The following is a 144,179-nucleotide window of genomic DNA, read 5'->3' on the forward strand; positions in this document are numbered from 1 at the left end:
CCAAGAGTCGAAGACGTACCGTTTTAAAGTTAGGAATAAAATCGTGTTAAATTAAAGAGTTTCAGCGAATCGGACAAACATTTGTTCCGAAATCAAATTAAATTCTAGTCAAAATCTATTACCTTCTAATTGTATTAAAATAAATAGTGAAAATCTAAATGTATTATGGGTTTTTTATGCAGTTTGCAAGAACGAAAAATGAAAAAGATAAAGCGTTGTAACTACATATCGTTATCAAAAATTCAAAAATATTTATATGCTAGAAGTGGTAAAATTTGTTTGTTGGATTTAATACAATCGCCTTCTACAACAAAATTTATTTTTAAAATGTAAGTAAATTTACTACCTTTTTAATAGTATGACTAGACTACGGCTTTCTTATAAAACCAGATTCTGTTTAAGTTAAAAGAATATTAATAACATAATCTCATTAAAAAATTAAGACGTCTCTTATTAACACCTATTAAGAAATCAGAAACATCGCTGTGGTGTACACAAATATTTTTATAGATAACTGAACTAAAACAATAAGTTATTTATTTTTATAATCATAAATTTCCAGGTTGTCGTATTAATAGCTGTCAAGATAATAAAAATTTGAATTACTGATTTACTGTCTGTGATAAAAAATAATAACATTTTTTAAAGAATTTATTCTGATAATTTAAAAAAACTGAAATGTTATACTTCATTATGTTTTGCACTTCGTTTACTACTTGCAAATTGATACTATGTATTTGCAAAAAATAGATTAAATAAATGTCTTCATAGTCAATTCGTGTCATATGATAGACAATTTTTTTATATTTACAATATTGCATTATTTTCCAAAATTCTATTTTCTAACATTCAAGTGGTAATTGAGGTAATGATTTATAGAAAATTACTAAAAAACTAAAACGCAAGACCGAAGCAACACTAATGAATTTTAATGTTTTTGTTTTAATGATGATTAAACATAGTATAAACATATGAACCCAGTTTAAAGTAACAGTTAAACATTTTTCTGCAAAAGTGTTTTACGACTTTTAATCCGTTACCAAGATTTTCTTCAGAAATGTTTTGTCTATTAAATGGTTGTCGGCTTTATAACTATCGATATTAATTCCAGAAATAATATTTCAGTTTATTTTAAAACCACATTTTTTTTATTTTTTATCATTTTATTAATAACACAACACACAAACTTTGTTTGTGAATGAATTTAAAAGTTTTTGTTGTTTTGGTAGTTCTGTTAGACGAATTGCCGCCAAGTTGGCTGCTATGTTGAATGAACTTACCAAGGAACAAGTACAACACGAAGTTGGCGCACCACAAGCTAAAACACAATTACATTTTAGTTTGTGTTTATGAATATGCGATTTGTTACACCCTGAGCGTTTCAGTATTTATTTTATTACGATCTACTTCTGACGTTGTGTTATTTGAAAATAGGTGATACTAAAGCATTTTACGATTGTTATAATTCATGTTCCTGAAAGTGAAGTGTAAATCCTCTGGGGATAGTGAAATAATGAAAAGCAGTGCATTTTTCGCTTCGTAGCGATGAGTGAATTCAGTAAATTGAATTGATAGTGATTTAATGTAATTCATGGTGTTTCAGAAAATATTAGTGTCATTTGCAAAGCATAATTCGAATCATAGGGTCCATAAACGAGCAGACGGATTCTATCATGGTCGTAAAACGGTGAGTTTTTACAACGTGGTCCTTGTATGTCGCGTATTTACCTGCATAAAGTCGTCGCTAAACTTGTTCAACTATCTTCATTACTTGATCATACGTTGTTGTTAATAATTTTTGCTCAAATATTGCTTGTATTACAGCGTCACTTCTATAACTGCCGTTAAATCATTTTAGTTACATTTTTAGCTTTGTTTGTTTACTATAAATTTTTCTTGCTATATATATGCTTAGCAAAAATTATATATAACCAATGTAACGGTAACAAATATCTTTGTTTATCAGAATGTCTATTGATCCGTTAAAACATAGTAGTTACGTTTGTCTATTGTTTTGTTTTGTTACCAAGAAGCAATTACTTTTTATTAATTTGATTAGTTTTTGTTATTTTACTAAAATATGATTTTATTAAAGAATAATTTAACAAGAGCGTTGAAACTTGTTTTGCACTTTCGGCTTTCTTAATCATTAGTTATGTGTCGTTTCAATGAAGGCTCATTTATTATAATGTTTTAACAAGTACCTCCAAATTGAAAACGTCGTTAAATGCTTTTCAAAGGTATTCAATGTCAGTAGTAGTCAGTCATAGAAAAATTTAACATGATTTTTATACATTTATTGTAATGTTAATAATTAGTATTACATTTATTAATATTTTTAATAATGTGCTAACACAATTTGGTTAATTATAACTTTGTTTTCTTTACAAAAATGAGCAAAAATCTGTAAGTACCTTAAACTACTTCCATCTATATTTTTTACCAAATTATCTATCATGTATATTTGTTTGTCTGTATGATTATTTAATATTCAAGGATACCTCTACTTTTCAAAACAATTTGGCATTGGTTGACATTTGTTAACTAGCAGTAGTGCTATGCTACTTGACAATAATATAATGCGATGATACTCTGACCACAAATCCTACTACACTAATATCCATCTTCTTTTAATAAATCTTAGTCAGATAATTTTATGAATGACAATTTTTCTAATTATCATAAATACAAAATAAATGAAGTGCTGAATATTTAAGCTGCCATGAAGTTTTGGAAATGGAATTACAGCTGAATAATTTCTTTACCAAGAATGAAAATTTGCACACTAAAAACTAGTGATAAACATAGATTAGATATTGGGATGCAATTGATTTTAGATAAATATTGGCATACAAATAATGTGGCTTTGTGGCTTTTGGCTTTTATCATTTCAGCCATATGATGTCCGTTACAAGACTTAACCTTTTCTAATGGATTTCCAATAAGAGTGCTTGGAAGCGGCCAACATCTAGCATTTTCCAAAAAAAATTACATGGTCATGTTTTAGTGGTTTCCACTTCAGAACCTCAGGAACCTAGGCCCAAGCAGATATGTGCGCTATGTGCCACTTCAACTTGCCAATCCGTTGAGCTATGTTGATGACTCTAGTTTGTCCATAGATCTCTTTATACCTATTTGATTTTGTCTTCAAACAGTGGCTAATAGTAAACATTAGAAAAGTTTGAAAATTTACAAAACGCTTTAAAATCTACTTACAAGCTGGTGTAGTTTATTATATTACTCACTAGTAAAGTTTCATTGACATCTCAAGACTTTTTAAATCTATAGTTTGAGCTTTCATTAGTGAGGCGGCTAGTCTTTAACCAGTGAACATATTGTAGTGGATTTATTTAACATATCCAATGAATACTAGGAAGAGTTTCTGGATTAATTTAGCCTTTTTTTAATTATTATTAATAGTAATTAATAATAAGACCGAAAACAAGATGGGCAGATACCATAGCGAAAGACAACACTGCCTGCAAAGTTTGCATGAATGACATTTCCAATCATGCGAGGTGGAGAAAGAAGATAAGGAAAGCGGACCCCATGATCAGATGGGATTAATAATGCCCAGGAGAGAGAGAGAGAGAAAGTAATTAGTAATAAGGCTGTTAATTAAATTCATGATCATATATTCAGTTCCCAAAAGGCACTAGTTTGTGATTGACATAAAACCAATATTACTCAAAGATATAAAGCTAAACTTTTTAAAAACATCCGCAAGTTTTAGAAACAAAAACCCGATAAATGTCATCCAACATTCCCAATGGGTCTGTGTGTTGGGTTACAACCTAAGCCCTTTTTTGATACATTTCATTGTCCAACTTTTATATGAAATGAAAACTATATGTTACTCATAGTTCCAACTAAGCAGTTAACATATGAAGTTATTGTTTTTACTTAATTGATCTTGGATTGATAGTTTTTGAAGTAACTCAGTTTTTGAATACTAGATTGTGATAGGACAACCAGGATGTTCATAAAGGTGCATCCATATTGCAGTTGCCATTTGAGGGACCTGGCCCAATTGTAACAGTGCTATAATGATGTTTTTGTATGCATTTGCCCTTTGAGATAGGAAGAGGTAAGTAAATTCGTTAGATTTACTGCCAGTAATTTTGTTAATTGTTCCTTTTTTATACATTGTGTTGTTATTGTTTAGTTTTTTTGTAATATCCTTGTGTATTTTATTATGAAATTTATTGATTGTTTGTTCTTAAATATATTTTTTTTATATGTCCATAACTAAGGATTTGTGAGGTAGACCCTCATAGAACTCTAAGTTATGTTATAACTATTTTCAATTTTAGAACATAAGGAATTACATTATTGCATATTTTTCAATTACATTGTAATTCTCTTGATTGTTCATTAGCCTTTTTAATATTTTTTTTCTTTTCTTTCAATATTTTAACAAACAACATGTAGCATAGGAAAATTTTCCATACTTTTTTTCTTTTATCGTTTCATTTATATTCATTATCACCATTTCAGCTATAGGATGTTCACTGCTGGATAGGCCTCTCCAAACAGATTTCTAATAAGACCAGTAAACAGGCCTGCATCTAGCATCTTCCGATGACAAGGTCAACATCCTGCACTGCACTTGCCAGTCAGTAATCTCCAATCTCGAACCTCAAACCCTTGCATTTGCTGTTTTTTTCTGTGCAATATGTGGTTTACTCACTTTAAATAGTACATCTGCTGGTTTATGTTAACCTTATTTAAGCTAAATGTTTTGTGAAAGAAATTGTAGTAATTTATTTATGCTGTTTAATATTTTAACTTGAATTGTCAAGCATGCAGTATACTTGACAATACAAGTTAAAAAACTTATATACCATCAAATTAAAGACTTGTCCAAACAAGTTTTTCTTTGATTTTCATTGTACTTTAATCATTTTTTACCACATGAAAAAGTAGAGTCAAATTGCAATATCTGAAACATTCATATTGATTGTCTCATTATTAAACTACATTACTTAAAAAGTTTATTTCTATTCTTTCTTGTCTATTGTCTCTGGTTAAGCCTCACAATATTGGTTAGAACTTCTTAAGTTCCATATCAATATATATTTACTTCGCAAATATTTTTCGAGGTTCAGTTTAGTAATATTTTCAGGGATTTTATATGTAAAGTACTTTTATTACAACATTGTTCTAACGGTAATAGGGAAACCTCAGACGCATTTTATGTAATTAAAAATAAATATATTGTAAGAAAGTGTTCCTTGGAACGCGTGTAATACCTTACATCCGTTGCGAGCATATGGAACACCTGCCCGGGAGAAGGGACGCGCGCACCTGCTCGACAGATGTGTTGTAGCTCTTACAAAAAAAAGCTCTATAGGAAAGAGACATCCTTCTAAAGTCGAAGGCTGTAGGTAGAAAGTCTAAACCTTCTGTATTTTAATGAAAAACAAAATGTTTGAATTAGTTATTTTTCGTGGTGGGTAATGGCTAACCCCAGAAAATTGATCTAGTGGACTTCGTACGGTTGAATTGATGATGATGATGAGACTTAGTCTTTGGATGTAATTAATTATTTTGTAAAATGGGGTGTTGGATGTTTTTTCTTTTTCGCGGAGATCGCAAAGTGGTATTATGGTTCACAGAGGACGGTGTTGCCCTTCCTCTGGAAACTTGTTTGTAAGCAGACAAAGTGTAAATATATAGGACTGTGTCCCGGGAATCCAACCCGCGATCTAAATCTGCAACTCTCAGTCATTTACCGCCCGAGTTACCGCTGCTCAAATGTATGTAATGCAAAACTATAAATGAATAATTTTGGAGTCAGTTTTTGTAAACAGCCGTTGGTGTCTAATTACTTCTTATTTTTCTTACGTCTGCAAAACGATTATTAATCACTATAGGTACAATTTGTTTGTGATGTTATGATTTCGTTAATATATGAAGAGTTTATGCGTACAAATATGTACAATATTAAGCAGCGATAACTGTTCATATCTAAATATGTGATTATTATAATTCAAACGAAATATCTCTAATGCAGAGGTTGGAATAAAAACAGCTTTTTTAAATGCACGGATAATATACTACTACGTACTATGTAAGAGTTTAACATTTTATCGCATTACTTTTTAATTGTAAAATAGATATAAACTAATAAGTAAATTTAATTCAATTAATTTGACAATAAAGGGACGACTAATTCTATAATCCTATTAAATAAGTTCCCCTATCAATCTCCAGGCACGCGCCTCGACGTTAAAGCACTCAGTGGTGGGGCTAACTCGATTCGTATAAAAGCAATCAACTTGAAATTGGTCGATATGGATGGAAGTTTCTCTTACATAAGGATGTGTGTGTGCGTGGTGTTTTAGTTCAGTGCGAGATTGAATGATCAGACAAATACTTTACTGATATAAATGTAGCTGAAAATATCTCAATTCACTAGATTAAGCTAAAGCTGGTTTAAAAAAATATAAAAAAAGTAAACAGCTTAGGAAAAAAATATGTTTATAATGACAACTGCATCATAAAAAACACAACGAAATTTTATTTTTTAAAAATGATATAATTTAGGTGTGTGCAATCTTAACGAACACGCGCCTCAAAAGGTGGACAACGAATTCGTAAACACTCTGGCACATTGCTCAAAAAATGCAATGTCGTGAGGTCTATAATGATGACATTTCGGTGCGGTATCAGTTTTCCATTAAACATTTCGTGCAAGATTCATTGAAATTATGGAATGGTGCGCTAAATTGTTGGAACCCGGACCTATTATTGTAGGCTTCATTATGCAGTTGTGAAAAAAGAAAATTACCTAAAATTCCCATGAAATGAACTACTGAACTACATGAATGAACTACCCTGTATAACGGCTACAAGAAAATGTATTGTACGATATATGTATATAAATGTGTCTTTGAAATAAATGGTCCCTACATATACGATACACCGTACTAATTTAAGAAACAAATTAATTAACGTCAACTTACTGGACTATTTTTTATATTTGGTGACAAGATCATGTTTTGTAAGGAATTGATTATTTATTCCTATGGCGCTTCTTCGATAGCCAATAATACTCCGAACCGATTAGTCCGATGTCAGAATTATTCCAACCGCTTATCGCAACCAAACAGGACGTGCGTGAACATATTCAGTTAAATTAAATCTTAACGGAAATATTGCTTTATATTTTCAATCTGTTGATTAAATTTTTATCTTTTGAATTTGTACAAAAAATTTCGGCTTTGAATTATCTTAAGGAAAATGACATTCTTTTTTCATATCGCACATAATCGTACTGCGGGGTATCACATATCAGAGGTTAATCTTATAGAAGTTATAATTTAATCACATTTTCACATATTAAAAAAATATTAGTCCATGTTCCAAAATATAATTATAAAAAAACGGCTCTTAAAAAGTATGGTTACGTTATTTCATAGCGAAATTGAAGCAATGGTGCACAATTATTTTCAAGTAATTTGTGTTCGTAACCATTTTTGCTGCTTACGTATAAAAGTAATTGTAAATGTAACTCCAGTACAGGGAAAAGGAATTCGCTAATAATTACTATTACATCGGACGAGGAGTTTCCTTTTCTTAATAAAATTAATGAGTTAAAATAGTCAACATTAAAAAAAAAATCCTTTCTGGGTCATAAATATCTGAAATGAGCGGCTAGTAGTGGATGCATCATAGTCTGCCTTTGTAGATTCAAATAAATTCAAAAAAATTGGCACTCGTAGAAATATTTCGATTAAGAAACAAATATTTTGCCGTTTTAAATATTTTCGATTTTACATAGTCCAGCCGGTCCTGAATGTTGAACAACAAACTGATATTAATAATTTATAATTGTTTACAACACTAATATATATATATAAATAAAATTGGAGGGTCTGTTTGTAATATTAAAATAACCGCTTTTTATCAAATGTATGTATTGAATATATATACAGTATATATATCAAAATTACATTTTTAATTTTTGTTTCTCTCTGTCAGTCTCTTTTCCGGTTAATCTCTGAAGTGACTAGATCGATTTTGACGAGACTTCTACCGACAAGTACCTAATTAATAAGGAATAATATAGGCTACTTTTATTTTAGAAAAATTCTTAAAATATAGTGACACCTACAAAAATCAGTGCAAACCTCGCGAAGCGGGCATTGAAATCGAGTTTGTTTTACGATACATGTTTTACTTAACGTTATTTTTTATTTAATCAAACATCAAGACACTTAAGTTTTTAGTAAGGATTTCATTTTGTATGCAATTTAAATGCACGTTTCCTTTGCAACAAGTTTGGCAACCCTGTTCATTTATGCGTGTGTTAGCATGACTAAGTTCATTGAACCCCTGTGCCTTCCCGTCGGCCTTGTTCAGTGCACTTCGCACTTGTCCAAAATCGCCGAGGACGTTGACGGCTCATAAATCTCGTTCAATGACGGTCACTTGATGCCTGTTTAAAGAATCACGAAATTCTTAGCTATAATGTGTACGGGATAGATATAACGTATACGTCTGATATATCCGTTGATTCTTTGACACTTTTATGATCATAGCACAAAGTAAGTAGTACTACTTATAGAAACACTTGGTTGAATAATACTAATTAAGCTCGCTATGGTTCTAGACAAGAAGAAGTTGCGTTATCGAATAAGACTTGTCCTTTGGATTTTGCCAATTACATGTGTTCTTCTTATGTCTTGACGTATAATAAAGACTAAAAAAATAAGATTTTAAGTATTTTTAGTCGTATATTAACTTCTTAGTCGTAGGAATAAACAACAAATACATATCTACATGTAAACATTTTTAAAAGCTCTAGTAGTACAGTGTTGGATAATACTCAAGGCTAGACTAGTCTATTTTAATAGAAAGCCTATTATGTAAAAGGATTACTCGCAACGTTCTAGCCTTTTTATTACCTCAAGTACAACACACTTGTTTGTCATATTTTATTTGTATTTCTTAAAATGAACGTTTAAACGTATTTTGCGTTAAAGCAAATGTCGTTCAAATCGACATATTCCCAAAATACTGGAAGATGTTTAACTGATGTTACAGCTGAAAATTTTTTTTTCTATAACTACCCTCTACACATTCAAGATGATTGGTTAAAGTTTAAGTGATCATTTTCAAATATGTTGCATTATTTTTTTTTATTGGAATGTTATAGGTCACTTATTCAGGCAGCAGGAAGTCTGCTGGGCAAATAGTTAATAATAATTGATTTTAATATGCAGTTATTTGAACGCTTTCCTTATTATATTGTCATATACGTTATTATTTCTGAAACCTTTAGATTTTTGGATACAGTGAATTATATATTAATTGACAGCAAATGAACTATACTTTAACCTGCATATATTAAAAACGATATATAGTTTTTGGTGTCGTTTAATGGCGTTAATATAGACAGTAAAGAGGGATAAAATAACGCATCGATTTCTTAAAAATGGTAGTGGAGAAGAATATTACTGATAATTTAGACTCGGCGCCGCATTGATATCTATTATTCTGAAGTTCAAGTTAAGCAACGCCTCTGGGCGTCCGCCTACGAATTTTGTTTTGTTTGTTGAAGTACTTAAGGCAACGTTATGCAAAAGGAAGACGACACCACGGGCAGACTTGCTAACCAGGGTAGGTGTATATCTAATGATCCAGAAGACCTTCCGCTTAAGGACATACATATCAAGTTATAATCCCTACGAAAATATCCTTGAGAATCTGTGCGTTAAATAAGCCTCGGTCAGAATGACATAAGACGGTTAAAAAGCCCTGATAGATCTTCATAACCATGAGCAGAGTTACTACTGAGATCACAGAACTAAAATGTATGAAAATTATATGATCGCTCGCTACTAGGTGATCATGTGGTTCACAAAAGACTTTTAATTTGTGTTTAAAATAAACTGTATTAAATACAAAATAAAATTAATAGAGTGAACAAGCTTCTGACGTTTGTTTAGAACAAGTATATGTTCAAATTTAACCTTTGCGATATAATAAGGGCAAGGTTGATTGCGCCAATCTGCGCACATCCATATATTTCATTTAACTGCGCACTTATGAACATGGCTTACGATATTAATACAGTGATTTATATACTGGTACAATTAACTAGAGGTTTCGATTGAATCGACCTTTTTTACTATTATAAATGTTAATTACGTAGTTAGTTGTATGATAGTTACATGTATTGTAAGTAGCTCGCTTATATATATATATATATATATATATATAAGCGTATACATATATGTATATATATATATATATATATATATATATATATATGTATGTATGTATATTGATAGACTATACTCCAATGGTAGGAAGGCATACAATGAAATTAAAGATAGACTAACCGTTCTTTTCATTTTCATTCTTCATTCAAAAGAAGTTTATTGTAATAAAAAATTAAAATGTGTGCTATAAAGATTTATACGCTGACGATTCATAAATTTTTTCACTACTACCCTAGCTGCTTGATAATTAGAACGCATTCCAAAGCAATTACTTACTGATCTACTTTATTTATCGATGAAACTCTTCATGCATTGCAAGATCTGTGACAATGAAGAGAGCCATGCTAGGATTTTCATTGCGAGATTGACTCAGAAATGAGGAGATCTGCAGAATCTTGAAGTGGCAGTGGGTCACATCGCTCATAGCTCATAGACGCGGCGTGGGTAGACCCCCACTAGGTAGACCGATGGACATAATTAATGTCGCGGAAAGTCGCTGAATGTTGGCAGCTCCGGTCATTTTTCGGCATCTATCAGCTAAAAACAAAACCCTTACTCGCCTTTTTGTATAATTATCGCCAAATGTTTATTAGTTTATGACAGGTTTTAATTTGCTTTGTTTTTTTGTACATGAAAAACGTGTTGTAAATAATATCTTTTTCGCATTTTTATCTCCATAAAGCTTGCCATAAAGTAAAAGAAAATATTTCCGAAGATTTTATGTTTTGAAACAATAAACATAATTTACTTCTATTTCTCTCTCAAAATAGCAAAGGGTGGGGAGAAGGAACAAAAAATTTTAGATTAAAAATTTTCGAAAATTATCATGCTTCCAAAAAATAGTGGCAAAAAGGCTCTATAACTAATGTAAGGTTCGATTTGTTTATCACTAATACCGTAATTACTTGGTACGCGGCTGGTAATCACCTTCTGTGAGATTAATATTACAAAAGTTTTTTAAAGTTCTAATCAAGACTATTCAAGTTCAATGCGATTGACCTGTATTTGGAGAATTTGAATCAGTTAAAATATATTTAAACTGAATTAATAATATATTCGGAAGTATATTATTAATTCAGTTTAAATATATTATATTATAATAGTAAGAATTCATAATTTTTTATAGTTTAGAAAATAAAATAAATAACAGTTGCTAAACTAACTAAAGTAGAAATTGCGTTAAACGCCTTTTGTTTTAAATCACAGAAAGTCAGTGTCTGTCGTAAAGCGTAAACCGCGTGGAAGGTGATTTAAATTCTATTATGGCTTCCCGTTTACTTTATTAGTTTAAATAAAACAACCGATCTGCGATCTCTATTACTCTAAAAATCTTTTTGTACCTATTTGATTCTGTTCACGCGACCATGTTGAACCAAATCATTTGCGTGTGCAAAGAGCGGGGAAGTACGAAATCTTCGGAGAAATTCAACCGGAAAGTGAAGCTTAACGCTGTTATGTTACGAAGGGTTAACGAAACCGGAGACGTAGTTATTGGTATCCGGGCGTTTTATCGCGAACAACCGTCGTGTATTGTCAGTTGAGATCTTTGTACGCTTTACAGGACTTATAATATGGTTACACAAATGCTCTGATGTGTCATCATCATTCTAATATCAACTGATAAACTCCTGCTGCAAGGTGAAGGACTATCCAAAGATCGCCATAATGCTGCTCACATCCAGCTAATTTTGGCGACCGAAGCAATGTCGTCGGCCCACCTAATGGAGGCGTATCTATGCCGCTTGTGGTCTCTACTCGAAAATCTTTCGGCCCCAACGGCTGTCGGTTCAACGAGCAATATGTCGCGCCCACTGCCATTCCACACGTGCAATTGTCCCACGTGTATAAAATTTTTTTCTTATTTTAAAATATATTCTAACCTAACATAAATTAAAGCTTGAACTAAACTATAGTTAAAATTTTAATTAGTACTAACATATTATAGAATTTTAAGTTTTTTTGTTAGTAGATAATGTATATGCGAAACTCATGTAACTAATCGAAAATTCCTTGTTTATAATTGTCTAAAATATACAATTCCTTTAATCGGGTCGTTTTTTTGAATTCAGAATTGCTCTTAATTTCCGGTCGGTGTGCAAAAAAAAACACCGAGGCTTAGTACGATCAACCGTCGACTAAATTCTGTGTTCAATGGATGGAATGATCGAGCAAATTTCCCGGTCTCCGTTTAATTGGAATTCGTTTTAATTCCAAGCTTATGTTTTTGGTGATAAAGATTTAACATTTCAGAGTTTTCAAGAATATTTTATTTGTTCATTTAAGTTTATTATATTAACACAAATATGTGAAATTTGTCAATTTTAATATACAGTAACATTATTTTCCTTTTTATCTTTGATAAAATTGTCACATAACGAGCAGGTTACCAGGATACCATATCGGTGCTATTTAGCTCTATAAAAATAAACACAAGTGTATTTTTGCGTTCTCATCCAACAGCAGAGTCGGTTAAGATATACGCAGCGTTGAACGGATAAAACAATTTGGACAAACAACCTTGCTACGGTCTTCAGAAAATGCAGGTCGCTTCCAACCGGTTCTATTGTAAATTTATGGGGGAGGCCTCTGTTAAAGAGTAGTCTTACAGTCGCAATAATGATGATGCGAATAATATCTAATTTTCGTTTTGTATATGTAAATGTCTTGTAATTAATAGTTGATTTTACTCAGACATGCGCGTGACCTTATTAAAATTAACTTCTGAATTCTTCTTATGGTATGCTCGTTAGACCTTTAAATTATGAATTCTACTCTCGATGTATATCTAAAGTTGAGTTCTAAACAGGTGAAAAAAAAATCAAGGAAGTAAACATTTCGCCAGTTGAAATTTGATTTAACGTAAATACATAATTTCATAAGTCTTTAACTTTTTCTGTTTGTTCGTTTCTTTTGCTGGAGGTCATAAAGGTGGTTATCACCGGGGGAACTATGTAGCCAGGCAGTAAAGTGCAAATGTTCCGAACTGAATAGTTATGGAATATATGCAAAGGTCGCAATCTTCTCTCAGGCCTATGAACGCTTTTCAGCTATTAATAAAAAGAGCTTTGATGGAGTTTCTTCCACCAGTTCTTCTAGATTTATTTCAAAAGTTATAATTGTGATAATCTTAAAATATATATGCCTTCATGTATACATTCCGATAATCTGATAAGGGCAACCGATCGAGAAGGTTCGATGCTCTGAGGCAACTAAGTATTCTAAACGAGTTTTGAGTGACAGTTCAAGCTAAGATTCGCACGCGACGAGCTCTTGTTGACTGACTGACTGACTAGGGCAGTATATGAAGGGATCTAAGAACTCCGCGGCCTTCTAATCCCTTGTAAGAAATAAGTTAAGTAATGGGTTAAACGTAAAGTAGAGAAATTTTAGGCCAAGCGCTATCGCTCACCTCAAATTTTCACCCAAGCTATATATGGTAACGGACCAATAGTTTTTCTCAGTGACAACAAAAATCGACGAGCCTTGACGTGGTTCCGTGGTTTTTAATTTAATTTAAATAATTTTTATGGAATTATTACAGTCTAAAGTATATTAATGGAGTTATTTATACTTGAAATGAAGATCAGTGGATTTGCCGTCTAGTTTTAGCCAAATAGCGATAGGCATAAAATCTCAGATTTTATTAAATTTAGAAATCACGCTGTCCAATTGGGTCACGTGGCTCACTTCCACATAGTTGTAACATGTCGCTTGTGGGAAACGTTTCCGATGAAACTTATACGCGGGTCAGAATGGAAAAATTGATCATCAGCGAGCCGCGTGGCCTATATCGAAATACTCTATGAATTAATATTTAATAATTTTTCACTCGGCATTCAACGCTGAATGTTAAATATGAAAGGAACGCCCAGATTGTCTGCGCTTTACGATGTAAAAAATGAGTACGGTCATTTGTTGAAAATAGAGTGGCTGTAGAAAGTGACCGCGCAGCCGAGAGGTGCGTGAGCTTACATCGTGACCGTGTGACCGGCGAAAGTGAGCAAGGGACAGCATGCACTATTATGTTCTCATTTGTATTGTTGTTCGCCGAATTTATAATTAAGTCGTGTAAACGTTGTGTAATCTTACACATTGTACAATCGCAACTTGTGTACATTGCGTATAACTGTTATTCTTATAGACCTACTTAAAAGATATACGCTATTGTAGTCTATAGGTTAATTTATGTTGCGTTACTCGTAAAAACCTTAGTGTCGTCATATCATGTCGACTGATAGAAGCCCAATGCAAAGAATAGGCCTACCTTAATAATTCCACGATGACTTTTTTAACCTTACTCATATCCTTTAATATTAGCATACAATAAAATAAAGTATTAATAAAAAATTGCTTTGACAAATATTCTCTTCTACGTCTGATTTATTAGCTTTCATCGAACTAGTCAGTATCATTTCAGTTCCTTAGGCAAAACGACACTTGTGTACATTTTTAAGACACTATTTATTAAAATGTATAATTTGAAATTATAAAATTGACATTTATTATCATGTTCATAGTTTGTAACGTGTTGTGTAAAACTTAGTGTTTTAAATCTTTGATCAGGAAAAGATTCCCATAGCAAGGCTGCGGTTTATGCTGTCCGCATTCAGTGACTTCTCGCAACCTTAACTATGTAGTGTGGTTTTCGTTAGTCTTAACTATTTATTAACGTTAACTGTGATGTGCGTAAAGAACACATTTTATTTGTCATTATGTGTGTGAATGCCGAAACGATTGAGCTTGTTAATAACCTACAAATAAAATTCCGCGCGCGTGGTGTAATTCCGCGTAAACTTCCGACCCCACCACCTCAGCGGCGTCAGTCGACCGGATGCAGAGTAGCCTTATATCGCAACTTGTCTCGCGAACAATCACTACGAACGTATGATTCATCTTTCCGTAGTAATTCGCGGAACTGTGATCGGGTAAAACGAGTTCGTTAAATCTATACGTTCATCGTGTGAAGTAATCTCGTTTAGAAATATTTAACTGTAGCGCCTAGACATTGGCTAGACGGGGAAGAACACAAAACTTGCGCGTTGACTTGAAAATTCCCATTTTTATGACGTGTATTCGGAAATGATGATAAAGAAAAAAAATTAAAATGTTTGGATTTTCCGTTTACTAATTTTTTAGTATCAAACCGCTTCTTATTTATCAATACATTAGGGAAAATGTGAATTATATGTTCTCGTATATCATTAATCATGTCATAATTCAAAAACAATTTATATTATTGATAAATAGCACACAAAATTATTTTACTCGTTTCAGATGTCTCATCAATGATGCACACTAGATTATTTTTATAATACATTTTAACAGAAATGTATTTTTTATTTATTGTATGATTTTTGAGATAATTTATAAGCGTGTAAAGGCTAATTAATTTACTTATTAGATGATAAAAGCAAATAACGGTAGGTTATTCATGTCAGTAATAGTAAAGTGCACATAGTTTATCCACTATTTGGGTTATAAACAAAACCCTCATTCAAATAAAAATAATATAAATTTAAAACTGAAGTAATAACTAAATGGCCTAGGGCTGCATTAGGGCTGCACTAATGTTCTGTGGTCGGCAATTATAAGTAAGATAATGACGTAGACGGCATTTCTAAAGGTCGACCCTCCAGGCAGCGCGGTGAGAAATGTTGCGGAGATAACGGGCTTTGACCCCATGTCCGAATTCACGGTCGTTTACTTGGGGCTATTTTGTGTTACACGTGAAACACAAAAACGTTTATTACATTCTCTTCATACAACTCAAAACCAGAGTTACTAAATTGTATGAGTTAAATATGTAATATTCAGGGTAACGTATAAACATTTTTACGTTATGTGTGCCACGATTATTTCTCGCAAACCTGTAAAAAAGTTATTCCCGTTGAGTGATGAATTATTTTTTTTACCCGCGACTGTGAATCATTTCTCATAGAACAAGCGTGTTATCATTTTCTGTGTAACTGGAATGTTTTTGTGTTATTACGCTTATAACTATTATTTATTAATAATAATGAACACACCGCAGAGGCAAGCGTTCAGTCTCCGTAACATCCACTAAAGCAATTCTAGATCAGATGTGACAAAGCGAGGTGAGGCAATTTGTGTCAGGCAATGTCCACTTAAAGGCCGAGTAGATAACCAGCGTACATTGTGTGTTTAGTGCTTAAGTGACCTACTTCCCCCTTTGTGGTCGGAGTGCAGTTATGGAAGAGCGATAAGCTATCGCCGCGATCAATATCACGCTAAACAAACTGCTCCAATTGTGGCGCACGGGGTAGCATCCAATAGCATCTTTATTTTAGTTGTTAAATAAAGTTCTAGCAGTTCTTCTCTAGCACTCGATGTCAAAATAAAAATAAATTTATATTTTAAAAAAATTTTGAAAACAGTCCAAATATGATAGAAACACTAAATAGGAGAATTCTATTCTATATTTACTAAATGCGAAGGTTATATATAGGGTAGATATATATGTATCTCATCCTTAATATTAATATTGTTGACAGTATTGTATGGTAAGCGTTTTATTAGTATTGTTTGATAGGTGGTTCCACAAAGAATCGGCTGCTGTTAGCGTCTTAAATATATCTCTAAATATTTCAAAGAAACGTAGTTTTTTTTATTTCATAATTTTTTCAGTGGAAATAAAGCTTCGAAATGAAATGACAATTATATGAAAGATATTTATGAAAGTGGTCACAAAAATCCGACTGAATTAGTTGTTGGTTCTGCTCAGATCATAGCGCGGAACTCTCGTAGCGCTCTGTTTAAAGTTAACGGATGCTATTATAGAGAAGATCAATTCGCTTCTAGTTTCTATAAAATTAGGCGTTCTTCTCATGACACTTGTGATCAGTATCAGTAATTACAAGTAGAATAAACATAAATAAATGAATATCCTTGCCGCGTTCCGGCTCTCTCGTTCAATCATGAATCGGTAGTATTGTAGTGCATAATCCTGTGTAGTACCACCATAATACATGCGTGCCATATTACTTGCCATCAGTCTTACTATTTACCCGTTAAGTTTGCTTTACACGTTAGGAACCATCGGAATAAAAAAAATATAAAAATCTAGTTTTTACTCTTATTTACAATAATATGTTATAAAGTTATTTTTTATGAACTTGTAATTGATGTATTTAAGCAACGTTTTTTTTTTTAAAATTTTAAGAGTGTAGGTAATATTAAATATTATAGTTGTGTATGATAACTAAAAAGGTCGAGATATTCTGGTTCGTGTAACGTGTTTTTTTGTTCGGTGTCATAATAACAAAAATATTTTCGTACTTTTTGTCAGTCAGCCAATGATTAAGGAAATGTTAAAAGTCAACCATTCGGCGTAACATTTAACTGGATTTACTTTTAATTTTAGAATATTGTTATGGTAGTTACATTTTTATTTTTGTCTTTTATGATGAAATTTTGTTTTCGTTTACCTAATACTTTTTAAAATACGTGTATATTTTCTGTGCATTATAATGCAGCTCCGCTAACTTCTTTACGCAGTTTTATTCAGCTTACGTAAGTGTCGGTGCATCGGCCTCGAACCGGTTCCGACGGCTGCCTACAACTTACACCCGTAATCTTGACCCACAGCTGTCTGCGACCGGTTCACGTTGAGTTTTGACCGGAGATATCAAAAGATTGGCTCTCGAGCCGGAAGTTCGTGGGTGATTGTGGGCTGGAGGCGATTACCGTGAAATGACCCGTGGTTTTATTGTCCGTGGCCTAATCTTTTTACATCGGATTTCTTTGTCCGATTTAGAACTGGCGAGTTTAAAGCGCCCTTTGAAATTAAATCACGTTCTATAAAATATTATTATTTCGTAGTTATCACATTGAATTGAGGCATGAAGTTTTTTGTACTTGTGAAGTAGGTAGTTCTCTTTTAAAAAAAATTTGTCGCGGCGTAGAAACGCGTTTTGCTGTTTAAATTTAACGATACATATTAGGAATCTTTTTTTTCAAACTAAGGTTTATTGAAAATGGTTTGTTATTGATATTTAATAAAACTCAATTGGTTATATCTATAATTTTTTAGAGGAGTAAGATTAGAGCATAACTCGTATGTACTTCATTCACTTAAAATGATTGATTCAAAAACCTTTACCAATGCCTTTTACCTCGCAATATGAGGTATTTTATGTTAAGGCCCACTGCAAGGCTTGGGCCTCCAGCGAAGATACACGCATCCAGCGACTTCCTGCAAATTAGATTATGTCGTCGATCCACCTTATGGCCAATCTATCCGTCCCATACTGTTCTATTCTTGTTATTAAACTTGAACTTTATTTCCAGTGCTGCGGACAGTGCGGATTCTCCGATACTGGAGGAGGCCGGTGAGAGCGGCTCCGAACAGAAGCCTAAACCGCTTGTGAAATACGGCGAACTTGTTATTCTTGGGTAAGTATATTTTAAACCAATCGTAGAGATTTTCTTTAAAAGTTATTGTTTGCTTATTAACATATAAATAATTTTAGGTAAAGTCCATATGTATATAGCGATCACCTTTTCCATTTTATCTATAGGCTAATCTATATGAAGAAGCATTAATATATACATATTTTCTTAACCTCAAGCCGCCGTTTTATATCTAATACTTGAATGTAGAAACTGTAGGGAAATAAAATCAAATCAAGATTGTCCAACCCATTCGATTTAGCGAAAATTATACCTATACATTTATTAATTATATTTTTTTCTAATTGTGCCCATAGTTGGAACACTAATAATAGTTTGCCTGTATTAAAACTATTAGTTAAACCAACAATAGAAATCTTTCATTCTTTATCACGGGTGCTATTAAGCATTGACTAATCGATATCTGGTATAACAAGTGTTTCAGTAACATTTATAATTAGCCACATGAAGGTGGAGTAAAAATTTCTTATCCAAATGTTTTAATGTGATCGTTATTGCACTTGCATATGACTGACTGTGGATTTTCCTGACCAAATGAGTCAACGGTGAATGGACCTTTCCATACGGACATTCCGGATATGCGAATGCCCCTCTTTAATTAAATAATTGCATTTGTGTTTCTGACAAGATATTCGTGATAAAAGTTTATACTGAACCCTGTTTTAGTGAAATTTTATTGTGCACTATATGAAAATTTGTATGAAATTGGAACATAATTGGCGAAGTTATTAGTACAAAAATAGATATTACCTTGTATATCCGACTATCGAAACATTACAATCGTATAGTGAAAAAACAGACGTCACAAAAACTTAGTGACGAAGGCGATTTTAAATCAATTTACCGCAAAAAATAAATGAACTCGAACCAGAATCAGACTACGAGGGATAATGTTTATACGTTTTAGCAATGCTTACTTATTTGGGAAAATTAAACGTTATTTTCTACATGAGAGAGGCCTATATATCGCATAAAAATACTTATTTTTTTGTATTTTAGCTATTCGAGAAGGTTCGCTTTTTTATGCGGCTCTTTTTTTATATAATCAACACACAACCGGTTTGAGTGTATTTACAAGTTATAATAATATCGTATAGACAATCTGTATTATATTATATATATACAAGAACGATTTTTACTACTCATTAGTTTTCTTTTATAAAGCTTAGTGTCAGTGGACGAGTGCAAGGTTGCTAACGCAACCGGGTTAGCGATAGCGAACAAAGGCATGCGATATTGCGCATTCTTGTCCGATTTATGATTCTCATATCTGCGCCTTTTTATTTTCAAGCGCAACAGCTACCTCGCCTTTGTCCCTCTTGTGTAGCTTTTGTAAGATTTTATAAAGAAAGCTATTGCAGCAACATTTTTAATTGTTTTTTTTGATAATTCAGATTAATTACAATCTCGTCTGTATTTATACAACATTAGCTTCTAAAGAGTCTTTACGTAAAAAATGTTGGAAAAGGTATAAATAGATTTAGTGCACTCGTTAGCTTCATAGTTGAGTGAATGAATGGTAGATATTTATTTTCGAATCTTAAAAATTTTCATTTCAAATGTTAGAGCTGTTTAGGGTTTCTTTATTATTAGTTGTTGGTAATTTTTTTCTTTGTTTTGTATCCTTTTTTGGATGTAGGCCGCTTTCAACGTATTCCACGTATCCCTATCTTTTGCCTCGTTCCTACAGTCCGTTCCTTCGTTATCTAAAATAAAATATCTCCTCCTTTTGTAGGGCTGACTATTTTTTTTTTGCTAATTTGACCTTTTGATGCTAACGTCTACATTTTCTTTCTTTAGTGTAATAGTTAAGCTAATTATAGTACCTTTAAAAAGTATTTTGTTTTTATTTTTGGAGCGATTCTTCATGTAATGAAGTCTAGTGGTCATACGTTAGTCATAATCTTTTCCTGCCCTTACTGTCAATTCACAAATTAAACCATTAAAGGCGAGACTTTTCTCTGCGTCTGATATAGTTATTGCCAAAATGATGAGTATGTGTACCGAGTATATGTCCAAAATATTAAAATATTTTGGACATATTCCCTCTCCCATGTTCTCTCTTTCTTCATTTGTAAGATTGCAAAAGCAGTCGTTTTTGATTGCTCGTTCAATTTTTACAATAAACATAGCAAACCATTTAAACGTACCTTATGTTTATGGTTACGCTATATAAGCAAAGGTCGCAAAGCGTTTATCGGTCGTAATATATTTTACATATAAATCAATATCGATCGGCATTTTGTTGGCACGTGTAAATCCATTACTAACACCATTGCCAATAGACGTCGTCGAATCACATCTGACGTCTAAGCGAGTTGTTTAACAAGACCTAAATGTTTTGCTCAATAATAGTTTTACAGTTAGTGGCAAAAATTACCGTAAATGTTTTTAAATAAAATTTAAAAATAAATCAAGTTGGTTATATCTAAGTGATTGCGAAACATTAAATTTGTAATATATATTTGAAGGCTTTGTTAGTGTAATCCATTACATCTAAAAGCAATAGGAGTAATGTGGAGCTTATCAAACTACTATTACAAGGTTCCTAGAATTTCCTTGATTTATTTGCATTTAAGAGTAACAATGATTCTCATCGGTAAATATTGTTCACTTTCTGAATTCATGAACACAAATTAAAAACAATAATTAATACCATTTTTACTTCCGTAACATCAGATTACAGTAAAACTTATTGCTTAAGAAAACACCACTATCCTGTTTCTCTCGTAGAGTGAATTAGATTAAAACATTGTTTTAGCACATTACACAAAATGTTAGACAATATTAAAAGATCAGATAAAGACCAATAAAAGATATAAAAATTATCATCGCAAATATATAATTACAATTACACATACATTTGCTTATTTTAAGACACCAGAGGCATTAAAGAGCGGTTGATGTTAGGCATAATCAGATGGTTTTTGTTGTGAATCATTTAACGGTTAACGCAAATAGCTTTGTCAGATTATTCTATTGCGGATTTTAACGATTGTCCTAGTTAACAGTAAACTGTGAATCTTGGTTATCATCACTGTTGGACCGTAGACCGTTATTTAAGGTCAACAGTTGAACTACCGGCTCGTGTCGTTTAGTTAAAACGAGGAAAATTTATGAGGATATTATTTTGATCGATGTGTATTTGGTTAGTAACGCATTTTATAGCACTACATAGTTATCGAAGATATCTTTTTTATAAAAATTCTGTATAAAAACATACCTGGCTTATATACAACAGACTTTTTACTATCAAAAGTTGTAAAATAAAAAAAAAAACTTATTTCAAAGTGTTTAATAGATTTACTATGTTAATATTTAGTAATTTTGTACGAACAATTTCAATATACTTAATTTTAATTGTAATGCCGGATGGTACACGATATCTTTTGTTTAATTTCTTTCTAAGACGCCTTTTAGGCTTTTACCGTCAATTGTTTATCAGTTGTTTTAATTTACTTTGTTGTTTGTATGGAATAAGCATAATATGTTCAATATTGTTTTACGAAAATATGTAAGGATAACTTTGCCGCGTTGTACGAACCGTTCTCGTTTTGCACTTCTCTATTTTTATTTTAATACAAATTATTATATAGGTTCATGATTATATAGGTTCATTTGTTTACGAGGTGTAACGTCGTGTATTTGAAAGTACAGTAAGCGAAGTGGACTCCGTTGTGTGGTCGCAAAATACGTGTTACGAGTTCCATTGTATTATTCAAGTGAATTGTGAATTTATAAACATTTTAAATTTTCATCGACGACATATACCTTCATATGTTTGAGTTTGAAAATATAGGAGGATCTTTATAATGTAGGTATTTAAACATTATATATTTTAAAATCCAAAAAAAAATGTCATACCCATGGAGCCGGTTCGCACTTAAATTTGAATGCTAAATGCGTTTCAAGTGATAGTCGAATTCAAAGACCTATCTTGTAAGAGCCAGTTTCTATAATAATTAAAAATTATTAATATAATGCCAAATACCAAATTCCGCAGTCTGAAGACGAATGAAATGATCGACAGCAGAAATGAGATTTGCAGAAGAACCGAGGTCACCGATGTATCTCGAAGAGTTGCTCGGCTGAAGTTGTAGACTTCTGCCCCTCACCCCCCTCCCCGCACGTCTCTCGTGCAATCGATAGCCGGTTGGGTCGTCGAAAGGTTCTTGAGTGGCGGTAGGCCCCTCCACTAGGTGGTGTGATGACATCATCATGGTCTCGGGAAGTCGCTCTGGGCGTCTATCAGACATCATGAATATAACGCCCCGAGCCGAAATTCTCGAAGTAGCAATCTAGCTGTATAAAGGTTTAGGCTTAAGCCATCTGATCCTTTTCGCATCTAGCTCCACCTTAAACCCGGTGACGCGGTCAAGGCAAACAGCATTTTGCCATTACAACAAAAAAATACAGTAGTTTTTGTTCATGCAAAAGAAGGATCTAAAATGCCAGTGTTCAAAAATTATACATACATTTTAAACAAATTTTAAACAATTGTTAACCGCTATATGTCTTATGTTCGTTAAATATTATTATTATTTCATGACAAAATTACACTCGAGTCATGTCATTATTATAAGTACCAGTTGAAATGTTACCCGTGTTGCTACGGTGAAGGAAGTTGAGTTCGCCTGTTATTGAAGTGATTGAAAGTTAGACTGTGAAACGTTCTTATGTTTTGTTTAAAATGCATTTATTCTGTAACCGGTCTCATCGGTAAAGGTCATGATCGAGATTTATCTAAATGCTACTGTGTTTTTGTATACATTTACATTTTAATTAGTTTCGTCATATAATATTTTTCTTTTGTTATAATTATACCACTTTTCGCCAACCTGAACTTTTGTCGTTTCATATATTTTTTTAATTTGTTATTTTAGCAGTTTTTGTTTTAGGTTTGTAAAATTAAGGGATTATTACTTGAAAAATGCCAAACATACAGCTACGGTAGTTGAACAAGATATCTTAAAAGTGTTAAAACAATAGAACATGATGTAATAGAACCTAAAGCGAAATCAATAATCAATCTATGTATAAAAGATATCTATGTATGTACTGACGACTCATCACGATATCTCTGGAACCGTAAGGCTTAAGGATTTGAAATTTAGTACTAGAAATATTCCTTTCGCCAAGAAGGTCAGCTAAAAACGTATTAAAGGAAATTCCGCGAGCGAGGGCAACTGAGGGAGCTTTATTAAATTACTTGGTGATATTTTGTAAAATTTTAATTATTGCTCTTGATAATTATTTTCTCCTAATTCGGAGTTATTATGTTATAATTACTCCTTACTTATTATGTTATTATATTATAATTTTTCAATATATCCTTTATTATGTGATAAAACTGATGATAAGTTTGTTTTGGCGTTTCTGTGGAGAATAATATAAAACAACGTTCGTGTTTTTCGATTGTCGTACCTTTGAAAGTTGTAAAATAAATAAATATTAAATGTATTTGTTTGTTATCGGTAAGAAGAGTATAATGGAGCGTAATTAATTTTGTAAAGTAGTCTGTTATTTTATTACACATATAATATCTGGTATGTAATGTACCAAAGATAGTGATTTCGTTTTAGTCTTTTGTTAAATGTATAATCATTCGCGCGGCCAGGATTATCGTCTGGAATTTTTTCTAACTTTAAATTCAACATAAAAAAATGGAAGTACTTATAAATAAAAGAGACGTTCTATTTGTTTGCGAAAGAGAAAATGTAAAACTGCGCTTATTTTGTAAAGAATACGGGATTAAGAAATCTTAATTGCTGAATGCCAGCTTGAAAATTTATAAATAGATTTGTTACACTTCTATGTCCAATGACCCAGTTCCGCCCCAGTTGCAGCAATTAAACGGCGGTGCCTCTGTCTGAAAAGCTACTAAGAGTGGCCGGGAACATTTTTTATTCCAACAGAAATTAATTATATTTATTTATAAACGCTATTGCACTATGTTTTCGAGAAAAGTCCCGGGCAACCTTGTTCCTTAAGAGGCTTGAACTAATTTCGTGTTGTTAATGTGATTATTTCCGCAGTTTTGTTGTAGCATTAAGTCAAGCCGGTCTTGATAACTAGCATTTAAGAAAGGGTACGAGGTGTGCATTACGAGAACGCATTTCTATAAATTCTATGTACTCTTTGTTTTTTTTTATAATTGACAATAGCTATTGGCATTTAGAGTTATAACATATTTGAGATGGAATAAAGCACTGAAGGCGCTTAGAGTCGACTTACAGCGCGCTAGAAAGCACTCGTTTGTTTCACCGCGTTGGGAGGCTATCGATCTCTAATGTCGCTTGGGCTAACGCTGAAGTGATTGGGCGCAAAGGCTTAGGCTCCTGGAAAGGCACTTTTTGTATCTATTCATGCGCGTCGCTAAATAGTTGTCGTGGCGGAAGGCGGGAAGAGACGAGCTCTTGTGTTGTGACTCGGCTCGATCAGCTGCTATAATCTAATTATATAATCATTATTACATCCTTAGGATATTCACTGTTCGATAGATCTACCCCGCAGATGTTCAGTAAGACAGGATGAAAGCGGGCTGCATCCAGCGTCTTCCGACGACATTAACAAGGTCGTCTCCACTTTGTGGACAGTCTGACCCTGTAAGTTTAACTTTAAGAAAGAGGTCAATCGTCGAATCCAACTCGGGTGGGCAGCGTTAGGTTAAACGAACAAATATTTTAATGTTAGTGCCTTAAAACGTAGGTGTGACCAATATATGATACAAGTAGTAACTTGCAGCAGTGAGTCTGGTTACATGCATGCATTGTGAAATAATAACTCTACTCTCTCTACTAAAATTGCTACGAATAATCGATGTTAATGACTTACAAAACCAAATCATTTTAATTCCGTTAAACTCTATGATTAAGTTTATAAAGTTATTTACTTGTAAGTTTTGAATGAGGACTATATTAGTCTTTGCAAAGGTAATGTTAAAAGTGATATCATGCGTAGTGTGTTTTTCAATGTACTCGTTTGTCTAGTATGTATTCTGAGAATTAATACTAAATTGAAACTAGTATTATCTTTTATTATAAGTAGCTTATATTAGGATTGTATTGAGTGCACGAGAATCTTACTATACCAGCTTTCTAAACCTGTAGGATTATACAAAACAATAGAACAAATATACTAATGATACCTCTTACGGTGCAAAGGCAAGAGGTAAGGCGACGAGTATTAGAAGATATTAGTATACTTATTATACAAAGTACGTTTATTATACAAAATTAAAAATAACATTTACGTTGTCAAAATGATCATTCTTATACAATATATATGACTGAGGCAGTAATATTGTAAATAAAATAGTAAACAATAAATATAAAGATGTTGATGATGGCTATGTAAAAATAATGGCCCCCATTAAAAAACTTGTCCCATTAAAACAATTGATTAAAATTCACTTATATAATATTCACTGTTCCGCGCCAGTTTCGCGATTTTAATGTACGGGTTGTTTTACTCCAGTGCGGGTGGGGACATCGTAAAATCCTTTCTTAGCTGGCTTCTACTCAGCGAAACGAATTTTTCTACCAAATTTTAAGACTCCAAGTTTTATGGTTCCGTATCCGTTCCGCAGTTAACTCTCCAATACATACAGCTGTTATTGTCTAGTTTCTCGTAAGCATATTTGCTATTGATCGAACGATATAATTTAAATCTCCGATAAATGAATTTATTTATTTTTTCATCATCATAATCATGTCAGCCAATAGACGGCCCATTGCAAGGCAAAGGCCTCCCAAAAGATCTCCACAATGACTCACATTCTTTTATTCACAGTTAAATATTAATATTTCACACATGATCATAATAAAATAGAAATAAATGCTATCGTATTATATGCACAATTTAAAAAGGCTACAGTTGTTTATAATAACTTCATATGAAACACTGATAAGTAACGTGAAGTAATTCTGAAGTAGCAAGTTATTTACATAGGATAAATAAAAATAATGCGCGAAGATTAGTTAGGTAAGCAATATTGTCGCTCCGTAGTTCGTAGTAATTGAATTAAAACGCTAAGTGCATATACCTATATCGGGTCTTGGACAATTTTCCCTGGGAGGTGAGCTGTAAGTTGCTCGCCGCTTGATTTTAGAAAATGTCTTTTTATTCATTTTATTCACACAAAAAACTTATGAATTACAGAGTATTTATATAAGTTTGTTAAGTTTTTGATCAACTTATACAACTTTTGAAATGAAAGCTACATTTCGTCTTTAATAAGTTAGAAAATCCTTTACAAGTCTTAGTTTGCGCATACATAATAAAGTTCGACAAGATTTCTTACACAATTCTTTCCCTAGTTTAAAATTTAAAATTAAAGGTATATAATTAAAACATAATTTTATTATAGCATTCAAGAGTTTCTACTTGAACGAAATATGTGAAACTTGAGTTGGATAACTCATTTGGGAGATTGATATAATTTATATATGGAACATTGTTAAATTTAATTGTAAAATGCAACTGTTGAGTTACCAGCTCTTTTCAGTAATCAGCATTCCGACACGGTGGTAGCGCTTACTCAAGGATTGACAACACTGTCCTTTTTACAATGTGTAAAATAATGGACGTTTTCAAAGTGCGTGGCCTACCTATCTAAAAAAAGATATTTTAAAATTTAAACAGCAAATGGTTTTAGTTGTGTCAATGAGTTTTAGTGCTGATAGAACGTTCGTAAGCATTACCCCGCTATTTTTAATTTTTTTTTGTTATTAAATTTAAACGTTATAGCAATATGATTTTTATGACTAAATAGCACGTAGCTTTATGGCAGTGTTTATAGCACATGAACATAAGCGTCGAAAAAAGCATACGTCATTCAAAGTTTTGCGCGTTCGCGGCTTTTTTGTGACCATTTCTGTACAAGCATGTCAGGACCAGTCTGATGATTTTCTGAATCATCGTACTCCTGAGAACATTAGCCACGTCATCAGCTTACCAAGTGGCGCAACATTCCTCTCAACCGACATTTTTTCGTTTAAGTGCAATTTTGTTATTAATAATTAATCAAAAAATTCAAATAGTTATTATTAGCTATCGGTAAAGATACTTTCGAGTCTTAGTGCAGTTAATAAATACAATTGGAAGTAACTTATTGTTATGAAGCGCTGCAAACAAGTGATCTAAAGAATGTTAAGCTCAGACTGACCTTTAGTTAACGTCGTAATGATTCAGTAATCCCGTTAGTTTACCTACAGCCACCCGCTCTTATAGACTGATCCATTAACAGCTATTGCTTATTAAATTTTTAAACATTACAAAATATTTGTAATTAAATATTGCTACTTCATATAACGGTAACAACGTTATATTTCATCTGCAAGAAGAAGGGTTTTAGTACATGGTGGATCACCTGATGATGTTGGGGACTCGTTTCAACTAGATTTTTTTATACTGACTAAAACACAATGTTACAAATGCCGTTTCTAATCATAATCTTGTTACGTTACATGCTATGTCTCATTATTGAATGACCTTCAGGTCGAGGCCTTTTAAACTGCACACCGGAACCTACAAATCTAGTAATATTTATATTTGGTGGTAGCAATATACATCGTATTATGGTACATGAATAGATACTTAAACATTTATTTCACACTACAGTGACACGTGCATATACAATTATAAAAAACATTACTTATATCACTAAAATGGAATATGAAAAAAATATTACTTAATTATTAAATATACTTTTCCAGGTATAATTGATGGATGTACGTACATATCCAGACAGCCTTATAAAATACTAACTGTCCCTCGCCCGCTTCGCGTGATCCGCGCAATCTTTCTTGGGTGTAATTCCATGAAAAACTACTTTTAGTGTTTTTAACATGCCATTATAATATTCTGGTTAGGTTTTATATAAGAGCTATATGTTTGCAAATATGCATTTTTTTATGAACTTATGAAGGAATTTTGTAATGTTCGTTCTTAGCTGACCTCTACTCGGCAGACGGAATGTTTCAGTTAAATTTCAAGTATCTGAGACTCATAGTTCCATAGATATCGCGTTGAGTGAGTACATAGGTGGAAATCTCTTATTAGGTATATAGAAGATGCGTAAACAGTATCTTGTTTGGTTACCGATATCATACGAGTATTTTGCAGTTTTATTTGCGCAGTTAACAAAACAATTACATACTGTTATGCGTAATATTGGTAGGGATTTATCGATTCTATAATAGCTCTGGGTTTGATAATGTTGTAAAATTCATGTTTTATTTATTTAAAAAAAATCTCTCATAAAAGGGGAGTTAAAGCATTGGCGCGGACTCAGCAGTATACTTCGACCTTTGGATCTTAGCCAAACTCATCTGCCGCTAGCATTTGACGACAAGCTTCTGGCGTTCTTCCGACCTTCTCGTAGCTTGTGCTAACGTAATAAATACGTATATTTCTTTTAATTCATTGATTTAATGGGTAAAACATCAATCTTATTTACTTTATTTTTAGCTATGTTTCTTATTTACAAAACAAAATATGTTTAAAAATAGTAATGTTAATTAAATATTGATTTTGATGTAGTTTGATTCAAAATAAGATGGTCAAGTTTCAACATTGAAGTTGATATTTCCATCGGTTCTGACTTCAGGTCCACTTTATTTTATAATATGAAGCTAGTTTAGTACATGTTTATGTACATTGGTCCACGGACAAAATGTATTACAACTTTTGAACCGCGCGGATAATGTTTATTCTGTGTCGTCTTAAAAGTATTTACAGTTACAATAATAAAATTGTCGTATGTTTTATAAAATAACAGGTAGTCACAAATAGTAAAAATTTGTAACCAAACGGGGATTTCATGCCGGCGTATTGCGGAATAGAAAACGGTCGTCGCATTCATTGTACATTCGTCTTTCGATATTTTTTTAAATTTCACTCTCCTTGTATAGTCAACGTTATTATGCATAATGCTTTATCCGATATATCCTTATAATACTTATACATGTAATCTTATACCTTTCCAATATTTATCAAATAGCTCACCTAAACGTAGACTGCGAAAACAATAGAACACACGTAGTGATGCAAAGATATCTTACACTCGATGTTCACAGTTCTATGACATTGTAAAATTATAAATAAAGAACGGCAGTCCTTGCTTTTACGATTAACAAAAAAAAAATTTGCAGTTTCTATAGAAGAAAGAATTATTTCGTATTTCTTAAAGCAATAAGGTTCAATTTTATAATATATTAGAAAGTTATTTTGTTAATATTGCTTCACTTAATTACTATAATAACCATTGAAGCACAAAAAATGTTTTATTTTGTAAATTTTGTACTAGTTTATTTTTTGGGTTATAGAGTTGTTCGCTTAGTAGCTATTTAATTAAATTTCATTTGTCATTAATTTATTTTGGATCGCCAATAAAATTTAGAATGATAGGTGCAAATATAAATCACATAAATATAAGAACAATTGTAACTTTGGTGACAGCCAACCACAGTAACAAAAAAACATAATTTGTAGAGAAAAAACAAACAAACATCAATAATTTGAGAATTTTGTAAGTAAATATTATTGTACAAACATCCCTTTATTTATTTATGAAGGAAGAAATAAAAGGAACGCGATGATTTAAACAGTGTGCACTTTTTGAATCATCTTTTGCAAATGTGCCTTATCTTATTAGTAATAAACGGCAACACAGTATTAGATTATTTAATTAAATATAAGACATAACAGTGACCTGTATGTACGGTCTATTCTTTTAATTTTCATTCATGTAAAGTATCTCGCACTACTGGTGAAACGGCTTCCTACAATTTATTTGCGCTACGATCGTGTATACCCACGTTGGTGAAATAATTTACCTGGATTATGCACGTGGTCAGAAATCTAACCGCTTAAAAAAAATGACGGTTTCAAGACACGTTATATTTTATTTTGGTCTGGCCTTACATTGCCCTAGTGGCATTTGCCGATTCCGTAGGCGTGTGAGGCAATGTACAGTGGTCCTAAAAACTCTATATAGAGCTTCTGCCGAGCCCCAGTCAAATTGCGGGCCTAAGCCTATTCCCCATCAAACAATCAGCAATTGCCACTCACTATCAATCGACACAATACGCTACGCAACCTCTCAGGACGAAAGTAGAGGGGACTGGTGGGCACTCTCTCGCGATCCATGAAAATTACGACAAATGTCTACTAAGACGAAGGCATCATCATGGGCATTATAAATAGATATGGAAGTTCCAGGACTCGCTCCATGAAATGACTATCCCTCAAGAGCCTCCGAGGGGGACCTCGGTTTGGATTTCACACGTCGATAAAACCCGTATAGCAGTCCGACTCAAGGCCATCCGATACGGATAGAGCATATACTCTTCATTCAATATATAGTAAACAAGTATGATTGCTAGAAAAACTGTTTGCACAAGCCGCAACACGTTACGTCACGTTATACAATAACAGACAAAGGTTGCACTTGCAAAGCTTCCCATGCATCCTCCTTATATTGTTCAATTTCTTGCGCATTGTTGCAGTAATGCACAGTTATGACGTGAATTGCTCGGTTAAACTGCTTTAAATAGTGCGACGGTTCACTTCACGTTAACATGATTTTGAGAGAGAGGGTGACATTAAATATATATCTACAAAAATTAAGTACTTTGGAAAATTTATATGTAGTCTACCTCTAACATAACTACTAACATACAATATAAATTCAAACCTATATGTCGGTAGTACGTCAGTTGATAAACACGCCAAATTGAATCCGACGAATGTTGTTTTATTTAAAAATGAAAGTACCTTGAATCTGGCATCCGCAACGAATCTTAAATTTACACAGCTTCTGTTAACCTTGAAAATATAAAAAGCTTTGTTTTGGCAACATTATGTTATTGCCTCGTTGAAGTTTTCAAGCACACGGTGTATTATATCAAGTAGTTTTATTACATCACATTACTATACCATTGCTCAGTGGTTATTCTCACGGAAGTTTAACCTTTCTCATAGTCTCTTGTAACGACGTAGTCAGTTTTTAGTTAATTAAAAAAAAAAGACACTGGCTTGTTATCGGCGCATTGTATGTAAATTGATCACGTATACTTGTCTTTATTGGTTTATAATGACTTGAATATTAAACGTTTAACGCATGGTTTAGACCTGCATAGTTTTAAAACTGCGTCTTCTGGCGGGTAGGTACAAGGTTAATGTAGTGATAACATCTATTATTAATACGTGTAACTGTATTGGAACATCTTCTTTATTGTCTCTATCCTCCTTATCATCCTTTATCATTATAATAAATGAAAAACTGTTTAACACAAAATGATATTAAATATAAAAAATACATAGAAATGCGTGCTACATTTACTCTCTACTTTTTTATTAATACATAATATGTGCAGAGTATTGCTATTTAATTATTATATGTCGTACCTTATATTTTTATTATTTTTCTCAAGCGACGATATTATTAGCTACAATTTTCGACGAGCCCGAGGTTTGAAAATAAGAAAGCTGCATCGTATTTGGGCTCGGAGAGATAAATACTTTGACTGATTAGAATTCTCGGACATATGTTTAGCAGCAAAAACAGACGTCGTAAAGATACAGACCTGGTCAGCCTATCTAGACAAATAAAAATAAATTGATATCACTTATCTTGATACCTTGGTAGTGAGAAACAGCGCTTGATCTGTTGGAGAGTGCAATGCACTTTCAGTTTAATGATTTTCCATCGAGCATATCTTCATTTTTGATCCGATTTCGCAGACGAATCAAGGTCACCGACATAACTCTAACAATAGCTCGTCTATATTACATGTGTCGATTAATGTAAAGGTTCGAGTAAATAGTGTGAATTTTTTTTTTGAGCCCGTCATGCAAAATTTTTTGTTTCGCACAAAAACCTTTTTAATATCGTTTAATGTTAGTAAAAAAATCAATTGAAGTAAATAATAATTTTTAATATTGCACACGCTAACTTCTCATATTTCAGCATATGGGTGTTAATCTGAAGCACAACTGGCAATCGTTAATAATCGTAATGGAATAATGGAGTGCACAAAGGACCGCGAGGATGTTATAATGCGCAGCGCGCGTCCTGTGCGTACTTCTGCTATTCAGTGACGCGTCGCACTGAATACCGGCTATTAACGCTTGCATTGCTATCAATTTAAATTACAAAAATGACTTTTTCTCTGTACATATGTGTTGGTCATAAGTGTAGAAGTTTTAAACAGGTGTATGTATAGCTCATTTACTGTAAATTAATATACGGTACCCTATCCCAAAAATCAATATTTTCAGAAGTAAAAACCTGCGTAACAACAATATAGTAAAAAACTGCTTTTTCAAAATTATGATTACGATGACTCCATATTAAAATAAATTATTGTTTATCTATTGTCTCTGCAGACTTTGCCCGTAGAAGTTCTGGGCCTTTCGCATTCCAATAGGAAAAATAAATTAATATAACATACATATTTAGAATATTCATTTTATAAAGGTTGGTTGGAAATAGGCGTAATGGTTTTTAACACTTTTTGCTGACTAATGAGCTATTATACAATTGTTCTGTCATTTTTTGTGTGTGGATTGCCACAGAGGACGGTAAAATTTTGAAGTATAGTGTAACACGATTATCAAACACCAACACCAACTTGCGCTCTTTAACACGGAGACAACTATGCTCGGGATTTTACAACGAGATCGAATCAGATACGAGGAGATCCTTAGACAAACGAAAGTAACCGACATACCCTGGTGGATTGGTAAGTTAAAGTGGCGGCACGCTACGTAGCGCGCAGAACAGATAGCCGCTGAGAACTTAAGTTCTGGAATAAAGACCACGGACCGGCAAGCGCGGCATTGGACGTCCACCCACAAAGTGGACTGACGAACTTGTTATGGTCTTCTAAAGTTGCTGGATGCAGGCTGTCTCCAATCGGTCCTATTGAAAACCTACTTAGGAAGTCTATATTACCTAGTGGACGATCCACGGCTGAAATGACGATGATGAAGCTTGTAACAGTAATATTGAAGGTAAAAAAGCTGCTTCAACATCCAGATGCAAGTGCCCACCCTCATGACGCAAATTGGGAACGACGACAAAATCATAAGTCCCTTGGATATGACGAATCAGCGAGAATTTGGAAATTTCTCGAGCAAATTGGAGTAAATAATTTGTAACGTTGTATTCCCAAAAATCTAGTTACATCTATTTGTCTTTTCCAGAATATTCTAACGTAAAAGTCAATTATACGTTATTTGTCCTTCTGCCTCGATACAATGGTTTTCTGTGAGAAATTGCCTCGAATGATAAGACTGCAAATTGTACATTTTTATGTTATTATAATACTACGTTTTTCTGTCTAATGCACAATAAAGTGTCTTTGTATATGCACAATAAAGAATATGAAGCAAATTTTTTTTTACCCACTGATATTTTAAAAAAATATTTTCATTAAATGTAGTTTTTATTACTTAACTAAAATTGCATTTTATCAGATTGTACACTTACATAAACGAAAGCCCTCCGTACGTATCAAATCCAAGAGCTGTGTATGTGAATCCAGCACTCGACGTCAGTATACAAGTAACGTAATCTTACTTACGTGTCGTGACCTACTTTGCAACTCAACCTTTATGAAGGAAAGGAAAGAAAATTCTGCGCAAAAACCTGCATGATGTATACTTGCTTTTAATGAAATTATAATAATTATAATAAATTTCTTCTTTTTTAATTGGAATACGTTTGAACATTTTTAGCAGCATAAATGACTAAAGCAACGACAAAGTTAAAAGTGTTTATTTTTATTACTAAGAAAAAAAAACTGAATAGCTGCTATGATTAAATTTGGTGTGTATAACATTTGTATCACGCGTTTTCGACGTTTTGTATCCCTTAGTATATATCCATATCTTCTTTATCTTTCGTTTCTTCATTTCTGAAGGTCGTGTCCGTCTTGAAACATCTGTACGGAATTCATTACCAGCTACGTACTATACTATCCTTTGCCTCCCTTAGGATAGTAGCAGTGGAGTCCAGTTATTGATTTGACTTGATCAAAATAGCCCACGTGGTCTTTTTTCATCTACTTTGCCTAGGACCAAAGTTTGTCGAAGATAGCTCTTTGTCTACGCTTAAACGGGTCGAGGATGCGTAACATTTTTATGCCATAACTAAATGATGTTTATTGTACCGATATATGTACCGTACATATGCACTTTCGTAATTATTGACACAGGTGAAATAGATACGAAGTCTTAAAATAATCATTATTTCAGGTATAATGGTTATCTGCCAGCCGGAGAGCGAGGCCGGCGTCGGAGCAAATTTGTACTGTACCGGCGGCCTGCCGCAAACGGCGTGCGTCGTTCCAAGCACTACGTCGTGAAGACTCCGCACAGCAGTAAGGCTATTCTCGATGCAAGCCAGCATTCCATCTCCTATACGCTCAGCCGCAGCCAAGCAGTTATCGTCGAATACACCGAGGACCCCGACACCGATATGTTTCAGGTTGGTGCAAAAACTGATGACTAGAATACTTTACTTACGCTTTTGGTTTGCGGATTTGTTTCACAGCGAGCGAAACTTTATTATCAACTTGTAGTCCTCCGCCGGCTTCGTGAACTTAATTAACTCCTTTAAATCAACCCCCTAGCGGATGGCATTTTGTAAAGTCACTACATGATTTCTACTTGGCAAAAAGAATATTCCTTTTTACAAATATGTATTTTTTTGTACTGTACTAACATGTTACACACGACTATGAATTTGAATATGCTGTTTTTATAAGTAACAAAGTTTTTGTTATTAGACTGTATGTTCGAAGTTTTATCGACATCTGTACATTATGTAGATTAAGTATTGATTGTGGTAATCGTTTGATTGGATAGATACATACGAATTCTCCGAATTTGACAATATGTTGTCAATTAGCTACTCCTAGATTCTGGGGCAAATATTAACACGTATATGAGTATTGAGTATTGCTTAATATTGCAGCGGTCAGACATGTACATAAATACGTGCGTTGAATGACTTATCATCTCATTACCAACCACAATTAATCTTCAAATTAAAAAATGTTAGTCTACATATCATCAGTTTTAAATTCACGAAAATGTTATATCAGCTTATTTAATCATGTCCCTTGAAATATACGACTATGTAGGACGATGTGAATAAGTACCGTTAATATAATGGGGTAATTAAAAATGTTTATTGCTTACGTTCCATTGAAATATTGAAATACTATAGGCTCCCACTCTCTGATGGCACGAAAATTAAAAGTTTTAAGTATAAATTAAAGTTTATTCCTGTTAGTGATACTAAATTGTTTAATATGATGATTTTTTAAATGTGAATGCTCATTTGGTGTGCATTATTGTATGGTTCTATCCTAAATTCAATATTTTTAGGAAAAATTATAACGTAATAATAATGTAGTAAAAAAACAGTTATTGAAATTCGGATCACTAGTTCATCAATTATTGTTTATTATCTGTGACTGCCGTGTATGTACTACTATATATATTTATATACGAGTTATAAAAAATACGGTGCCTAATTTTATTGTGAGTAAAGTATTATCTTGATATCAAATTTAAATTAATCTCCTTCAAAGTACTCTCCTTGGCTGTTGATGCACTTATCCCAATGATGATTCCACGATTGGAGGCACTTCTCCAATGCTTCTTTCGGAACGCCTTCCGGCTGCTCTGTCGTATCTTTTAATGTCGGGAATTATATCATAACGGTTTCCTTAAAGCACGGTTTTCATTTTTGACAAGAGCATGAAATCGTATGGTGCTAAACGAATGTGGACAGACAGTCCTATTTTTTTTACCAAAAATTCGCAAATCAGTAGCGATGTGTGACACGGTGTATTGTCGTGATGGAAGAAGGAATGAGGAACCGTTGAGCCTATTTCCGGGTCTCTCCGTACATCATCCCGTAAACGTTGTAGTAAGCCTTTTAAGCTTACAGTTATTCCCTTTGAACGAATTCTTATCGTTCTATGCCCTCGCTATCAAAGAAATCATGAATCAAATGAGCAATTATCTTTCGTTTTTCTTTGCCTGAGGTGTCTTCTTAGGGCAAGGAGAAACACTCTTCTTCGATTGGGAACTCTGTATTTTTGTTTCTGCGCTATAGCCACATACCCAATTTTCATCTCCAGTTATGATTTTGACCATGAAATCAGGATCTGCCTTAAGACAACCCTTTAGTTATATGTAAATTGGCACTATGGTTTCCTTCTGCTCGTCACTCAAGTCTGAGAACGAATTTCGTACTGACTCTTAACATTTGCAAATTATCGGTTAAAATGCTTTCCATGGATCCATAAGACATATTTAGTTCCTCAATTAAGTACTCGAATCGTTAATAGCCTTTTTAATCGATTTTTCTATTCTTTGCATGTTTTCTTCGGATTTTGAAGTCGAGGATCGCCCCGAACTTTGTTCATCCCCATCCAATTCAATCTCGGTTTTGAATCACCACTTGTAAACAGTCTTCAAACTTATCACATTATCACCATACACTAAATTTAACATTTCATGAGCTTCTTTGACCCTGTTTAGCTACGTATACGAAAATTTTATGTTAACTTGTTGTTTTGAACTAACTATCGGTTGATTGAAAATAGTTGAAAAAGCCTTGTTTACAGATGAGCTATAAATTCACCTCTTTAAAGCTGTGACGTCACACCTATTACCAATTATCCTGCATATATGTCTATAATTGTGAATTTCAGTTTTCACGTTTATTATCACTATTTCGTTAATTAATATTTAAAGCAATGTTTAATTAGTTGTTTTTGGTTGCAAATTTAACTAATAATATACGCTAATTTGGGGATAACCACATCCGCTCGCAACCCTCGGATTACGTCCGTTGGTCACATGCTTTCTCCAATTACAGCCTGCATAAAATAACAGACAAATTGAATTTATTAATCAACTAAAATTTTTTAACTAGTCGTGCATGTTAGAAACATTAACAATTCTTTCACGCATCAGACAAATTCCTCTTTTTTCTCTAAGTAGGTGATGGAGATTAAATGTTTTGTATTTTTCAAACTAAATAGGGGCATCCCTTTACATTGACGGCGTGTCTGTATTTTTTTTTTCAATAAGTCTTCTGAATTCTTTCTGTTTTACAATTGATTACCCGGAAATTTATATATAAATATGTGAAACCTTACTACTCGAAGAAATATAACCAATTTTCTAACACCTGTAAGCTCATGAGAATTGTACATGTGCCATTTATACAGAGTCACGGCAATTTACACAATTATTATACGTAACGTTAATTATTTACGTTCATATTTAATAATATCATATATAAAACAAAAACATTTGTATGTCATATATGTTTTTGTTTAATATTTAATTTTATAGATCAAAATTAAGACAAGTATAAGAGCAAAATAATCGTTTGACATTCAGCAAAGCCATTAATTATTTATCTTTACGATAAATCGCAGCTTGAATGAGCTAAGTTCTGTGATCCTTTAAAAACGCAGTCATTTTTAAAAGTTTAATACTGCGCGTTAGACTTGATTCGTAATTCTCTGATCACATAGAATTTCCTACTTTATTTACATTAAATAAATTTTCAGTAAGTTAATTTTGCAGTTTTACATGAACTTGGTTTTTTGTTACTCGATTCAAACCTTCGCTTGGAAGTTATTACTTTATAGGAAAGACAGTAATTTATTACTTATTAGCTATTAATTATGATTAAGCTAATCAAAAGTATCTTATATCAAGATGACCATCGTTAACATGTTTTTTTTTTTTTTTAAATTGTTGAAAATTCTGAACCATGAAAATTTAATACCTATATTCGGAGCTGCGCTGCGACATCAAATCTAAAACAAGAATATCCGCAAGAGAACCAAAGTCACTGATGTTCGAAGTTCGTTGAGCCTGAAAAGTTTTTGAATGGCGACGAGCAGTTAGATGCGGCGTGGGTACATCCTCGCTAGAAGGCTATAGGTGGACTGTCAACATAGTCACGATCTCGGGAGGTTGCTAGATGCGGGCAGGTCAGGACCGGTCAATTTGTCAACCTCTGGGATAGGTGTATGCCCAGCAGTGGGCGTCAATCGGCTGACATGGTGATGATTATCGGAAGAACGTTTCATCAGTTTATGATTACAACAATAAATTGCCCTGGATAATTGGTCACAAAAAATATACCGCCACTCTTTCAACATGCTCCTAACGAGATCACAGTGTGACAAAACATAGCGCCGTTTTTAAATAAACTCATTTGTTATGGCTAACTTCGCTTCTGGTTGTTAATTAATTCATCTCCCTAGTATGTTAAATTTCATAAATTTTCTAAAAATAATTTACGCTACCATTATATTAGTATTATTGGATTATCGTTGACTGGATCTGGTCTCAAAAAAACTTGACTTGAACAATTCTTGAATAAATGTGCTGTCTTAAGAATATTTTATAGTACCTATATTTTCATTAATTCAAACATTAAAGATATATTACTAGGCAAGGTTAATGATACCTATAGACCCTTGTTGTTATATTCAAGTTCACAAATTCTATTTGCATCTCTAGAGTGTACCTCACGTGACGACACGTGGTCTGCCTTCCGCTCCTGGCGTGGCACCAAATTACTCACGACAAGTTATGCAATGTTCAATCGATACACTTCTTCTGCATTAGTGAGATATATCAGTTTTGTCTAAATTATTGACGTCGCTCAGAACAGAGGGCTGCTAGGGCCTTAATGTTCTGAAAGAAAGAAAGGATTGGCACTTTGTTAAAGTCGTCGGAAAACGCTGGATCTAGGCCGTTTCCATCCGGTTCTATTTTAAATCTAGGGGAGGCTATCTATGTCTAGTAGTGGACGGCGTTATGACTGTGTTACACGATAGATCATGTTAATATTAATAACAGGCTGTTTAATCTTTCTGCATACATTGCACTCCTTACAATTTGGAAATCTTACACTGTTTATGCCAGCTTCATATGGGTCATTTGCTCTATAAAAACACAATGTTAATTTCTACAAAACCGTCCCTTTTGACAGCTGTTTAAGATTCGAGCTTTAATTCTTGCTTGATTATAGTTTGGTCTATTCGGATACTAATATAATTGTGCTTACAATTAGAAGCCACTGTAATTAGGTCTAGAAGATACCGAGCCCGTAATACGCATCATGTAATATCTTATCATCACAAAACCAGATGTGGTCATTTACAATAAAAAAATAAAAACAAAATTATGTCTAATCGTTTAGCAACAGTTAAAACTTTTGATCATCTTGTAATTCACTACATTTAAAAATATACTGATTGCATCTGTTTATGATATACATACTATAAAGGTGATTAAAAATGGCCAGTAAAGCTTCTTTTGCCATTTTTTGCAAATGATCACTTAAATAATTAAAAATTTCAGGCAGTACAAGTCTGCAGGAATAGCTAATAAACAGTAATTAATCTTAGTATGTAATAATAGTAATTTGAAAATAATTTTTCTTATTACATTATCATTATATTATTTTTTTTCTTGAATTCAGAATTTTTTATAGAGTGTATCATACGTTAATTGACAGCAAATGAGCTCTTTAAAGCTATTTGTTACACCTACTTTCAAACAAGTATGTTTTTATCAATTTGTCTGTTTGACTTTCTGCGCCATCATGATATTAAATTGTCTAAAGCTGTTAGTTTTAACACATAGTAACACATTAGATTTTATGTTTATGATATATTTATTGCTTAGTATAAAATTATCAAATTCCACCGACGTCAAATTTCTCGAAACTATTCACCGGAGCAGACATTTGCGTAATTTTATTTTAATTAATTTAAACATTAAGTCATAATACTAAACACGGCCTTAACTTACTTATGGTTATCGGTGTCTCGAATTTTTTTATATTTTTAGAACGCACAAAACTATATATGAAGCACCGTTCTGTAGAGCGTTTAGATAAGGGATTAACGAAGCATATCACTTCGTATTTAAATAGTGGCGAACGTAAAAACAGCGTTATATGGGTTGATTGGATTATAGATGTAAAAGCATTAAACGAGTGAATGTATAGCCCATTTCCTGGTGCATGACCAGTCCAAAAATTTATAATTTGAGAAATAATAAATAACGTAATGTTAATATTTTTAGGATAGTTACTTAATCAAATTCAATATCCCTGCGGACTTGATACTGCCAGAAATTATTGGCATGTCGCAATCCAATAGAAAAAATAAATTAATGTGACGTATTTCAAAGCGATAACTTTATACATGATAATTGGAAATAGGTGTGGAAACTCATAAAAAGTTTTTACTGTCGGGCGGGCTATACATTTCCCTCTTTAAAGCTTTTATACTTATAACCAATCAACCTGTATGAGAAATTTCAATGCAAAATCGTCAAAAGGGCGACTTTATGGCCTGCCTTAATTTATGTTAAAAATTAATTTCTTCATCACCTCTTGTGTTGTTTGTCATGAAATAACAGTTTTTGTGCAAACACTCGGTGTGAACAAGACGCGTTGTCCGATAAGCGGTGTCCCAAGGCGCCGCTGCCGCCATCAGGGAATGCAAGCTATTTTGAAACAAGAGCATATAAACATTGTCATGATAACGGAAACATTTCACAAACGCACGTGTGCTGCGAGAAGAAGTGTTATGCTAATAAAGATTTTTTTATCACTACATCCAAATCTAGTAATAATATTTAATTTTATTTATTAAGGATTCCAAACGAAAAAGTTGTTTACATACATATATATATTTATTTAAAAACGAGTTATTTTTTGTAAAAAAATTTGCTTTGAACAAAAAAGAGTTCACGGTAAATGTCGAAGCTATCTATTTTCATGGATAATTGGTTAAATATTGGTAAAAGAGCTGATTTAGATTGATTTTACGTAAAACTATAACCAAATATATGTGTTTTTCGTTTTAAATGTAGATCAATTTTACATTTACAAGCTTAGAATAGAGTTCAATTAAAATAATTGTTTAAAATCGAAACTATAATGTCCAACTCGTACGAAGATTGTGTTGATAAGGTCGTTGTCGCAGCGGAGGGACCAACGCATTGTTCTCGCCCCGGGGGGCAGTAACCCATGTGCGCCGATTAGATACCGGGGACCGCGTGAAAACAAACATACCCGACCGTAAATAAGCTTGAGAACTTACTCGAACGTGCAGATTTTTAAAGGAATTCATGGATATTACTTTAAATTTAGCCGTGTTGTTATAAAATATTTTGTAATGTTTCATTATCCTCATAATCATGTTAGCGGATAGACGAGCACTAGAAGGCATATGCTTTCTCCAAAAATCGCCACGATGACCGGTCTTGCGCTGCCAAAACTTTGTGGATTACCCCAACGGGTAACTGACTTGAGAATCTGGACATGCATCGCGTCGTTGTGCCCAATTCTGAAGGTCGTGATCTCACTTCGCGTGCTTTGTTTCGTCAACAAAATTATATTCATTTAAAATAAAATATCTTTATTCAAATAAGCATTTGCACGTATTTTTAATGGTCAATTATACTATAAGTAGTAAGCTACCACCGGCTCAGAATGCTGATCTGCTGAAAAGAGCCAGCGAGAAACTCAAGAATTGCTCTTACTTTAGATATCTGTACATTATAATATCAACCACGGAAATGAGTCAAATAACTAATTGTCACACATTCCGATCAAGTAAAATCTCTTTAGTTGTGTAACATTTGTTTAATAACATGATTTTAATTTTCAACTTAAAACTAAAAAACATCGATGCCTATAGTCGGCCATCTAGTATGGCGCTGTATTCCTTGGTATTTGGTATCTAGCTTGGTGCTGATCTGATCGGACCACCGTTTTGGGTTGCGTCGACGAGTTCTTTTGCCCTTCATTTTGCCGGTGATCATCGACATCTCCGGATTTCTGGTAGTCCTCTTGGCTATATATCCAAAATACTCAAGCTCTCGTTTCAAGCACACGATAGAAAGCATAATAATGATTTTGAGAAAGAGTTTCGATTTTGATTAAAGAGAGGTTATTAGTTCGTTGCAGCTACCTCCATATCTAAAGCCTTAATGTGATATATGTCCACTATCAGAGTCTATGTCTCAATACCATAAAGAAAGAATTAAAAAAAAACCAGCGTGCGTACAGTTAAGTCTTTATTGATTGTTTTTGTTGTCTTAGTAGAGTTAACTGGATGTCAACAACAGATGAAATCCGTCGTATGTTGAATAAAGAAAATTTGTGTTTGGAATATAAAATTGTTTATATAAATCCTGGTTCTTTAGATTACTGTACTTGTTCAAAAGGATCGCTATTTAGTAATAGTAAATTAAATTTATTAACCAAAAATATTTAAATGGGTGTATGGCTACGTTAATAACTATTTTAATTTTAGAAATATTTAAGATTTTGAACAAGTTTTTTTTCTTCGGGTTGGTGAAATTAAAGAATTGAGATTCTAAAATGACACGAATGTTAACTATAACTAATACGCCTGTTTACATGGCAGTAAGGTGAAATGCTTTAGTTTCTGGTAGCAACATACAATATTAAGTAAAATACGTCGTATGTATCGAGAAAAGATTGAAGCAAACATGTAATATCTGATTACTGTGAATTTAATATTTTGCTTATAGAATCGATTTCAAAGAAAAGCAGATATTCAACACATGCAAAAACTTTAAAGAAATTCAACGAGGTTTTCGTTAAGTTGGACATCACTTTATTAAATTAAAAAGTCCCTTTTTAATTATAATTTTATTATAGAACCTCCAATATAAGCAGCATAGGGAATTAACATTCATGTTATTTAGACCCCAGGTGGTCCATTCAACGGATATATAGAACGCAGCTACGTGAGTGCATTCTACGTCTATAAAGCTCAAAATATCAGGCTGTTTACGGCCTGTCCGGTCGGTACAACAGCTGCTTATGTTCCGCTCGTGAACAGTTCGAAATAATTTCGTTACAAACGATATGACGGTGTTGTGACGTAAGAGGTTTTTCGTGATTTCATGCCAGCACGCTTCGCACGAGACTAGATTTATTACAAGAAAAATAATTGGATATGAAATTTCGCCGCCATCCAAATAAATGAATCTAACTTTTTTTTATTTATCAGCTGCAAAATTGGCAGTGAATACGATTTTATGCCCGGGGAATTTTGTTTATATTTAGTATACACTATTTTAGTCGACGCTTTAAAATTCTTTATACAAATACCTATCCTAGATGTCCTCCTCCCGTATCATTTGGAGTAAAACTGAATCTGAAGAGAAACGAAGACTAATTAAGATTAAGATTACGCTAAATATCTCGGGTTAATTTCTTCGATATCACCAATATTTAACCGATAATAACTAAGATTCTGTAGATGACGGCGTTCACAGCATATAATAATGATAATACAGGTGTTCTAAAAACTACCTAAGTAGTGTGAAAACAGAGTTAGTGATTTTTTTGGGAATCTCTGGAACGACGAAATAAAATACATTAAACATACATAACGGCTGTTGACAGTAAGTTTAAGAAATTAATTGTCAATAATAATAATAGTAAATAAGCGAAGTAAAGCGCAAACATTTTACTTCCTGCAGACTATACGTGCAAGACAGACTGCAATATTGCAGCGCACTTTCTCCGGCAACCTCGTGCCTGCAGTTTATGGTTTCCGTAATCGATATGCTCTTTATATTTCACGATATTTTAATTTTTACGAACGCTCGTAAATGTGCAACAATTTACTGGTTCAAAGCGCTTTATATTCTCGCATGTGTTATGTTGATGACGTTTGTAAAACTACATACGTATAAACATGAAACGTATGAATATTCTGCTTTATCCAGAACATAATCTGTTTTGTAAATAGTGTGAATGATACGGTTCACTGAACTTGATGATTATCTTTGTTATCGGTTATTTGGCGTTTTTTTTTTGTGTATGATTAATTACATAACTCATATGAGAATTTTATACATTAACGTTAAAAATATTTCTAATGTTAAGGACATACTAAAAAGAGTACTGTAAAAATGTTACATGATTGCGATATGCCAATGCTAATATTAATGATCAAAATATGCTTGCTAAATTAAAGATCACAATGTCGTATTATAAAGTACACAATATAAGAGAAATTTGTTTTATTAAAGAACGCTGTCGTATTACAATATAATTGTAACGTGAAACCAGTATTTAAATTAAAAATAGCCTGCCATAGTGAAAAGATAGGTTTGTGTTACATTTGGCCGTTTGGATGCTGCTACTGCGGCGTTTACTCCGGCTACCTAACTACTGCGCATTTATTACTTTGTTCTAATTTTGAAGGTATCGTAGCATGTAAAATTACCAGGTTAACGAGTCGTAACATTTCCAGCTTTGAAAGCATCTCAAGTAATTAATCATCGATGCTTTGGTTTTCTCCTCACTATATTTCTCTGTACATATTTGTTGATTTCCACTGATGTGCTGGCTTATTATGATATCTTTGAAACTATAAGGCTTAGAGGCTTGAAATTACATAGGAATTTTTCTTCGCTTGATTCATATTTTACGATATTCCACCAGCAAGGAGAGATGAGGGTTCGCTCATTAAGTTCGCGAGCCGGCGGACAGCGAGGCTATTTTTAGTTTACTAGGCTTATATGTATAAAAGGTTTCCGCTTATCTACTGAATCATCATGGTATTACTAAAACCATAAGGCTTAGAGTCTTGAATTTGGTAGGAATATTTCTGTTGTCGAAAATAATGAGAAAAAAAATCGATAATTCAGACCTACTTACGGGTAGGATTTTACGAAATTCCACTCGTACGTAGGTTTAAAGATGCGCTCAGTAAGTTCGCGAAGCGGGCAGGCGATGGTTAGTACTTATATAAACGTATGAATAATAATGATTTTAAATTAAAGAGGAATGGATATTAAAGCAACAAGTATTCGTGTCCACAAAGGAAAGTACTTAAACGAATAAAGTGCGTCGCAGTACGCGATACGCATTTAAAGCGTGTAAACATTATTCGATAAGAGTGATGTACGGGGGGATTTTTCTGGCATCCAGTAAACAACTATTTTAATAATAAAAATATCTGTATGTTATTTCAATGTACTTTCATTTCACGTTTTTGTCTGCCTAAGGTATTCACGTAAACCTTAAGTTTATCTTCGTCTGTCCTCAGTGTACTAAAGTATAGTAAAAATAATAGGAAGTACAGTTTCTCGGTCCAGATTGTCTGTAAGTAAGAAGGCACTTGGAACGGTACGGAAGTTAAGCATGTGTTCTGTATATATAGTCTTAACACTATATAATGAACATCCTTTCACGTCGCGTACCCGTTAGCGCCGACGGATGCGCCAGCATGCCCGTTGCGCCGTTATTAAGACGCCGTGTGACGTCATAAACGATCTCGTCCGCATTTCAACAAGGGTGGCGTGTGACGTCATAAATCATCAAGACTCGCAGACGTAAAAAAACATAGCCTCTTTGTTGTTGAATGTTGGAAACTATATTTATAAATAGATAATTTAATTTAGGTTTTATCAATGCCTTGAATTCTCGAAAGTAATTAGCAAAGCCTATTCGTAACAATAAATATTTGTTTCATGTGTATTACAATCGTAAATGTGTTTTATTTGGACCATAAAATTGTACTATAATGAAAATACAAATGTTTTCGGCTCTGCTATGACATAGGTTTTCAGATAACCCGATGGCACGCATTGCCAATTACAAGCGAATGCAATCAGCTATGTTGATTTTTTAATTATTACCATATAAGTGTTGAGTAACGATCAGACTGGCTGGGCCAAGGACGTCGCCCGGCCGACCGAACTGCAACACCACAACAATCGATACCACCCTATCAACTGTTACTTTTGCATTTGACGGTCACATTTATGTCATCTTGCCGAACATAAATATACATAATATCAGATGCTAAATTGAGTTGTTACCTCTACGATGGAATGACTAAGAATCAAATTTTAAGGCTCCTGCTTGTGGTATTATACTTGTCAATCTCTTAACGTTAGGTTTCGTGGTCAACTTTTATTAACAATAGTCTATTTAAGATCCTGTGAAATTTTTAGAACAATCTTATTAGTTAACAGCCTGTTAGCGCACTATCATTACCAGTGCCTTTATGTGGGGGTTTTATATGGTGCAATATTTAAAAGCTATATTTAGTTTGTTATAATTGAATAAAAAAACAAGTAGTTAAAAATTACAAAACTTATTTTGAAAACGTTTGTTTTTTGTTTTTGACTTTATACCGTAATTCTTATCCATAGTACGAGAGTTATAAACTTTAAGGTAAAGTTACTACTGCCATTATACTCGCACTAATCTTGTTTGCTTCATTAGATTTTTATGGTTAATGAATTTGTATAGAATCTGTTATTGGCGTGAGTTATATAACAGTAATAAATATAGTAAAAGCTGCTGTAACTGCGAACTAATTAGCTCGATTAGATTAATATCCTCTTTCTCTATGCCTTACAAAACGATTATTTCGATGAGTTACTTTTTTAATTTATTTGTAATTGCTGTTAAAATTTGCGTGGATTAAATTTATCTAAAATTTCAGAATACTGTGTATAAAGTACGTGATTTAATTTTCCTTTTGTGGCGTATATTTTCAATTCATATTTTTACGTAAGTTATTGGTATAAAACAAAGAAAAACATTAACAATAAAAGCACTGAAAGAAGTTCTGAAATTGTTTCCGCAAAGGCTGAACTGAAATCTTTTGAAACAAACGCCACTATTATCTAATCTTATGTCTTTACGACTTACCCGCGTGTTTCACGACGTCCTTACGGCGTCGTCAATTATTGCCTTTTACGGCATCTACACAAGTTGCAAGCGGTGTCTTTACAATTCAATTTCATTCTATAAAGATAAAATAAGCAATGTTGGCTTTTCACTTAAATCAAAAATGGATTTTAGTGAGGAGCTAAATAATGTGCTCTTTTTAAAACTATTTATTTATTCGCACATATCATTATCCAACACTGAACAATTATGGTACAGTGATCACCTTTGTACGACATAAGAACAGTCCAATTTTTGGGAAACTATTCCTTGAACTCAGATTGAACTTCCCTACAATGGCATCCGTCAATTTAAAGCTACGAGTGTTCCAAACGTGCCCTGATCTAAGAGCCCACAACAAACTCTAGACAGGTTTTTTTGTACTCACTTTTAAAATATCCTAAATACAGTATTTAAAAATCTAAATCTAAATTCTCAAAATTTCAAGACATTATACGTGATAGAATTTTAATACCGTATACAGTTGCCCACAAAAGAGTTACTAATTTTATAAAGCTTTCATATTGTACATTACATATTTGTGTCTTCACAGAAAACAGTTTTCCTTTTTTTTTCTTGGATATAAAGTGTCAACTGTTATAAAATAAAGTTCGTTGTTAATGTCGATAACATAGCTTTGAGGCGCTGAGGGTTTGTTTGTCCCTATAATGCGGTATTTGCGTCGACTCGATCACCTGAAACCGGTGAAAGTACTTTCGAGGTTGAACATTTAACGAGTTTACTGAGCTTCTACGCCATTACCTCCGCCGTTAGTCGACGCTGCCTCTCTTTGCGAAACAATAGCTGTTCGGAACTTAATAACAACAAAGTACGGTATCGATTGAACCAAGTTTTAATTTACGCTTTTAAAAAATCGTACTTACGACCGTTTTAATATAAAAAAATATGTGCTTTTGTATAAGTCTTTTTAAAGCAAAATAAATAAATGAATAAAACCTAAACCTTCGTTTTTGCATTTTGAATATCTAGAGCTGTATTCACATGACATTAAATACCAAAACGTCATTTACAATCATAATTTCTATTTTGATTTTACGAAGAATATATTCTCAATTTGAAACAAAAAACTACAACATAGTGAAATAATGTTGCTTGTAATTTTAGCGGCTCTAAACAGAGTACGTGCGTAAAGTATTTTCCACTTTAGTGTGAACTCCTTAACCCCAGTCTAGAACATTTTTATTTACATATTTTCGAATACTTATAAGTTTTATATTAATTTTTATAAGGATAAAAATGAAATAGGGGAGACATGATAGTGTATAAGGAGACGGTTCATCGGACCTTGATCTTGGAAAGATATTTCATCGAGCTTGTTATTTCACGTCTAGACGGGTGATAACGATTTGAACGCTGAACGCGTACAACTTTTCTAGCCCTTTTTCATTAGAAAACTGGAACTTTATTACTTTATTGCGTCGAATTGAATTGTGATGGTGTTTTTAAGTTTTAAGTTTGTTTTCGTAATATTCTTAATTTTAGTTTCGGTGCATTATTAAAAAAATTCTTAACTCTTTTTTGAATATCGTTATCTACTATATATTAACTATAGAATTATTATTTAGTGGAATAGATGCAATTTCATTAACCTATTTTCTATATTGATTCACGTAAAACAGTTTTTCTTTGTGTTAAATAAAGGAAAATTAGTAACAACTTACTAAATACGATTAGTTCTAGTCTACTAGAATAATATTGTTATTTGCAACTCAAGAAAATGTCAACGATACGTTATTACGAGAAACGATACTGAAAGTTTATTCGGGATCATAACAGTAGAACTAATTTTCGTCAAATTTCTCGCAAAGCTTTGTCTCATAGATTGCACGAATTGGTTGGTAGTAAACTCTCCTTGCAGACCATGCCGCATAACTTGTAGGTTAATATCGATGGTCGCTGCTGAAGCAAACCGCTCATACCAAGCATGACTACGATTAGTATGATCAAGTTTGAACTCGTTTAAACTACGAAGTCTATCGTGAGTTTGCTGTTTATCTAGTCTGCAACGAAAATTGTAAAAAGTCATACTACTAAAAATTCCTCTTTAAATCCACAAAGACACCAATTTATTTCAAAAGACTGGTTTAGATTTGTTTTTCAATTTTTTTAATATTTATTTTGTACTTGCTAGTCATAAAAACTCGGTATAATAAAATATCTCCAACTGCCAAGTAAACTCACTACCTAACTACTAAACTTAATATCTAATTGCTCGCTGGCAAGTTTATCGGCTGAAACGAGACAAATCAATTTCACCTGCGATATGAATATTTTATCAGGACCTTGTGCAAACGTTGGTATTCACAATTTATTTATTTAAAAAAAAAGAGAATATTGAGTCTCTTGAAAGAGGTTTTATGATGACTAAATGTTTAAATTTATTATTTTTTATTTTTGATTCTAATTTAAAATATGCTTATTCCTGACAAATCTAAGTGTATAAGCATGGACATAGATATAATATATTAAAATCGTCGTTTTTTCTGTGATAAAATACTGGTATTATTTGTAAATTGTCCATTAAGGTTTTAAATAATTGCGTAGAACTCTAACCATTCATACAATTGATAGAAATCAGCGTTAGTAACATACGTCTTGCTTATCTGCGTAGAGGAACGAACACGGCTGGCTATTGAGTAGTAAATTTAGTAAAGTCACAAGGAGGTCAAATGCATCTGTCTAACGGCCCGGCTATTATGGGCTACGCTACGTGAATACATCATGCCGGCTAGTGGTTATCGCTAGGTTGTAAATAATTAAATGTATTTTTATATTTATTTACAATGTGCAAATGTTTCAGTAAATTAAATTTCAAATTATGACGCCTCATCAGGTCAATGTAAAGACGACACCAGTCTCCGAATTTTGTAATCTAAAAGGGTTTAATGTCGCCGTAGTGATATATGGGTTTGGCCTATGTCTAGCAGTGAATAGTCTTATAGCTAATTTGGTGATGATTTATGCTTTGTAATAATTATATACCAACATTGCTCAAAAATGGTGAAGAACAATATTGTAATATACCTTACATTTGCGCACTAGACCCCAAGCAGTGGAGCCGTGTAGATACATGCTTCAGAAGTCGGGACGTCATTACTTATTACATAAAAACAGTGTCTGCATACGTAGAATGCGGAGTTATCTAATATATAGGTCTACCCAGTTCATCGTTACTAATAGCCAACTGTTGTGTACAAGATCAACCGAAAATCTGAAAGATAGTCTGTATTCCGGATGATGTATCTGTTGTTAGCCATGCAAGGCTGTTACAACTTCGTCGAATTCAGGGCTCGTGAAGTCGAAGTCCCGCAAGCTAACATATGAAAGATAATTGACATCAAATAGTATTGGACTCTAGCGGCAGGATACTAACAGCATATTTGAAAGAAAACCTTTTACAGATGGCAATATTAAAAACCCCAATCTTATATGTCCATGCCCTTACATGTATGATCTGGGTGTCTTCCAGCAGTAATAAATTAAATAAAAAAACAATTATGCTCAGATTAAGATTATTTCATTTACATGATTTAGATTTTTCATCATAAATACTTAAACGAACAATTTAAGAAGTTATGTGCCTAAACGAACCCAAAGATTGACAAATACGTTTTATATATAGGAATATTAAATAGTTTTGGTCTCATCATAGTGACAGTTAGTAGCGAACGGATTGGTAATGAGGCAATTCGGAGCTTCAGGGAAATTCCTAAACTGGGTCGCTCGCTGACATCGACGCACCGTCATTTTGAATTTTTTCCTCCTTATTCTTCGAAAGTGTCGGCTTGAAGTTATGGTGACCATTTAATGTTTAAAGATAGCCTGTTTTGGGGAACACACATTTTGAAGTCGGAAATTTTGTTTTTAAGTTTGTATTATATTTATTTACCATAATTGATAATTCTGAATTAAAAAAAACAATAAATTTCTTGAAGATAATAAGAGGAATCCTAATTTCCTATTCTTTTAATAAAATTTACGATTAAAAACACAGTCGTATTGTACAATACAAAACGGTCTTTTGTCCTTCGCCATCTTGGCAAGTGTCTTTGTTCAACGGACAATGATGGCCACGGGAATTGGGATAGGCCGTTAAGTTTTTCATTCGCAAGGTTACTTAGGTATCCATTAGTTAACAATTGACCATTTATCTCCTACGGTCGGCGGACAAGGACTTTGCTATTAAGCGAACTTCGCTTTTTGTTTTACGCTGGATATGTTAATTTCATTTTTACATTTATATGTTTCTAATGTTTTTAACGTATAATAGTTGGATTAACGATGATGATAATGTGTGGTTTTGCTAGGTAAACAATCGTTGTTACGTCACTCTTAGAATATAATTACATAAATGGCATGTATTACAGAACGGCTTGTGGTTTTACACCTTATTTAATTAGTTTGTATAATACATACAGTAATAGTAGATCTCGTTGAATAAGTGATAGTAGACACTACATAATGACGAAACGAATATAATTGCAAATGATACACTGTAATGGTTGTTGTGTACCATTTACTGTCAACGCGGTTATAGAAAATAAATTTTGTATTACAATTAATTCTTCTTTTTGCTTTTAACGCTAAATACACATTAATAGGTAGCGATAATAAGTATATCAATTGGTTTGTATAATGAATATCTCAACAGCATTAATATATACGTATATACAGAATGGATATGGGTTATGAGTTTTAAAACTTTTAACAAGTGAATGTATAGCTGATTTGTCAACGTGTAAAACGTGTGTAGTGACCACAGTGCAATATGTTATATTAATTTATTTATACTATTGGAATGCGACTTGACAATAGCTGGCAGTGGAATGCTGCAGAGATAGATAGAAAATAAATCAATTATAATATGCAGTAATCCGAATTTTTAATACGCTATTTATTATTTTTGGAAGCAATTGATATTTGAATAGGATGTACATTAATTAACAGAAAATGAGTGTGACAGTGATGTACGTTCTCCCTTTTAAAACTTTTATACCTATATAACCAATCTTGCAAAAATGTACAAAAAGAATACAATACGGAGAGGTTTTACAGATATAGAGAAAATACGATCCGGTAAATACAGATTTATTCTTTTAAATCTAGCAGTTAATACAGACACTTTTCTCATCTATTCCTAATTTGTAGATTAGACTGTCTCAGCCGTTAAGTTATACCGAAGGGGACAGTACACCTGCCCAAAGGCATGGACCTATTTACTGTAGGTATAACAGTTAATACAGTCAAATATTTATGTGTCATGGCTAATGACCTCGTTTTTGTAGCTAGTTGTACTATTGAATTAGCACCTCTAGCTTCGGTTAACCTTGCCAAAAACTCGTTCAGTAAACACAAACATCGGCGCTGCTGTCCGGATGTTGCGCTAACAAAAGAAATCCGCACTACGATGTTTTCGTTTGTTATTTTCTGTGGAATTTCGTTTCATTCGCTAAATATTTATTTAAAAATTAAACATCTTCTTTTGAATACATTTTCACAGCTTAGAGAGTTAAGTATAAACTGATCATACTATCATTTTGTGAAATCCAAGATGTGAATCAAATTACGATTAATCGTTTTAGCATTTTTTAATTACCAGGAATCATTTTTAGATTTTTTCTTTCCTCTTTAATTCCTACACTGTCAAATTGTTGGCATTACACATAATAAGTTTCGTATAAGACTAACACGGGAAGGGAAATCGAATCGACTTAATACATTATACTAAATTGTGAAAATTTTTGAAAAATCCTTATATATGCGCTTCGAATTCGATTGTTTTAGTAAATACCTACCTCTTGCCTACATATATAAACTACTGTTCCTCATGATACCACTACAGATAGTAAAGATATTAAAAAAAAATAAGAATTTTTTTGTGAATACCTATGAAAGATTATAATTTTCCTGAAAGTACTCTTGCCTGGTCTATCAATGTAATGCCATTCAATTTTAGTCTGGCGTGACATGTAGAACTCTTGTCAATAAAGGCAAACGCACAGTAATAATTGTAAGGATCCAAAAATTACCTCTCATCATTTAGCTAATTTAATTAACGTATGTGTTTCCAAACTTATTTTAAAGAGTTTGAAATGCTTAGCTTAGATCTAATTTGTTAAAAATTGATGTAGAATTTATTCACTAGTCTTACTTTGAAAAATGTCCTATTGCACCTTATAATTATCAAATTTCTTGAGGTACCAGAAAATGTAACTTACGTTATCTTAAGGGCTAGACATATTTGTTAAAATAATTGCAACCAATGTTTAAGGATTACTGACTGCTATGTGCAATAAAGAGATGTTTAGTACAGAGAATAATTAAATTGAATTATAATTTTAGATATTATTTCATATTTAGTATAAATGTTTTCATTTGAAAAGTGGTTGAAAGCGGGAACTAAAAAGGCCTAAAGTTTTAATATAAAAATTTAATAAATCTTGTTTATATTAACTTGCAAATAAAATACATAGAAGCAAAAAAATATTATCAAACCTATCCACGTTAATTAAATTGACCGGAAATACAGTTATATTTGGATTCGATTCTTCACACGCGATACCACTTCCGGTAACTTCGCGGTAGTATTTGCTCACCGTTGACATCATCATCGGCATATTTAATGTATTATATATTTTTAGTTGGTAAATAAGCAAGTAATATAAATGAATACCAGTTTCTCTGCCGCGGGGCATTGATCTTAAAGCAGCTTCCTACATTCGCTTTTGCGTTGTAAAATATTTGCGATGTCAGTATTCAATGGTACGTACTATACATGCGATGAGCTAGCCGGGTATCGAATTTATGTTCTAATCACCGTTAAATCGTCTAATTATTGGATACTGAACTCAAATGTAGCGCCAATGAAAAAATAAAGTATAAAACACATATCAATTTGTGGTTAAATTCTCGATCCATTTGTCCAGTCTATGAACGTGAATTCAAATTTATAATTATTGAAAATATTTAAACAAACCTATTAAAGTATACCTTTGACCGAGATCACCATATAATTTTTATATCGAGTAGAAAATTAAAACACATCAGAACACTGCGTGCACGACGATTTTAAAATTACACTTAATTAACAGAGGTTACTCACCTCCAGTTGCCTGTTTTGAGTCATGCTATTGTTAATTTTAACTTTAATGTACTGAAAAATCTTTTATAGTAAAAAACGGGATAAGCATTATAAACTGACTTACATACACTGGTGAGGTCGATTTCTTCCTAGAGATCGTTAAGATAGATATCGACATGGACGGACAAACAGCTAATGCGATTTTGCATTCGTGAGAAATTGCTTGTCTTAAATACAACCTTTGAATAATACTTTTTCTTACCAAGTAATCTTATTGCAATAATCATAAAGTCAAATGAGGCAAATGTTTTTTTATTTATGTACTTAATTTTTATATAAAGAAAGCACTTCAATTAAATAGGTAATTATAGAACTCATTAAGAATTACATGCTTCAGTTGTATAGTTTTATTTTATCATATTAACGTTATAACTTTCACAATAGGCAGCCTATTGGCATCGTAATATCAAATAAATGAATAAAGTTTGACATGTAAAACTCATAAAATATTTATGAAATTAAAATTATCCTCACACGCCCGGACACGGAGTTGTTACGCTTCTTAAAAGGTATATAATAAATGGAATTCGTTGACCGCAAGGGTCCAACTTGGGGCAACAGAATGAATTTGAATGTTAACGTCGGCGATACCCGCCAGACATCACGTATTCAGAATTTTAAGCTCTGACGTCCGATTATACTGTCACGGGTAACTTAAAAAACATATTAAAATTAATAAGCTGAAAAACGGGTCGCTCGGCTCACCTTCAACAAATCGTACATTAAAAAGTTTAGTCCTTTTTTCTCAAGATTATCCGGAGTAAACGACAAAGCGACAACTGACGCGCAAGAAGCCAAATTTATATATAATCAATTAATGACTATACTGTATATGTATATATACTATAGTGCATTTTGGAGCGTAGACCATGGACTCTCAGGCGCAATGTAGATGGTCCACCCAGAAGGTGGATAGACGACTTTGTTAAGATCCTCGGAAGACATGCTTCCGACCGGTCCAATTAGAAGTCTCTGGAGGAGATAATGTCCAACAGTAGACGTCTTACAACTAAAATGATGAAAATAATGATGATGTATATAATAAATTGATTTTAAAATTTTATTAAACTTATGTAACCAGTATTTCATTCGGTTCACTTCGATTGTAAATAGTTCATAATTTTATAAATAATAACACCAAAAAGATAAATTAAATTTAACCATCGAAGGATGCGATTTAACAAAGAGAAGTTTTTATAAGATAGGAATATTATGTTTATACGAATTTTAGTGATTTTAAAAAACCAAAATCTGGCGTGACACATCATTTGGGCTGGTTATAATGTTTGCTCATTACGATAAAAATTAATGTAGTAGCGTAGTGTAACATAGAACTAAGTGCTTTTGTTATCGCGATGTAAAAATGGCTTTTGGAATTGTAATAGCTTAATATCAGTAACATGCGCCAGTGGAAAGGATGTCCCATTTAATGATGGCCGGTTGCGTGGGCCAAATGCATTGTTCGGAGCCTGCACGCGAACTACACATGTATCGGAATACACGAAATATTCGTGTGTATTGTTTCCTCTGTTCTCATTTGAACATAGGAGTGCTGTGTTCGTCGTAATGGAAAATGCTTAGCACTTGCATATTATACCACTTGAATAGTTTGGTGTTTTAATTTTATTATAATATGCAATTTCGATTGTTCAACTCCTAATAAATATTTAAGCTGTTTTTAAAATTTTGACTTTTATACTTTTACTTTCAAACGTAATATTTAGAAAATTTCGAAACACGACAGTGACCCTTTGCTTTACATTAAAAATCACGTAAAGATATTATCTTTAATACATACAGAATGATTGGAAATGGTGTTAAAAGCTTCGAAGAATTAAATGTACCTCATTTGCTGTCATTTATGGTGTGGTACATACTATCCAAAAATCAGTGGTTTCAGAAATATTAATTACCGTTAAGCTAATATTGCAAGAAAAAGAGCTTTAGTAATTCGAATTACTTCATTTTAAAATTGAACACGTTGTGTATGTTTACGATATATCCCTGCAGACTGTACTGCGAGACATGATTCAGCGTGTCCCATTGCAAAAAAAAAAACAAATATTTCAGTACAAATGGTCAGTTTATTATACAGTGTTTTGGAAATAGGTGTAAAAGCTTTATGTTGGTAAATTAGCTATTCATTCACCCCTTTAACGTTCTCACACCTATTTCCCACGAACATGTATTATACGCAACGTCATTAGCAGGTTTAGATGTCTTTCAGGTTGAAAATTCAATTTCCGTATCAACATTATTAAGTACAAACATCATCTCATGTCCGACTCGCTCACTTTTCAATTTCCAGGCGGCATTGCAATCCGCGTTGAAGCACTCCCCTGGGAACACATATCGACATGTCTGTTGACAGGGACAACAGACACCATACAACGTCCTACACCTCCACTCTACTGTCACCCTGTATTCAGATTGAAACTATCATTGCAAAATTATTTTGTGCTATATTCTCAGTATTGTAAAGACTAGTTTTGCTTGCTACACATAGAACCATTGGATTGTTATGTTACAACACTATTACTCTTTTATATCCCTTGTAGGCGTAGATTTACATTACCCTATAGACTGTATATAATATTTGTATCTATAAAGAAGGGAGTTAAGTATATGTATATTTGCTTTTAATTTTTACGCTACGGGAGCATTGTAATGAAGAAAAAGTGTCGGTTAGATTTTCGGATATTGAACGCTGCGGAATAAGACAAATAAGATAAAGATAACACAAATGTTCATTAAGTCCTGTCCAAGCCTGGTTAATAAATGATACCATGTTTTCTACGCTTTATCATCATATCAGCAGATAGACGTCCACAGCAAGGCATAAGCTTCCCACAAAGATCGCGGCGATGACCGGTCTAATACAGGCTATGCCTTGGACGGACTGAAATTTCCATGACCATTCTTTGCTATATACAGGGGTTACGCTTAATCATACATCCATACCCTCGTCCCTCACTTGGTGCACTGATCAAAGACTCCTCACAACACGAAGGCTTCTATACAAGATAGCCGATGCAAATAAATCATGGGTCTTGCTTTGTAATAGGGTCGAGGCTGCGAGTAGTTGAGCGCACTGGCAGTAAGATAGTAATTTTGCTTTGTCGCCAACCATCATATGGCAAAGAAAATTTTTACCCCCAGAACCAACCGGTATTAATTCTGATTAGTCGCAGCGCGTAGAGTAGAGAAATACTAATTTCTCTTTGCGACTCCACTTTCGCTAGAGAAGTGATGAAAATATAATAAGTGTTTTTAGAGAGTTTATATTTTGCGTCACAATTCGCTAATATAATTCGTCAGGCGCCGCATCTGACGTAGATTTTTTTATAGTTTATTAGCTCGTGGTTAAAAACCAGAACGGCCAACAACGTACAACAACAATCGAATATAGCCCACAAATCACAACTCAGGCCAAATGAGCCAACTCAGCGCGGCCACAGATTGATTGACTGTAAGCTATCGGATGGCCACGTCATTTTCTACAGATGTTATAGAAAAAACAACAGAAAGAAAAATATGACAGACTTACTAGTCGTATTACACTTAACGATTATTAATTTTTTTTGAATATTATCATATTACGTCTACAAATTCGATATAATTTGTTTTTTTAATATATGGTATACACATAGACTTATTATTACTAAACGGAATCACACATTGGAGGTACTTGAAAAGAATCGGGACAAATTCAGTTGTCTCTGTTATTACTGCGCCCACGTTCCGCCTACTGATCAGGGTGACCATACATTATAATATGATCAGGATATATTAAAAGAAATATCGTAAAAAAGTGTCAATGTAAGCAATTTTAGCGAAGAAACCTAATCTTTAATTTATTTATTATGTTTTAAGTTTTCAAACTTTACAATCGACAGGTTTTATCAGAATTGCCTTGGTAGATATATATATATATATACTTCAAGTTTCTTTTGCTTTTGTTATTGAAATAATCAGTTAATGTCGCACTATACCCTATATATCGCACTAGAAAGACGGCAAATTTTACTTAGATACAAAGACAGCGGGCGGTCAAATGACTGCGAGTACAACTATATGAACATATTACATACCACATAATTATTCAGTTACAATTTTATCTTTAAGAGACTTAATATTATTACAGGAACCACAATCGTACTTCTGGTACAGAGTATTCACTTTCTGACATGAAGTTTTACGCAATTGAAAATCACCGTCAATGCTAAGTTCTACATTTCTAGATTAACATTCCGGTTGATCTTCTTGTTTTCCTGTCATTTTTACAGTAATTTATACTCAATATTCTTAAAAAAAAGTTATCAAAATAAACCAACTTATGATCGTGGCTGACAAATAATAGAAAATAATTCATATGCTTACAAAAGCACGGCATTTTACAATATAATCACATAATACAATAAAATGCATTAAATAGATTATAAACAGTGAAATGACAATCGCCCTATAACGATATATTAAAAAGTTAACAAATATACTAGGATTATTCGGTTCTATACTTTTAAGCTTCTAAGTAAATAAATAATAAAATTCCAGAAAAGTCGATTAATAGTAATAGTCAGCAAGTTTGCTTAAAACTTTTGGAATAAACACCTAATAAATTAAAAAATCGATCAAATGACTGCTCCCGTCTTTCTTATGTTAAAACTTCAGGTTTACATGAACGATTCCTGTCTTTGTCGTTAATATGGTTACTAGTTTGGCACGTTCCATCTACAGACAGTGTCAAAGATTTCTGTGGTGTTTCAGTGCGACGCACTCTAATGTTTTTGGGACGTTGATCTCATCAGCGTTTGTAAAGATTGATTGAGTTGAGTTTAACGAAATTAAAATGTTCACTGACGTTATTAGATCTGCGCTAGTGTGTCTTTTCTTTATAAATATATGTCTTTTCTTTATTATTTTCTTATATTGGGGGACCAGAAAGTAATGGTGTTTCTGCGCATGTCGATTTTTGATTTTCATTTGGTGGCTCATGACATACTAGGAAGACGTGTACTAGATGACAAATAGTTGATAACGAAGGTGAATATTTTGTTAGTTGGAAATAAAATCTTGTTAAAAATCTAGTCGTGAACTCATCTTAAGAAAGCGACTTTACTTTCCGGCCCTCCTTATATAAATTGGATTATTTATTTGTAAATTAAATGAGTTATTATAAATATCAATAAATATATTATTAAATATTTCATCGCATTAATATGTTCACAATATTTACGAACTTTTAAAGAAATTTTGTTAAAATATTTTCCTGCCTATCCTTTGTTTTCCTCCCGTACGCTAGATTTATTTAATATTTAAGGTGTATTAAAGCAGAAAAGAGGCGTCCATTCTCCTGTGACGTTACCTTTTAAATTAACTAAAAGCGTTGTAAATTATTACTCCGTAGAATTAGGGGAAAGCTGCCACACGCGAATATTGAATTTTACGACCGTCGTCAAATGATAAAGCTTACTAATGGCCACGTTTCTGGTATACAATTATTGCAGCTCAAATAAAGTTATGAACTAATGAAAAGAGTAACGACGTATAAAATAATGTACCGAGGCGTTGTTCAGAGTAACAAGCCCGTGGAATCTGTAATATACCAATAAAGCAACAGAGTAGTAGTGATGTTTTTTTTAAATCATGGCAGAATTATCGTTAGTATTAATCAAAGAGATCTTTCGCCGAATCCAACTCGGATTTTGGCGTTGGGGAAGTTTAGATACATTTTCTCCTCCAAAGCACCACAATACCTGAAGACAAAGGTCTTGTATATTATCGGTGATGACGCACTGGTCCGAGACGTGACGTTCCGAAGCCTTAAAGTCACTCAGAGAACATTGGAGAGAGCTATGCTCGGAGCATCGCTATATAATCGATTTAGAAATAAGGAGATCCACAAAAGAACCATGTCCTCCGACGTAGCTCGAAGGATTGCTCGTCTTAAGTGGCATTGCGCAGGGCACATCGCTTATCCAACCGACAACTATTTGAGCTAAAAGGCTCTCGAATGACAAGCACACAAGGTACGTAGGTGGACCGACCACATAGGTAAGGTCACGGAAGTCACTTAATGCGGGGAGAGCAAGACCGGTCATCGTGATGATCTCTGAGGGAGGCCAATGACTTCCAGTGGACGTCTGTCGGCTGATATGATAATGGTGATGATTAATTTAAGATCGTGTAATCAGTTTGTAGTAAAACTTATGTGTAAATATGAATTAGTTTTGTTAATATTAAGATAATGAAACTAACAAATTTTAAGGTACATTGCATGTTGCTAGTATTAAGTTAAGTGCATTGTTGTCAACGGACTGATTAGACTTGTCACGCTATCTTGTTTTTCCTGGTGTACATCAAAGGCTTATCACGTTACCTGTTGAACGGTGGTCGACATTACAACAAAGTGCGTCGTTGCAACGCGAATATCTGATTACAGTTTCAATTGACTATAGTTTCATTTTCTCTTTGTAATTAATATCGTCTCCTAATAATGGTAGTTGCGAAACAATTGTTCATTTACTAGAGTTCGAAAAGCAGGACAATTCGAAGTTATCGTATAATTTTATTGTTGCTCGTAAAGTAATGACATACGTTTTGTCAGGCGTTTACTCACGAATTTGAATCTGAAAGTAAAATGAAAATCGCATGCTTGAGGCATATTGTATTGTTACTTGTAAAAATACTTCAATGGGCATTAAATTTTTTTTGTATAAACATCTTTGAAAAATTCAAGCGTAAACGTTTCGCGACGGTTTCAAAATTATTACATTTTTTGCGTTTATGCAAGAAGCTTTCAATTTCTGTTTCATAACAAAAGGCAGCATGTATACAATTTTGACATAATCCAAACAAAGGACACGTTTAGGCTTCGTATCTATTTCTTATATTACTTTTTATAATCAAAGCGACGGTTGAAACTTGATCTCGCTGTACGTTATGGGACGATGCTCCCGTCCGGCGAACAAAAGAAAGTAAATACCGCAGTGGATCCAACAGATCTGCTTATTGAATACAAGGAAACGGTTAACTGTTCTACCTACAATTTTCGTGGGTTTATTCGAACAGCAATATATATTGCAGTGTTTTGTTTTTTGTAAATTTCTGTGAGTGACTATATTTTAGAAGAGTCATGAATATATAATAACTAGAATAAATATTTCATTGTCCTTATCCAAGCATCTTTTTATTAAAATAGCTACGATTAAGAACAAGTGATTTTTTTGTTGATCATATGAAAAGATATATTATTAACTACATTATGTTTTCAATTATGAAATAGTACAAGTATTTGCGACACTATTATTTCATATATTATACTTAATACTCATTCATTTCACCAAAATCTTGTTCGAGAATTGTCAATTTAAAGACGAGGCTAAATTGCAAAATGGCCAAAACAGCTGAATGTGACGAACCGTGTCCTTAGGAGATTGAATTCCTTTGTGTTATATTACGTGAATCTGTTCAAGTATTTCTATTATTTCATTTAATTTAATATTTCTATTAATTTCTTATTCCCTTCAACTTAGTGTTATGTTATGGACTTGTATTTGCTTTAAGATGGTATAAAATTTTCTAACATTGTTTAATGGTAATTTTTCAGAAAAAGTGTTAAAAATCTTGTATACTAAACTCTAACCTTCAGTCGATGTTTCTCTATCATTCTGTTGCAGCAGTCATGAATAACTAAACAGGCTCGGCCGGAGTGTTAGCGACTTATGTACCTCTTTGTGGTCAGGCGGTATCGCTTTCAAAGAGTTCATTATACGCAAGTAGACAGTGGACATATCTATCCTTGCGTAAGACTTGTATTTTGTTAAAGTTTTATTTTATTTTACGATTATTTGTTGCGGAAGTTACACATTTTACTTATTCACATTTAAAAATATAATTTTATCACAAAACAAAAAAGTGTACTTGAACTCTACGTACAGAGCCGGACAAATTATTGATTATTTTAAATGTATAAGGATATATAACAACAGAAAAAAAAGCCTGTGTTTGGGTGTACAAAATGCATTCGAACAGCTTTACGTTTAAACAGGGTAGCATCGTAGTGGTTGGATATCGGAATTTCTGTGCAATTTAAACGTCTATCTTATCTGGAAAAGCGAACGATTTTGTATTTCAAGATTTTTAATAGCACCTGCTTTTTAGCACATCGTGTCACTTTCAATTTGATGAACCTTCTAGTCTTGTATATTTCAAAAAATGTACCAACGCTTAATAATATTTCTAATTTATAACATTACGTTGATAAATTGAGCCACTATGTATGACAAGGCAACCTCTATTCAACCTTTATTAATATCTCGATTCAGGTGCATTAAGTGCTAACTTGCATTGCCTGTTCCTCAAAAAATATATAAATATTTCATACTTCCTTATAAATGTATAAGATTAAAAACATTAAATATAATTGAAATAGAATATTTGTTACAGTATCGTTAGTGAAGGGTTGTTATTTACTTGTAGTATATACTTTTCCGTGGACTTTGATGTAACGCTGCAGAACTACGTCTATAAATCTATTTATTGTAATTGTATGTGCCACGGTAGCCGCTCACCTGTTTATTTTGAACTTGTTGATCGAACGTATCAATTCCGGTATTTCCTATAAAGTCACGCTAGACTCGCACTGTAAACACGTGGCGGATTCTTGATAGGAAAACTATCTAGGGTTGATCTCATTTAGGTTATGCCTTTACGTTCATAAATCATGAAATGCAACTAGTATAATTAGTTAGTATGATAATGTGATCTTTTGTGAGAAAAGAAAGGCAGTGGTTCATTTAGTCGTCTTAGCTATAGTCATCGCCGAATAATGGGCCTCAAGGGGCGCCTTAATCAAAAAATATTTTTTTATGATATTGTTTTTAGATTTTATATATCAAAGTAATGAATAGTTGCAGAAAATTTGTGTATTGCATGAAAGGGGGCGAATTTTTTTGTCGAGGCTATCAAAAGCCTAGAACCGTACCTGACTGTACTGATTAACGGTTAGACAGGTTACAAGCACGGCGGTTCATTTCTTCGCCATCATGATAATGATCCGCATTAAGGCTAGTTAGCGTCAGACGAAACGCTGCGTATTTGTATCTTTCTATTTTGGTTCGGTTTAAATGTAATTCAAAAAATCAATATCTGTGTTTGTTAGTTTTTTGGTTTATTTTATTAACAGCAAATTTTTCAGTTTCAATTTTAAGATCCACGAAATGAATTTTTAATAGACTTCCAGAACATGTTTCTGTCGCAGCTTAAATAGAAATTGGTATGAAGAAAAACGCGGGGTCAACTGAATCAATCTACATATCCTTACCTCCTTATCAAAAATATATATATATATATATTCACCTGGTAGGGGTCGTCTAGCGGCTGACATAAAGATGATGATTTATTTATAAAAACTTCATGCTTGCGATCAAACTGAAAGAGGTATATATAAAATAATAGAGAAGTAAAAAAAGTTTTTTTTTTTCAAACGGTCAATAGTGAATCGTAGATATTTTTATTTAAATAACTGCATTACCGCGTGGAGAACAATGCAATTATTATAAAAGGCTTCCATTCATCTAGCCACTGTTTTTATACCAACGTGACGAAGCGAAGTTCGAAACCTTTTATCTCGTTGAAAATGTTACATTACAACAGGGGACACAATGAAATGGTGATACCCAAGGCTTTATAATATAAAATTCTGCGTTGCACTTAGTAATTACGTATAAATTTGGTCGAGTACTTCCGTACCATCGACGTAAGCTCTCAACGTTTTACGGATTTACCATGCGGGGTGCCAGCTCTTTTAAGTTGTAGGGAGAGGGGCCGGGTACGGTACACGGAGCTGACGACCCCCGTAGGAGGTTTATGAAGGCCTACTTACTATGTACTCGCGTACACCTTCACCGACCAGACTGAGGAGTCTGCCTTATTAAATTTTAAATGATGCTAAGGAACCAAGTTGATTTGGAAGGTCGTTTCAGAAATGATCACTCTTGACAAGCAAATATTTATTTTGAGCAGGTTACAGAGGCCAAATTATTCCTAAGTTGACAATGTTGTAGTACTTGTTCATCTTAGTTATCTGATCCTTAATTATCTTTGTTTTCCAGGGAACAGTCAATTTTATTACTACACGTTTCTATAATCTTGAAAACAGGAATAAGTCTAGAAGTCGTCACGTCGAATTTTATATTGTTTCTCTTATGTGCCCATTATTACTGTCTAATCAAGAGCTGTATTCAAGATAAAATAGGGTTTTAGTTGTATTTTCTCTTAGAATTGATGGGTCTTTGTTCTTTTTTTTTTGCTACTGACAAATTAACTGCTTTAAGTATCATTTCAAAACCTTATAGCGGCGACGCGAATAAAATCCTATATCCAGGAATAGCCCCGACTTACCTAAATATACAGGGTTAAGCAACCGTTTTAATCAACGGGCCAATTTAAATTTAAAATTTCTTTGGTGGACCGCACACTTAACTCTCATTAATAATTTTCAAAACTTTAATTATAGTAAACAATGGAATTGCAAAAAATAAAGTAAAAAAAGAAGATTTTTCACGTAGAAATAAATATTAAGACAAAATATAATTACCTTTGTTACATTTGTAATGAGAAGTTTGGCACTTTTTTTTGATACAAGCTGATTAATATGAGTCTAAATTGATGGGGTGGCTACATAATTGCAGCTTTCTAATCTTGCATCACTCAGTGATGATGATCATTTTGATCAATTGTATTAGTATGTACTACTATTTTGTTATAATTAATTTTACAGCAATATATTTATGGGAGATAATCGATAAAATTAATTCAATTTTAGAAATACTTGGGCCGCATAAGCATGTCTAACAGGTTGCAAGCGGCTTGCGGGCTGCGCATTGCTCATGCCTGTAATAATAGATACTAGTAGTACAGAAATTTGCAAAAAAAAATACCCTATTAAAAATATTTGCCCTTTATTTTTGCGAAGCGTCTTAAAAGAAATCTGGAATTTAATAAGAAGAAATTAGAAGTAGATTGATTAACATAACTTTATAGCATTTTTTTTCTCTAGTACACATTGTAAAAAGCAACACAGACCTCCGTAATTGAGGCAGCTTTGATCAGCGACTACTGCACGATCAAGTGACGCAAGCGACCGGCGCATTACTCAACATCGGCAATGCGGCCACAATGCCACATCGCGCCGTCCGCATGTTTCGGTCTAAGATTCGATTTGACTAATCATCATAAATGTTGTATGTCGCAGTAACAAAATACATATAGAAGTAAACCTACTAATGTAGACGATAGTCATTAACAAATATAATGAGGTCAAACACTGTAGTTTTTCCACGAGGAATAAACAGAAAACTCGTAATTTTCGGATCACTTTCTGCTCGGAAGTCAAGTTTCAAAGGTTTCGCATTGAAACGTTCTTAAGTGAAGCTTTGACATTTCATACGGAGCCGGCTTTTGAAAGTATTCCGTGTGCATTTCTTTCATCAATGGTATATTCATGATAATTTTTCAGTCTGTCTGCTGGAATAAGAGAGGACTACAGTTTTATGTGGCTACGTTGTATTGTATAAATACAAGGCGATTGCTAATAAGCTCTATAGCTTATGAACCTACTTCCAACCTCCCTGTATAAAGTGATTGATCACTTGCGATATGTTACATTTATTTCATTTTTTCTCTCCGGATGCGACAGGCCAATAACTTCTGGTAGTCTGCACGGATATATATATATATATATATATATATATATATATATATATATATATATATTAACAATGATCAGTTTTAATGTGTAGTAACCTGAATCTTTAATTTTTTTTTCTTTTTGAATAGATGAAATTGATATTTAGATAGGATGTAATATGTATTAAGTAGCTAATTTGCTAGCTCTATATATTTATCCCTTTAAAGCTTTTAAACCTGTAGCGAATAACTGAATATATACGTATAAATATGTGTAATATGTAAATACAAATGTTTATGTAACTAGAACTTTAACGTTAATTTTTTTTCAATTAATTTGGCAACGCGCTAGGTGCAAGGCTTTTAAAGAGGTAGCGATAAGAACGACCTTCGCGGTAGTTGAGTTTGAGCGTAACGAAGGTGCGCTCGAGGTGAAACATTTCGCTGATGCTGTGGATGGATCTTTCTGTTAAAATATTATATTTCAATCAATTCTCTTTGGTCAAACCTGGCATTTCTCATATAAAATTTTTCAGAAGTAAAAGAAAGTAATCGGGTGATGTGCTATAAAACGCAGTCGGTCCGTCCGCCCGTCGTTTTCGCTTCGCAAAAGCGTCGTCTTTCTTTTTGGGAAATAAAACACGCTGTAGATTTATGCCGAGACTTTTTATTAGTTTTTCTAAAATCGTGCTATTCAAACATTTTCACGCCAGTTTCGAATGCTACGTGTATTACAACTCGTCTTCACGTATAAATGGCTAAAATTGCGATAAATACCATACCTAGGTTATTTACTAACATAACCTTCGAAACAATTGTTTAAAAGTATAGAAATAATAATTTATAGATTTAAATATCATATGGCTGATTGACGCTTACTGTGCAAGGTGTAGGGCTCCCCCAAAGATCGCCACGGTGGCAAGTCATGTGCCGCCCGTATACATAGAATTCCGGACCTTGACTGTGACGTAGATCCATTTATTGGTGGGCCTATCCACGCCGCGTCTACCGGCTCATGGTCGCTTGTCGAAAACCTGGCCACAACTGTCCACTACAACTTGAAGTGAGCAATTCTTTGAGCTACGTCGATGACCTGTTGATTCAATACTTAAAATGATTTTATATAACTTTTTATCAAGCAGTTATTTGATACGGTACAGATTAATCAAACTGAATTGGAAGAGGATGGTGGATAGTTTATTTAGCCTTGCTTATTTCTTGCTGGCAATCAGAGCGGCGTGCGCGAACTGCGGAACCGGTGACGTCACGTTACCTTAACTACTGCCGATCAGGCCCGTCGCGTTGTGGACGCTTATATATATATTTCTAGTTACGTGCTGATTAATTTAAATGTTATATCATATTATAGTAGTTGTATTCAATAGTTACAAGGAATGTCGCATTATGTTATCGAAAAAATACTGTTCGCACATTTCATTGATTTATTTATTTAAACACTTCTTATAGAAAATATATGGTCGAACAAAACCGAAAGCAATATCTACCAGTTAGTTATTTAGGCGGTGCGTAGGTAAATCAATGAAACTAGGTGAAAGAAGTAAATGTCATAAAAGAGAGAAATGAAAAGGAAGAAAAAGAAAATGAGTAAGACGGAAAATCCTGTTTTAGATACACTTTCGACTTATACTAAATATGATATATTGCTATATATAATTATTTATATGCTTATAAATATAATAGAATCCTTTTCCGTCCGCGAATAGCATTCGAACTTTCAAGATAACGAGTTTAAAAAATAAATACGTATTACCGTTTCAGTGGGAACCTCCAACTTTATCTTACGTGTTTCTTATTGCATGGTTGCTATCAAAGGACGATGATTGTTATGTGGAAATTTAAGCATTAATTTCCTACTTGGAATATGCTATAATATTTTTGCATGTAATTAATTTATTAATACATACATAAATCTACTTATCGTTCGTTTGCATTACTTTTAAACACTTATCATCGACATTTATTCTTATAACTATACTTTTAATGAATCCATTGAACAGAACGTACGATAACGAAATTAAAAACAAAGCTTTCTATTATCGTGTTGCCTACATTTTATTAATACATTACGATAAGACAAAGAGACAGACACGTCTGTTACGATAAGGCGAAAGACCTTTTTATAGATTGGTCGACATAAAATACTCTTACATATTCGACAAAACAAAACGGGCACTGACACTTTGGTTCACATCGTTTAAGATACTTTGTTAGTTAATAAATACAACAATAGACTAAATGTTGCTCGTTGTGTACCACGTGTTAAGCAAAACAAGATACGTGTTTTTTGTATGTTGTCTTGTGTGTTATATGTACAGGTTATGATTAGTTATAGGTGTAAAAGTTTCAAAGTTTTGAATGTATACCTCATTTGCTATGAAGTAGCGTATGATACTCTCTATATAAAAATATCTCTATATAAAAAATATTATGTTTTAATATCTGTCCCTACAGACTGAACTGCCAGAAGTTATTGGTCTGATGCATTTGAATATAAAAAAAATACATGTTTCAGAGAAATTAATTTTTACGAGGTAATTGGAAATAGCATAAAAGTTTTTTGCTGACAAATATTGTTGTCCAATTATCCTACAGGTGACCAACTTACTATATTCATACAGTTCAAATATTTCAAATAATTATCAATAACGTGGGCTTGCATTTTCCATAGTTAGTTCGTAAGGTACTCAAGTGGAATGAAATTAAAGCAACACGCGTATAGGGAAACACGGCAGACGCATTGTAAAAGCAAGGCGAGACCACCTGCAGCCGATGATATGTATAACTCGCCGTATGCTCTTTGCACACATAAACATGTCGTTTAATTTCTAACACACCCTTCGTGTGCCCCAACATGGCGCCTGTCAGGAACGATTTTTTAAAATTATAAATTAAATACTATTGTTTATTATCTATAGTTCATCCAGAGCAAGCGATTTTAAAATGTGTTTTTAAGGTGATTCGATATGATGTAGCCTTTATTTCGGGCAGATCTGATCCGTACGCACCAGGGGAGTGTGGTATTTCCAGTAAAAGTTCAGAACATAACTTTAAGGAAATTTTTAATCGAGTAAACTTTTCGAGACTTCTGTTTATAAAAGTATAAATATAAAAGTAATCATATATATATATACACACACTTATACTATATATATATATATATATATATATATATATATATATATATATATATATATATATATATATATATAAAATTATTATATTAATATGTACTAAGAATAACTAGGTTATAAATTAATCTAATAAAAATATTGCTCTAGTTCTCTGCATTATGTATTTAATGAAATCTAAAAACTGAACGTAAACTTAACCTTAAATCAGCCTTTTGAGCGTGAAGTATGTATGTAAAGTATTATATTTAGCATATGAAGGCCAACTAAGATCAATTACGAGGCGTTCGAATTTATACTACTATACAGGTTGATAGGTTATATGTATAATTCTTTAAATGGCTTAACGTATAGCTGATTTGCTGTGAAATAATGTATTTATAACACTCTATTTAAATATCAATGTCTTTAGAAATAATAAATAAGTTGAACACATCAAAGCGTCTTCAAAATTCGGAGTACTACATATTAAAATTATTTATCGTTTACTATCTTTCCTTGCATACTTTATACTCCCAGAGGTAATTAGCATTTCCAATGTGTTAGAAAACATAAATTAATGTACTATATTTCAGAGTAATATTTTTATAAAGGTAATTGTAAATAGGTGTAAAAGCTTTACGCTCATAAACAAACTGTATACCGAGAAAAATTATTTCACTAGAAGTTTTATCTTCAACATAGACATAAAATTATGTTTAGAAGTCTACACTTGTTTTGACACTAAAAATATTTTTGTAACATAATTGCCGGACAGATTTAAAATTAAAAAATACGCATTAACGTCGCGAGTTAAACTGTCTGCGTGCGCGTGACGCAATGTGTCAGTCCATATCTGTCGAGGAAAACAATACAAATGATGTTCTGTTTATCGCTTCATAGTAAAAACTTTACCCATGATCGTATTCAACTCAACCCATACTTTTATGAAAAGTATCTTGAGGAATATCGTTATGACGAGTTTCTAGATTAATTAATTGATTCATCAAACATTAAATTTCAATGGGTTCATTCCAAAAAATTAGATGTTGCAAAATACCAGTAACAGCAGCAAAAAATAATCAAAAATATCGTGAATATCGCAGAACTAAAAAAAAATTTCATACCAAGCATAGCCGCAGCATGAATATAATGATTGAAAAATTAATTGTCTGTATGAGACTGAGAAACTGATAGTAAATAAACAATGTAAAAAATTGTTACTTGCAAACCTTTTAAAAAGTAGCCATATGGTAAAGCATCTTTATATTCCTTTACATTTGTTGATGACCATTATCATCTGTCCTTTTCTCTGTCATACAAAAATGCTGTCAAAGGAACGATATGGAAGAAATTTCGGGTTAGAAATAAGTAATGCCTGTTGTGTCAGTTATATTTGTATTGTTACTTTAGTGTTTTTATTGTGTACAATATACTGTTAAATAAATAAATAAATATGTTAACTCAAATATAATATACCCAAAAATATCTTAATTTTAACTCTCTAACCTTCCTTTTAAATACTTGTATAAAAATAGTGACAGACGCATGATAAATATAAGAAATAAAAATAAACTCGTAACGCCTTGAAAAAAGTACAAATCCTTCATGGGCCTGAGTGTACGCATATGTAATAAAGTTCCACGACATGTCATAAAACTTTCCTTTTATTACTTTTAAATATAAAATTAAAAGTATATTATTATTAGAAGAGTTTTTAGTTGATCGTAATATATGGTTGATATTTTAATGTAAAACAACTCGAGTTCTGACCGGCTCTTCTCAGTAAATTAACATTCAGAGCCGGCGCTGACAAGTTTACTACTAATAATGTTAAAATAAATAACGATTCGTAAGTGCGTGCAAATGTTTGCTTTAATAAAGACAATACCATTTTTTTTGTTTAAACAGATCGGTAGATCATCAGAGTCCCCGATCGACTTCGTCGTGATGGACACAGTGGCCGGAGACAAGAGCAGTGACACGAAGGTGCTGCAAAGCACGATATCGCGGTTTGCATGCCGCATCATCGCGGACCGGAATGACGTCAACAATTGCCGCATTTATGCAGCAGGCTTCGACTCGTCGAGAAACATTTTTCTTGGTGTAAGTTACTTTTATTACCGACTCCATAATAAACAATCAACATTTTTAAGGCACTAAATTTTTTTTACAAGGCAAAAACTTTTGCTCTTTGAATTTTTTACTAATTAAAGGAAAAAAGGAAACAGTGTTCATAGTTTTTTTTTTTTTCAATTTTAACTCCATTAACACGACACATGTTATAGAATCCTATCTATCCAGGCATTTGTTAATGTGCAATCGATGTTATAAACAGAGAGCTCTTTTAAAAATGAAAAAAGTGAAATAGCGAAACATTCATTTTGAATACGTTTGTAAATATATTTGTAGAATTAAAAGGGATGTATTGTAACAGGTAAGTAATAGTAATATAATGAAAGAAAATAGTAAATTCTAACTTATTTTTTATTATTAAATTTGCATAATATATAGAAATATTACTACTTCAAATTATAACAGCTGATTCTCTATTCCAAAACTGATGCTTTTCCCCTTGGTTTTTTCTTGTTTTTATTCAACTTTTAGTATTTATTATTAGTCTTATTTTTTTGTTACGATGGTTACAGGAGAAGGCGACAAAATGGACAGAGAATCACGAGATCGATGGTCTCACGACAAACGGAGTGCTTATAATGCACCCGCGTGGCGACTTTTGTGGCGGAAGCGCCACCTGTGGCCCGTGGCGCGAAACTTCCGTTGGCGGTGCAGTTTTCTCGCTCAGAGAAAGTCGTTCGGCACAACAGAAGGTAACATTTCGAAATTTTTTAGACTAAATTCAGATAATAAAAGCTGTAAAAAATATGTGTGTTCTTTTCAGTATTATTAAAAATTAGCGAGTTTTAAATACCATATTAAAAATGTAATAACTTTTCAATTACAGGGAGTGCCATGTCAAGCAGAGACAAACGTATTGAGAGACGGAACAATGATTGACTTATGTGGTGCAACGCTGCTGTGGAGGAGTGCGGAAGGACTTAAAAACTCACCTGTACGTAATTCTTTTCTGTTCTTTATACTCTACATACAAGAACTTACAAACAAATAAGGGACTCAGTATACACAATTAGCATACTACATAATAAACCTGTGTGAATTTCTCGACACAAACTTATTTGAGAGTATAAAAGAATAGTAAAGATCGGGGGTGGCCAACTCAGCGCACATACTACTACCCTTACAGACGTTACAGAATCGCTTCACCCGGCTCTCAACTGGCACCAGGTGGTTCCAACGTAACGTCCAACGTAACAGTGACCTCCAACTAGAAACCCGTCCAAGAGTTCTTCCAGGCATGCTCAAAGGCATACTTCGCGAAGGCCTCTTCCCACCCCAATCCCTTCATAGCTACTCCCCCGGCACCTCCTTCAGAAACCTCGTAGGGCATCCTAAAGACGTCCTTACAGATCCTATCGCAGGGTTCCTACAATCCACTCACCACACACCGCACGCTTCAGACACTCACTACACTGCAAGTGATAACTCACCAACTACAGCAACCACTCCACTGGCGACCGCTCACCGCACGAAAAAACGCGTGCGATGCTCAAAAGCATTCACCTCACTCCCTACCGTCCGTTACGTAAACGGCGTCGGGAGGCCGACGCCGCTGCCGCGAACAGTGTGGGCGATCCGAGGTAGGATCAGTATTCTTACTTAGATTGCCGAGTGGTCCACGCTGCCCTTCACACTCAAGGGCTGGCTGGGTGAGCCTCGCTGCTACTATCTATGTGACTTCCTTGTTCTCCCGCCGAGTACTGATACGGATTCGGAAACTCGAATCCTGTAAATTTTATATAGTTCACGGACCCCTCCGCTTCGTGAACTCGTTTCCAATGAAGCTGTAAAAGCCGAAAGGCTAAAACCAAGAAACTTCACATGAGACAATAGACAATAGAGGGTGGCCAAACTGCGGCTCTTTGGACAATTATTTTTAGCTCCGATTGGTTCTCGAATTATTTCAATATTTAAATTTATATAACCTATAATCAGCTCCTGAGAAATAGAAACAAATTACTGGTGTGAATAATAACAATTATTATTCCAGCATAAAATTAGCTAAATCCAAATACCGATCATAAAATTATTAACCGGCATATTAATATACGTGTGTCATTATATAAAATTTTAATGCGCGTATGTTGTACTTTTGTTTAAATAATTTCAATAAATGTTATTATTGTAAAAAAAACTTTCTTTTGCGTGTTTATATAAACCATTTAATTATCCAATTGCGGCTCGCAAAAAATTTTAAATTTCGAAAAAGTGGCCCGCAAAATCAAATGGCTTGGCCACCCCTGGTCAAAGATATTATTTGGGTTTTACATTTTTTCCTACGAACGTAACAGAGATTAATTTAAGATTTAATCACTTGTTGATTAAACCTAATGACGCGAAATTTGATAATTTGAGCTGTGTAAAACATAAGAACATGGAATTTGTTTTGCTCTTTCTGACTGGAGACCCGAGTTTTTATAAAGTTAACAGGGAAAACTTTTTTCTCACATGTGACCGGGGCTTCCGTTCGGTACGCGCTGTAGTCCCCTACAGCCATATGTTATTAAAATGTATAGGCCTTTTCTAATGTATGGCATTGTTCACATGACGGCTTGAAGACGACATATTCAGATGACAGAGCTTAGAACGACCCCCAAAGCAACTGATTTACTTCCTAGCATTAGGCTGTTCAATATTAAAAGGTCTTTAAAAGTCTAACTAAATACAACAGACGGATATCTATAGAGGTTATGTTGTATTTGTTTCGTAAAGTAAAGCACACACAACTCTTTTTACAAGATTATGAAATAACGCGATTAAGAAAAGGAATTAATATATTTTTACATTAATTTTTTGACCTAACCCTTATCGTATTTCTTTTACTTTAACTTGGACTGTGCTTACGAAAACTTATCTATACAGCAACATTTAAAACTCAACTGTTGTGCTGGATATCTGCAAATCTGACGTATCTAATGATTATAGCATTTTCAGTCCGTAAGAAAGATGCACTTGTTTATTATTGTACTCTCTATTTTTCATTTTTTTTGTAATAAAATATAATGAATTCCGTTTTATAAATATTTTTGTTATATGGATTTTAATATTGCTTCTTTTGCATTGTTTATGGTGTTTTTCATATTTGACGGTATTCGCAGACGAAGCGTACTCTGGAGGCGCTGGTGGACGAGCTCAACGCGGGGCGGCCGCAGTGCCCAGTGGGGTTGAACACACTGGTTATCCCGCGCAAGCTGTCCGCAGCACACCAGGACCTCAACCAACCATATGTGTACCTCAACTGCGGCCATGTCCAAGGTAAGCATTGCTATGTCGACATCTAACCTTCAATTATTATTATCTGTATCATATTAGTATCTGCAATCATCCTTATAATTATTTCGAAGCAACTCCAAAAGCGCGAGACGCTTCTTCCCCCGCAAGAGAACTCTGAACTATTCCCATCTATCCCACGAACCGCCCTATTCCAAGGGTCAACAAAGTAACATACTTAGATCATCTGTGATATTAAACTCAGCACTGATCCATGATAGTGTACACTGTGGTACACGCTTAATGAAAACCTTCATGCAATGTCCGTACATATCAAATATTTGACCTCTATAAAAAGCAGAAAAGGATTGGTAGAATATATTCAAACTACATATTGCATACCATTAAGAATTACAATGAAAATATAATAACATTATTAAAAATTATTGTAGTGTACGAAATATATTTATTGTTGTAAGTGCATGTTGATAAATAAATTAAGTGATATTAGAGATTTTTTCGACAACCACACATCGGCCTTCGTGTACTTTAACACATACAACCATTTCACCATGAGCTACGAGATGTATTTATTATACAGTGTACATTTATCAGGAGTGTCACTCCGGAGCATACTCTCGTAGCGAAAGAGTAGATAGTGACTTAAAAAAATTGTTGAGCTTTTTTCAAACTTCATTAAGAGTTGACGTTTGCGCTAGGCGAGCACTCGTGGGGCGCGGAAGGCAGCGAGGCGGGCGTGCGGCGCTGCCCCATGTGCCTGACCGCTGGACCCGTGGTGCGCGTGTGTATGGGCATCGAGCCGGCCTTCTACGTCGACTCCGGACCGCCCACTTACGCCTTCAATCCCTGCGGACACATGGCCTCCGAAAGAACCGTCAAGTAAGTATACATCTTTCAAATGTCATATACTCCGTGTCTATCTTCATTAATTTAACTATGCACCACCCAAATTGCTAACTGGACGCTGATGGCCGTCGATATATTGTTATTTTTATTATCTATTTAATATTTAATAACAATAAACGTTTGTTAGATAGACTAATATATTAACTTTCTATAACTTATTAGTTTACTCACAGTAAGAGAAATGAGACACATTTTAGTAGTATGTAATGCGTTACGGGGGGAAATGCAAATGATCCATTAATTTATATAGATTTCGAGATTAGTACCCAAAGGGGCCGCATAGGCGCCAGAGGTTCAATGTAGGAAGGTTGTTGATGTATTCATTATAATATCAACCATGTAAATGAGTCAATGAAGTTCATATTCCACATGTTATTATTGAGTGAAAAATCTTGAATGTTGTAATAAGATTTATTTAATAATATATTCTTAATTTAAATAAAAAACTAAGAAAATGAAGATATCTGTTATCTTGTGGAACTTTATTATATGTTTGTACTCTCATATGTACTGTATAAGTGATAATATTATAAGAAACTCAGCGACTTTACTTATAAAACTTGCATTTTCCGTATTAAGCAGTACAGCCGCAACGCAATTATCCATATTTAGATCTAATGTTCACGTTTTGTCTAGTTCGCGTTTATGAAAGATATGTAGTTGCATCAAAACCAGCTAAATTTTGAAATTCCAGGAATCTCTAGTTTTAAAGTAACTAATATACTTTAAAACATCAGACCACGCACTATGTTTACATATTTAATGAGGTTGACGTAAATGTTAGATACTGGGCGAGCGTCGACATCCCGCACGGCACGAACGGCTTCCATGCCATCTGTCCGTTCTGCGCCGCACCGCTGCAGGGCACTCCGGGCTATGTACGCCTCATCTTCCAGGACAACCTCGACTGAATCTCAACTGCACACGTAAGACCCGGCTATTTGTTTAACTTGCAAATTTTTTTACCAACCTTTGAATTATTATTCACTGACCATGAAGGTACTACAGCTAAAATTATGGTAATAACCTATAAAACTACAACATTTATTTTTGTAGGGCTATGATATCAATGAGCAGACAAAATCTATTGAATCAATTGCAGTATTAAAACTCAAAATGATTAAGGATATAGATCCGATTTTGAGAAAATGTTGAAATGTGGTTGTTGTATTGCTAAACCTTGGAATAAAATTCTCATAAATTTTTGATTTGTAATTTGAATAATAAGTTCCTGTTTAAAAATACGTTTATTGTATCTAATGCATATTAACTGACAAATAACATCTTTTGTTTTATCCACAGATTTGCGTATAGAAATGTACGCAGTAAAGTGCGTCAAAACTGAAGTGTCTACAAAGTGATATGATAACAATGCCACATGCCTTGGCTCTATGGACCAACGAACAAAGCTTTTCGCTTCCGAGTGCGAAGGGTTGCACAGTAACTTTATCGCGCCATTGTAGTGTGCACCCAATGTACGGACGGAATCTCGCTGGAACTTGTAGTCGCTTGGCTCCATTATATTCAGTTATCGTGTCGGGAATATCTGACTGGAATATCTAATAAGATTAAGTTTATTTTAACAAAGAATTCCGTCAACTATAAGGGCTATTCATAAAATATTTGATTAGTAATTTCACTTTGTTACACTTTCTGCAACATCCCCCACCTGAAAATATAACGTTACAAAAGCTTTACCTTTTTCTTGTTGAAAAAATGGAAAACCTTGTAAAAATATTTTTTTTCTAATATCCAAATTCAGATAAATTTATTAATATCTGCTATTAAAAATCAATATTAATAAATCATTTCTTTATTGTTCAGATGTTGGCAATCATATCATCATATTTTCTTAGACTCCCCGTCCTCCCGTGGCAACCTCACTCCTAGGCCAAACATATTTTATGAATAGCCTCATCATTTTAAACATATACATAAAAAAATACACCTGGAATTGGTCAGATTAATAAACTATAATATGATTATCAGTTACAAAATTATTGAACAGAAGAAATTGATTTATCTCAGTTTATCTTTCTCATCAGTGTACAATAAAATGCATAGTAAATATTTTATGAATTTAAATTGTACAATTATTTCGGTCATGCGACTACACACGTTTGCGGAATGTGATAAAAATGGATACTGTTTATTTTATATTGATGCATTTTTATACCAAAGCTTATAGGTCTGGAATTAATAATTACACTATGTGATTTAATTCAAAAATGTAAAATTATTGCAGTTAACAGCAACCTATACAATATAGGCTATTGACCAAATAAGCCAATTAATATATCTTGATTGCTGCAGATTTCTGATCAGCTAAAAGAAATAGTGTAAATGTGTGAATTTTGTGGACACAATACAATAAAAATGCAATTCATGTTAATTAAACTCATACGTCTGACACGTTGAATATAAGCAATTAAATATTATTATAATATACGATACATAAAACACAGTAAGATTGGTAGTGAAGACCTCTGTGTTGGATACATTACATTAAGAATTGATGATTTCTGTTAATTCTGGTTCCATTTTGTACCATCGGGTTATCCGTTGTTAACTTTTAATAGCGTGCAGAATTATTGCCCAGACACCCATTATTATTGACAATTAAAAATAACAATTTATGAGATGCATTTGGATGGGTGTTAACAGAATTGTCATTTTCAATATTAGGAGTTAGTGTCGGAATTAAAATAACATAAAGAGTTTCAAATGACGAAGTATAATATTTATTTGTTAAACTGAACATGTAAATTATAAATATCACCTATGGATATTACAAAGATGGGACATGTTCATTGCTTTGTATATTGCTATCAGCGTTAAATTGTATTATAATGAGAGTGATTTTAAAATGGACTCATTCCATTGTGGATATTGATTATTGAAAATCTGATTTTGTTGATATATATAATCCTATTTTTCCATGAATGTCTAAGTATTGGATTTAATAACTTTTATAAAAGATAAAGCAATTTGAATTTTTACTTAAAATTATTAGTACAGGTTGTTACAAAGTAAAACAATTACTAATGTACAAACACAAAGATTTTTTGGAATAATTTAGGTTGTTAATGAAAATTGTAATTGTTTTTAAATATCGTCCATTCACTTCTGTCATACAGAATGACCAGAAATATTTTTCAGTTCTTTTTATTGCAAACAATGAATATTTATTAATTGCTAATTATAAAGTGCAATGATAAAAGTGGACAGTAAGGTGATTGTAATATAATTTGACTTTCTTAATTGCGTAGTTTTCGTTGTGATAAGCAGCTCTTAAAATAAACAATGATGATGATGATGCGAGTTTGTGTAATAGGCAAGTTATTTTTTTACATCCACATTTTATATGTAGGACAACCTATAGGATATAAGACACTAATTAAATATGTTTAATTTACAAAATAGAAGTGACATAGTTAATGTACATATACATTTTTTTTCATAAAATATGTGGCTGTAAGGTTCTATTTCCTTTGCTTACTTTCATAATCTTAATGCTCGTCTGTTCTGTGCTGTACATACTAATAACTTGGACGAGTATATTAAAGGATAATTTATTTCGATTTTTTTTTCATCAGATCTATAGCTCTCTTATTTTGCTTAAATTTTTTTTGACACAGCCAGTGTATATTTGAATTCATGTGACTTTATGTTGCAAAAATGAAATGTAAATATCAAGCTCCTGTTAATTAATTTATGTTGTTTAATTACATTGTAGTGTGTGGAACATAGTAATAAGCGAGCCTGTTAGCGCTAGCATAAGCCAACTAGAATATAATGTGGTTTGGACTGTTGGCTTCTAATATTAAATGCGATATATATTAATTCAAAATAATAAAGTTTCTATTTTTTATTTAAGGTATTGCTCTGTGTTAAAAGTAGTTGTAATGAATGGATAATTTGAATGAGACCAAGGCAAGACCCATACTATAATTGAAGAAATGGCGGGAAAAATGACAGTGCCTCATATGTTGTTTTCATATTATGGCGTTGCATAAGCGTTAGTGCACCTGTTGTTATTTTAAATAATTTCAATAGGGCGCATCGATTTGGTTTTGAACAATTTGCGTGGTGTATGCCATTTTCAATGAAAAAAAAAATCATAATTTCATTGATCCCCCCTTATTTTTGTTGACATGGTTTATATAAAACCTTATGGAAAATATTTTTGACTCTGAAAATGCAGAGGTCTTGTAGAAATGATAATTTCATGTTCATGCGTTTTGTGCGTGGTGTATAAATATAGTAAGTTACAGTAGCGACGTTAGCTGACAAAATTGGAGAAATTTAGTTTTTGTACAAGTCGAAACCGTTAGTTAGTAACGACCTGACGACACCTGAAGACACGTAATAATTGCCCATCAGTACTCCAGAGAACTTATTAAAGGGTTAGGCTAAAATGTTAATATATTCCGATTGTCTTTCTTTATTGAATTTTCTTAAATCAAATAATTATTTTAATGAGATAAAATATTGTAGAAGTTGAAGCTGTTTAATATTGTTTATGATTTAACATCTTGTAGAACATGTTCTTTACCCATGTATGCATATGATGAAATATAATTTTTTATCTGTATTTACGTACGGCTTAATTATTCGTTGTGAAGATGTGTTGCAATAATAAAAACTTTGATATATTTAGCATTAACTTTCTGAATGTGAGACAGTACTGCTCATAATAAATTAAACCCACTACATGAGCAATTTGATACACGAGTTAGAGAATCTAAAAGACTATTTCCACCAACTAATTTTCATTTATTTCTTGAAAGTAAATATACGTCAATGTTAGTGGGTTTAAGTTATCAAAGATAGTGGCGCGAAAGAACAGTAGACGTAAGGCACCACGGCGCGCGCGTAACGACTTCTAACATTAGTTTTAATAAGAACTGAATGCTAGCCTTAATTTTATTTATAATTGCTAGAGTAATAAAACTGCTCTTTTGAGTTAGAAATTTGTTACGTTGTTTTATTTCAACATTACCCTTTGATAGTCACCACTGCAACTTGGAAATCAGCATCATATCAGGTGATAGACGCCCACTGGACGGCATAGGCTTTCTCTTAAGGATCGCCAAGATGACTGGTCCTGTGCTGCCTGCGTCCAGCGACTCCACGCAACTAATTATATCGACCATTCACTTAGTGGGAAACCGGCCTACACACGCCGCGTCTCGTGGTCCTCACCTCCTCTCCAATGTGTCTCTCTCTACTACTAGACAAGCAAGTTTTAGACCTATGTTCGTGACCTTGGTTTTTCTGTGTATTTCCTCATTTCTTGTTAGATCTCACCTCTCAACGAGGTGATTGCTCTCTGGGTGCCCTTTGAATATGGATGGCCATAATTCGAATTCCCAAAATAAGTGGCGAGAGTCGCTATGGTCTCTTTCAATTTTGCGTAACACTAATTAATAACAATAAAGAAACTGTTTTTAAATAGTTTAATCATTAGAGATTACTACAAAGTACTGTGTATTAAGCTATAACTTATTCTTCAACATTTCACTGCAAATTAAGTTTGGTGGTGACAAGTACCCTTACGTGCTGATCGTAAGCAGTGGCGACTGCGAGACCGAGGTGATCACGGTTCCATTCCCACGCGTTGATCGGCTGTGTGCTGACGATCATACGTTGCAAACGGTTTAATTTCCCGGGAACACCTAACGCCACGCCTTGGCTGTCTATACGAAACCTTTGCTCTGGATATTCACTGTAAATAAATTCATATAATATCTATCATCATCATTTCAACCATAGGACATGCACCGCTGGATATAAGCCTATTCTATAGATCAATTATACCTTTTACACCATAATAATAATTTATTAATAAATGATCTACATATGTATCTACACTACAATATAATATTTAAGGTACATACACTGAGTGATTGAGCACAGGCATAAAAATTTTAAAAGGGTCAATGTACAGCTAACTTTCAATCAATTAATGTATGATACACCTTTTTAAAAAATTGTTACAGAAATAATAATGTAATGTTGATATAGGAAAGAAAAGAGTTTCCAAAATTTTAATTATTACTATTAAAATTTATAAATTTTAAGCCAGTGGCATTCGAAAAGAAAAATAAATTAATGTAATTTATTTCAGAGTGATCATTTTAAATGGGTCAAGGTGATCTAAAATAAGTATAAAGCTTTAAAGCCGACACCTTATCTTTTGTGTAAGCATCCAAGATACAGGCCTTAAAACTAGTTTAGTTTTTCTAGATTATAATATATACATTTTTTAAACATTGTTATAACTTTGATGATAGTTCATACATTATTAGATTTTCACAAAACTATATTTTAAGTATGTATGTGTTATTAGTGAATCTATACTTGTGAAATTTTGAGATATTAACGTAAAATCATTACTTACTATTTCCACAATGAAACCTGACCATTACCAGCACATGATATGAATACATCACGGTTCTGTGGAAGATGTCGAGCTACCCATATGGTACCACTTTTCGTTGAATTATCTAAAATCTGAAAACAGAATATAGCCTGTGAGACTAAGAGAAACTATGTCATAATTGTTATGTGTAAAATAAAATCTGATAATGACATACTTGAGCAAATCCTTTAGCGGGATTTTGGGTTCTAACATCAAAGACATGAAACTTTCCTTCAAGAGTAGTAGCAACTAATTTGTTCATAGGGATATCTTTTCTATCAAATTCACAGGAACATACCTAAAAAATAAAAAAATAAATTATATTATATTCATCCTCAATATTAAATACATTAGAACAAAAGTTAAACAAGACATACTCCATTTTTCAAGTTACATTCCCAACGTAATGACATGGTTCGGAGGTCAAACATCTTGAGGTCACCATTATCATAACCAGCGACAACTATCCTCTCGGCGTCATTGAATGAGTTACCAAAACAGACTGACCAACAATCTCGTTTGGTTTCGCCCTTCATAGGCTGCATGTTGGCAACTGGCTTTCCTCGTTGACGAGGGTCCCATACTTTTACAGTCCCTTAAATTTTTTTTTTAATTTCTTTTTATAAAATCATTATGAACATTAAAATAGAAAATTATTATTATGAGATAGGAACAAAAGGATTATTATTACATTTTTATTAAAACTCAACAATTATGAAGAAACTTCAATATTAAACAATGTGGCCTTGCATGAGATTGAATTGGTAATGAAGAGATCCATATATTAACGAAGTAATTGACAGCACAGCAGATTGACAAAATGAAGTGGCAGTGGGCAGCCCACAAAGGTTTTGTTGGAAATCTATTGAAGAGGCCCATGTCCTGCAGTAGTTGTTTTGTGGTTGAAATGATGGCAATAGTGATAAAGAATTTCAGAACTTCTAACTTAAGCTGGTTCTTTGCCATACCATAACAATTGTTTCATAAAGTTTACCATCTCTACTGCCGGTAACAATCTCTGGAGCTCCGCAATTATTCATACTTCCTCCCATCCCATCAATTGAATTTATTATATCTGTATGCTCTTTTGTTATGTAGACTTGACAATTTTTTTCTAAATCCCTGAAAATAATCATTTTAAATACATAGTTTATACAGTTCAAAAATATTGACAAATTATTTTCAAATTGTATTATTAGGCAAAATGGAGTCTATTAATATTCCTTTTCTAACAAATGTGAATTAAAATAGAGAAGATTAATAGCATGTATATTTATTGTTTGATGTATTAAATTCAACTTTTTTCAAAGTATGTTCTCCAAGACCGTATATTTTATGACGATCATTAAAAATCAAGTGGATTAAATGAAATGCTAGGATTAATAATGTGGCAGACAATATATGGTTCAGAGGTATGGTACTACTTCTTGACGTTTGTATGAATATAATACAAATTAAAAATATATTAAAATGGTACAAACCATATTTCTAAGGTTCCTTTAAAATCACCTGTAGCTAATCTGCGTTCAATATCGCTACTCGCACCAAAGGTACCACACTTAAATGAATTTGGTCGCTCAATATCCTTCACCTTCTTAATTTCCCCCGATGTAATTTCAAATATTTCAATAGTTCCACTACCTTTAGGCAGTGATCCAATAACTACAAATTTCGCGGAACATGGTATCCATTTACAGTCAAATAAGGAATGATCCAAATTATGTTCAACATGAGTTATAATTTGCGGCGAGTTTTCGTTTTCCATTATAACTAATAATAAACAAACGAATGTATTTATTGTAAATCTGATCTGTTTATTATTTATTGACAAATCATCTAATAAGTATCAATGTACTTATCTATTAGTTAAAAAACATCTGTTTCCATGGTAACCATGAACCCAGTACATTATTGTTTAATTATTATAGAATAACATAGAAAGAGAAAAACATCTTAATAGATTTTGTGTTATAGTCTTGCCATGATATGAAAAAAAATTCCTTTAATAATGTTCCCGCTTATATTGTATTTATTTTTATTATTATAAAAAGACCTCCCGCCCTAAAGTCAAATTTAATCGGTTATTTTCTTATAAATATATAAATAATATGTATAATAATATTTAAAGTTTTGTGAAATGAGTTTAGCGCAATAATGTTGTTAATAATAATGATACCAATAAAGTGTCCCAAAATCCATTTGCAATACCTTAAAATAATGCCTTTTTATTTTCGTACAAATTCTGTCAATATTTTAAATATCCAATTGGTAAATAATTTTGCTTAAAAACCGTGTAGGTAAGTATTTCAATTTTAGGAGATTAATCAAAAATGTCATTTCGCTCCTATGACATTTAAGAATAGAATATTGGGACGTGATTTTGTCATCAGAATAAGTGTTCTAAACATAACTTAAAGTAGCGTATATAAATAATAAATTGTTATAAGACAAATTATAGAAAATAAAATTGTAATTTGGTGAAGTTCTGTTTCGTGAACAATGGGTGATAAAAAGTATAAGCAAAGTGTAAATATCTCCATAATTTTTCTTGCTTTGAAATATTAATTCTATAACATAAATTTCATCATGTTTGTTTTATTTTACAGAAAGCAGATATTGCAAAACAATTTGATTTACCAGAACGCCAATCAAAGATCACATCTTTACTCAATCAAGCTGGTCAAGCATATTGCATTTGCAGATCGTCAGATAGTTCACGGTTTATGATGTTAGATGAAATTTTTAACTGTATTAAGTTATAAATAAGATTATTTTTAAGGTTAATACCATTACTCCACTTTGACATATCTCTGCAATTGGGGTAGACAATGTGAATATGGTATTATGTTCATGTTTACTAGTTTCTCAATTACTCATTGAGTTCCCTGCCATAACTTGTTTTTGAGTGACAATTTACGATACTTTTTATTGTTATTCTATTTATTTACATTCTTATGAATATTTTTTAACTAAAACTTGTTTCTTAATATTTAACTCGGATGTAACCTTTTGCCAGAGCATGCGATTCTTGTGAAGAGTGGTACCATGGAGACTGTATCAATATATCAGAAAGAGAGGCGAAATACATTAAAAATTACTTTTGTGATCGGTGCAGAGAGGAAGATCCTAGTTTAAAGACTAGGTTCAGACCGCAAAAGAGAGAAAATGATGGTGATTCAGGTAAGGTTATACTAACAGGTTTAATTGTTTATAGGGTTTTATTGGTTATTAATAATTATTGAAATTGGGATAAATTTTGAGTGAGTGTAATATTTAATTCATGACAATTTAACATTCTCAAAACTTATGTAAGATTAAATAACACCCTGAATTATGGATTTTGTGCTTAATTCTATTTTATATATTCTCTTATGTATGTAACTTAATTTTTGGAAATAACATACCAAAATAAGTTTTAAGATTTATTCTTATTTGATCAAAGTGCCTAAAGGTTTCTCTTTTATTTTAGTAAATTTTAATATTACTTTACTTAGTTACACCAATATATTTATGCATTATATTCTGTTTGTACTTGTTATCTATTTTTATTTACTTATATATGTGTTTTAATTTAGTTTGTACAATGACCAAATCACCTCAAAAAAATTAACTCAAGTGATAAGACTGTTAAAAGTACTTTATATTATTTCTCTTAGAAGTGTGTACATGTATAGTGAAAAGTATTAAATAAAAAAAATTAAGTTTGTTGCTCAATGTTAAACAGGACGAGATGATAGAAAAAAGAAACGAAAAGAAAAAGACCATTCAGAAAACAAGTCTTCAAAAAGACCTGGTAACAAAGACGGTTGTGGTGACTGTTCAGGGTGTTTGCAAGAACATGATTGTGGGCAGTAAGTTAATTAATACCACTTTTAATTATTAATGTTTAATCTTTTAACAAAGTATAGACATCATGATAAGCACATTATTTTTTTGTTTTCATTCAATACATAATCCTTTATTAAAGTTTATTCATTGATTTGATGTAAAATTTTTGTATGCTGTTGACATCTATAAATTATATTGGTACTAATAATTATAACATGTTTGTTGTATTTGATTATGCTTGCATACATTGCATTAATGGTCCTTATAAAATAAATTGATTATATGTTTTCACTACAGTTGCGATGCTTGCGAGGACAAGTTCAAATTTGGTGGCAGCAACAAGCTTAAAATCAAATGCAGACAAAAAGTATGCATTAAGGACAAAAAAGCGATAAGACAGTCCAGGTATAACATAGTATAGTTTTACTTAGTTTCTTATAAAAATGTAAAATATTACGGATTCTATTTTTGAATACTCTAATGTTGTGCATGAGAATGTATGAAATGAGATATGATAAATAAATAATAATATTTATTAGAGAAATAATTTAAACATTGATCCACATTTATGGTTCATGAGTTTAAAACTATGTGTGTGGGGGATGGTTATTGTACACACTCCGTGCATAATTTTTTGTACAACATATAAGAGCAATTATGCAGAAGTGAGTTGTTATATATATATAGGTTTAAAAACTTTAAAAGGGTGAATGCATAGCCGATTTAGCATGATGTTCGGTAATAGGTTTAAATGCTTTAAAGATTTAACACCTATTACCTGTATGTACTAAAGTTTTATCTTTACATATTTTTTTATCTAAGGATTTTTTTTAAATTTCCTTTTGGCACTATAGGAAGAAAAGACAAGGTTTTAAATAACCTATACATTCAGCCTTTTAAAGCTTTTACATCTATAAATAATTATATTGTACATAGTTAGGAAAAGATGAAGTCTTAATAATCTGTAATAGATACATGAGAAGTAATGCAGAAAATTAATTTTTGTATATAAATTATATTGTTGCAGCAGTAACAGAATAAAAAAGAAGCACCACGAGAGAGAGATATATGAAGCCGAAGAGTCTATATCTCACCTGCAGACATCGGAGCCGCGGCAATGCTATGGGCCACAATGCACGCGAGCGGCGCAGTATGGCTCAAAGTATTGCTCAACGCAGTGTGGAATGCGGCTTGCGACCGCTCGGATATACCAGGTTAGTTCAGAACATCTTATTACAGTGTGCCTTTTTCTAACTCCCATAACATACTACAGACTATTTGGCATATAGTAGTAACTGAATGGGTTTATATAGTATAGATTTTTTTTATGGCCCTCGCTTTTGTGGGCCACTCATACACCTCTAATTTATTGTGGGAAAGGTACTTCTTCATTTTCGATAAATTTTTCACGGTTTTTTTTAATTACGCTCTCTTCTTCCAGTCTTCACATAATCGTTCATTCACTCTTCTAACATATATAACATAATCTAACATTCTCATTCATTCTAAATTTCTTTCTTTGCATCGCCTTTCATCTTCTCATCAATTATTACAGTCTAGTTCAAATGTAACAATGTATCAGAGTCTATCCTTTTTTTTAAAGTTCATGTTATTTATTTGTATTACAGATGTAGGGATTCATGTAGTTTAAGACTCACATACAGTATCATTCGTTATAGGTAAAAAAGCTTGAAAAGAGGTGAACACAGCTTTAGTGGTGGTTAGATAAGAGAGAAGCTTGGTATGGGCTGTTACTCATTATACGTGTAGCAATTTAAAGGGGGAGAACCACAATTTGATTCGTTCGTCACCACCACCATTCCGTTAGACCTCCACTGCTGGACTTAGGCCTTTTCCATAGATCTCCAATAGGACTAATTGAATACAGTCTACATTAAGCATTTTAAACGACCTTAACAAGGCTGTTTGTCTACCTCTTGGGAAGTCGTCCTTGAGACAAAGCGGACATTTTTTCTGCTCTAAGTAGACTGTCCGCTGTCACCTTTAACTTGCCAATCTGATGGACTATGACGGTTACTTTTGTTCGTCTACAGATATCATAGATTTAACATTTCAGTGGATCAACGCCCACCATAAGGCTAAAGGTTCTTCTAAAGGTCGTCACGGCCGGCCCTACGCTGCCATCGTCCAGCTAGTGGGGGACCTGACCACGCCGCGTCTTGGAAAGAAATTCTGGCGAGTAACGATGCTACATTGCTGACTTTGGTTTTTTAAACGACCACGTCTCAGGGTCATATGTCATTACCGGCTAAACTGTTCAGGGACCTTTATCCTTAGAATAGTTGATACTATAGATTTCTGTACTTGTTTGTTTGAGACTGTTTGTGTTTATTCCAGGTACTGCCGCAACGCATCCAGGAGTGGTCATTGTCGAGTTGCGTGGCTGAGCAACACAACCGAAAGTCGCTGGAGGTGGTTCGTAGCGGGCTGGCCAAGGCGCAGGCGGCGCTGCGAGCGCTCGACCGACAGCACGCCGACTTGGACACGCTCATAGCACGAGCGAAAACCGCAACCATCTTGCACAGCGACGAGAAGGTCAACCACCATAATACTTATTCAATATAGATTATCAAAACTAATGGTTTCACCAAAAATAAAAGCTCTAATTCTATTCATAATCTAATTTATGGATAATCCTAACGGCCTGTTTAGATACTGTTCTTCTATTTCACAAATAATGGATGACTGTTTATTACTCGAACAGTACTTTAGTGAAGAAACTTAACTTAAAAAAAATATTTTATCAGCACCAGAAGCAACAAAAACAGTTACTCAAACCACTCTTTAGTAATGACCATGTTTAAAGTACATCGCGGTATTTAATCTCATTTGTAATCTGGCTACAGATATAAAAAATAACATTACAAGAAAAGTGTTCAATTTCTGCTTATACTACATTTTTTTAATATTTAATTAAACGTAAAAAATCAAGGTATGTAAAGCAAAATATAGGTTATATTTATCTTGTTACATAGGAGCATTGGATTCAATTTTTTAGCAACCATCGTGGGAGAATGTAGTCTTGATAAACCTACTCAAAGTTATAAGAAATTACCTGTCATTCATACTATAAAAATGGATTCCAAACACGGGCATCAACTAACAAATACCAACATAAACTAAATATATCACAAAATTGGAGGATACTATGTCAAAAAGTTGAAAGCTATAATGTGCAGGGGCCGGTCACATATTGAAAGTAGTAAATGATAAATGGATACAGTCATGAACAAGGCATGGACACTTAGAGGCAACATAGAGAAAAGATGTAGATCTTACAGAGGTTGTAAAGACCTTAAATAGTTGCGAGGTCAATTACTGACATGCTTGGCTCGAGACAGGGGCAATGGAAGCATTTGCCAGAGGTCTAAGCGTGCAGACGCGCTATATAAGACATGTGTAACTCTGCGAAAGTAAAAATAAAACATAGGAATATATAGTAAATAAATAAATAAAAATGTTATAAACATATGTAACATAAAATTAATTAAAAAAGCATTGTAATTGTATCCTATATAAAGACATTATTGGTCGATTACAGTAGAAAACATAAAAAAAATGTTCATAGACTGGCGGTAGAACGCAGGTTGCTTGTAAATACCTTTGTATAACCATAACGAATATATTTATAAATATAATACGAAAAAATTATATGTAAATAGGCCAAATAAAGCGTCCTAATACATCTTTTATCATCAATAAACGCTGTTTGCTTCCAGGCCTTTACAAATTCAGGATACAATATGATCTATAAGTAATTGAATCTAGCTCCCTTTGGGAGTCTTGGCTCTAGGAATTATATTATTTATTTCATTAGGTGTAAGCTATTAAGTCGTTTAAGCGGATATTCCTGGCTAAGTGGAGACTTATCTTAACTTGCCATGTTATAGGAGGCAGACGACGAAACATCAATGTATTGTATAACTTGCGGCCACGAGATCCATTCGCGCACGGCCGTCAAGCACATGGAGAAATGCTTCATAAAGTACGAGGCTCAGGCTTCCTTCGGCAGTCGGCATCGCACGCGCATAGACGGACAGAGCATGTTCTGCGACTACTACAACCCGGTCAACGCTACTTACTGCAAGAGATTGCGGGTATGTACAAATTAATTATATTTCATATTGTTATGACTTCCCAGAAACTATCAAGGTTTTATAGCTAGTTTTATAGCCTTTCTTACGGTTCCCTTCCATCTCTACCACAAAGAGGCACTACTCACAGATTTAGGAATGATTCCGTGAGGAAGGAAGGAGAAGTACTTGATCCACCTATAGCAGAGTTGGGCGACTTAGTTCCATTTACTTTATCCTGAATAATAAATCTGTTTATAGGGTTATCTCAGCAAAGTATTTAAAACATTTCTCTTTTACTGTTCATGTTGAAAACATTTGAAACATTGACGATATTGCTGAATTTAGTTCTAAGTTTTTGTTGTAGGTTTTTCTCGGATCAGGGCGCGCTTGGAACCCTCGTAGCTTTAAGTTGAAGAGTGCCTTTTAGGGTAGTTCAATGTGTTCCTAGTTTCTATAATTTCATGATATATAGAAGTGGTCACTATAGAAATGAAAAGTGTGTCTGATACTTTTTAATTTTATTTATATTATATAGTTAATTGATGTTATAGGTGATGTGTCCAGAGCATTTCAAAGATCCCAAAGTAAGCGACACGGATGTGTGTGGCTGTCCGCTCGTTCGTGACGTTTTCCAACCGACGGGCGAGTTCTGCAGGGCTCCCAAGAAATCCTGTCTTAAACACTATCAGTGGGAGAAGCTGCGCAGAGCCGAGATTGATATGGAACGAGTCCGGCAGTGGCTAAGATTGGATGAGCTTGTTGAACAGGAAAGGAGTATCAGATTGGCTATGGCATCCCGGTAAGTAATTGGAAATAATAATAAAAAAATATTGTTAATGATGTTTTATCTATATAATATCTTGCATTTCTTGAATCCTTAATTTTTTATTAATCTTTCCAATTTCAGTCCCACCCTCTTCTTATTTTCTCTTTGTCGTCCTTCTTTTTATCTCTATCGTTCTCTTTCTGTTCCAAGTATGCCTATGCCCACAAGGAACTATTCACTATTTACACACCCTGAGTTTAGCTTATTGATTTTGTATTCATAATCATTCCTACCATAAGATGTTCACTGTCGACCATAGGTCTCATCATAGAATAGAAATTTCTAAAAGCACTGTTTGGCAATCTCTTAGAAAAATCTCGTAGAAAAAATGGAAATTTGTATTATTACTTATTAAATAAGAACCTACATTTTTTTAAGGATAAAATAACATAAAAACGATATTTTTTTTCTCATCATTACTTAAAAATTACAATAAATATGAACCCCACACAAAGTCCGTTTTGTCCTTAGAGGTACCAAAACAGGTGTTATATTTTAGGTAATATTAAAATGACTTTAGGTAATTATAGTTATATTTCCCAAATGTTCTGTTATGAATGAAATTTTTTGGAATATATATATTTATATTTTTTTTATTTGTTACGTAGCAGGTATTTATTTTTTCTTTATTAATCGGCATTTCCGTATTATATTACATTATTATATATATTTACTATTATATATATTCCGTATTATATTATTATATATTGCTATGACTAATGTTTTCAGAGCTGGCGTGCTCGGTCTAATGTTGCATTCGACATACAACCACGAGGTGATGGAGCGTATTACGAAAGTCAACGAGAACGGCAAGCTGAAAGAGGGCTCCTGACGACAGCGGGTGCGGAAACGCGCCTCCAGTCCGACCAGTGAACAGGCGTCTAATTAACAGACGCTCTCGTTAATGTGTAATAATTGTAAATTGTCAATAAAATAAACTGTAATAAATAAATAAAATAAAAAGGCTTTATTTACTAACTTTCCTATAGATAATATAATAGTTATTGAACCGTTTAACAGCAATCCAATTAAAATACTATAGGTTGCGCTCTTAAGTGTTTAATTTTGATGTAAAATTAGAATTTTTTTTTGCAAAAAAAAAACTAATTGCAAACGCTTCACAAAACTCCGTTAACGCAAAAGTGGCAAAATATTTACTCACGCGCAGATATTCAGACCCCTAAGTGATAGCGTGATATCAGCGCGTAACTTTGGATTTAAATCAGAAAGCGTGATAGCTGTAAAACTGATAAAAAATTGCAAGTTAAACCAGTGTTTCCCAACGTGGGATCGACGCGTCTTAGATCCCTCCAATTTGTTTGTTAAGTGGGGCAGGGTGGCACGGACTCAAGACGAGATTAACCGTTTTGCTTTAATATAAAATTACATATGTTGCATATAGGAGGGCATAAGAATTTTAAGATGGGTCATGGCATAAAGTAACTAGGAAAACATATATGTAAGGGTAATGTTAATAAATTAAAAAAAATACTTTTAATTAGTCCCTGAATGTCCCATCTCAGAGTAAATAAACTATTGTCACTTATTTTCAAATATATGACGACGTTAAGACTTTAATTTAAAATATTATCATGTCATTATAAAGTGTACGAAAAACAAAACTTATTATTGTAATAAATATTGTTCATTATTAAACAAAGAGATCACTTTAAAATACCTCTTGTTTCTTTATTTTTTCTGATGGGTTGCGGCAGGTCAATAACTTTTAAGTACGTAGTCTAATTAGCAAGCAAGTAATAAAACTAATTAAATTGGAAACAATTTTGTGAGCTCAGGACGAATTGTATATACAACTATGAGAATTTTTTTCTAAAACCCAACATGAATCTCTTACACTTAGTACAAGATATCGAGTGCACAGAAGGCAAAAAAATGTTTGCCTTCTGTGCACTCGATAGATCACTACACTATAGATCATACTACGCATTTTCTATGGGAAACCAAAATACATAAATAGACAGCCAGAGAACCTAAAGTTCTATACAGATAAATATTTTTGAAATATGTAAACTGTAGTACTAAAAGCCTGACCAGATGCGCTGTATCCGTGGCTTCGTAGGGTACAGGTAACTTTTGGAGTTCCAGTCGCATATGGGACGAAGAGGTTATTATTAGATTGAACGGAGACCTCCTACCACAGACATGGGGACCGCATAGGGTAGCAGACATTGGCAAAGGTTTATTATGTCCACATGATCATGCCATTACTGGATATTAGATGGTTAACATTGGTTTTTCCTCATAAAATGAGATATGTTTTCGCTTATAGTCACGTGTATATGTATGGGCCGCAAGGACTCTAAAAGTTTCACGCTTTGTTATGGTGTAAAATCGTCGAAAAGTTTCTGTTGTTAAATATTAACAATTAGTTCAAAGTAATGTGAGTAACAAATTGTAAGTTGGACACGGTTAGACAGTTGCACCACTGGATGTATAACATTTTTGTAGCTGTGTAGGGTGACTACATATGTTATCTAGATAGAGACTAATTTCGTTTAATATGCTATAAGATATTTGATAATATACGGGTGATTGATTTTAGAATAAATTTGTGGGGTGAATATATAGCTCATTTGCATTAACCAATGGTTTCGGAAATAATATATTTTTTTAAATTATAAATTAAAATAATATATTTCAAAGTTATTGATATATGCTATACATGTATGTGTATATAAGGTAAAATATCCAGTAGATGACACTTTAACGATTTATCGAGATGTTTATTGAGATGGTTTGGTATGAAATCATCTTAGACGGAACTGCTTGTCATTACTGGTTGCGCTAATTATTCCCCTTTCAAAATGTGACAAGATTGTAGCAATAAAACTAATGTGTATTTTTATGTTATTTTTTAATAACATAAAAGTACTATGTTGAGTAGTTGACACCTAGTGGAAACTAAAATATTCAGTAGTTGACACTTTTTTTTTTCAGTAGTTGACATAGGTATGCTTAAATTAATATGAAGGTATAAAATGTATACAAAAAAAATATCAGCTAGTTCCATAAAAAAATCTAATTCGGGGACAGAGTACACATGTCTTATCTGACTCATGTTTAATGGCTCGTTGATATGATACAACACGTCTTCCCAATTATAGTCCAAAAGATCCATTTTTTGAGGCCATTTCCAAAGTCTTCCACATTTCTGCATTGCCGAAATAGAAGCAGCTGTTTTGGTAACATGAGTAATAACCCCTGGAAATGACTCTTCTTCGTAATAAAATACTACATACTCTCCTACCTTTCTCTGTACTGGATTTTTAAGATTGTTTTCAGATATGTTTTCTCCATCGCTCTCATTTTGAGACTCATTTTCACTGTCAAGAGTAATGCCATCAGTATGTGTCAGAACTATCATCAAAATTTAACACCCTCTTTTCAGTCTTTTTCTTACACTTCTGAATCTTCGCTTTTTTGGTGTTTCATTATCTTCTCTTTTCTTTTGTCTTTCAGTAGCATGTTACATTTTTTTTTCTAATTCTTCCTTTTCTGCTAATTTCTTTCTAAAGTATTCTTGACACAGATGTCCCGAAACTATGGCAGGCATTCTTTCTTTTGTAGGTCGTATTTTTTTTTATTTCTTCTTGATTTATATTGTAATAGAAATGTCTTTTGAAAGGGCTGGGGATTTCCGCTGACACTGAAGAAGGTCCAGCTTAGCAAAGGTTCGTACCATTTTCAGAAGATTCTTCAAAAACCGTAGAAATGTTGTTTTCAGATGCTAGGTTGTTATCTTCGTTAATTTAGTTAATGCACTCGAATGCCACCAGAAGCGAGCGTAGTAATACCGCTTGCTTCTGTAGATAATAATAGATTAATGTCTTCACTGCTTTCTTTGGTAGGCTCGTTGATAACAGAGGTATTTATCAAACCACTTTCTATTTCTAATTTTGTATTTTGCCTTAGTTCAAACAGTGACATATCTTTTTCATCCAACTCATTTTTATCTCCATTGCGAAATGTATAATGAAATGAGCTTGCTTTGTGGAATACTTAGATTGAGAAACCGAAACCCTTCTTTTAAAAATCTTTTACGTTCCTCAACATTCGTAAGTTGATCACCTTCATTGTTTAGTGGGACAGAGGCAATTTCTGGGTTCCATGGAAATAGCCCACATTTCCTAAAACCATTTTCGAAAATTGTTGCGTTCTGTATAGTGTTGATAACTTCTTTTAGTAATTTTAGAAAATCTTTTTTCTTTAAGCGTTCTGAAAACCGCAACATCCATTGGTTGTAATAGATGTGTTGCATTGGGGTGCAGAGCAATGAGGATAATCCCATTTTTTTTCACAAAACTGACTCACTTGTAAAATTAGGTGAGACTGATGCCCATCTACAAAAATAATGACCGGCAAAGGAATCTTTTCTTTCTCTAGCCAAGGATGGAAAATGTCAGCAATAAATTCAAAAAACGCCTCACAAGTCATCCAACTAGAATCTGTTTTATCTATTAAGGCTATCTTGTGTATAATTTCTAAAATTTCCTTTTGTCGGTGGCATCTAAATAACGAAAAAAAATATTCAATAGTTGACACTTACAGCTCCAATAGTTGACACCTCCTGTCAACTACTGAACAAAATAGTTCAAAATTATTTTAGAAGATAAAATAGAGTAATTTAACGTATAAGTAGCATAATTATAATAAATAAAACACTATTAGCAAATTATACTACAATCCATTAGTTGACACTCACATGTCAACTACTCAAATTTATGTGATTTCGAATTTCAGTAATTGACATGACGCCATTTATATAGTTTTTATTGAATGTGATTTTAAATAATATGCATTCACGCTTCAAACTCTAATATAATTAAAGAAATTAATGTTTATTTGACAATGTAAAATAATATTACCTTTCTAACATTAAAATTCTTTTTGCTTGCTTTTAACAAACTTCACAAGAAAATAACAATAAAAATGGTGCGAGACGTGCGGTTACCGTCATGCAAACGGGGTAACCAGTGGTGTTGTATAAGACACCACGTTAGTTTGTTTTGGTGCTGCAAGATATCTATACTATACCTTAGACACCATCTCGATTTATGGCAACCTGTATTTTTCTTAATATTTTATTTTCTTCCTCAAAGTGTCAACTACTAGTACAGTGTCAATTACTGGTGGTTTTACCTTATATAGTATTTGCATAAATATAATAAAACTATTAAACTATTTAAATCTATCATTGAATATATAACGCGATAGAAACTAACCTCCTCAGAAACCAAATTATATTACGGAGGAGTAATAAAACTCATTAACATTTTTATTCATAGGTTTCATTTTAAAAATTTCGTGTCCATGAAAATGCTACTTTATGGAGTAACTAGTACTAGAGGGGTGGGATATAACATATTATTCACGGTTCCGTTTTATTAAAATCACATTATCATGTTAGAATGTTTAAGTCGTAAAGAAAGTCTTTACATCAAATAAATAATTGTAAAAGTAACCCATAAAACTTAAAAAATGAACTTTGAATAACTATGTTTCATTAAAACATAATTAATAATATTTGGTAATAAATTGCCTTTAACTGTTAAATGTACTTGCTTTATTATTGTTTAATTTCTGAGTTGCATATATTTGAAGCGAGTTGACAGTATTAGAATACAGACACATCAATTATTAGGAGGCATTAAAGTAATTTTAAATTTATCCTTGAAAAACTTCTAAGTTTATGTTAAGGCAAAATTGAGCAATAAAAAAAAATTGATCATATATGGTATGGTATAAATATTATATAGGTGATAAACGTCTTGGATTAGTATCACACTGGTTTTCACTTCCCAAATAGTAATAATTTATGGAGGAAAAGTTACTATTTTAACGTAAATAGTAAAATTAACTTTATTAATTAATCGACATTCCGAAACTGTGTGTGTTGTAGTCCATATTTAAATACATATTTAAATTTACGTTATGTTAATGTCCTTATTTTTCGAAAGTGTTTTTAACAATATCTTTTAAAATACCTAACAATACCTTATCGTAGTCTGATAGAAAACAACCAAAATCAGTGTATTAACTCCATTTATTGAGTTCATGTCTTTATAATAAACAATTATTAACAGCAAAATTAACTTTTCTATTTCATGCACAGTAGGACTAAGTCATAATGTCACTTGCATTGCCTTATGTTACTTACGATACATTTTGTTTAAACGAGTGTATTAATTTATTCTGTAGTTTATATGGGAAAATAAAAGTGCTATTTATATTATTTTCTCGCAATTTTCTTTATATTTATTTTTTTTCGCAATACAGAATTTTTTATTTTACTTTAACGAAGACTCATGATTACAGACGAATTGGTCGAGCCGTTCGTATTTTTTTATTTTTATTTATATTATCATCATAGTTTCAGAGGTAGGACGTTCAGTGCTGGGCATAGGTCTCTCCCACACTTTTCTGAAACGACCGGTTGGAGGTGTCTTCCAACAACCTTAACAAGGTGACCATCTGTGAGTGTAAGTCCTTCCCTGCGCTTGTTGGTCCTATATCTTCTCTTCAGAACCTTAAACCCCCAAAAGTGACCGGCATCCAACTTTTTAAGATAACTTTTATAATGTTATTAATTTTTTTAAATTTGTTTTATTGTCAGAGCCTGTCAAAGAGGCACTTATTATTTAAAATTAGAACCACACATACGAGTAGGAAGATTCTAGAAAGGGTATAGTTTTGTTTTGGTAATGTGATCATAGATTTGACAAATATCTTTTGTATGAGTGAATCTATCAAAAATAGAACGAGTTTCGAATGTTAAGAATGTTCGATATTCGGAAATAAAATAAAGTCCCTCGGTTACGCAAGGATAAGCGACACGCGGCCCCTAAACCAATTAGAAAACAATAAAAGCCAGGGATCGGATCAGTTATAATAGCAAAACATATTCACTTCTCCCCTCAAAACTGCAGCACGTGCGGCGTCCCCTACGCCTCTTGTTTTAATAAAACCATCTCACCCTACTGTTCGTAATTGAAGCGTGTAATTCAGTTGACATATTTTGTTAAATCTCATAATTTGACACAGATAACTGTCTTTTATTAATACTATGCTAATAGCACTAGCTACGTTATGTTGAGATCGTACAGCTTTTAATTAATATGAAATTAGATATTTATAGGTAATGGATTTGCAGCTGCCACACGTCATCATGATGATAAAGCTACATCACCATCATCATATCAGCCGATAGACGCCCACTGCAAGCCAAAAAGACTTCTCCAAAGATCGCCACGACGACCCATCTAGCGCTGATCGGAACCAGCGAATTACCACAAATACCAGCTTGTGGTCGTCACTCGAGACACTTTCAGTCCCGTCGGCCGTCGACTTATACTACATACATATAATCTCCCATTTTTAACCTCGACTCATGGCTGACGCTGCACTCCGAGGAACGTCTTAAGTGCAACTGGATGCATTAAACATACGCATAAGTTAATATATATAAGTTTGTATGTACATGTCGACTATCCACTACTTTTTCTTTCTATTTTCATATATGGTTATCTAGAAAAAATTGTCTTGAGTGATAAGACTTTTTACTTTATGTAATTATACATCTAAGTATTTCTTTCCTAACGTGTACAATAAAGAGAATTAAATAAATAAATAAAAATGATTTATTTTAAAATTTGTCCGCAATTTTATTATGACTAAAACCTCAGATAATGGGGGGGTTTGGTGTTAAGCATAGTCTGGTTAAAGTCCCATTTGGAAAGTACATAGTTTTAATTAATCAATGACGCTACTTATTAAGTGAACACATTTTGTTTTTGTATTATTGTGAACATGTTGAACAATACGGGATGTTTGCGGTTTTTCGTGAATATAAAATAAACGTAACATTATCCGTCACTGTTGCATGTCGTCTTTAATGTTACTTGAAGCAATCATTTTTTATTTGACATTTTTATTAATTTTTGTTTTTTCAGACCAAAATAAAAGAGAAAAATATTAAATAAATAATTCGAATTTGATTGCGGTTCGTTGTTAGAAATGTAGTTAAATATCATTAGGACTTCTTTGACATTATTTTCTAAGTCCTACCTATGGAAACGATTATTGGAAAGTAACAAAAAATTTACTGACATTGGTAATATTCACACGAATAACTCGTTTACTACTAGTTAATGTATGGTACACCTTATCCAAAAATCAAGGGTAATATCAAATGACGTAATAGTTACAGTAAGAAAATGAAAAAAAAATGATTTTAAGTTACTATCTGTCCCTGCAGATGTTGTACAATCAGAAGTTATTTGCCTGTTGCATTCCAATAATTTTTTTTCACAGTTATCAATTATAAACATGGTGTATTTAAATGAAACTATAGAATATGAAATCAAAATATTTCTTAATAAATATATTTTCTGAGTAGAAGCCAGTGTAAAAAGAGAGGTTAGAATTGAAATCAAGAAACATGTTTTTTATTTATTTTTTAGAGGACTAATAGCTAACATATTGTACACTTTAATAATTAACAAAACAGAAACTATTGCTCGGTTATATCAAGTTTTCACATTAAGTTACAATTAAAAATAAAATAAATTAATGTTTTAATATGAAAGTGCATCATTTTTGTCTCCTCACTGACTGGTCAACGTTGATTTTTTAGAAAATTGTATTAACTTGTTAATTGTGTGACTGGCGTCTTGTGAGGATTTTGTCTATAATTAGAGAAAGCTGGTGGGCTTTAGATATGAGTATTAAATCTAATTTCTTTACCTAAGGTTCTAAGATACTTAGCATAGTTAAGAGACAGGCTAGACAATTGCCAGATATTAGTTTAAAGACAGACAACGTTGTTAATTATTCAGTTACATATTAAATGTCGAAAGAGAGTGTTGATCCTTTTTGAAGTGGAGTGTTAATAAACATGAACAAACGGAAATTAAAATGGTTAACAGTATGAGTCTATAATATACCTTGCCTACCAAGATATTTAAATTTCATTATAAAAAAAATCAGTAACATCTGATTTAACAAAAACTTCATTTCGGAACTTACTACCTTTTCTTACAAAAAATATTGATAACTTGTAATTAAATTTTCTTTTTTAAGTTTAACACGATTTATGGTTTTATATTGTCCAAAATCCATTTCATGAATTTTCTTACATCCGTATACACGCCAGGGATTGTGGAACCGCATTGTGATGGTCCGTACGATACGACACCAAACTGAATTAACTTGTATGTGTCGCGGTACGGGCCCTCAAGCATAATAGGTCCGCCAGAGTCTCCTTTGCAAGAGTCGCGGCCGAGTTCGCCGGCGCAAAACACATTTGTCAATGGCAAATTATTGATTCGTCCATTCCTAAAAAAAAAGAAAGAATTTAAAAATTCAATTGAGTTAATTTGACTGAATATTAAGAAATTCACAAAGCTGGAAACATATTTATAAAATTTTGATGCAAATGGGCTTGTTAATAACTAATTGAAATATTTTGAATTTAAATATTAATTCATAGAACAGAAAATTAGTAAGTGAACGCAAAAACACGACGAACTCATGCCAAATCGTCATATTTGTTACATATCTTTATAAAGGGTGCTAAACAAAATTATACATGAGTTAATTTTATTGATAATTGAAATAAAATGTAGTCATAACTAATTGAAGACCTTTTACCAATCCGCATGATAATTGTCAGCTTACCTGTTATAGAACGTGTTACATACTGAAAGCGAATATATAGGTATTTCAACTTTAAGCAGAATGTTAGATCTTCGTTGTTCTTCCGTCACACCCCACCCGGCGACAACGCCGCGTTCACCGGCTATGTCCATTTCCAACAGTTGTTTTGTCACGGGTAAACAAATTGGTGCAGCATTTCCTAGTATTTAAATGTATGTGTTGTTATTTATTATAATTATTACTATAATGACTAAATTGAAGCATTTAAAGAGAATCTGTTGAAAGTGAGTTTTAAATTTAGTTAAATACAATTTATTACATGATTTAAATATTTTGTTATCTGAAACGATGTTGGAAGGAAATCCAGTTACTCACATATCTTCTTTGGAAATATCGTCCGAAATTATTTCCTGTTAATGATTACAGTTGTAGTAAACAGAATAATTGGAAATAGATGTAAAAGCGTTAGGGGGGGTACAGGGGGAATGAAAGTAACTTTGAAAAATGTTCCAATTTTTTTTTGGCCAATGGTATGTTACAATAAAAAAACTTCTGGTTGCATAAACTATATGGACAGATTTTAAGCGATGATTAGTTTTAAGATGTAGAAACAGAATTTAGAAAACGCTTTTTCTGACTGTATTATCACTACGTTATGTCGAAAACCTTGAAAATATTTGGATATGGTGTAATATACACAAATTGACATGAATAAAGCGTTGACCCCTTTAAAGCGTTTACACCTATAACTAATTATCACGTGTAAGAAACATTATTATGTTCGGTAATTATTTATTCATAATAAATATATTAGAATATCACCTACTAAAGGAGAAATCTACGGGCTTTGCGAGGCGTATTAGGGCGATATCATTAACTACTTGCGGCATTCGGACATAATCTTGGTGATAAAAAGCTTGTGAAATTCCAATGTCCTGCAAAAAATACAAAGGTTATGCTTCTTTTTAAATTTATTAACGTTGGCTAAGGGTTTAACAAAGGTTTTAGAAAAAATCTTTACAAAATTATCATCATTTTACAGATCGAATGGCAAGTCATTGTTATATATTACAACGTTAACCTTAACGAATATGTTTGAACATGTTCTAGCACTTTTAAAATATGTTGATCCAGATGAAGTTAATATAAATTAGCCATTGTAAGTTACTTCTAAGTTATTATTATAAATGGGTTACCTGATACATGGATTCACATTCGCGATTTTCTCCTTCTCCGATGCAATCTACTTTGCTACTGATGTCGTAATCTCCTATCCGAACACCTGCGATCTTTTTGTTTTTAACACAATGAGCTGCCGTCAGGATATATCTAGAGTTAATCACTGTACCTCCACAGCTAAATGTCACTGAATCGGCAACTGTAAAAAAGTATACAAAATATAACTTTATACAGACAAATGTTACGTTCACTTTAATAGATAATCTTTAAAAAAAAGTTATGGTCATCTTATGAATAGAACAAAAGTTGCATACATACCTTTATAGGCGATAAGAGCTAACCATGGGAATTCGTAAAGAGAGGCATTCACCCCACCAACAATTCGATTTCCTTCTACATCCCCACACTCTCCTGACAAAAGGTTGATATTAGTATGATTTGCGATTTCATGTTCAGCTGGAGACGCAGGTACGTCATTAGTTTCGTTTTGAATTATTGCTCGGCTAATTGTGAAATCCGAACAACACACCTGAGCATAAAGTTTTTCTATTAAAATCTTGTTGAAAATTATATTCGTTTCAATAATATATATTGAAAGATATCAAAGTAAATTTAATTTGAATTGTTAATCATCTGCCAATATTAATATTCAGATACTTCAGATAGTTTTACAAAGTTGTATTTGTTCTAAATTTGTAATAAACAAGGTAAATGATCAGCAAAAAAATCGTCACGCATGTAAAAGCGAAAAAATAACGATTCAATAATAATTTTTTTTCTAAGTTGTAAGTAAGTATATACTTACTCGAAGGTGTTAAGTTTAATTTCTTTTAATGATATGCAGTTAGTACTACGCTATTTTTATTTTTTTCGTGCTAACATTCGTTCTACGTATAACTTATTTTTTAGTTGCGTATGTGCTTTACAGGTTTTCATTAAGTTACTTTTATGCATATAAACTTGCTCATCGAATTTTCGCCTTAAATTATACCACATTATTTAATCATGATTTGGAGAAGAACCTGAAAATAGAATGATTAATGCAATAATCATCCTCATTTACCTTCGGCAGTGAATCGTATCCGCAATATGCATTTCTCAATAACGTAACAGTTGTGGCACTTCTGTCTAATTTTACTAGTTGGATGGCCGGTTCACATAGATCGATTCTAGTGCAATCTTTGCAATCATCTGTAGTTGAATAAAAGCCAAAAATTTAACATTGAATATTTAATACACGAAACGTAGTTGATCTTTTATCTAATGGAAGCAATGAATGTAATAATTATTTAAGATAAGTAAGCGAATATTGTGACCATGCAAAATCTTACTTACTGAAGGCTCGAGCACCATTCATTAGAAGTAAGACTAGTATGGATGGGAGTAGTGACATTTTGTGCATGTAAACGCGTCTGCTTCGCGAGGTTCTCTGTTCGGCACTGCACGACCAACCAATGACAAGCGGAAGCTTGTTATCTTATGAAAACAAATTACTAATAATATTAATTACTTGAACATGTGTATGGAATTTCCAGATCTTTTAATTGAAGTAGATGTGCATCATTGCGAAATATTAATAAAACAGGGAAGAAAACAATATGAAGAATTTAAGTATAAGATCAGTACATAGCTCACACAAGTAATCATGTTAAATAATAGGCTTCAGGACTACCCCTTCAAATAGGTTTCCGCATTGTCGTGGCTTGGCTGTGGCTTGCCCATCTTCGTTGATGTTAGAAGGAACTTGAATGGCCAGCCTGAGACATAAGGCCGGTCTGAGCGGACCGCTCTGGATAGGCTCGATTTTTGGCTAGAAAATTCGTAATGTTTTTTACTTCTTTTTTTGAGTCGCGAAGGGGAATTGTAGAGAAAGATGAATGTATTGCGTTTCTATTCCAAGCCGGGGCGCGCTATAGATACGGCTAGAGATGGTTGTAAGGGATAATGATCCTCTGCGGCCGAAAAATCTAAGCGACAGAGCTAAAGATCGGTTCGTAAGAGAGTTGTTAAGGTGTTGTTTTTGAGCACACTTGATGTTTTGATCGCCTTAGCCTTTGGGTGACTGGTGTGAGTTAATTGCTCGCGGTAGGTACCTGCGCGCTTTTAAGGAATGCTTAAAGAGAGGAGTAAATTGTCAAAATTTTCCAAAATGCTGTAATTTTTGCTTGGTGAGGCTGCAGATAACGTTCCGTAGCCCTGTCGAATAGTGATTATAGAGAAACATTTTTTTTTAACAAAATGCGGTGTTCATTTAGTAATAGATTATTTATTACAAATTTAGTATTTTTAGGGCAACACGCATCGGGACACTAGGGTTGCCCTGCCGTAGTAGTCGGTAGTGATTGAGAGACCGCAGTTGTAATCTGAATGAAGACCTTGCGAACTTCCTTTGGTGCAGATGACCGTTATCATATAGTTTTAGTCGTTAATAGCAGAACGTAATGATCTTGACCTCGGTGTTGAGTTTGTTTTTGTATTGTATCATCTTGTGGTCACATGTTATTAATTAAAAACAAACATGCGTATATGAATAAAAGGGAATTTCTGGTTTTTTATAGTGTGTTTTACAATTGCTGCTTGAGCTAATACCTATAAACATTGTATAACCAATAATTTTATTTGTAATGAGTTCTTTGTAAAAACTATACTAATAATATTATAGTTCCAAATAAAAATATCAATGAAATGTTTAAGACTTTTTATGCGTAATTGTAATGACGTCAATAATTGCTAAATTTTGAAAATATTCGTAAATATGTATGTACGTCAGATATCAAGTTACATTTAGAGTCTTTTGTTCATCACACACAGATGCCACTTATTTGTATTTCTCTAAGCTGTTGCTACATTTGGACATGAAATAGTGTTTTTCGGTAGCCCTGTTATTCTGGTGCAGTTATTGTATATAGATAGTACTGATGCATTACATTGATTGTTTTTAAAACAGAGTAAGACTTATGTATTATGTGGCGGTGGATTTAAGAGAACGGCCTTTAATAAGAGAAAAGAGATGGTTAGATCGCAAATAGATACCAAACTTTAATTACAGTCTTTTATAGCGCTGGTTACAGCATGCACTGTATAATGATCAACTGTTCATTTTATAATGATGAACTTTCTGACAGTTATTTTAAATACGCTAAAGCATATAATCGGAACGAAAAAAAGCGTTTCTAAAATTTTAAAAAATGTAAAGGAAATTTATTATTTAAATAAAAAAATTATATAATTATGTTTTATTTATTATCGCTTTAATTCTGTTTCTTCAACTCCTTTTATAAAACGTGTCATAACGTCATAAAAACGGGAAAAGAATTGTGCGTTCTTCGATGGTATCTCTTTTTATTATTTATTCGTTTATATTTTGTTGCTTCTACGTTTTGAATCCAGGGCTTGGTACTTGATAGATTTAATAGTAAACTATTCTGTTAGCCTGGTAATATCTATATATCTCCTTTCAAGTAACCCATATCAAAAAGTTTAATAAAAAACATTACTATTTTATTAACACAACCTATTAATACATTTCGTAAATCAAATGTTAGTGAATAATACCAAAAAACTACTATATGTCAAAAATGTTTACGTTAAACAGAAACAAATTTGTTTCCATATAAGGTATCCTAATGCATTGGTTTTTTTTAAATTAATGGTCATTACTAATTCTTTTTTTACATTTATATTTTTTTTTATTTACATGTTTATGGTTTTATAGTGTCCAAGATCCATTTCATGAATTTTCTTACGTCGGTATACACTCCTGGAATTTCACTTCCGCATTTATCTGAATATCCGTAAGACACTATACCGAATTGAATAATTTTGTAAGTCTTGCTATATGGCCCTTCCATCATAAGCGGTCCGCCGGAGTCACCTTTGCAGGAATCGCGGCCGAGCTCGCCGGCACAGAACGTGTTGTTTAATTGCACCGTTATTTCATTATTTTGATGATATCTGCGTAAATGCAAAAATAGATTGTTATATGTGTACTAATTGTATTTAATATACGAAATTTGAGCAAAAAGTTCAACAGTATCAAACATAATGCTCTTTAAATATATATTACTGGCAAATATTGTGTTTTTCTTTATGGTAAGTAAACTTTTATAGAATATGCAATGCTATTAAAGGACTTTTTATTATGATAAGACATGCAGGTTACAAGCTATATGGAGCTTATGGTCCTCCTTCGCGTTCAGGAGCTGTATGTATAGTCTTGAGACTGTAATTATTATTGTCTGTACAATAAACATACCGGCTATAATGCTCCACGCACATATTTTTTGAATATACAGGAAAATCGACCGTGAGCGGTACATTGGAATTTGACTGAGTTTCCGTAAAACCCCAACCCGCCACAACACCTCTTTCTCCGTATATATTCTGTTCTTGCAGAGCTTTTGTTATAGGTAAACATATTACACCAGCATTTCCTAAAACAAAACGGAACAAAACATTGATTTAATTGACATTTGTGAAGGATCTCTGAACTTAATATAAATTAAAGAGATTTTAACATCCAAAATATTTATCAATATCGTTTTCAGTCGTAAGACGTTCACTGTCGCCGTCAAAAGGACTCCGCATATATCCAATTAGACCGAGGCCAAGAAATGCGTCCTTTAAAGGAAGTACCAAAGAAGTGCGAATTATTTCTTTTTATATCGTTATTCAGCAAGACTTTGTATAACATTATTATAACACGTCGAAAAGCACAATTATTCTAAATTCTTTCATATAAGTAATATCATCCCTATCACCATTTTAAACAGGACAGGTACTGCATGTCCAATACCTCCTGCATAGATTTACAATAGGATCCCTTGGAAACAGCCTGCATCCAGGGTCTTCCTACGACCTTAACAAGGTCGTCTATATACTTACTTGCACCTCTTATGCTAAGCTTGTCGACCGTGTTCTTCACTCTAGAACTTTAAGACCCCAGCGGCCATCTGTTCTGCGTACTATGAGGCTTGCTCAATGCCAGTTGAGCTTCTTAATTCGCCGAGTGATGTCGATTACTAATAAGTAATTAATCAAAATTTAACATTAACAGTTGTAAATACATTATAAACTTACTGTAGGATAAGTTAGCAGCACTGCGTAGGCGTAGAAGACCGATGTCGTTCACGAAAACTGTTTTTTCAGCGTAGTCTTTATGACATATCGATTCAGCAACGAGGATATCCTATAAAAAATAAAGATCCATAAGCTCTTCATTCATTATTTCATGTCAGATAGAAGCCTAATGCAAGTCATAGTTATCCACCAAACTTCGCCGCAATGACCGGTCTGTATCCAATGGGTGTCCTAACTACGTTGCATCTACTGGCTGGTGGTCGGCATTCGCGAACCTTTAGAACGATTGTCGGTTGCACGTGCGGTGTGCCCCGCCCACTCCGATTTCGGACGAATGTTTCGACAAGCTACGTCGGTGACAATTATTTGACTAAAATCTTCGAATTCATTATATATTACTTGACCAGACGTGGATCCATCAAGGTTACCACATTCTTACAGCAATAAATTAGAAAAAAATATTTTACTAACAGTTCAACCAATATTTGAATCCATAACACATCCTTTTGATATTTTTCGTACAAAACCATTTTAACTCTAGCGTTCTTTAAAAATTAATCGAGCTTTTACGAAAAGATTTGAATATGTAAGACTAAGAGATTGATAAAATTTCAATTTAATGTATGTTTGTTATTAATTTTAAAACCAAAAACGGACCATGCGTCATCAGTATGCGTTAAACGTAATAAGTAATTAAAAGAAATAAAATTGATACACGTCGGGTAAGCAATCAAATAAATAAGAGGTAGAGAAATTAACATTAAAGCTTGAATAAAAACGAACTAGGGAGGAATAATAAAAAACACAAAATTATGTTACGGAAACAATAAAAATTGAAAACTGTGAAGAATTATGATTATGTATAATAAAAATAAAAATAAACAAAAGCTAAGGTGAAGAAATGTGATAATGGCCAGTATCTGTAGCGTTTAAGAAGATTGACGAAAAAAGTAAGGCGATGAATGATAGAAAATTGAAGAATAATAGAAGAAGGCAGATAGACCATACGATGAATGACAGAAAAGTACTGAAATAAAAAAAGAAAGATAGGTGTAAAATAATTATTAAAGAATGTCAAATATTATCCTACAACAAGATAGGGTGTACGGGAGGTCCCCAGTAACGGAAGCCACAAAAACAGTAAAGTTCTTCAGGAATTATTTTTAGGTACCTGATGTCCTTCCGAGCAGTCGCGGTTTTCTCCAGTTCCTGTACAATCAATGTCATTTTCTAAGTCGTACTCTCCGATTCGTACACTAAAAACATTTTGTTCTTTAATGCAGTGCGCTGCTGTTAGTACGTACCGAGAGTTTATTAGGGTACCGCCACATCTGAATACTAGATCATTGCCCTCTGTGAATAAAAAAATAACAATATAAATCTACATGTCATTCATTCATTTTCATATTTGGTTCACAGCTAGGAACATACAAATATCTTATGAGTGGAAGTAAACTGCAATAGAGCAAAAACCTTGCATAATAAAAAAAACAGATAATCTTTTATTAATTTTATGTACCTGATGATTGATTGAGAATTAAAAAATATATAAAACATAAGAAATATATCACAAGAATTTTTTAAACCTAGACAGTGACACCATTTCCCACAGTTGGCAATTAATAATATTACATTTAAATAATAGTTAAACCTATATATGCCTACTTATTTTTTTGACAAACATTACCTTATTGATGGTAAGACTTTAGAACTTTATATACAGCTTGTCTTTAATTAGGTCATTGTATAATTAAAGACAGTCTGTATGATCTTGCTGGATATAGTTATCTAGAAATTTACAAGGGTGTTGATTTATAATTTATGAATATGAAATAATGAATTAATGGAATCAGGCGTTACCTCGCGGAAGTCCGTCCTAAGTAAGATAAGGACCAATATTTAGCCACTTCCGCCCATGCAGTGGTAGTCGTACAATAAAATGCACCGCCCGCCAGCCTGCTGATAAATGCGTATGCGGCAAACAATGCGAATCACGCAACCGCCACCGCCAAATCACTCAACACGTGTTTCACCCCTCCACGAGGCATCTTCAGGACACAGAGTCTGTGTTTGGCACTAATCGGTGTGGCATAGCTCCTGTGTAGTGGCTAAATATTGGTCTTTATCTTACTTATGAAATAATTATGCATAGATATTTCAGTCGATTTATGCCTTACCTTTATATCTGACCAAAACCAGCCAAGGAAATTGATAGAGTGAGGCACTTGTACCACCCACGATCCGGTCTCCCGTTCCGTCACCGCATTCACCAGACAAAAGGTTTATATTATGATGGGTTTCAATTTCATCTCCTATATTTACTTCATTTCCTGTGTTTATTTCATTTTCTTGATCAATGGAAATTCGTGATAGAATAAAATCATCACAGCAAACCTGTAAAACAAACATGAAACATCTTGGACAGTTGTAATTAAAAATTGTACAATTTTTTATTATCGGATAAACTTTCAATACAACATGGTTTTTCGAATAGGTTTGCTTTTAGAGGTAATGATTTTTGAAATAAATTTTAATATTATGTTCATTTTTGCGGCAATGCAATTTATTAACGTATGTTGTCATGATATCTATTGTTAATACAAGAATACATGTAATACAACTTAGTGCCATATTGTACTATTAAGAAGGTTCTACTTATCCCGGGCTACATACAGTCAAATAAATCTTTCAATGTAGTGATTTTGAATTTTCATTAAGTTGTTTTTAATTTATAAATGACTTCTAGAAAATACCTTCGGCAACTCTCCATCATGACCACAACAGGCTCTTGTAAGCAGTTGTACTGTTTCAGGTTTCTTTTTATAAATGGCTAGAGAGAGCGCGGGTTCACAATCTTTTATTGACATACAATCCTGGCAGATTCCTGTAGGTACAAAATATAAAGTCAAGACATCAGGTGCATGTCATTTTTGTGGTTGGAAATTCACGGGGGTCAGAACAAGTTTTTACGAACTTCCGATAATTGAAAGTATTATCCCTAGGCCCCTTTAAGACAAGGTTTGATAAGGCTTTTTTGTACACAATTTATGAAATTTTTGGTGTCGGCTCGCAGTCACTGAGAATTGTATAAATAACGGTTATATATAAATGGATAAACCGACATTACTTCATCTGCACAGAGAAGAGAAAATGCACAAATTACACTCTGTAAGGACAGCAAACATATGTTCGTGACTATTTTCGTTACTGTCGAGTAATATATATAAATCAACCACAATTTCTTTAAACTTTAATGTTATGAAAAAAACATTGCTGTTCCCGAGAACTATTGACACATAAGAACCTGTCAACGTTTTTGGAAAAAATGTCGTTATTTACAAATATTTCTACTCAGTCTGGGTGTACCTAATAATCGTTTATTTACATGACATTATAACAAAATTTTTCACTGAACACTATGCGACTTTATGGCGAAAATTTATTTTTATAAAGTTAATTTACTTTTTAATTACTACTTACTGATACCGCTTGTTACATTAATTGAAAGCGCAATAAATATAATTGTTTTTAACAACATTGCGCCTGGCGGGCACAGCCGTCCCACGCGGCTCTAGATTCAAGACTGTCATATATTATTTATTTTCGCTTTTTAATATCATTGACCATTAAAGATACATATTGTTTTGCAATTTTTTGGGATTTGCCCAACCGCCATGTTTATGTGATATAATCTATTATGACATATATTCTTTTGTGATAAAACACAAATTAACCATACAACGCATAAAATAAATTAAAATTAAAGGTTTCTCAAATATTGCGATACTCGTTAGTAACATAGTTAAAGAGTCCTTTAGCCTTTTTTTTTTCATTAATACACATGGTGACCAATTTGTGGGATTTATTAGTAAGAATACGCGGCCCCTATCGACCGATGGAAATCTCTGTCCAGCATTGGATCCCCTGTGGCTGCTATGATAATGGTGATGAATAAGACGTGAATAGCTTTGTTCACATATAAACTTTATTGTAGTACACCAAAATAAACAAAAAAAATAATCCATTTATTTTATCTTACCTATATGAATCTATTTGGATTAAAATCATCTCAACAACACTTACTATACTCCAAAGTAAAAAAATTGTATGATTCTTTCGCTAATTAAATCACTTATCTAATTAGGATGCCATGGGTATGAAAATATTTCTATTAAATTAAGTAATTAGCAGAAATAATTAATTTTAAGTAGAATAATGAACATCGTTTTATTATGTTTATTTCCTGCGTGGTCTTATTAATTTGAAAATAAGGAAAAGTATTAGAGTTTGACGTCAGTAAGTGCTGAATATAATGCTATATCCCGATTGGTCTTATTTTTCAATAATTAGGCTGTCGCGTGTAAATATGTTTTGTTTTTGCGTTACGAGCAAAAATTGCAATGTTATAAACAAGGTGTATCACTAGTTTCTTCTTACTGTAAAGATACAATACAATCTACTATTTTCTTCAATTTCTTTTTGTCCATCTGAAATTTGTAGGAGCAATAAAGTTTAAGTGATTTAAAAATTCGGTGATTTGTTCGTTGATTCAGTTGGTTTATTTTTATTTCACTTCGCATCTTATAAATAAAATGAAATTAATATAATAACACAGAAACATTTATTGACGGTCATATCGCTTTCCGCGATTTCTAATAGATAACCTTTGGTTGGATTGGAAACTAATTAACGCGTGTCAACTGATATAGAAAGAATGGTGTTTGGTGTATAAAAGTTAAGAATGTACTTACTAATATAATATTTTACAATATTTTATTTATAAAAATGAAACTTCTAATAATGTATATGTTTTTAATATCACAATATTTTAAAATATGAAAAAGTATCTAAAATGGTTACAGAAGGAAAAAGCAAAACATATTACTACGGATGGCGATTTATTCAGCTTTACAAGCTTTTGAAAAGCTCAAAGAGATTTTCACACACTTCTACAAAGGTAGCTCCTTCCACAGACTTACAGCTTGTACATTAAATGACTTGTTATAGAACTGTTCGGGTATATTTAACTTAGTATACTCAGATGACTCGGGCGCTCCTTTAAATAATAAGGTAAAATGAAGAAAACTAAAATACAATTACGCAATGTAAAGATATGTCTATTACAATGGAGAAAAATGGGTTTTAACTGAAATTCGGAGTTTTTTGTATGATTTTAATACAAAAAGTCGTTGCTCCATCTTTCAAACTAAATTTTGTTGAGGTTTAAATAATAAGTATAATCAAGCAGAGGGATATTAAAGAGATTTTTAAAGGACTGAATGGAGATGAAGGTTGGGTATATGGCTATGGCCTTGGAACAAAAACGCAGAGCTCCCAACGGAAGACGAGCGCTTCGGTTCCTTCTTCTTCTGATGTGTGATAAGTAGCGATCTACTAATTCGCGAGTTTTTGGCTAAAAAAATCTTCACCGCCTGGTCACACCCATCTTAAACTCCAGATTTAGCACAATACAACTTCTCGCTCTTCACAAAAAATATTGAAAGAACTACGATAGAGCAGCTGAAACGCCTTCCGAAAGAAGCGTTTCAGAAGTGTTTCCATTAGTGGAATCATCGTTGGGATAAGTGAATTAAGTGCGTCGCTAGCAAAAAGTGTACTTTGAAGAAGATTAATTTAAATTTAACGTAAACTTATCACTTTCTTCGAAATAAATATTAGTCAGTTGATCATAACTCGTACATATCCTGAGAGAGATGCTTATAAAAATTTGTTAAACAGATATCGTATGTTATCACTGAAGGTTCGATGTTCTCTAATGGACGCCACTACACTTAAAAATATTTGTGCTAGCCATGTTAACTGTTCAGAACTGTTGTCCGAGATAAATTTTCGAATTCTTGCAGCTAGAGCCCGTTCTAAATCTCAATTTTTTATCAACTGCCAAGACAAATATCAGTAAACGTGTAGCCTTATATAGGATGTGTAACCTACACAATTCATATATTAGTGGTATTGTTATATGTTCGTGCTCTCTTATATCTTTTAAAAGACAATTTCATTCTAAATTATTGGATATACACAATACAATTTAAAACTAAATGTAATATGACGAGTTGCTATGACTTGTAATTATTATTGTTTGTTCTGCTGAATGCGCTAGATTATTGATCCCTGTTTAGTAATGTTTGTTTTATTATTGTTTGACTTTGATTCATTGTTTTTAGTGAGATAGTTTTAAGGTAATAATTGTATCTAATTTTGTTTCTGTTTATCTTCAATAAAGTTAAATAAAAGCAAAATGACTATTATTTTTTGATAATATAAAAAGATGATTCGACACGTAGGAGTCAGGTGAAAATTGCAAGCATTTGCTGCAGCAAATAATGTAAAATCTATAAAATTCTACAGTGTTTCAAACGATAACTATAAACTGATAACAATACGTATCTGCATTTGGTGATAATTATTGGTTTTTGTAGGCGTCATCACCACTAATGTCAGATGTCAGAAAAACAATTGGATAACGGCATGTCAACGAGACTATAAAATGCTTTTTAAATATTTGTCCTGATTAACAAATGAAAGAATTGTGTCATTGAATAGTTAAATTTGTGGATTTTGATTTCATTTGCTTCAATGTGTTTCAATTGATAGTAAATGTTAGTGCTTTATACTTAACAGTAATGAGAAGCGATGCAGCCATGACTGCGGATTGGCGATCGACGGATAGCTATTATCAGACCAACGCGCTAATGAGTTATGTGTATAACGAAGAAGCACATCGGAGTTACTATGAGAGGAAAAACTGAACTAAGAGCTGTAGCTTCACGTTTTTATGACGTTAAGTGGCAAGATGTTTCAAGTTCCTTTAATAATAAGTTTTGTGAGGTTGCAGAAGTAGGCTGTATTTCAAAATCTTAATGGTCTCTGTATTAAATTAAATATTATAACAAAGATTTTTGTATTTATTTTCATTACAGCGGAGTGGAAAAAATTTAATTATTGTTTGATATTTTTGTAATATTTGTGTCCTAAATAATTAAAATATTGCTTTTAATTTGCAGCAGACCTGACTTATTAGCCGATAAACTTTGCACTGGTAAATTACGCTTAAGAGTGTGTCGATATCTCTAAACTTCACGATAATCGTACGAAAACTCTGAATTGAAAGTGAAGAATTTTCCCACAAGTGTGCGTAACTTTATCTATAACAGGTGTAAGGGGCCTGTATTAAAGCCATATTATATATACACTTATTACAGTAATCAATATTATTCATAACAGAAATAAAAGAGATTTTTTTTTGCTAATGATTTTTAGGAATAACTTAACGAATTATGGAAAAAGGTGTTTCAAACTTTTTCTACTAGAGAAATGTCACGAATATTATTGATGCTCTTCTAGAATTCTTCTCTGGACGGTTCGTCTATTATGTTACAAAGAGGATAAATTAATTATTAAAATAATTATACTATAGTTTTGTCATCAAATACAACAACTTACGACATAACTAATTGCACATTGACAAAAAAATTGCAACAGAATCATCATTAATGCGTTGATTCATCTGTTTGTGTTCCTTTAAAAATTCAAAATATTCATACATAATACATTTCTAAATATACTCCGGCTTGGTCGGTCACACGATATAGCCTTAAGCATTCAGGTTTTTAAGTTGCTATTAGCTATGATTTTCCTGAAATTAATTCTAGAAAACCTCTGTATTTTCTATAATCTTAAACATTCAGTTAAAACGTTAAAAATGATTATAATTCTGCGTTCAATTTACTTTTGTGTAACAGAATTATTTTCGACTTTTAAGAAAGTACCGATGTTATCAAAACATTTTGAATAATTATAGCAACAGTTATTTAATTAACTGCAACCCTCAGAACATCCTGTGATTTATATTAATAATTAAAGAATGTTTTTAGAAACGGTCGAATAAAATGAATGTGTATAGACACAAATGAAATTGATGAAAATATGCCCTGATTTTTTTGAGTTATCGAAGCTATTTATAACTAATAGTGTTTTTTAATTATTTTAAAAAAATAATTATGTACAATGACTTCTCTTTGTGCCGTCAAGAAGTAGATTAGAAATATATAACTATTTAGAACACTCTTAAATAAAAATACAGAGCAAATAAAATATATTTTAATATGTCTCGGGATGACGCACAAACGCGGCGCTGGATAGATTTATTATTACTTTGTGTTTAATGTTTTAACTATAAAAATCATGTTACAAATTGATATAATCAAAATTTATTTAAATAATGCCAATAACTAATAAAAATATGATGTAATCGCAGTTAAACTGGATAAGATTTTCTATTTTTTTATGATATTCCAAGGATTGGATTTTTCCTTTAGTGGTGTGAGTTAATTCCTATTCTACTTTGACTCTACTACTACTACTGGTTTGAGAAGCGGAGAGCAGTTAGCCTAAAACGTCTTTTAAACAAGCGAAGCTCGAAGGTTCCTCGGGAAGCCTCGCCTGGGGCAGCTATATTCGATGATTTCACCGGATTGAGAGACTAGCGAGCTGTTAGATCACTTAGGCGGACGCTCCATGTTCAAAAAGTGACCATGCTCAAAGGCAAGTACGAGGGGACTTTGGTAAAGGCGGCTACTCGTCGATAAAACTGTTTTCCGGTAAGGTTAGTTCAATCATATGATACGATCATGTATTTAGATTTACTTAAACAATTTAAAAAAAGAATTTAGTTTATTATGATTCTATGTTTTTTAATTTTTAAACGCCAATAATTAACACCAGGAAATGAACAAATCTTACTTAATAGTAAATCTGTAAAAAACAGGCAATTGGTACAGGTTCAGGTTAGTTTCTTCAGCGCCCTTGCATTTATAATTTGGTAAATCGAGAGTTGTAAAAATTTTATTCCGGTTTTGTGTATTATAATTTGATCCAAGTTAATAAAATTACTGCTAAGACCAAAGTTTGCTATAGATATTAAAGCCAATGGGCAAATAATACATATCAATGAGAAATAAATACTCGTATTAATTCGAGTTACAATATTTGATAATCATATTGCCTAAGTCTTAATAAGCCGGCACATACGATTGTAACATAGTAACAGGGACAGGATAAATCAATCATATTTAATTAATGTAACGAGTGTTCGAATGCACAAAAGAACTCCGTTGTTCTCGCATCACCCATCGGATTTACCTCATTCGTGTCATTTTCGCGCCGAATGTGACAAATGCCCTTAATTTACGCGGTCCCTATGTGACGAATGCGCCATCTGTCCTCCGGTCACGACTATCAGTGGAAACGTATTGTTATATTGATATCTGATCGTTGTTAATATAATCTTTAAGCAAGTAATTAACATAACTGTTAATCGCCAATTTTGTAATTACTTCATAAAAATAATAATTGTAAAAAAACTTTTATGTAAAATATAAAAATAAATAATTAATTTGAACAAAGATGCAAAGTTCTAATAGGCTTATTTCAACTGCTCAATGTGAACATGTCTTTCTAATTTACAATTATCTAATTAGTAAAGAGGTGTAGCTGAATGAGAATGATAAATCACTATTCTTTTAAAGCGTAACGTAAAAAATTGTAGTGGACATATAGTTCTATATAAGTCTGCCATATGATAATCATCGTCAAATGAAGATAGACTGCAAGGAATGCATGTCGCAGCCAAGCTCCGGACATGTATAGTGAAACAGTAGATTGTTTTGCAAAATTTGAAGTAGCGTAACATATCATAGCGCGGGACGTTTGGCTGAGAACGTTTACTCATTGACTGATCAAGGGAGAATCTTAATTGGAATACTTCGTAAATGTTGTTCTAGAATATTTTTTAAAACACCAGGCAAACAAATGTTAATATACCGCTCTGTTATTGCTCTTCTTGTTTATGAAAACATTTGTTGCATGCTATTTGCTACTAATTTAAAAATCAAATAATATACTAATACTAATTTAAAAAACAAGGTCATAAAAGAATTAAAATTCTTATTGATTTTTTTTACCAGTCATTATTGTTTTTAATAATTATATATAAAAGCTTAAGAAAGTAGTAAGTAAGTAGTAGTAGTAAGAAGGTAGTAAGGACACGTTGAAGGTTCTTAAGAAGAAAATAATCGAGAATTGCGTAGAAAATTACAGTTTTTTTGTAACTCAGACAAACACTTGACTTCCACCAAAACAAAAAAAGCACATAAGAAATAAATGAAATAAAAAATGTTTATGCTTTTTCAAAAATCATTTCCATGAATGTAATCATTATTACAAAAAGCGTAATGTAGAAAATCTATTTTTACTGTCGAGCCATTAAATTAGGGGTATAGGTATACGTCTTAATTATTTATTAGACTACTATAGAACCGTAACTTAAGCGAAATTACATACATTATAGTAATTATTATAAAGTATTATTATATTATTTAGTATTTAAATATATATTATAAAATATTATTTATGTAAATGTCAAAAAAAGACGATTATTTAATGGCTTCATTGTAACATTTCATTTGTAAAATAAATATCGGTATAGTCCGAAGCTTTCTAAGTTAGAGATATACTGCGGGGTCATTTTGATCTGATTAGAGGTGCATTTATTGATAGCTTTGTAAATAAATATTTATCAAGCATCAAGCATCGTACCCCTAGAGAACAATAAAGAGAACCAAGGCCGGATCTTCGCTACGAGATCGAGTACGAAATGATGAGATCTGCAAAAGAACTAAATCACTGCCGTAACTCGAATAATTGCTGGTCAGAAGTAGCAGTAGGCGAGGCGAATCGCTCTTGTAGCTGTCGGCTGATAAGGCTGGAAGGTGTGAGTGAGTGGCGACCACGAGCTGGTAGACGCGGCATGGACAGGCCCAACACTAGATGGACCGATAAATTAATCAAAGTCGTGAGAAGTCGATGGATGGGGGCAGCCCTGGACCGGTCATTGTAGCTATCTTTAGGGAGACCAATGCATTGCAATGGGCGTTTATCTGCTTTCATGAACGAAGCATAGTACAGGTCCTATCAGAAATCTATGAGGAGGCTTTTATTGTCCAGCCGTGAATGTCCGACTTCCCAAATGTTGAACGACCGAAGACTCATTTCTATCAGAAAAAAATTACATAAAAATGCATGCCTGCAAGATTGAAACTATTGGCATGTCAGCTAGTTATTGAAAGCTGTGGCATGATTAGTTTTTTAAATACTATAAGGTTTCGAAATATTGTCATTAAGCTTTTCTCATAAATCTTTGTATATAAATATACGTATATAATAATGGTGCAGTAACGAAGTCGATCTCCGCCTACCGTGCCATCTGTAGCCAATCAACGTTTTCCTCCCTCGACGTCTGCTTAACCCACCAATCGAGTGCGAGAAATCTGTTGCAGCTTCTACTCAATATCAAGGGGTTGAATTCTGATTTTTCGAGTTTCAACCTAAAATGTTACTGAAAAAGGACAAAATTAGGTTGCAAATTCAAAACTAAAATTAATTTTCCCCTTTTGGATTTAGGGGGATGCTGTATGATATACAATATTTTGATTCAGTGTAACTTGTTCTTTCGTTATATCTGGTCATTTCGTGCCGGGTTGTCCTCGACTGGTCCGCTGTGGGCCGGGTGGTGTAATTTTATTTTGTGGAGGTAATATCAAGTATCAAAATTCATTTCCCGCTGATGTCCTACGGCAGCGAGACGCCGCACGTTTGGAGTAGCTCTGCAGTAAGTGTTTCTGTCGTAGATTTTTTATTTAAATTTAAAAATTTAAAAACTTATCTTTAGAACAAGCGAACCTATATTGATGACTTATTTGAAACGTGGTCTCTCATTACGTGCCATAGGTTAGTTTACATTTGATCAATGAGCTATGTAGAACGTTATGCTTGAAATTACTCTACGAGATCGAATAAGAAATGAATTGATCTGTAGACGATCGAAAGTACACACCCACTCGATATAAGCCCAGTGAATTGGCTACTTGAAGTGACGGTGGTAGGCCAACAAGCGCGTAGAACCGATAGCCGCAGGAGCCTTAAGGTTGTGGAGGGGAAAAAAGCCACCTATAAGTACAGGGAAAGACGTCCACACATAAAGAAGACAAATGACCTTGTTAAGGTCTCAAAGGACCCTGGATGCAGGCCGCTTTAATCGCTAACCGATCCTTTTGTAAATATATAGGGCTGGCCTATGTCTAGTAGTAAACGTCCTATGGCTGAAACGATGTTCATGATATGTATATACAGACAAACGTAAAGTCAGTAACAATTATTTTTAGTCATTTGCTGATTACATAATTCTTCCGGTCAGCGAAATATTAATGTAAGATAATCCTTTTACATACCTTACGTCTAGGTCTATTTAAAAATATAGTAAGTTATCCAAAGCTTTTTAATTTTTGAGCGAAATGTAATTTTTTTATTGCTACGCGTTTCATTGTCTGGATTTAATGAAGTCACTGGTTTTTTGTAATAATAATATATAAAAAGATAAAAATATAATAATTTTTTTTTAAATTATTTTCCTTCAATGTATTTTTAAAGCAAGGGTGTTTTAGAGAAAAGTTTTTCTGCACTGTTGGACATAACATTTTTGGGGACTCACTATAAGTTTTTTGACATTTATATTTACAAGAAAACGTTAAGGGCCATGTCAATTATTTTTTTGTTATCTTTTTTATTACAGTCGGTTTAACCTGACAATGATAGCGAATGCTCTCAACATCTTATGTATTGCCATGAGATTTTACTTTTCAAAAATCAATCGAAAATTCTTATAAATTACCAAATTCTTTTATCTATTGGGTCTGCAAACCGATGCACTAGTAATTGGTAATTGGTCAGCAGTAGTTATAATGCTGTTAGCTACCGATGATATACCTTGGCTAGTCTATCCTCATGTCAGCAAGGCGACCTGTTTTTTGCAAGAATTATCATCGTCATTTTAGCGGTACGGCCTTCACTACTGGACAATGATCACTTCAAAGATTTTCTATACGATCTCTCGGAAGCAGCTTAGATACATCTTCTGGTGACCTTACGACCAATGGCGGATGTCCATCTCGTGGGCTAATATCCTACTGAGCTTGCCGATCCGTGATCTCCACTTGGAATCCTCAAGGATCTAGTAGCCATCTGTTCTGTGAGCTATGTAGACTGCCCATTACCATTAGTATCATTCGTCTTCGAATCTCCTCATTTCTGATTAGACCTGGTACAGAAATCTCCAATGAGGCTAGAAGTGAGGGCCCACTTTTATTGTCGTAAGTCATCGCTTGTGACACACATTGGTCGTCGAAGTTCTCGAGGATTCGTAGACGTTGAACAAAGGGATACTGGAGCTATTAGAACCTAGTTACTTTTGTATGTTTACGAATCTCCTGCACGAATATTAAAATTAAATGTGTGAACTCCAGGGCAGCGAGGTGTCTCCGTACGGTCCGTTGTGGGACGCGCCGCCGGCGTCGGTGCCCTACCCGGACATTCTGGCCTTTCCACCGGCCGATTTGGGTAAGTTTGTTTCGAAATTTTGGTCTTAGGACTAAACTAGTAAAAAGCGCAAAAAAGTCCTTTTATATTATAAAAAAAACTCAACTTGCTTCACGATAAAATGCGTTTTCATTGTCCGTGGACTTTCATTGTATAAACACAGTTTAATTTCTTTTCATACTATGTTATAAATTGATATAATACAAATATATAGCAAACAAAATATCTCATCATTGATTCGACTTCAGTAAGTTAGGCGTTTTTTAAAAATCGTACTTACGTATTTTAATAAATGCGAATGCGAATGAAACGTTTATGTTCTGTTATGATGATTAATTCCGAAATCACGGCTGATGAGTCCATGTGAATGCCTATGTGGTGTTGCAACAAATTTTACACAGCATGTTCTTTAGTTATTTAGAGAAATTTAGGTTTTTGTGGTAGTAGTCGTCTCGACTTCGGACACCTCAGCAAACATCAGCTTTACGTAAAACTATTATGTATACATATATAATTATTCGGTTTTTAAATAATGGTATTTTTATTTTTGGTACTTTACGTAACGCATGAGTGGGATTTTAGTCATTCCGTACAAAATATGGTATTTGTAATTTGATATCTATCTATCTGTAAATAATTAACGTTTTTGTTTATCATAGAAAAAGATCAAGCTTTCTTCATAGTATTTGTACGAAATCGAAATGTTTTTTTCCTAAAATAATTGACATAGGACTTATAAACAATCCGGGTATTTTAAAAGAAGATTTGGGACCTGCAATAAGAAACGTTCTGGTTATTATTTAACTACCTACTAACACATTTTAAACGGTACACAATAGAAAAAAATGGCACGATAATTTTAACTACTGAGCAATGTTTAAAAAAAACAAACTGGCAGAAAAAGGCTGAAAGTTCTATAAAAGCTTCTAGTTCCAGCAATTGAGTACATTGTAGACTCTATATGGCTACAGCGCTGATTTAGTAGCGGCTTAGTTATTAAGAAGTGCTTTGGTTATGAAGCTCGACTCACCCAAGCGTGGTTGGAAACCGAGCTGATGACTGGTCTTCTTGTCTTGATTTTAATCCGCTGGATTATAATTTATAGAGAATTTTCAAGTACTTTATTCTAAATACCATGATAATTAAAGACCATGGAGCAGTTTATAGAAGAATTAGAATATAGGATGAAAAAAAATCGTTTAAATGAAAAAGTTACATGTATTTTTAATATTATTATATTAATGAATAAACAAACACATATTACAGTAATAAATGTTGTTATGCAATAAAAATAGAAAATTTTTCTTTGTATCAATGTTTAAGGTGGGCTAAACATTTATGTATTATTGTTACGTCAGGTTTTCTAAATAATAAATTATTTTGTCACCAGGTAATGGCTTCGCTTGTACTTAATGATTAGTACTTGTTGTGATAAAAGCGTGTTATGAAAATGAATGCAATTTTAGAAGAAAAAATAAGAATTTTACTTGAAAGTAAGAAAATCCTTAGGTACAAATTATAATATAATTGTTTCGGGGAAACGTTCCATCCCATTATAAATGAAAATTAGAGGCATATTGTTCAAAATTTATTTCCTTTTAACTATAATATGTAGATGATATTTTGTTCGAAGGCTTGCAATGTTGTAATCAGTAACAAGATGCCGTTTCTATAGAAAGTTTGAGACTTCTGATCAAAAGACGAAGCTAGTAATTTGGCAATCGTCACTTCCTGTCTTGAAGTTACCTTAACATTGTTTAAAAAATTTTGAAGAGATCTAAATACGTAGATTTGTAGGTGCTAAGTCAGAGCTTTATTTCGGAAATATTATCATAAACCAGCAAACATATCTTAATTTTTTCCGAGAGGCTAAAGATTTGTGATATCTATTCAGGTTATTATGATAAAAGACCCCGCCCATTATATTAATTAACTTTCGTTAACGTTCTTCCAACTTTTTCTTTAATTTCATCAATTGTTGGCAGTATAGATCAAAACCGATAGTTCTCCTAGGCGACAAATGGTCATAATAAATTTTGTGCACTTTATTGCACGACTACTGCTGCATGGCGGAAGTAGCAATATATTGGTCCTTTTTTACATAATAAACAATGCTCTTACAATCCTACCATACACAAGGCATCCTCTTATTCTGAGTTAATCATGGTCTCACCACCTTTACTTTATTGTGTGTGTGATCGTCTTTTCACCACCAGTGATGAATCTTTCAAAACACGGTTCCGTTTCATAATGTCTCAAGGGAGTACACGGTTAATAAGGTAAGGTTTTTTTTCTTTATATCTCTTTTCCCCCCATCTTGTTTTTTGGACAGGGATATAAACCTTTCTATTTTCACACTCTTTCCATTCTTCTCAATTTCTCTGTTTCTTACTTCTTTCAGCCTTCATATTTTCTATCATTCTCACAGCTTTCATTTACATTACATTCACGCATCGTCTCCCATGTCTCGCTGCATTTCTTGTTACACGGTTTTGTTACGCTTAATTACATCACTTGTAACTAAACCGTAAGAGTGGCGGTCCTGGTGTAAGCGATGCTGCCGCAAAATTAAGTTAGGATAGATTTCTTTAAACCCTGGCTTTTTTATGTGGGTCAAAATTGTCTTTTAGTCGTTGTTTAGTTCTTCCGCTACGTCGTATTAAGTGATATGCAAAACGTCATCTATCTTTTCACAAAATGCTGCCCATTTTATTCATAACTGGATTTTATCAGACCGAGATGCAGCTTTAACGTTTAAATATCCGAATCGAAAACTCTTAAACCAACTTTGGCTACTCTAACTAACACTGCGTTATGTTCATAAATGTCGCAATATTTTTTCGCGGCTTACGTTGCAATTTTTCCTTTTTTGTAGAAAAATTACGAATGTATCTAATTTCTATATTAGATTAGAAAAGAAAAAAGTAAACGAAACATGACTCGAAATCAAGTTTTACTGACTTATTTCTTTTATACAAATGTGAGCAAGCCAATTTGCAAAAAAACTTTTTCTCCGGTCTGATTTAAAAACGAAATTCCAATGCACGTGTTCTACATTGCATCGCATCGTTAAAGATTAAATTAATCATATTTTAAACAATCTTTCGGGTTTTTTCGTCTTATATTCGTTTTATATTATGCTTCATGAAGGATCATGTCCAAGTCACGTTCTCTTTCCGTCATATTCTGTTGTAAGAAAGCCTGTATATACATGAATGTATTTTTCTGTTTAAGTATGGTCCTCGGGTGGGTGCGGCGGTCGAGGTGGCACGCGGGCAACGCCCGGCGGCAAGAAGCCGCGGCGTCGCGTGGCCTCGGTGGCACAGCGACGCGCGGCCAACATACGCGAAAGACGCCGCATGTTCAATCTAAACGAGGCCTTTGATAAGCTGCGTAGAAAGGTACTGCTCCTCATAACATATAAAAGAATGTGTATTATCTTTTAAATAAAATAAATAGTTTAATAAAATTATTCAACAATACAAACTTCAATAAATTTTCAAGAAAATGTAAATAATTTTTAGTTAGTCTTTTTTCATTATAAACAGGATTTTTCATAAAAAAACTGTATAGTTTAATAAATCGCTTTAGAGTATTCTTTAAAGCCATTTATTTTTGGATACATTGATAAAAAAGAACTTTAAAGCTGTTATACCTATTTACAATCACCGTATATACAAAGTGTTATGTAAAAGAGTGTAGATATTTTGGATAAAGAAAGCCTATTTTTGGTACAGGCACTGTGGTCTGGCATATTTTACTTTTTAAATTATTATGAAACCGGTTTCCTGTATAGCTGATCTTTTTTGAGTTATTTGTTAAATAAAAAACCTACTGTAATATCACAACATACTATTTCTCACTATTTTGAAATTAAGCACATAACCCACAATATAATCAAAGTGATTTAACTTTTCAAAATTTGTTTTATTTATCTGAAGTTATTATTTTTAACAATGATACATGTATAAAAATATGTTTAAAGTTGTAGCAAGAGATACATATCAGTTATTTTATGTTATTATAGTAATATTTAAGCCTTTTTATTCCAATATCGACATAATTCATATTTCAAATATTTGTGAGTCGTGTAAGTAAAATTTACTTATGAATTTAATATCTATATGGTAGCTATCTTCTTAAAATGTGGATAGAGGTGGCCTGTAGCGGATACGTACTGTGAGGTCTTGTTTTATGCGGTGGATACGTTCTACAGAAAAGCACATAAAAATTCGCATTAAAAAAGACTTTACTTGCCTTGATAAAGTAATATTCGTTCCGTAATTTTATAAATTCGCATAAAACTAAAATTACAACTAAAACTTAACTTAAAACCGCAATATTTGAATTAAATAGGCTGCTTAGCAATTTTTTCCGAATATCTGAGAGAAATTCATAGCAAAGCTTAATATAAGCTTTTATTTTACTGAAGAATAACATAGTTTTACAATTTTTAACCATTATCGCTATCTGATGATGATTTTCACCGTTTGCGAAGATGTTTCAAATCACCTTCATCATAGAAAAAAAAAAAATTGCAAAAGGCGATGGTTTTTACAAACTCCATTCTAATTCCATGTAGATCTTTCTTTTCTGACAAAGTAACTTGTAATTTAACTTTGCGACAGTGATTCTATTAATTGTTATGTAGCTCACGTTATCCAGATATTCAGTTCCGGAGCTCTCTTTGTAGTTTAAGAGCTCGTTCAGAATTGAAGTCATTAATAAGTTAATAATTTTCTAATTTACTGCAAATTATAATACTTATCTCCTAGAAAAAAAATTTTAGCGTTGTGCGTTTTCGGATTTTTGGACACTGTTTATAAGCAGGCTTCTTAAACAAGCCTACATGTGTGTATGTCCAAGAAATTTGTTATTTGAAATAAAAATCAAATAACTTCAAATACTTTAATGCGTATAATATAAACCGCTTACAATAGACTTTGCAGTTTTATACTTTTCATATTTAACTCCTATTTGTTTTATTTCGCTTTATACGCCAAGTCCAATTAGATTTTTGTTCTGTAATAGTAATAGAAAATCGGATATTTACTTTTTTTCCTTAATTTTGAAATCGTTTATCATATTTTTAAAATCTCCAACTATTAATAAAGTTTAAATAAATTAATATCGTAAAAAGTCGCAATTTTGTTTTATGACTGAGACTAAAAATCGTGTGCCACAGGTATTCTTGGCAATCTCAGATAAGGTGTTAATTAGCATATAGCTTCTGATCTCAAGAATGAGACAGAGGAACATAGCTAAAAATACTCTATTTATGGCCGAAAATCCTAATTCCATTAGGCCATTATATCAACAATAGAAAAAAAAAACATTACTTGATATCAAATAAATTTATAAGTACATACATTACTAAGTCACACACATTCCAAGTAATGAGGTCCAAATAATCTTTGATAAATATGAGTTTAACTGCAAATCCTTATGAAATTTCGCAATTCTAACGGTCGCTATTTCGACTGCGCACTAGAAATAAATGTAAAAAAATCGATTCAAAAACTTATTATTTAACAAGTGAAGTTTTATTTAAATTTAACTAAGTGCTATTTATTATCTACTGCTAAAACCCTAAAATAAATGACTAACACTCTTTAGTATAAAGCAGTGCCATCTCTTACGGACTTTTACAACTAATCTACTATTAAAGCCAGTAAATTTACAATTTCCTTTATCGATTTTGTTTCATAGTTTGCACAGAGATGGCGCTGTTTTCTTTCACATATTTTTTATCTTCTAAAATCATCACAACAATTGTAGATTTATTTCTCTTTTTTGTGTATTCTTAATGAAACATCCTCTAAAAAACTTCGAGAGTAAATGTTTGCTTTTTTTAAAGCCAGTATGATTTCGGAAGACTGCATATTACAACCGTGAATTTTTTTTAGGAAATCGTAGAGGATGGAAATCCGGGGTATTGCCCTTTTTGATTTTGTTGCAACTTTACGAAACGAAAACGATTCGTAATGATTGAAAGTTGGAATACTTGCACGATTTCAATTTATTATAGAGTTCCTCTTAGCAGTTTTGTACCGAAACCATAATAAGTACTCTTTTCACGAAAGTCATCACTTGCTCGTATATTTATATAAATGGTTATTTTGTATGTGTATATTCTCGGGAAAAAAGAACATAATGGCGGGACATTATATTCTTTTCTACACTTTAGTGATATGAAGCAAATGCCACGTAACTCTAATTTAATTTCCCAAGACACAAGGCTCGCTTATTTTGATGCAACTGGTAATTGCGACGTATGTAAATTGTGAAAATGTTCATGCTTCAGGTGCCAACATTTGCCTACGAGAAGCGCCTGTCCCGTATCGAAACTCTTCGCTTGGCAATCACCTACATCAGTTTCATGTGCGAGCTGCTGCACGGTTCACCACAGCCGCACCATCCATCACACCCTGGTCTTCATCCACCTAGGCATGTCTTCGACGCTGAAGTTCCTTGGTGCGCTTAAGTCAAAAGATAGACGGGTGTTTGTCACTACAACTCATATTTAATACATCTTTAAATCTTCAATAGTTACTGTGCACTTAAAAAAAGTAACACTGAAAGTTCTACAGTCTAAATCGATGCTACTTTAAATGTAATAACATTGCTGAATTATTTTTGACTAGGCTGTAGCAGCATTAATATTTTAACTTTATGGAACTACGGTTGAGAAAATACGTTAAAGGTCGAGAGAGCTATAGCATACTTTATTAAATGTATAGCAAATTCAGAAAAATTCCTTGATGTTTAGGTAAATTAAATTTCAATTCCAATTTAAAGGAAATATTTCGCCAACGTGCGTACAATATATTTGTCTAATTTTCACGTTTCGTTTATTTAGGCCTGGGTATTAAGAGTTCCGACGTCAATATGTATGTATGACAACTATCTTCAATTCTCTAGTCATTATCATAGGTCAATAGCGACGAGGTCATACACGTATAATCCGTTTTTAATGCATATACGTTTTTAATGGTAGTGTACATGATGTTGATGTTACTAACAGAACTGTGGGTTTCCTTGTATATAAGCTCCAGAAATAGAGTATTACCAATTGTCGGGGTCAACTCTTTAGTTTTTTGATTACGTCGTTCAAAGTGATGGATGTCTTGATGCGTTTATTAAGAAAAATATGTTAAACACAAAGGAGAACTCATAATTGAAAACAAAATTAAGATCAACCGAGTATGGATGTGCTATGTATTTCTTAATTATTGCTTATAGTTAGTACAGTCTTCCATTAACTTTAGTTTAATTAATAATTTTAGGTTAATAAAGAATTAACTCTCATTGTGTGTACTAATTATTTTTAATTTGTTATATATTATATATGATTTTAAATGTAATCTAAATTTTTTTTGTGTGAAATGTGCTTAATTTAAATGGGTTACATTTTAATGTTTTAAATTTATTTATGTTAAAATAAATAATGATCTGTGGGCTGTTTCTGTTAACGTACAAGTCATTAATCCACATTTGCTGTTGCGCTTTATTTGCAAAAAACTCAAGTCTCCTATTTTTTAAGTTTTCACTCACAAAATGCGGTGACAACTTGGGAAAATTATTCATATATATATATTTGAAATACGAGTTACAGAAAAATTTTGAAACTATTGTAGTTACAATTTTGTAAATTAATAATTTTTAAAGAATATTTTAAATACAAGCCGATTAAGTAATAAATTAAAAAATAGACCATGCTATTTTATATTAATAAAACATTCGCAAAGTATTTTCACGTTGCTAGTTAGCATTAAGCGGTGGCGCCGGATAGGTTTTTATTTTGTATTTGATGTATTTGAAGTTGTGATGCTAGCCGATTTAGACTTTGTGCAGATTCATCGAAATTGAGTCCGCGGCAACATGAGGTCCGCAGACTAAAAATTTACGCTGGGTGATCGTACCCCAGTTACAAAGAAGACGTACGTAGAAGGACTATGTCCGTGTAGGTGTAAAGTGTAGTGAATGAGCGAGGACTACTCGGCGATCGGGAGTAACACGGGCCTTTCCAGATCACCCCCGCTTGAACGCGGGTTTCTGGATAGGCAGATGGTCCGATCAAGTCTTAACCACGTTTAAAACCACATTAGCCGAAACAATTCACACCACCACACCACATAGTGTGTCACGAGGTTTTCAAAAAGCGTTACGGTCCTAAGTAGTGTGGTATAAGATGAAGGGAAGAGAAGGAGAATTTGATATTTAATAGATGCATATATGAGCAGACGTTTTCTAGCTTAATCAAGTAAAATAACTCCGTTAATCATTGCCGCCAGACATCTCTTTTTAAAATTTTATTTTGACTTAAACTTTTTTGTTTTGGAAAAGCTAAAGGGTTGTCTGATAATGGATACATTGGCAACACTACGGAATAACAAGTAAAGACTTATTCAGTTCTATGAAAAGAAAATATACACTAACAATGTCACCCTTATATTATTCAAGTGTTTATTTTACAACCACTTGAAAAGAAATTACATTGTTAGCATTCAGTGAGTATTTTGCAACGAGTGTCCAAGAAACCAAAGAAACTTCACATTCGGGTGAAATGTCTTATCCATCACAATAACTAAAGATGACTTTAACCAAAGTACGTTCTTCGATACCACAATAAAAGACCCGTCCATATTTATCTAATTTTGTTCAACCTATTCCATCTTATATAGCGGCTAGAAATTTTGTCAAAAGAGAAATTAGATTAAAGATTTTTTTTTATTAAAATATTTCTTAAATAAATAACTTTTTACTCAATAAAGTTTGTGGCACCGTTTATCATAAGCAAAACGCTTATTTTATTTTTTAATTAAGATTGTACCATGCGCTTCATTATTTCACGGTTCGCAACGCACGAGAGCTCCCTTATCTTCTCATAACAAAATACTAAATTGTTTCCTTAACTCTGGAGTTACCCAACTTATAAATAATATTTAATCTTTACGGTAATGGGCAATTTAACGCAAAGACTGACATTCAATGATAAGTTTTACTTTATGAATGCTGTGTATTTTGTTGTAAATCTTATACAATCCTTGGCCCTTAAACATTTCCAAAGCAATATTCTATATATATTTCCCATATTCTGTCCCTTTATACTCTAAAATAGTACAGTACGTTTCAAATAATTACTCACACTTCATTGGACTGATCCTGGAATAATTTTGCGATAACTTTAATTTATTTAATAACTGTATTCATAACTACAAATATATAACATATAATATATGATACATAATATATATAATCAGGCAAACAAGACCGATCTCATTATCAGCTTAACGTTTATAAGCGCTCTCTCTGTAATATTAAATCTGTTTTATTAATCCAGAAATGTTTAGCTTAAAACTTACAATAAAAGAATAAATTAAGATCTATACAAATACTATCAAGTATAATCATCACAAATTAAAAAGAAATATTTTTCATTATTGCGAAAGTAGATTTAAATAAAGAAGAATTGATTCAGGAATTAAGCGAATAAATAATTTTGTTAATATTTATATGATATTTTAAGTATTTACTTCAGATATAAGAGGAGAGAAGAAGTTTTTCAAATAGAAATGTGTCGAATGCAGAACAGTATAATTTGGTATAATTACATCATACATTTAAGGGTTAAAATTTAGACGAGTACATACATAGATTAAATTAACGATCTCTGACGGTGCTTAATTAATTGAACATATCCTGTTTTGTATTAACTTATACTGCGGTTTTATGTGAATATAATACTAATGATTTAACCGGTGATTATCACAATTGTTGCATTATAAATGCCCGTGAAAACTATTACTTATTATTTATCAATTTATTGTTTTAACTGCATTATTTTGCGCAGTACTAATAATAAACCGGGCGGCTAAAATTTATAAGAATTTCTGTCGAATCAGATTATCCGCATAAAGTCATTTAAAGTGACAGAAGAGCTCATTTTGATGAGACTAGACTCGGACTGAACTCTCCAATAATAGCATCCTTAACACGTTCACTGCGGGCCCAATTTTGAAGAACTTTCAGCTGGTGCGGCTGTGGTCGAATCAGCCTCAAGATGAACTTCCTAGTAGTGCGGTTGAGGCCTTTTCTGCCTCATGTTCATCAATTTTTTTTACAATATTGAGTCAATGCTTCGCAGACATAAAGAAAGCTATATTTTTCTTTGTCATACCTCATACGGTTGAGTGTAAACAGCCGCCGCACTAGAGAGAAAACACGAGTTTTACGCGCCGCACCAGTGCATAGTCTACCATGAGGCTGAATCGACCTCAAGCCGCAGTGAACGTGTTAAAGTTAAACCGACGAAGGTTCCAAAAACGTATTGGTCCGATGACAACAAACTAAAGCGGATTTTCTTGCAGTCGATTTCCCGAAGACATTAATAGTAGAATAATATATTTCAAAGTTTTATAGCCATTTAAAATTGATTTACACTACAATAGTATTTTTTATTTATTTATTAATAAACTTTAAAAATAGATTACACGGTAATTCAAAGATATTACATGGTGATATTACATTGTGTTGTAATATCGTTCACAGTCGCAGACAACTTCTAGTGCTAACCAAAAACTAAAAATAATGTTATATTTATTAATATTTTTATAAACATAGAACAGATTGTCCTACATCTAACTATATAGATTCCGTACCGTCATCTCTTTTGTTTGAATAGTTATTTGGTGCTTTATTTCATTGTTATAGCAATGTTCAAAAAAAAAATTACTGAAACTTCGTAGTACTATAGTATATTAATACTATAGTATAGTTCTGGAGGGGCATGAGACCTAACTCAAAACGTTGTTATTTTACCAATTATTATATTATATTATATTATGTTCTGTTGAGTTAAGTTATATTGTATTATATTCTATTTTATTTCACTATCTCTTATTTTATAAGTAAGAAAACTTCCCCACCTTTAAATAGCTTCTAAATATTACAGCCCAACATTAATTCAAAATATTTGATAATGTCTCTGATGTATATTTAAACTTGAAATCGATACAACACGAATGAAGAAACCAAAATTTATAAAAGCAATGGCAATGAAGTTATTTTATTTTGTTGTAAAAATGAAAAACCACAAAAACCAAACCAAACAAAAGGGCTGTGAGCGAAAAGTTATTTTAATTGCACATGAACAAATTTTTATTGAATTACAGATAGAATGCAATTAACAATTAAAGAAAATAAAAAAATGTTTTGCTGAAAAAGAGAGTGAAGGCATTTCTGATACGTTCATTTTAATTTTTTATACAAAAAGTAAACAAAATCGTTTTTGTGGAATATTTATTTCGAAATATACTCTCTTCTAAATTGTATTCAACATTAAGAATTCATCACAAAACAATAATAAGAATAGGAGTTTTTTATATACAAGGTAAAATTTACATAGTCTATGGTTTTATATTATTCAATATCCATTTCATGAATTTTCTAACGTCAGTATACACGCCTGGGATTGAGGAACCGCATTGAGATGACCCAAATGACACGACACCGAACTGGATTAGTTTGTATGTGTCGCGGTAAGGGCCTTCAAGCATTAGAGGTCCACCAGAGTCTCCTTTGCAAGAATCGCTGCCTCGGTCACCGGCGCAAAACACATTTTCAAATTTACTTTGACGAGCTCGTCTATCCCTAAAATAAGAACATAAAAATTAAATTTACTGGATTCTGAAAATGGAAACCATCGCTGAAAAAACGCAGGTACGAAGCTGGATATCTGCGTTTTAATGGGTGTTTTTAAAATGTAAAAAAACAGTAAACTATAAGGGACGAGATTCATAGACTCTTGACACTAATTAAATTTTTACTTCCAAAATTAATTCTCTATAAAAGGAATTCAAACTAAGAAGTTGTATTACTCATTTTTATTACGAGCAGTTTAAGGTAATAGAATGTAATGCAGATTTTGTTCTCATATGGCCAAAGTATATTCAAAAGACACTATTACAAAATCGAATAATTGAATATTGTCAGCGTACCTGTGATAGAGGGAATTACACGTTGAAAGCGAATATATGGGCACCTCGACTTTAAGCAGAATGTTAGACTTCTTTCCTGTTTCCGTAACACCCCACCCGGCGACAACGCCGCGTTCACCATTTATATCCATCTCCAACAGTTGTTTTGTCACGGGTAAACAAATTGGTGCTGCATTTCCTAGTAGTTAAATAAAATTTTAATTATCATAGTTGTTACAATAATGGCAATATTGAAGCAAAAGTAAATGAGTTGAGAGGTTGTTCATTTAAAATTTTAATTATTAATAAAAAAATTCTACTAAGCCACACGCCCACAATATTTGGGCGACATATCAATCATTTCTTTGTCAATGATTACCATTTTATATAAGAAAAATATCTCGAAATTAAAATTATGTCTAGTTTCATTATATGCCTTTATAAGAATAGCACTTACTTAAGGAGAAGTCTACGGGATTTGTGAGCCGTAACAGAGCGATGTCGTTTTTTACTTGAAAAAGCGACCTTACATAATCTTGGTGATAAATCGTTTGCGAAATTCCGATTTCCTGTGAAAATTAAAAATAATCTGTGCTTGAAGTAAAAGTGTTTTACTTATATTTATTTATTCAATAATTCTTTGACAGACAGTAAGACACTGTTATACAAAGATATCCTTCGGGGCTAAAACATTAAAACATGTTTTGTTACTTATAAGTTGATCCTGATGAAATAAACGGAATAACACTCTAAACTTAAGAACACACATCGATTAAGTTGTAATAAATTGATCACCTGGTACGTGGATTCACATTCTTGATCCTCTCCTTCTCCTGTGCAATCTACTTTGCTACTGATATCGTAGTCGCCTATCCTGACACTAGCTAGAGTTTTGTTTTTTCCGTACACGCAATGAGCCGCCGTAAGCACATATCGTGAGTTAATTACTGTACCGCCGCAATTGTACACCACTGTATTTTCAACTGTAATAGAAAATAACAGTTTATAAAAAATTTTTGTTTTTGAAAAAATTTTTACTTACGTTCACTTTTATCGATAATAATTAGAAAAGGTTAAAAATGTACTATTTGAACTACGAAGAGAACTACTAAGAAGATCTAACATACCTTTATACCCGATAAGTGCCAGCCACGGGAATTCATAAAGTGAGGTCGTGACGCCACCAACGATTCGATTTCCTTCTACATCTCCACACTCTCCTGACAAAAGGTTGATATTAGGATGATTTTCGACTTCTGGTTCCGGTGTAGTCGCAGGCTCGTCGGTATTTTCGTTTTGAATTAATGTTCGGCTCATTGTGAAATCCGAACAACACACCTGTCACACAAAATTTTAATGTTTAAATCTTATTATAAACACATTAATCTATTTAATGGAATCAGGCGTTATTTTGCGGAGGTCTATCCTAAGTAAGAAAAGGACCAATATTTAGCCTCTTCCGCACATGCAGTCGTAGTTGTGCAACAAAGTGCACCCACCGACCACCAGCCCGCTGATAAATGCGCATGCGGCAAACAATGCGAATTACACAACTACCACCGTTAGATCACTCAACACGTGTTTCACCCCTCCACGGGGCATCTTCAGGAGTTATGTTACACCGATTAGTGCCACACATAGAGTCACTCACTCACTCTATATTGGTCCTTTTCTTACCTTAATTTACTCTCAAAATGATGCTTTTAATTTATTTTTACGAAACCAAAGCAAATTTAATATTCTAATCGTTTTCTCGCTTTTCACGTATTTAAAACACACTCACACTCACTCCTGCCACAAATTCTGCTATAATTCAAAATAAACAAAATATTATTTTCGAATTTGGAATAAATTTTCAAAAGATTGTTTGTTTTGTTTTTTTTTTATTTTCGCGCCAATATATTGTAAAATATTATATCATAATAAAATAGAGTAGGGTGGAATGTTGCCAAAAACAATTTTTAAAATTCTCCGCTTGGTATTAGTCAAAAGTTTATGTGTGTGTGCTATTGATAGCTGAAATAAAATTTCCTCTTTTTGTGACACAAAGAGATCTGGCCGTTCACGCAGTGTTCCTAAGAAAAGGAGCAAGGCAGTAAGGGAAAGAACTTAAAATAATCTTGTCCGAAAACAATTTGTTTTATCTCGGAAAATGAAGATTGCCTAGAACCATGTGCGTATTTTAAACGATGACTTAGTACTAGCAGCATTGTATTTCTACCGGTGTATCTCTTAAGATACACCGGTTATTTTTTAAGTAATTACGGAAATAAAATACGGTGGTAAAATCGTAACAACTAATTGAGCGGTCACGGAAAAAATTTATCCACGGATGAAAATTTTTAATAAATGTGCAATATTTTAACAAACAAAATAACTGTATTTATGCTGAAAGCTCTAGAGAAGCTTTCCACTTCTTCAGCGATAGTTTGGCGGGGTAATAGCTACGAAGGAGTGACTGAGCCATATTTTTGTGATAAATGTATCAAAACATAGGCACAAGTGTATTATGATTTATATAGATATTTTCGCTTAATTGTCCGATTACATAGTATTTTGTAGAAGAAAATAAAAAAGAATATCTAACTTCAATTACCTTCGGCAGTCCATCGTGGCCGCAAAGTGCGTTTTTCAATAACGATGCAGTTGTTGCACTTTTGTCTGTTGTCACCAGCTGGAACGCCGGTTCACATTGGTCTATTCTCGTGCAGTCTTTGCAACTTTCTGTGGTGAATTAAAAACATTTTTATTTGGTGTTGAATAGTTGTTTTATAAACATTGTTCGTCTTTAAAATAATGATAGCAAGTGAATAAAACAGTTGTTGAAGAGAAGAAAGCGATAAATTGTTAATATGTAAAACTTTACTTACTTAAGGCTCGAGCACCGTTCATCAGAAGCAAGGCGAGTAGAGTTGGGAGTAGAGACATTTTGTTCACAAAGAAGCGTGTACTACCTATGCTTCTTCATTCGGCACTACACGGGCGGCAAATAACGAGCGGACGCCTGTTATCTTTTCATAACAAAATACTATTATTTATAATGTTTATATTATTTCCCCCTCTGTCTGGAGTTACCAGGTCGTTAAACTGGTGTACATAATTATTAATTAAATACAATTATAAGTACAACATATTGAATTAAACTTTTTACAATTGATTAGTTAGTTTAGCTATCCAGAATCTGATGTTGGGCAGGTTATCGACGTGGAGGGCCATGGCCTCCTTCCATGAGACCCCCATGCTCCAGTAGAAGGCGGCCGAACGGGATCGGCAGAGGACAGATCGCGCTGGGAGACACGCTACGTGATCGCCTTGCGGAAAATGGTGTTCCCCTATAGGCAACGGGACTTTCAGGATCTCGGGTGTTTAGAGTGAGGGTCCTAAACTGTCACTACTATCAGCAATTCCTTGGCGAGTGATAGATTGACGAGGTCTCGAACTACACGATGGTTAGCATTACGAGGATTTTAAGATACAAGCTGTGAACGAAAATTCAAGAAATCTGAAACTCAATCCAAGAAGAACGAAAGCAATAATTTTTTCTTAGGGATTGCACATGTCATCTAGAACTATGTCATTTATATTAAAATAACATTTGGGACCTGCAGCCTATAAGGGACGTAAATGCATATGTGTATTATTTAACCATAATTTAATCAATCAATATAACTTTGACAGCGGTACGGAAAGGGAAAAAAATTCCTGCCAAGAAAGTGTTTAATACTAAGCAATGTTTTAATAAACGGACTATCCGATGCATGCACATGCACAAACGTGGACATTATCCAACTTTAGTGACGATGTTGACTTTTAGCGAGATAATAACTATCAAGAAGTGAATGAGCGTTATTTTTGTAAAAAACAGAAATGTGTTCGCAAAATCGTATCTAGATGTGGTATACTCCTAATCTTAATTATACAATTATCGTTTCTTATGTAAACTATGAAATAATTCTATGTTCAGTCTCCAGCATTACCATAACAAGATTTTCAAAGCAGCTGTTTCACTAGAGCTATTGTCAGATCACGTTTTTTATAAATAACTATAGAACTTTTAAGGTGGCGACTTGAATAGTATAAGCAATATGTAATGTAATAAGTGTAGTGTATTACATCGTCTTCATCTTCACACAAGACAAGAAAACCATTTTTTGTTTAAACGTGTACGAGGGTGAATAAAAGGTCAAATTAATTTGATATTCACTGATAAAAATCGAGTCATATTAATGAAAGCACTCTTAAGATGCTAACTATATTAACTTACTTATATAACATAACAACGGGCCATAAAGATTTCTTTCTTAGTGAGTAATAAAGCAGCACGACAAATTTGTGTTGACTAGGATCGATTAGGATTGCCTTGTTAGGTTACATCGAATTGTGAAAAAAAAACTGGTAACAGTTTATGTTGTTAAAGATGACGGTGCTCTAGTTTATCCGAGAATATTGTTAAGTGCAGCGCTTTTCGAGAAAATTTGTATTAAACTTTCTTTCTCTAAAATTTTTGTTGTGCACTAGAGGTAACACTAAAAATCTTGTGTCATGACTTATGGGAACATATACATATATGTACAATTAATGCAGCTTTAAAATTAGGTTTTCAATAAATTTGTTGAGTCATGCAATAATGAAACTAATCTCAGTACTTGTTTGTTTTTATATCTACGCATTTGATTATATCGGCCTAATTAAATTTTTCTGGTGAGCAAATTCTTCATGGATACACTTCGAGAGGTCACGGACATTTTATATGTATATACTGTAAGCATATAACATTTAGTATTCTTCTTTACACGAATACACACATAAAAATAAAAAAGCATGGCCGTGCTCACACACTCACGCACAGATAAAAGCATACACGCAAACGTCAATGCAACTGTTAAACAAATGCGCATGCGCGTAGAAGGCTACGTAAACGTAGTCGTACACAAATGAACAGATGCATGAAAACACACACATAAGCTATTGGCGAAACCATGCGAATAACATGGATCTGATCATATGCTCACCAAATAAACTGCGTCGCAATACGAAACGCTGTGGTTTATGTTTTGGAAATCTTAATTTGAGAGTAGCACGTGTAAAATTTATTACTACACAGATTTTGAATCAATAATATATATCAGGACATATTTTTTATTTATTTTTCTTTTAACTAACCTACATAGGTGCCATTTTGTTCGATGAATTTTGTCACTTTGTGAAATGATGCTGCTAGTAGAGAAATTTTGGGAGTCTACATAAAAAAAGTAACACGTAGTTTTGGGATTGATCTTTTGATATTAACCTGACACTTCTTAAAGAGTTTTGAAGAGACCGAAACTGATTTAAATCTGTTGGTATAAGGTAAGGTTTATATAGCGGAAGCATTATCACCACCCAACGTAAACTGTCTTAATTTTTGTTGTAGTGAAAAAAAAATAAAAGTAACTGTAAAAATTATGAAAAAATTTCAACCTTTTATAATTTTTTTCTTTATTGTATAAGTCTTAAAATTTTATTTATGTTTTAATAAAATGTTCTTATTAACCTTTATATTACAAAACATTAATCAAATATACAAATAAAGAATTAAAGATACACACAATATATCACACAGGAAACGAACAAACATGATATTTAGAATTTTGTTATTAATATTACATGATTTGTGGATATTCAAGAATAGCTGACTATGTAACTGGTTTAACCGGTGATTTAAGTGTGGTATGGTAGCTATGATTTCATATTTTTAATAACACGGCAGAGACAATATGTTCGATGTAAATTCATTTTAATTTGTGCGTACAATCTACATACTTATTTACAATGAATATGACTAGCAAATTTTACTAATAGTATTTATATTTGAAGCTCATCATCGTAGCTACGAGTATCGTAGGATGCCCACAGCTGGGCATTTAGGCTAGATTTCCAATAGGGTCGTTAGGAAGCGACCTGCATGCATCTTTTTCTTAACTATGTAAGTACAATTTATGAATGATAAGAAAAAAATGTAGCAGCATGGAGATAGCGTAATGTCCATTTGATATCGTATTGATATATAAATTGATATTTGGTTGGCTTACACAGTCATTTGACTCAAGAAAATGGCAATAGAATTGTTACCCCCTTTTCCGCGCAAGGAGATCTTTCCATTACAATATTAACGAATTTCCTAATGCTAAAATCAATTTATAATTATAAAGCTTAGCAAAGCAACATCCTTCGTAAAATATTTTTTTTGTGCTGGCAGGGAGATGTTCGATTACATGTACTGGTTTCTTTTGTCCACCGATATCAAGACTGCGCATCCTCCTGTAGCGGAGCTGGCTCCGGTGACGGCACCGCCGCCGTCAGCGTTGGCGACCACGACCTAGAGCACCTGGGCCGAGGTCGCCTGAAAAACCAGAACGGCACCACGGCCCGTGCCTCGTCGGAGTGCTAAATCGCCTGCCGCACCCAGGAGCCGCGGGACCAAGACAGTGAAACGAGCTCCCACTACGGCAGCCGTGACGGTGACGCTGCCAGTAGGATCCACCGTCATGGTCCAGAAAGAGGTGGCCGAACGGGATCGGCAGAGGAGAGATCCCGCTCGGAGACGACTCCGTCATCGCAGGGACGCGCCTCGCAACGGCCCTCCGGTAAATGGTGCTACCCTACCATAAACGGGGCCTACAGAGTCGCGGGATTCTGAATGAACGGTGATGAAAAGGAGGAAAATCAAAATGGATGAGTATGTATGATCATGTGAAGTATGTTAGAAGACCAAATGAACTTAAAAAGACTGAAAGATGAATAAAGAAAGAAAAAGGATATGAAATAATTAATTAAAAATTGAAAGTTACGTGTCCCTAAACAAGATAGGGGAGAACGATGGTCCCAATGACGGGTGCCATTAAAAAAGACTAGCTGTTTGTGCCTTATACATACGCAACAGGTTTTGACGCAAAAAAATAAAGAAAATAAGTTACCGCATAAGAATATTATATTGTTATAATAATATGTGTGTTATTTTCCTCAAGTCTGCCTCAATTATATGTAAAGCTCTATTCCATGGACTAGTTTTATCGTGTAGAATAGTTATTTGCTTCGAATATCGCAGGCGGAGCGATCGCTTGATTTATTTTGTGAATTAACAGGACTATTATTTGTGAAATCATTTATTCGAAAATGAAGTGTTTGTTCGCAGTGACGTTTTCATATTTATTTGTGGTTTATAATAGTTTTGCATGTAAGTACAATTGTTAAATGTTTCCTTAAAATATTTTCCTTTTGCTATTGTTTTTAACAGCGTAATTTAATATCCACTTATTTTATTTATGTCAGTGTGGTTAGCTTTCCAATCACACTTTTAAATTATCTCTTTTTAATAACTTATATGCACACTAATAAACCGATGACATAAAATCTATAATTAATTCAAACTGAAACTTATTATTATTATTTAACGACATTTATTATACATATACTTTATAAATAAGATAAAGATGTACACGTCTACAAGCATAAACAGAAAATAAAATTTAAATTATATTGTATGTGGATCTACTTAATAAACCTACTGAATGAACATGTAGACTTGATAGCCCACAAATAAATTTAATTTTGAGTTATTGCGGGCAGAAGGAAGGATTTTAATAATTTTTTGCTTAATCCTGATTATCATATTATGATTATAAATAAAAACAAATAGACATTGTACCTTGTGATAAAAGGTTACAGATGGTTATTATAATTTTTAGGCCTACACAACGATTTTAATCATATGATTATAGTTTACATATGTACAGCCTTGACAACTAAAGTAAATACTAATAATGTAAGATTATTAATTAAGTTACGTTTTTCAATGATTAAACTGTTACACGTAACTGCTAAATTTTATTTTTTGTGCGGATTTCAGCTGACGAGATAGAAAATCATCCTAACATAAAACTGTTGCCAAAGAAATGCGGTGAAATAAACGAAGATCGTATATTAAGCAGTAAACCGAACTATGAAGAATTTCCCTGGATGGCTCTCATTAGTCATCAACAGAAAAGTCAAGGTATATTCCATCGCAATACCATAGCTATTATCTCTATTAATACATATGAAATTCCGAATAATACATATTTTAATATAAATAATATTACCTATACAAATTTTAATGAGATTAATTTGGACGAATCGAAACAAGATTTGAATATAGAGTTCAAAATAATATAGCTTAAATACAAATCAATTTTCTATATTTCGTTTCAAATACTTTGTCGTATAGTTTGATCAAAAACTAATAATGTGTCTACTAACAACATCGAATCATTAATTTTTAAATTTTATTTTATTACATGTTCTTAAATTTTAATTTATTTTATTTTGTCCCGTTACTTTTTTATTTTAGTTTGTCTTAATAATCTAGTTCTCAGGTAATATGTATGTCTTATGTATGATATGCATAAGTAAGACGGCTAGTAGTGACCTGTCTTTTCGATTGTAAATCAATTATTTAAGTAAGAAGAGGACCAATATTTAGCCACTTCCGCAGCATGCAGTGGTTCCATGCAGTGGTGTTTCACAGAGATTGTTTGGCTCTGTGTTTGGCACTAATCGGTGTAATATAACTCCTGAAGATGCCCCGTGGAGGGGTGAAACACGTGTTGAGTGAATTAACAGTGGCAGCTGTGTAATTCGCATTGTTTGTCGCATACGCATTTATCAGCGGGCTGGCGGGCGGTGCACTTTGTTGCACGACTACTACTGCATGTGCGGAAGTGGCTAAATATTGGTCCTCTTCTTACTAAGGATGGACTTCCGCAAGGTAACGCTTGATTCCATTAAATATTTAAGATCAGCATGCCTAGCTGAACAGGCGCGTGACTCAATTATTTAAGTCAATAATTATAATACACTTTTTAATTGCCCGGGAGTTAGATTCAGAAGATGAAATTTCTATACACATTTTCTTAAGAACAAAAAGGTTCATTACCTGTCTTTGGATATTTTAAAGCTCTTTTTAGGAAGCATAGAATGTGATTGAATGTTGTTATAAAAGTTTTAAAGGGGTGAATGTAATATAAAAAAGCATTAGGACTTTTTATATTTATTCCGAATTACTCTGTATACGGGGGCCCCACTGAAATATCTATTCTTTCAATTTAAAAAAATCGTCAAGCAGCATAGTCTACAAAAACAGATGGTAATCAATATTTGATATGTAGTAATCACAATTTGAAAACGTTTTTCTCATACTATATTATCATTACGTTATTTATAAAAACAAGGCACGGTTCGGGGTCACGGTTGTTCAGGGTGAGTGTCTCAGGATTTCAGATGTTTATAAAAATTGTTAAATAATTCAATTATTTAACAATTCTAATAAACATTTTAATTTTAATTTTTATTTACAAATAAAACATTCATTATAATTATTTTAATATAATAATTTTATTACTTTTTTAATCAAACCAAGAATATAATGATTTGTACTAACGAAATATAAATTTGAACTCGAAGTGATATTTTTTTATTTCTTTAATTGTAGATGGTAACATAACCTTCGGTTGTAGTGGCACATTGATTAACTCCAGATACGTTCTCACCATGGGACATTGTGCAAGACGTGCGACAATCGTTAGAGTTGGAGAATACGACCTTTCTACCACAACTGACTGCCATCATGATGGTGTAGATTTAATATGCTCATTACCCTACCAGGTAAATTATTTTATGGTATTAATTCTTCTCAAGTGGCATTTTCAGATTCCACAGGTACAAGCGGGCAAGGCTCTAGTGGCACTTCTTCTATTTTCACAGAATGAAATATTCAAGACAACGAAAGACAAAATCGTAAGAAAAAATATGAAGCTCGTAGCAGGTTAATATGGTCGTTTTCGATTAAAAAAGCTTACAACTAAGAATTTTTTGACGTGTGTCATATTTTTATTTTTAGTATAACACGCGTTTAAAAATTATCCATATCTATATTACATTAACCAATAGAGTTTGTATATATAGCGTGTATGTTTAAAATTATACATTTTATACTGTTATCGCTTAGTATTGTTGTGTTTCTTAGTATCTATACAAAAAGATTGATTGGAAATAGGTGCAAAAGCATTTAAAGGGTGATATGTACAGCTCATATGTCAGCAAACTTATAGCAAGCTTTTATATCTGTTTCCAATCTCACCTATAAAGTGGTTACGCTAATATATTACATTTACATATTTTTTCGATTAGTATGCAATAGACAGTACTTCTGGCAGAATAAAGTCTGAAAGGACGGATAGTAAACAATAATTTTAGTACGCAGTAACCCGAATTTCTTAAACGCTTTTGATTACAATATTATTATTGTTACTTATTGTTTCTGAAACTGTTGTTATTTGCATAGGATTTATCACACATTAATTAACAGTAAATGAGTCAAACATACTCTCTTTAAAAGTTTTTGCACCTTTATATATCTTAATATATTATAACTTATTACTTAATATATATAACTTATATATACAAATATACAGTATTGTTAAGCAGTATATTTTAAAACAATATAAAGTACTACGCCATTAAGATCATCTTTTATACATCAACACGTCTCAGTGCAAAAACTAATTCTAGAATTTTTTACAGGATTTCGAAATAGAAGAAAGGCTGGTTCATCCGGGAAATGACGAAAATGTTTATTCGGATGACATCGGTCTTCTACGCCTTAAGGAACCGGTTGACCTCAATAAATGTAATTTAAATATTTAAATATAATATAACATAAGTTCTGTTGAAACTAGAATCTAGTAGAAGAAGATTTTCGAGTTGGTTTCGCTACTTCAATAATAATGGCACAAGGCATAACATATTTGCAATACATTTATAATAACGGCCTCTTAATGGCATGATTTGGATATTTATACGGTTAACTAATCGATTCAATTTTTACACTATTTTATTTTTCTCCGTATTACTATAACATGAATGATGTTATATGCTTTACTTTATTTTATCTAATATCTTAGCAAATGTCGGTGCAATATGTCTGCCTATTACAACCGACACGAGAAGCCGCGATCTGAGTAAGACGCACGGTATTCATGTCGGTTGGCAGCTTCTACGAAACTTTTCCTCCTTAATAAAGTCTACAGCTGCGGTATTCTCTGAGGAAGACTGCATGAAATATTACAGGTATTTTGTTTTGTCTTATTTTGTTTGCGTAAAACTCGTAGGAGAGAATTGATATTTATTAAAAAATATAAGGTTACAAAGATGTTTTTTAAACAATAGGTATTTTCAAGTTTTCCTTTAAGGTTTTTTTACTTATTTAAATATATAACGGTAAGATTGCTAGTGAAGTTTTATAACAAAACGTTTACTGTTGACACAAAAATTTTTAGTTTGACATTAACACTTGTTACTTTTTCAAATTATCAATTACATATAGTGTTATGTTAGCTATTGGTTTTTAATGCATGCTTAAGTACACCTTCTCTATCGTGATTTTTAATTTGGGTTTTTATTCTTGTTAGGATTTGTCAATCCCATTGCGACCATCATGCGTGTACAACCGTTGAATTATTTAACATTCACTGCGGAAACAAGACGCCAATCAAAAAAATAATACGATTTACTCTTTTAATACGATTTTTGGCACATTCTTAAAACATGATGTATTACAACTACAGTTAGGAGAATCAGATTATATCATAAAATACGAAAAATTGTGCAACTGGTATGTGTCCAGATAATCTTAAATAACTCAAGTAAATAAAATCTTTGTTTCTCGTATATTTTAGAGCAATTCATCATAAGGAAGAAATACAATTACCATTCAACAAACTATGTGTCAGAAGTGTTTCCCACTTGGAGAGCGGCACACCGCTCATAATCAAGAGTGACTTAGAAGATTATACCAGATATGTTTTATATGGATTAATATCGCATGGTTATAAAACTGAACCAACAGC

General features: G+C 32.9%; 8 protein-coding genes across 10 annotated transcripts in view; 4 read left to right on the forward strand and 4 right to left on the reverse strand.

Moving 5' to 3' along the window:
• Positions 1-1,295: 1,295 nt before the first annotated feature.
• Pli (E3 ubiquitin-protein ligase pellino) lies at positions 1,296-77,559 on the forward strand. 2 transcript variants are annotated; one of them, XM_068762985.1, is made up of 10 exons: positions 1,296-1,687; positions 18,540-18,644; positions 34,926-35,157; positions 71,356-71,550; positions 72,093-72,272; positions 72,407-72,514; positions 74,679-74,835; positions 75,510-75,690; positions 76,502-76,643; positions 77,020-77,559. In XM_068762985.1, exons 1-9 carry the CDS (start codon positions 1,674-1,676, stop codon positions 76,626-76,628), a joined length of 1,299 nt encoding a protein of 432 aa, XP_068619086.1. In that variant the 5' UTR covers positions 1,296-1,673; the 3' UTR covers positions 76,629-76,643; positions 77,020-77,559. The 2 variants fall into 2 exon arrangements, with proteins under 2 accessions (XP_068619086.1, XP_068619087.1); XM_068762986.1 differs by lacking the exon at positions 1,296-1,687 and adding an exon at positions 2,324-2,406.
• Positions 77,560-80,901: 3,342 nt separating this feature from the next.
• Wdr92 (WD repeat domain 92) lies at positions 80,902-84,052 on the reverse strand. Its single transcript, XM_068762987.1, has 6 exons — positions 83,623-84,052; positions 83,136-83,263; positions 82,519-82,736; positions 82,317-82,439; positions 82,121-82,233; positions 80,902-81,445 (listed from the first exon to the last, which is right to left on the reverse strand). Exons 1-6 carry the CDS (start codon positions 83,904-83,906, stop codon positions 81,238-81,240), a joined length of 1,074 nt encoding a protein of 357 aa, XP_068619088.1. The 5' UTR covers positions 83,907-84,052; the 3' UTR covers positions 80,902-81,237.
• A 462-nt stretch (positions 84,053-84,514) lies between these two features.
• Positions 84,515-91,822, forward strand: LOC137919834 (CXXC-type zinc finger protein 1-like). Of its 2 annotated transcripts, none has more exons than XM_068763039.1 (10): positions 84,515-84,667; positions 84,748-84,869; positions 85,158-85,321; positions 85,866-85,992; positions 86,267-86,374; positions 86,997-87,183; positions 88,328-88,525; positions 89,881-90,087; positions 90,618-90,865; positions 91,622-91,822. In XM_068763039.1, the coding sequence occupies exons 1-10, from the start codon at positions 84,641-84,643 to the stop codon at positions 91,722-91,724; spliced, it is 1,491 nt and encodes a 496-aa protein (XP_068619140.1). In that variant the 5' UTR covers positions 84,515-84,640; the 3' UTR covers positions 91,725-91,822. The 2 variants fall into 2 exon arrangements, with proteins under 2 accessions (XP_068619140.1, XP_068619141.1); XM_068763040.1 differs by having other exon boundaries at positions 87,000-87,183.
• Positions 91,823-99,476: 7,654 nt separating this feature from the next.
• Positions 99,477-103,139, reverse strand: LOC137920052 (CLIP domain-containing serine protease HP8-like). The gene is made up of 7 exons (XM_068763284.1): positions 103,082-103,139; positions 102,810-102,937; positions 102,065-102,275; positions 101,764-101,945; positions 101,394-101,502; positions 100,589-100,766; positions 99,477-100,246 (listed from the first exon to the last, which is right to left on the reverse strand). Exons 1-7 carry the CDS (start codon positions 103,137-103,139, stop codon positions 100,003-100,005), a joined length of 1,110 nt encoding a protein of 369 aa, XP_068619385.1. The 3' UTR covers positions 99,477-100,002.
• Positions 103,140-105,363: 2,224 nt separating this feature from the next.
• Positions 105,364-110,395, reverse strand: LOC137919746 (CLIP domain-containing serine protease HP8-like). Its single transcript, XM_068762923.1, has 7 exons — positions 110,306-110,395; positions 109,579-109,709; positions 109,003-109,219; positions 107,997-108,178; positions 106,826-106,934; positions 106,002-106,179; positions 105,364-105,700 (listed from the first exon to the last, which is right to left on the reverse strand). The coding sequence occupies exons 1-7, from the start codon at positions 110,361-110,363 to the stop codon at positions 105,448-105,450; spliced, it is 1,128 nt and encodes a 375-aa protein (XP_068619024.1). The 5' UTR covers positions 110,364-110,395; the 3' UTR covers positions 105,364-105,447.
• Positions 110,396-118,469: 8,074 nt separating this feature from the next.
• LOC137919748 (protein Fer3-like) lies at positions 118,470-126,761 on the forward strand. The gene is made up of 4 exons (XM_068762925.1): positions 118,470-118,514; positions 120,205-120,298; positions 123,512-123,678; positions 126,582-126,761. Exons 1-4 carry the CDS (start codon positions 118,470-118,472, stop codon positions 126,759-126,761), a joined length of 486 nt encoding a protein of 161 aa, XP_068619026.1.
• A 4,838-nt stretch (positions 126,762-131,599) lies between these two features.
• On the reverse strand, positions 131,600-135,222 carry LOC137919747 (melanization protease 1-like). The gene is made up of 7 exons (XM_068762924.1): positions 135,126-135,222; positions 134,852-134,979; positions 133,383-133,593; positions 133,051-133,238; positions 132,713-132,824; positions 132,277-132,454; positions 131,600-131,929 (listed from the first exon to the last, which is right to left on the reverse strand). Exons 1-7 carry the CDS (start codon positions 135,181-135,183, stop codon positions 131,686-131,688), a joined length of 1,119 nt encoding a protein of 372 aa, XP_068619025.1. The 5' UTR covers positions 135,184-135,222; the 3' UTR covers positions 131,600-131,685.
• A 4,068-nt stretch (positions 135,223-139,290) lies between these two features.
• The window catches only part of LOC137919826 (CLIP domain-containing serine protease B10-like), a 6,724-nt gene continuing 1,835 nt past the window's right edge, over positions 139,291-144,179 (forward strand). Inside the window, exons 1-6 of the mRNA XM_068763030.1 lie at positions 139,291-139,471; positions 140,144-140,287; positions 141,764-141,936; positions 142,855-142,960; positions 143,235-143,400; positions 144,009-144,179. The exon at positions 144,009-144,179 is cut by the window's right edge and continues 1,835 nt beyond it. Coding sequence (XP_068619131.1) covers positions 139,411-139,471; positions 140,144-140,287; positions 141,764-141,936; positions 142,855-142,960; positions 143,235-143,400; positions 144,009-144,179 — 821 coding nt within the window. The 5' untranslated portion in view covers positions 139,291-139,410. The remainder of the gene's footprint in view (positions 139,472-140,143; positions 140,288-141,763; positions 141,937-142,854; positions 142,961-143,234; positions 143,401-144,008) is intronic.

The sequence above is a fragment of the Battus philenor genome, unplaced genomic scaffold, assembly GCF_028537555.1.
Source record: "Battus philenor isolate CCGP_79_NKW_IND1 unplaced genomic scaffold, ilBatPhil1.0.hap1 SCAF_17, whole genome shotgun sequence".
In the NCBI taxonomy this organism is placed as follows: domain Eukaryota; kingdom Metazoa; phylum Arthropoda; class Insecta; order Lepidoptera; family Papilionidae; genus Battus; species Battus philenor.

What these genes read in the sequence shown, in the direction of transcription:
- Pli (XM_068762985.1), top strand. An exon ending in CCGACACCGATATGTTTCAG is followed by an intron (nt 35,158 to 71,355) that starts GTTGGTGCAAAA and finishes TTGTTTAAACAG; the next exon opens with ATCGGTAGATCATCAGAGTC. An exon ending in CAACTGCGGCCATGTCCAAG is followed by an intron (nt 74,836 to 75,509) that starts GTAAGCATTGCT and finishes CGTTTGCGCTAG; the next exon opens with GCGAGCACTCGTGGGGCGCG.
- Wdr92 (XM_068762987.1), bottom strand. Translation starts at nt 83,906, where the DNA reads ATGGAAAACGAAAACTCGCCGCAAATTATAACTCATGTTGAACATAAT. An exon ending in AAAGGAACCTTAGAAATATG is followed by an intron (nt 83,264 to 83,622) that starts GTTTGTACCATT and finishes GATTATTTTCAG; the next exon opens with GGATTTAGAAAAAAATTGTC. An exon ending in TGTTACCGGCAGTAGAGATG is followed by an intron (nt 82,737 to 83,135) that starts GTAAACTTTATG and finishes AAAAAATTTAAG; the next exon opens with GGACTGTAAAAGTATGGGAC.
- LOC137919834 (XM_068763039.1), top strand. Translation starts at nt 84,641, where the DNA reads ATGGGTGATAAAAAGTATAAGCAAAGT. An exon ending in GATAGTTCACGGTTTATGAT is followed by an intron (nt 84,870 to 85,157) that starts GTTAGATGAAAT and finishes ACCTTTTGCCAG; the next exon opens with AGCATGCGATTCTTGTGAAG. An exon ending in TCTTGCACAGCGACGAGAAG is followed by an intron (nt 88,526 to 89,880) that starts GTCAACCACCAT and finishes GCCATGTTATAG; the next exon opens with GAGGCAGACGACGAAACATC.
- LOC137920052 (XM_068763284.1), bottom strand. Translation starts at nt 103,139, where the DNA reads ATGTCACTACTCCCATCCATACTAGTCTTACTTCTAATGAATGGTGCT. An exon ending in AATGTGAATCCATGTATCAG is followed by an intron (nt 101,503 to 101,763) that starts GTAACCCATTTA and finishes TATTTTTTGCAG; the next exon opens with GACATTGGAATTTCACAAGC. An exon ending in TGTAACACGTTCTATAACAG is followed by an intron (nt 100,247 to 100,588) that starts GTAAGCTGACAA and finishes CTTTTTTTTTAG; the next exon opens with GAATGGACGAATCAATAATT.
- LOC137919746 (XM_068762923.1), bottom strand. Translation starts at nt 110,363, where the DNA reads ATGTTGTTAAAAACAATTATATTTATTGCGCTTTCAATTAATGTAACA. An exon ending in ATGATGGAGAGTTGCCGAAG is followed by an intron (nt 109,220 to 109,578) that starts GTATTTTCTAGA and finishes TTTGTTTTACAG; the next exon opens with GTTTGCTGTGATGATTTTAT. An exon ending in TGCGTGGAGCATTATAGCCG is followed by an intron (nt 105,701 to 106,001) that starts GTATGTTTATTG and finishes GCATTTACGCAG; the next exon opens with ATATCATCAAAATAATGAAA.
- LOC137919748 (XM_068762925.1), top strand. Translation starts at nt 118,470, where the DNA reads ATGTCCTACGGCAGCGAGACGCCGCACGTTTGGAGTAGCTCTGCA. An exon ending in ACGTTTGGAGTAGCTCTGCA is followed by an intron (nt 118,515 to 120,204) that starts GTAAGTGTTTCT and finishes TGTGAACTCCAG; the next exon opens with GGCAGCGAGGTGTCTCCGTA. An exon ending in TTGATAAGCTGCGTAGAAAG is followed by an intron (nt 123,679 to 126,581) that starts GTACTGCTCCTC and finishes TTCATGCTTCAG; the next exon opens with GTGCCAACATTTGCCTACGA.
- LOC137919747 (XM_068762924.1), bottom strand. Translation starts at nt 135,183, where the DNA reads ATGTCTCTACTCCCAACTCTACTCGCCTTGCTTCTGATGAACGGTGCT. An exon ending in GCCACGATGGACTGCCGAAG is followed by an intron (nt 133,594 to 134,851) that starts GTAATTGAAGTT and finishes TTTGTGTGACAG; the next exon opens with GTGTGTTGTTCGGATTTCAC. An exon ending in TCCCGTAGACTTCTCCTTAA is followed by an intron (nt 132,455 to 132,712) that starts GTAAGTGCTATT and finishes TTTAACTACTAG; the next exon opens with GAAATGCAGCACCAATTTGT.